This window comes from Erpetoichthys calabaricus, chromosome 16 (genome assembly GCF_900747795.2).
Source record: "Erpetoichthys calabaricus chromosome 16, fErpCal1.3, whole genome shotgun sequence".
Classification (NCBI taxonomy): Eukaryota; Metazoa; Chordata; class Cladistia; order Polypteriformes; family Polypteridae; genus Erpetoichthys; species Erpetoichthys calabaricus.
Window position 1 is genome coordinate 28,338,767 of NC_041409.2, and position 144,179 is coordinate 28,482,945.

Consider the following 144,179-nt stretch of genomic DNA (forward strand, 5'->3'; position numbering starts at 1 on the left):
TGTTTCCTTTTAGGGGGTGATATACAGTAGCTCCCTAGTTGGAATAAGTTCTTTTGTAATTGCAGCGTTTTAAGTAACCGAAAACTATAGATGATATTAAAAGGCGATATCCCTCCCATAGTGATATGGCGGTAAAATTCACATAAGAGAAAATAACTTAGCTTTCTTTACTGACGATTTACGCGGCATTACAGATGGGAAGCCTATGGCAAAGACAATACCAAGGTGGAATCTTGATCTATACAGTCTGCCATCTTTCGTCGCAGCGCTGGAAGGCTTTTCAGGACGGATGACGATATCACCCATCCGTCCATCGGCTTCGAAGTATTTGGCTGCTGTCCAAGTCTTTATATACTGTCTTCTCCACGTGTAGGCCCTCACGTCGGCAAATAGTCCATTTCCAAATAAGGAAAGAAGATTTTGTGCTGACAGAGGACAGATGTATACTATTCTGTCTTTAAGCTGACTATACATTCCTCCAGCTGTCTTTGTCTATCTTGTCCTATGCTTGGCTCGGCAATTCTAAATGCTGAGCCCCTTTGTTCTAAATCTGGCTCAGCTATGCATGCACAAAGAAAAGAAAAACAGATTTAAAATGTCTGCACAGAGACAGTGACATTAAACTTAATATTTTAACAAACTTATACTTATTATAACAAGCCTACTATAGACAGCCTCTCAATGAGATTTAGTTCAGTCAGTCAGTCAGTCATTGTCCAACCCGCTATATCCTAACACAGGGTCAATGGGGTCTGCTGGAGCCAATCCCAGCCAACACAGGGGGCAAGGCAGGAACATACCCCGGGCAGGGTGCCAGCCCACCTCAGGGCACACAGACCCACACACCAAGCACACACTAGGGACAATTTAGGGTCGCTAACAGTATTTCTATTTAGTGCCCATTTAGTGCAACTTCAAAGTGCAGAAATGTTGGGGTTTATTTGTCTACATCCTCCAGCCCATCATAGTGCGCACACATAATTGTCTGCCTGGAATTGGGGCATTTGATTAAATTGGTGATTGTGAGCTTCATATGTGTTAACCAGCTTTGTACTGACCCATTCCCTTTCCTATCCAGTAAAGGCAGAATCCTTACAGCATTATCATCAGCTGTCGTCATCTATCATGCTTCTCCTTCTTACTCAGTTTTCAGCTAGACTCTTTTTTTTTTCTTCTCCTCCATAGTTTTCACTCCTGATCTTTCCCTGATTTCTTCTAACCAAGTTTTTTCTTACTTGCCATGCTTGCTTCTGAGATGTTCAAGCAATTCACAATTTCAAATCATCATTTTGTGTGAGTGATCAAACACAGCATTATTTTACCAAATCAGCACTTGCTAATAAAATATTTATATGCCAAAATGTGTACTCCTACTGTTATTTGAGTATTTGTGGCCTTTCTGATAGCTTGACCGAGCCCGGCCATGCTACTCTGACTGGCGTTTTCACTTCTGCAGTTGCCTCTCAATGAATGTCTTCTTGTTTATGGTGGTTTCCGTCAGCTCTGTGGTGCCTGACAATCACAGGAGTTCTGAAGTACTGGAACCATGTGACTGGCAACAACAATGACACAGCGGACAAAGTCACTTTAATTTCATATCTCGTCCATTTTAATGTTTGACTGGACACAAAGTAACCCTCTCAACCATGTCTGTGCAACAGAGTATACTATACGGAGTTGTAGCTGCATGATTAGCTGTTTGCAGGAGGAGATTATTTGCATTAACAAGCAGATGTGTACCTATAAAGTAGCCACTGTGTCTGTATATATTAACATTTATTGCTCTTGTATATTTTTATTGCTATGTTTAGTAATTTGTGTCTTCAGCATGATACCATATACTGTATTGTCCTTGCTTGTTTCTGCACTTTTCATTGTACTGTAATTTATAGTGACAATAAGTTGAAATAACGTGAACCTATGTTAAATAAGAAACTCTGCCTCTTTCTATGGCCTCTCAAGTTATATTCTTGTCCTTCTTTGTTTAATCAAGCAGTGCTGTCAATTTATTTACAGCATTTATTTATCTATTTATTTGACTGTGTCTTTATTCATTTATTTATTGCATGCAGTACTCCTCTACATTTAATAATTCAAAACGGTACAAGATGTTCTGTGATTTAAAGCTGAAGATATTAAGTTATTATAAGTTTGTGTAAATTTTCATTTTTTTTTTATTGGATTAGGTAGTCCATTGAAGATTAAGAAAGTGGTGCACATTCGTTATGAAGACTGAAGCAACTGGATGCTGTACAAATCAAACTAATCCACGAATGTGTGGCATGATGGACTGTCAGTGGTTACCTTTATTCTGGATGGTGTCTTTGACAATGACAGTGCTGTATAATGCACCCAATTAACTGGAAAAACTGTAAGAAAAAGAAGGCAATATTATTCGTTGTATCTTCAAATCATAAAAGCTTTTATTGGAATGCTTTGTTTCGCATTACTAGTTACTTTTTTGCTGAAGCTAGACAGTATAAATTGCCCTGTGGTGAGTGTGGGACCACGCTTGAGTGTACATTGTGGCATATTGGACTTACGTTTAATGCTGGTTCCTCACTTACACCTTTTCCACCAGAATATCATTTTCAAATTAATGACTCTTAGATTTCTTGCTCTTGCTCTTTATGAAGCGAATCACTGAAGTGAATATTTTATAATGACTATATAAGTCCTGTGGCTCTTGCTGCTGCCAAGTATTTTCATGATTATGAGTGTGTACATGTGTGTGTCTTTTATGTACGGTTTGACATGATTGTGCTTTTGTTATGTATTGTGACCCCTAGGAGGCATTGCAGCAATCCTAAACCCCTGACACAACTACCACAACTCAAGTCCCGGTATAATAAAAATGTTTATTTGCACCAAATACTTACAAAGGCTTTGCAAATCACAATAATATGCATTTACTTCTCCTTCCAGTCCTGGCTCGGATTAAGTGGCTTCTTTTATTTATGACCCTTGAGTACTTCCAGTGCTAGGTCATAGCCCATTGGAAGCACGTCCAGGTTGAACTGAAGTCTCTGAAAGTAGAGATTGTGAATCCCTCCACCTGGCAGCCTACATGGAACCCAACAGGCCTGCCCTACAGGACTACAGGTCCCAGCATGCCTTGCCTGTGTCCGTGTGGAAATCCCAACCCAGGGATGCTGCCATCTAGTGTATTGGGGGGAAAATCCAGTCAATGTATGCCATCCATTACAGTATACAGTGGAACCTCGGGTCACAATCGTAATTCGTTCCAAAACTCTGGTCGCAACCCGATTTGGTCGTGACCCAAAGCAATTTCCCCCCATAGGATTGTATGTAAATACAATTAAACCATTTGAGCTGAATGTAAATATATTTTTTTTTTTAGATTTTTAAGCACAAAAATAGTTAATTATACCATTGAATGCACAGTGTAATAGTAAACTAAATGTAAAAACATAGAATAACAATTGAACAGAGAAAACTACCATTGCAAGAGTTCACGCTAATAGTCTTATGAACCGCTCGCTGTAAACACTTTTTTTTAATGAGTTTTAAGCACAGAGAAAAAAATTAACATTTGAAAAATCTGTAATTTATACAAAAACTAACCATAAACAACCAAGAAAACTAACCTTGCATTAGTCGAGTTCTGGCATGAAGGAAGTGAGGAGGAACTGGGTGGAGAGAAGATTACAGTTTTGAGGTAAAGTCCCTCTGCGTGATGCACGTCTGACCGAGAACAATGTATCGTACAGGTAGAGGGAGAGACTGAACACGTGCGTAAATCACCGGCGCATACGAACCGGAAGAGAAACGAAATAGAACACAAAGAGTTCACAGTGAATGCACAGGGAGAGACTGAACACGTGCGGAAATCATTGGTGTGTACGAACTGGAAGGGAAACTGGCTTGTTCGTCACCTGAGTGTGTGGTCGTGAACAGATGCAAAAGTTTGGCGAACTTTTTGGTCGTAACCCGATTTGTACATGTTCCATTTTAACTTGATTTGACTTGCCTCAGTATTTGGGTTTGAATCTCCTGCTCATTTGTCATCTATGTGGAGTCTGCACTTTGTTTTTGAGTTTGCATGGGATTTATTCAGATACATCAGTGTGTGAATTGACAGTTCCAACTAGTACCCTGTACTGTAAGTTTGCTCTTAACGATGATTGTTCTTTGTGTTTTTTTAATTTTTATTATTGGGATGTGTGGCTCATTGTAGAACTATTGCTTCATTGTGTGACCATTTTAGTCTGGAAAGGGTTCTCTGCATATGAAGTTGTTTTTTATGCTTTGAAAAACTTCTTAATATATATATATAAAAACATTAACTCTTTAATGTATGGTAGGCTACCAGGCAGGACACTTAATTGATTAAGAAAACCTGACCTTAGCCTGCATTATCATATCCCTGAAGAGTCCTTTTAAAATCATGATTTATTGGTATTTCACAATTGTGTTGCCATCTATTTGTGGTTATTTATTGTATGGAGCCTGTTACCAATCTAACTTAATAAAGGTTCTTTTTGGAATCTTGATGTGGATGGGTCTTTTGGAAACCAAAAATGGTTCCCCTAGGGCATCACTCAAGAACTTCTCTTGCATCTTTATATTTAAGAGTGTAGTTTGTGTTTGCACTACAGTGTGCTGAGTTCTGATTCCTGCCTTAGGTGTGATGTGTCTGAGATTGGCTTCTGGCACATTGCATCTCTGAATTGGTTTAAGCAGGTTTAAGAATGTTATGATTACATTGTGTATCTTTGTTCATTGTGTTCAAATTTATACAGTGTAGGTTTGCCTCAAGTTTAGAAATTGCTTAAGTGCCAAACACGCTGTTCTATAGTATCTGAGAGCTAAATAGTAGGTCTTGGTGGAGTTGAAATAACCAGAATAAACCTTCAGAGTGCCAGATTGCAAATGAAATATTAGAAGCTGTGACGCGTGAGTCCCTGTCTTGCACCACAAAACACGAGGCTGAGTCTCAGTACTTTAGCGACACCAGCTTTATTCAGCTTGAAACAGGAACAGCACGGTTATTTATTGTAGCAGGATCTACGACTCTCCCAAACACAAACACAGCACTCAGGCAGGGTCATGGCCAGGTTAATGGCCAAGTAATCCTGTTCCCTGCATTTCTAATGTACCTTGCATCATCCATCGATGACAGGCACTGATAGCTTGACCGCAATTGGCTCGAATGTGCTTCCTCGGTGCTCAGCTGCAGCGCTATGAGTCTGTGGTTGCCCCGACAATGGACAAGCAATCTTCTACAGACACAGCAATCGTGCTTTCAGACGCTTTTCCCCTTGTTGTCCCATTTTTGGGGAGGTCCCAAAAGAGTTTAGAAACCTCACAAAGTGTTTGAACATATTATGCAGATTGATCCATTAACAATGAATGTGATGATATTATCTGTATTTATGAATGGAATTATACTGTACTGTGTATTTGATCTGCTGTCTATGTCAGAATGAACTCTACTTCTATCTTATTTAGAACACTAACTGTGTGTGGTCTTCAGGACAAACAACAACCTCAAGTCTCCCTACCACTTTTACTATATTGGTGAACTTACAGAAGCTTTCTCTAAATGGGCTGGGATAGGTCGTATCTTCTCCGAGATTGATAATGTAGTCGAGTGCAGCTGTGGCACAAATTGAATGGGAAAGGCTGGAACCTGTTTCAGGCAAACGTATGTAACCTCATTGTGTGAACGTACAACGTGTATGTACCACAGAGCTGAGTTTGTCTGCCTGGGTTGAATGAGAAGTGAGGTGCATGCAAGCGCCAAAAAAATATAAAAGTGCATGTATGCACCATTTTACCAAATGCAAATCAGACTTGTATAAGCTTCTACATCTTCCATAGAATTCACACCAACTCCTGTGGCTGTGGTTGAGCATGAGCAGAGCAGACTGCTCCATACACACACACACACACACACACACACGTCTTTCATAGTGAGGAGTGTAGTGCATGCAAGCGCCAAATAACTATAAAAGTGCATCCATGCGACATCTAGTGGCTGTGGCTGAGCGTGAGCAGAGCAGACTGCTCCACACACACATGTTTATTATATATGTCTAATATTGGTGGTGAAAGTAGCTGGTTACAAAGAAATCCTCTTCTAAAGTATTAGGAAAAAGTCCCAAGCAGAATAATAATTTTATTTTAGAGTAGAAAAATAAATATTTTATTTTAGAGTAGAAACGTTTACTGCATGTTTGACTTCCTTTCCTGTTTAGGGTTACATCTACCTCCAGTTGTCATTTTACAAAAAGTCCTGCAGAGATCTTTAGTGATTGCTCCCTTGTGCTGACCCCAGCTCAGTGATATCTAAAAAATGTGATTGACTGTCCAAGGTTGCCAGGGAATTGGCCACATTTATGAACTGTCATGACTTATGTTTCCTTCTGTCAGTATTGGGGATGGAGTGTTCATGCATGCAAACTTTAAGTGAAAGCCCATGAAATATGCAAGCTTTCAGTATTAGCAGAACTTTGTCCTTAGGTGGCTCACAGGCTTGGAAATCTGCTCAAATGCTTACAATGTCGATATTCAACTGCTGTAAACAGTTGGGGTGAGCTAGGGTTACTGTCACCAGCGCAAGTAGTGATGTCTTTGCAATATATGATGTTCCCTTGCAAGCAGGCCTCCATTTTGTTTAGCTGTTGGCTCGCTAATGTGCTCCAATATATTAGCCCAGAACTTGTCAAGCTTTCTGCATCAACTAAGTGATTTGTTATTTTGCTTCAGTCATCCAGATTGCCATAACCCCTTGTGCAAAGATATGCCGCATGTATTCAGTCTTGAAAGCAGTGAGGTCCAGTGGTGAGTGATTCTCTGTTTAACTAAAAGGATTCTGTTCCATACGTAGTATTTTATGGCCAAGATTACAGAAATGTAATCCCATTAGCCCAGGGGTCTCCACCTGCAGACTTGAAGCGCTACTTTGGCTGCAGGTTTTCATTCTATCACTTTTTGAATTAGTGACCAGTTTTTGCTGCTAATTAATTTCTTTTCCTTTCATTTTAATTGACTTGTTTTTAAGACTCAGTCCTTTTGAATTACTTTTTTTTTCTTAAATGGCAGCCAAACAAAAATAAGATGTGAAGCAAGCCAACAGATGACCAGCTAAGTCAAGGCCTCAAACTCAAACCGGTATCTTAATTAGAAGCTGAGTCTTGTTGTTAATTAAACCTGTTATTTAATTCCATGGCTTGCTGGTGCCACAGTACACATTTCTAAAATGGTCGATTTTCTTTTTACTAAGAACACTGTCAAAAATGTCATGTGAACCTGAGCAAATTAACTTTACGAGACCTTCACCTTTCTTTTTGATGGATGGATATTGTGTGATTAACACAGGTTGCTGGTCATGTGTTGGCTCATGTATCTCATTATTGTTTGGCTGCTATAGAAGGAAAAATGAAATAATAAAGGGGTCAAAGTCTTAAACAGCAAGTAAATTAAATCAAGGCAAAAGAAGTTATTTAGCAGAAAATACTGGAAACTAATTAAGAAAAGGGTTAGAATGACAATCTGCAGCCAGAGGAGTGCTCCAGGACTGGAGTTGGAGACCTCTGCCTTAGCCCATCAATGGATTCACTTAGGTGATTATTTTAAGGCTGATTCTAGTGCTGCTATGTCTATTTTGTACTGAATAACAGGCTTTCTCAATAAATACTAATAAAGCACTTTCCAAAAATATATTTTTGTGTTGAAATACAGTATGTATGTTTACTCCATGACTGCTTTGTGGTTAGAAGAAAAAAACAAAACAAACTGTGATTCATATATAGAAGGTCTAGATAATTTTAGTAGATCTGAGTAACTTTTGCTTACTCCATCTATGTAAAATTAAACAAGATTCTAATAAAGTAATTGGAGTAGATGCGGTGATATGCATGTGTGCCACACATGCATTAAAGGGAGTTCTGTTCAATACTGATTGTAATGTCCCTCACAAGACATGGGTGTCCCATCCACACTGGAAAGAATAATTGTTCTGGAATTTTGTCATTTTTCTTTAGGTGTACTCATATCATCTGGATTCCAAAGTTGATTTCTGGTAGTAAAAATATATTAAATCAAAAGAAAAGACAAGTATCATGTGCTATAATGTTGCAGAGGCTTTAAGGTTTTTCCACAATGTAAGATCTACTGAATCAAACTCCCTAGTAGATAATTAGTAGATTTAATGGACTTTTTGCATTCCTTATGCAGCACCCGATTAGCCATTTACTTATACAGAATCTGTCAATTTTTCTGTAACAATGCAAAATTGTATATCTTAACAGTAACATATTTGTAACGTTGACTACATTATTTGTGTTTTATAGCTAAAGATGTAGTGTTACAGGCTTTGCACTCCATTGTACCAAAAACAGAATGATGAATCAAATTTAGAATCCAAAATGGCTTGTGTTCTTCCAATTCAGAATATCTGTTTTAGTGATCTGCAGAACTATTTGGCTTAAGAAGTGAGTGCACTCGCCAACGGGCGTTGATGTCACTTCATTGAAACTACACTACACTGTGAGATGACTGTAACTGGTGACACAAATCAGACAAGTAAGCCCATTCTGCACAGCCCCAAGTATATAAACACATTCCCTTCATCCATAATCACACTCATTCCCATTTTTTGAAGCCCATCTTTTGATCTGAATCAAACTAAAACGGAGGTGCTTATAGTGGGTCCATTAGCAAAAGCCCAAATTGGTCTTGGACTTGTCGGCTCTTTCTCTGTCTCTTGCAAACCTCAAGTCTGCAATCTTGGTGTTATTTTTGACAGTAACCTCTCTTTTGAGAAACAGATTAATTCTGTAGTCAAGTGTTGCTTTTTCCAGCTTCGTCTTTTAGGTAAGATCAAGCCTTTTTTACCTTCTAGGGATCTTGAGAAAGCTACTCATGCTTTTATCTTTTCTCGCCTTGATTACTGCAACTCGCTGAATTCTGGGATTAGCATATCCCTCATACGCAGGTTACAGTTGGTCCAGAATGCTGCCGCTTGCTTTCTGTTTTGGGCAAGAAAGTCTGATTCTGTTTCTCCAATATTAGCTTCTTTACACTGGCTGCCCGTCAGTTTTTGAATTGATTCTAAAATCTTGTTGCTAGTTTTTAAATCTTTACATGGGCTTGCTCCTGCCTATTTATCCAAATTGTGTGTTTTACACCAGCCATCCAGAGTGCTTAGATCTTCTGGTCAGTTGTCTCTTGTTGTCCCTCGTACCAAGTGTAAAACCAAGGGGGACAGACAGGGCTTTGGCAGCTGCTGCTCCTCGCCTGTGGAACTCGTTACCTCATCACATAAAGGAGTCGTCTATAATTCAAAATGAGATTAAAGACTCATTTCTATTCATTTGCATTCCGTGACTTTCAGTAATACTGATGGTTTCCTCATTGTGACTCTATAATCTTACTTCTATTTATTATTTATTTTATTTATGTTCATTTATTGTATTTCTATTTATGTTATTTATGTTAATTGTATGTTTTTTTCTTCTTTTATTGTAAAGCACTTTGGCCACAGCATTCCTATGTTGTTTTAAATGTGCTATATAAATAAATTGACATTGACATTGACCAAAGCATCAAGTGTTTGGAGCTGCTAATATTTTAACTTTTAACAGTATGACTGATGTTTGGGTTTGCACATGTACTGATAATCTCTGTCACACACGTGCGCATGGGGGGCAGCTGAAGGCCTTGAGTGAGGACAGTTCCGAGTCATAACGGGATGTGGCACAGTGCACCGACTCTTTTTCTCCCTTTCCTGCAGACCATTCACGGGAGATTCCACCTGGCCCTCCTGACGTCACTTCTGGGACTTAGGCCTATGGAAAAAGACCTTGCTGGCTCCGGCCCCTGTGATGTCACGCCTGGCTTGAACCTATAGCTGAAGACCTTCCTGAGCCCGACGCCTTGGACCTCACTTTCTGTCTTCCCCTTTAAAAGCCTCCACCTTTTCCCTATTCCCTCAGTTCTGTTTTGGTTTTGTGCACAGCTGTGCTATCATTTCAAATGACAATTTGCAGCCAGGAAACCAAATATATGGGTGGCTGCCCCAAACCTTGCTATGGCTCTTTGTGGCTTTTGTGACATCTCCCATTTGGGAACCTACTGCATTTTGGCCATTTCTTGTACATTCTCATCTTGATAAGTTTTGTTTTTGTTAAATTTAGTTTATTTGACCTGAAATCAACCTCAGAAATATCTTTGTGGATTTATTATAGCAGAAAAAAACAAATCAAACAATGCGTGTTGCACAAAAAGGTGAAGCGGATTAATAGGATACTCTGCAAGAAGCATTAAGGCCTATTTTCAGAACAACAACGCAAGATTTACTGGGTGTGACACAAGTCAAAACTTCTAGCTTTTAAAATTAATTCAGCATATGAAATATTGTCTTTAATAACACTTCATAGCAAAAAGCAGAACACCTCTGGAGCTTTCAATGTACTGCTTAACCACAACTCCTTTGCTGAAAGGAGAAAAACGGAGAGCAACTCAAAAATCAAACCAAACCCAGTCCATCAAGCTGGGCAGCTAGCGCTGTTAGCACCAGGGAATGGTATTTCTGATGTACAAAACCTGGCTTTAGAAAACGACACTTTTTATGATTATGATTAATGTAATGCTGTAATGACATTCAAGCTAAAGCTAATGTTAATAAATTATAAAGTATCTGGTAAAAAGAAGCATTTACATAATTTGTGAAAGTACTAAAAACTGATTCATAATTTAGTAAATGAGTCTGCAATGCACATGTCTTATTTAATTAACTCCACCATTTATAAATGCATGCAAATTGTTACACTTTAAAAAGTATGCGGGTTGACTTTGAATTAATCAAGTATTAGACATAAAACCTAATAAATAAATCAACTTATTATCTCTATTCATACGTGATTTTTTTATTAACTTTTAATGTGACAATTTGGTGGGAATTTAAGAAAAGAACAAACAGTGCCTAAGAAAAGATAGAAGAGGAATGTTTTCTTAATATTTTATATCCCCCAAATTACCAAAAAATACAGAACAATGTAATAAATGTCATACCATTTGAATTCCCAGCTAGCCATATCGCTATTACTGGATTGTAGGAGCTGGACTCTTATCTTGGCAGCTTTGGGCTCATGGTGAAAGAAAGCAGCCCTTGATGGGTGCCAGTTTCATTCCTTGCAGATACACTTACCATGCCAGTGTAGAGACGACAATTAAACCATATGTAGGAAGAAACCTGCCAGAAGTTGTGATGAATGTGTGGAATCAGCTGGGCTGGCGATCCAATTTCTAGAGCTGTGAGGCAGTAGTGCCAACCACAGAGCTACTGGGCAGCTTACGTTTAAAGATTAATTGTATTTCTTTGCCTAAAGAGAGAAAATGCCCAAGGATGGACTGGCCAGGACAGTTGCTAATGGAGGAAAATCTCAGAAAAATTGATATAAATTAATAAACTGGCAAATAATTAAAAGTACAGTAAAATATGACAATAAATAAATAAGTATAAATAATGAAATGTGTCATGAAATATGTCCATTGTTGCTTCTTCATGCATTACTGTATATACTTGTATTAAATTCTCCCATGGATAAGTTGGGACTTGATTTTACCGTATAATTTCTGGTATTTTATAATGTCGGTCACATAAATCGAATGCGGAAAACTCACGCTATTGGTCCAAGACATTACAATATGCTAACGCCCACCTGAGAGAGTAACCACAGAGTGCATTGCCTGTCATTTCTATGTGAGTGTGGCAATGCGCTATATCAGCGTGTGCTCCTAACCCCTCTAACTCTCTGTCACTCTCTATTGTGCCTATGTGACCACACGGTAATACCCGAACTATTCCGAAGCGGCGTTTGCACTGTTTAGTGTTTTTTGTATCTCACCCCCTCATACACCTTTATTGTAAGAGCATCCCTTATCTACGATGGAGCATTTAATCAGAGGAAAATATGAAGCTGGTTTTAAATTAAAAGTCGTTGAGGTGGCAAAAGGAATTGGTAAGTGCGCTGCTGCAACAAAATTTGATGTCTTGAGAAACTGATGCGAGATTGGAGGAGGCAAGAAGATGTAAAAAAAAACAAATTAAGTGTTGCATTTTTGAACGGGCATATAAGTCGGGGTCAGGTTTTATGGTCGATTTTTTGGGTTTCAAGTGTCGACTTATATGTGAGTATATATGGTAATTATTTCTTCATTCATTTCAGTGACACCATATGCAACGTGAAATAAGCCTTGAAATGAAAACTTTCACATTCACCCTTCAAAGCCGAGAGGGCAGCGTCTAGCGAGTTATTGTTGGTTGAGTGGATGTAAACCTCTGACTATCAAGTGCCACACACAGCAGCACACACTTCAGCTGACAAACTTCTAATGAAGAATTCAGAGTTTCTTGGTGCGAGGCAACTTCTTCTTGCAGTCATAGTCAGCGTCATAACTTTGGAGTATTCGTAGGGTTCTTGGGTCAAGCTAATGTAAGCGCATGGGTCCACTCTGTGGATGATTCACCATTCAAAAGGCTGTACTCGCTAGAGCCCACTCTCTCGACTTTGACGAGTGAAAGTGATATTTCCACTCACAGCTAATTTCATGTTGCTTGCAGTGTCACTGAAATAAATAAATACATAAAAAATAAGTAACAATTCATTTTGTGACTCATTTAAATGCATTTATTTATATTCATATTTCATGTTATTATTTATTTACTGTCACTGTACTTTTATTTATTTACTTTCATCTAAGTATATTCCTCCATAGTTGAATTCAAGATTTCTGCTTTGGTGAGAATAAATTCAATTCCATATCCAGAATTCTGGAAGAGTGACATCTAAAGGTGTCAGACTCCTATTCAGCTAGCCACAATGTGCAAAGTTACAAAACACCTCAATCCAGCTTTGTGACGGTCAACACCTCAGCACTTAAAAGTGCAAGAGATAAAGAGCAAGGACAATAATCCTTTTAAGGCTGTCCTTGGGCCTTTGTAAAGATGTTCAGGCTATGGCCCCCTGCCATCCTACAGTTAAACGAAGTGCTTTTAAAAATAGAGGGATCAATGGATGGATGAATCCAGGTTAAATTATTAGACATTGTTGATGGACAAGCAGACCAGACTATGAGATTGTTAAAAGTACTGACTGCATAGGGTGGCGGCGGTTTTGAAAAGAAATGGAATCAGGACAATAGGAAAAGTATAAACTAGCCAAGGTCAACTGCTGGAAGATCGAATATTAACAAAACATGCTCAGTGTACAAAACCAAAATCATAGTTAGGGTAGCAACTGTGTCGAAAACAAGTATATCCACATAAACTTGGCCTAAATGTAAGCCGAGAAATAAGGTTAAAATGCTGCATAAAAATAATTATGCTAGAGACATTTTAAGCTGAATTCACACAAACTTGACCAAAGCAAAAAGGGCACGATGCTGACTTTTTATACCGGCTCAGTAATGATATTATTAAATGTCATATACTCCCCATTATCGTACCAAACAACTGATTCAGAATGATGTCCTGGAAAAACCTGACTGAAATATAACAATGATAACAATACATCATATCGAGAAACAAAAGTGACCATGAGATTTCTTGACTTCTGAAATCCCAAGATCAGGGCGAAAGAACAAAAGGTGAAATAATGGCAGTGACACTAGGAAATTAGCATTAGTCCTTTACCAAAATATACAAAAGGAGGCCTAATTTACTTTATATGTTCACCAACACACACACAATAGTTCAGACCCAAAAAACATAATAAATTTAGGATAGATACACTTTATGAAGAAAATGCCAAGAACATAATTTAAGTGGAGTGAAGCTAGAGTGCATACACAATGATGGCGTGTGGACACTTAGGGGAAATAAAGACAATAACATGGGTCAGCTTCTATAACCTTATGCACATTTTTTTATGTACACAACACAGGAAAAGAAGAGTGCATACAGAACAAGTGCGAAGTAAGGAATGAATGAACTCTTGGGGGATACGCATTTAAAGTTCTGTCTGTCTTTGCCTGAAGCTTGTGATACAAGTAGGTTTATTATCACACAACCAGGAAGAATAAAACATTTAAGTAACGACAGTTCATGCAACTTACTTGTTTGTGATCATTAAGTTTCTGCTACTGATTCTTGCCATTCCACCTTTCTGCTTTGCTGCAGACATTTCTGTGATTTTGTTTTTTCGGTTTTACATATTTCAATGCCCAATTTGCAGATAGCAATCAGAAGGCCCGAAACTAATCACAAATGTTAATTACGTTAAATTGGGCAATTACATAATTTACAAGAATTTTACCAATAAAAAAATATTATAGCATGTGTGCTTAATGAATTATACATCAAATCTCAGAAACTGCGAGAAACATGGCAAAGATGGAATAAAGGAAAATAAGATGTGCGTAGAAATACCATGGCTCTTTATTATAATTTCCAAAAAGCTGAATGTTCCTATTTACATTTTGTGCAAAAAAAAAAACAAAATAAAAACATTGAAGTTTCAAGAACTTAACATTGTGTATTCAGTTCAAGGCACATACATAATACACCAGCAATTTTTTTTGTGTGTTTCTTTTGTGTTTTATTTATATTAATAGATCAAAGAAAACTTTGGTTCATGAATTGTAAAAAATATTCTTTTTTTATGAACCAGGTCCCTGGACTTTTTAAAACGTAAACTTATAGAAAGATACAATCGTAACATAAATTCAGTGTTTTATATTCAATTAACACACACTTACTTGGCCAGGTTGTTTTATCCACTCGATGTCTAATAGGTTCCCGTTAGATGAAAATGAAAAGAGCTGGTTGCTAGTTTACATCAGTTACAAGAAAACAAAATCCAAAAAAAGGAAAAGGCTGTTCAAGAAATGCTGCTCATGTTCTCAATCAGGTGCCTTTCTTACAGTCGACGCCATGTTTTCAAGTGATTGTAGTAAATGTTCCGACTGTTGTTACATTTTTTAACTTGGTTAGGAAAATTTTTTTTTACAAATATATATTTAAGATATACAGTAGGTATTGGAAAAAAATAATGTGTAGTGAGTCTGTTGTGTAAAAATATGATTTCTGTAAATTTAAAAATTGTCTTTATGGTAGGATTTACATAAATCTTCAAGATAATGGCATATTAATACATAACAATTAATCTCGTTTTTATTATCGGCTGCAGACTTGCATTCTGTCCCAGGCTGGTTTTCACCGTGTGCCTGTTACTGTATTTCCAGCTACCTATGATGAAAGATTTTTTTTAATTCTAATTAGGATTTTTGTAAAATAATTATGTAATAAGCCTCACAGCCTTAAACTTATTTCAATTCTAAGCAACAGTTTTGGTAAATTCTTATATGGCAAACATTTCAGCATAAAAGGAAAAAAGCACACAGAAGAGACTGTAAACAAAAACTTTGGCTAATCAATCATTAATAATCTATGCATTTTGCCAAATACTCCGAACTTATTGAAGTGTGGCCTAATCTGTCTGAACCTTGCGACAGGACAGCTTATTCTATTTGATTTAGCAAACAACTTTCAACATGACAGGGGCTCAAATCTGTGATTTTATTTTTGCATTCACGTCAATAATGAAGACATTGTTTAGTATCTTAATGGCACTGCCATTCGCGCTGTACAGCCATTTGTAATTAAAGAGCCGGAGAAGAAAGGCAGCTGCCCGAGTGCATTTTATCGGTAGCACCTTTAAAGCTAACAAAATAACACCATTGGAATTCCACAAAAAGAGTTTTTAACCTTCCTGTACTGAAAGTCAGCGTCACACAAAAGAAACCAATGAGAAGAAATGAAGTCTTGCGTGTCCTTTTCAATATGCAAATGCATTGTTTTATTTTGTGCTTATAATTACAAAAAATATATATTCTTGGACTAGAAAGTCAAAGAATTAAACATATTTATTGACTCGAAAAATTGCATTTAAAATCTGAATCTTAAACCTCCCAGCTGCAGAAAAGAAGCCGAACCATGAGTTAACATAGAAGCGTCGAATTTACGTTAAGTACCACATTTTGTACAACTTGAAATAAGAACGCTTAAGTCACAACATTAAAACATTAGTCACGTGAAGGGAGATGGGGCTGCACAGGGGTGGGCCAGTAATTAGTCAGATGACACAGTGTGTCCATGTTCCTGTCATAAAAGAGCATTCTACAAATGGACTCCATTCACACACACACACACACACACACACACACAACACTGACTTTCTAAGATATTCAGCAAGATTTGTCATCTGAAGAAGTGTGCAGAGTCTTTGATATGGACCGTATGCATACATTTTGAAAAATGAACTCCAATTTCTAACCCAGGTAGTGAGGACTGTAATCATCCAGCATCTGACACTTTCCTATCCCCTCCTTAATGGCTCAACATCTTTATTTAAAAGCCTACAAAACCGAAATGCAGACAATTAATTTCTCAATTACCACAGAAGGACTGGCTGCCCAAATTCTTCTTAACGTCTAAAACACTTTGGTCCAGTGTGTCTGCTTAGTAGCTAGAATAAAGAAATCCAAATGATTCGAGTGCCACGGCATTGGGTTTAAAAGCAGGCCCATGCTTTGCAGCTTCTGCTTTTGCCAGCATCTGTGCTTTTCTGAAATGGAGCACTGTACACGTTTCAAAATTGTGCAATTACATGTCAAGGTGTCTTTTTGAATTTCGGCACCCATCATTCATTGCACTACTAACCTCTTGCCCACATAACAGTCTAAAGTGATGCATGTGCGTGACGTAGAAATTATAACTTGATGGTGACGACAGTAATACGTGGAAATGCTGACCACTCTTTTGAAAAAAAAAAATCATACTTTTCCATAAAACCGGTTATGATTAGTGCACTTCTCCAATTTCATTTTGGTGCTGAAACCAAGCAACCAAAATAAAAAATAAAAAAAAGACTATTTTTGTAACATTATTACTGAAGAATAAACAACCGCCCTACATGAGGGTAAAGTTTCAAATGATAAACCCACATGCTTTAGTCAGCATTTCAATGACTAAATATAGTGAAAATCAAGGCTGCCTCAACACCGATGCGATCTTTTGTTAAAACTAAAACAGCCACTTGAGCACAAACACTTTTTAAAGTAAAGTAAATAATGTATGTCCATATCTGTATTAGCTTTTCATTTTAATATCTTTTCCTAATATTCAAAAACAAGCACTGTCTGGATTTTGACATATAAATTTCCCAATCGGAAGTGTTTATTTTGTTATAAATCTTTGCCAATCAAGCTACATACAGTACACTACACACGTTTGTGCATTTTCATGTGTGGTGACATTTGTGGTATGGATATATGGTATGGAAGAGAAGAAATGCAAGGCTGATCCCTGCATAGAAACTAATCACGTTGGACCACTAGGGGGCAGAGAAGCTGCTTGTGTGAAAGCATCAAGTGCTAGTCAGCCATAAAGCCCCTGTTAATAAAGAAAGGAAAAAAAGAAAATTTGCCGTACAGTTTCAAGAATTATACTGAGCCTGTTCTTTAATCAATATTTATAAACAAATGTTAAAATGAAGAAACACTGCAAATGAAAGAGGCAGCTGTTTCCTAAATTAAAAATAAAATCCGTTTTTGAATTAAATTTAACAATGTTTGCTGTGCTGCTCCATTCAGTTTACGACTTCATTAGCCAGGTGCAACTCCTATGAGATTTGCTGTTTATTATTATTTTTAAGTCATCCACTTCTGCTTTAGAATTTTAGCTTACATAGTCCCTAACTGGCAGAACTTCAGGGAATGTGATCCAATTAACAGTCACTTGGTCCCTTCAAGGCTGCCTTCCAATTACAGCCAATATTTTGCAAAGGAAAGGACTTCTGTACACATTTTGGCAGTGTAACACATTACCTCTTCCAGTGCTGCCAACAGTCAGCATAGTGGGACATTGTCCCCCTGTAAAAGAGGCATAAATTACTGAGGGTTGACTGTCTTCCTTTGTGTGAGTAAACATTAAAAAAAGGGAGCACACACACACACACACACACACTCAGTGCAAGGTGATTAAAATGTGCAAGCCAGTGATCATTAAATAGATCTTCAAATGAACACGCTGAAATTCTGTTTCTTAATATAAACACAATTATTTTCTTATCTTTTAAAAGATCAAAAGGGATGTATGTGATCAACACGGTGGCTACAGTTAATTAATTAAAATAGCCTCCTTTATAGGACACGCTCCAGACTTATGACTATACTCCATATTTCTCTTTGTCTGTGCTAAGCCGTTTCTTTTAATCAGCATTTCCCTTTGCAGCACACTACACATTCAGACACATTTTTAATTTCACAGATTCTTTAGTATCATCTTCTTTTGAGCAAATCAAATAAATGTGTTTCCTATTTAATAATAAAGATATTGGGGTTGACGACATGTGCCAGAGATAAAACTATAATGTGCATTGAAGACTGGAGATTGTTTTTTTTTTTTTGCTTTTGCTTTTAAGCAGCATTAATTTAATGGACAGTTTTGTTTGTGGTGTGTATTAGGGTGAATAAATGCAGGCAGTAACTGGACAGTAGAGTAATGTTTGCAGTAACTAATTTCTTAAAAGCTCCAGATTGATGAAGTGACAGGAGCGACTGCTTTGTTTAAAGAGCTTTTAACTCTCACGATAGTGGAATGATCCTCAGACAGTGGATTCCACGCCTTGCTTCCCGTTTCATAAAAGTATACGGTCGTAACGTTGCTTGTTTTCTGGCTCTTTAATTGCCAGCTGCTCATCATCATGACTCTTTCCTGCCCCGTGATTGAAAGCTCCGGTGTGAGATTACTGCTTCCTTCCCACAGATCAATAACAGATGCCACCTGGTGGCCCATGACGCTTACATGTCTAGATGTGTCCTATGTACATGTCCTAGGCATTTTTTCAGTTACATGTGGAGAATGTGATGGTGCTAAGTCTCATTCACAGCCAGCTCACACATTCAAAGAAGCGAAGCTGTCAGAATGACGCAGGCCCAACGTTCGATCTAATGTAGCAAATCAAAAGATTATTAACATTTACTGCTTTGGCAAAAACTGAGGGATAAATGACTGCTAAATTTTTTTTCACCAGTGATGTTACCATTTACTGTCCGGCGTAAAGGCACACGATGCTTCTGTGGTTCAAAAATGCAATGCATTTCTTACGTTTCAGCAGAAAAACATAATATATTAGAAGAAGCTAGGGAGGTCTTACTGTAAAAATTCATATATAGCAATACTTGAAAACCAACAAAATATAAAATTTATTATTTTTTTTCTTTTTACCTTTTTTTTTTTTTACTAAGTTATAGAAAAGATAGCAGTTTGTCCAAGGTATAGTCCACAGTATAAATTAGACAGCAGACAAAGCTGAGAAACCATATATACTATATATATTTATATATATATATATATATATATATATATATATATATATGTGTGTGTGTGTAAATGTATATTATACATATGCACATACACACATGCACACGCACGCACACACACACACACACACACATACACACATATCAAATGTAGTAATTATTACAAAGAGGCAAATTATCATGTGTGGCAGAATTCTACATCTGGAACGCTTCCCTTGCAGTATGTAACGTTGTTCCCTATATGACAGTCTCTGAAGCCAATCCCTCCATTTGGTGCATACAGGGGTTGTATTCTGAAATCTCCTTTCATAAACTGTTCATTATTCAGAGACACTATCTGAAAACTTGTTTCAGTCATTTCCAGGATAGAATTATCCTTTTTAGTTCCAGCTTCACAGTAGTCATCTTTTCTGCGCCCTCGGTTGTATTTCCACTTAGAGGAGGCATAACCTCCTTTCTTGTGCATGTGCCAACAGAATATGCTCAGCAAAACAACCAGGACGATGATTACAGCACCTCCTATTAAACCTGCCAGGAGGAAGGGAGAGTTTGGGTTCTGTTGAGTAGCTTGCTCTGGCCCCGAAGCCTTATTGTTAGAATTAAAAGCAGCAGGTTTAGTGGTGGCCACCGAACATACAGTATCATCTCCTGGACGATAGTTATTAAAAGCATCTAAGGGGATTATACAAATGCGATATGTGGATTTTGGCTCCAAGTTTACCAGGCTTATCCTCTGATGCTCCCCGCCGACCACCTTCTCTTGTACAATATCCCCCATCAAGCTGTGACCCATTTTAACCCACGTGACCTTGAAGGCTGTCACTAAAAAAACAGACGTCCAACTGACTTGAACGCACGAGTCGTTTACAAAAGTAAAAGAGATCTGAATTACATCCTGTGGAGGCACGTTAGTCCTTCTTTCATTCTCGACTTTAGGCGGTGGGGAACTTGTCGAAGTTGTTGTACCTGAAGGTGGAAGCAGGTCAGAATTGCCAGGAAATGCAACAGCTGTCGAGGAAACGGGAGAGGTACCAAGAGTGGTGAGGAAACTGGGAGTGGTTGAAGATGGACTTAATGACGCTGTAGTGCTGGGGCACATGATTAAATTCATATTGAGCTCTCTGATTACCATACCCCGAACTCTCTCGGGCTTGTGGCACATGAACCCACGGACATTTAATGTTGACGGTAAAGATTTTAGCCAATCGGTGACCCACTTAATGTTGCAATCACAGAACCACAAGTTGTTTCGAACAGTGAGCTGTTTCAAGTTGGTAAGCCCATCAAAGACCCCAGGTGTGAGCGACTGCAGAAGGTTATTTGAAATATCCAGTTTCTGCAGCTGTTGCAGATTGGAAAAGGTTGCTACTGGGATCTCTGTCATCTGATTATCCTGCAAGCTGAGTCGCTCTAACAAGTCTCCAGGAAGGTCAGGTGGAGGTACCGTGAGGGAATTCCGAGCCATTGCAAGTTCTACTAGCTTAGCCAAAGGCTTGAAGGTTCCCCTGGCTATACCCTCATTAGTCAAAAGATTGCCATCTAAAATTAAGCGTTCAAGCTTTGTCACATTTTGAAATGCTTGGTCAGAAATGGTAGCAATTCTGTTTTCATCAAGTCTGATCTCGATGAGATCAAGTGGCAGACCAATTGGCACACTGCTTAAATGGTTTTTAGACAAAAATAAAAGTTTAAGGCTAATGGCTTCCCGAAATGCAGCCTCTTCAATTCCAACAGTGGAGATGGAATTATCGTCTAGATGCAGCTCTTCTAGTTTTAACAACTGGGCAAGAGCTGCTCTAGAGATAGTCTGAATATTATTTTCCTGTAAGTGGAGCACCCGTACATTTCTGGGCAAGTTCATGGGGAACTCATCAAGCTGGTTCCCATACAGGTATACCGTGTCCACGGAAACAATATTGTGCAGCTCAACAGGAAATCCAGCATTGTTGATTTGGTTATTGTGGAGGTAGAGAGTCTTGTAACCCTCCTGTATTCCAAGAGGCACTGACGTCAAGCTCCGCTCATTACAATAAACAAAAGTTTTGTCACAACGGCACTCTTGTGGACAAGAAGCTGCCCGATAAAACTGAATATGGAGACCTAAGAGAATGGTTATCCATGATTTTAAAAAGGACACCCAGTCTTTATTCCACAGACGCGTCTGAAACTCCATCTCTTAAAGATGGAGGGAATCAGTATTATTTTTTTTGTTGTTGTTGTTCAACTTCTGGAAACACAAAGGGATAAAAAAAAAAAAATAATATAGAGAAATAATACCAAAATCCCGAAAAACACAATGTCTTAAACTTGGAACAGTGATGCTTACGTCTCCAGTAAATATGCTATGTTGAAAAAGTCAAAGTAATCCTTCTGTAATTGCTTGTCCTAAGCTCCAAATACAAGAGCAATAGTCTCATTAACTTGCGTTGCTCTTCTGGCTGACTCCATCCATGCTTGGATATCAGATGATGGCATAGCTCATCATTTTGCTTTCAGCCAGGCAAGGGCCAATTTAAAATCATGCAGCACAGAGAGACATCGGAAATACCCAGCAGGTTTATCATGCAGGACTCCCACTGTATTGCTAGCTCGTCACACACTGCTGATCCTTGACAGAGTTAGCCTCCTTCGGACTTGACATTTGGGTCCAAAACCTATTGAAATAAAATAAAGAGGCTATAAATAATTTACAAAACATGCAGACAAATCTGTTTGAATTATGGAATCTACATTTCAATTATTTCCTAAAAAAAAATGCTGTGTATTTTAACAAAGCTCTTTACAGATTGGGCAGACACAAAGTGATAATTATCTCCATCAAAAACCAACCTGCTGCTATCTTCATTTACATCTGAAGAATTATTTTAAAATAGTAATAATAAGAGAGATTAAACATGTCAATTCAAAGAGTTTCATTTGGGCTGTTGTCTCTCCTTTTTTTTTGTTTTCAAGAACGTACTGCCTAACAAATTGACTAATTCAATGAAGCAATTCATGTTTTGAAATGAGCCGTCAATAAGCTTAAACTTGTTCCTCTGATGCAATTCAAAATAAAGTTAGCAATTATTAAAAGAAAGAAAGAAAGAAAGAAAGAAAGAAAGAAAGAAAGAAAGAAAGAAAGAAAGAAAGAAAGCCTACCATAGTTAACAGTGAAAACTAATTAAATTTCATAGAGCGTAAAAGACTTTATAATGATTTCCTACATGAAGAAGATACTGTGCTATTTAAAAAATTGGTAAAGGTTGGCATCTAACAGAAGGAACTGAATTTTTCAGCCTGTCAAATTCTATAAGAATTGACGCATCTCTATACCACCGGCCTCAGGCCACAACCATGTGAAAATTCATCTATAACTTCAAATATGTTCTGTCATAAAAAAAAAAAAAAAAATCAAGAACAAAACAGCATCAACTGATCATATCAGATTTAATTTAGTTTGAATATAATTCTCCTATAAGTGCCTTTAGAATTTTTAATATTTATACATTTTTAATATTCTAAGCGGTGCTTTACAATATATTTAATCTGTCTTCCCTGTGCAACTGACAGCTATCTTAATGACATTTTTCCTTTTTCAAATATTCCTTCCTATAATATGATGTGATCCAGAAGATGGCACCTTTTAAACAAATGGCCACGAAGCTAACTTCTTATGAAACCTTGGTATGACAAACAGAACCAGTCAACAAAAAGCAGATTGGAGAGCTTGGCAATTTAGCTGTCAGACGAGCAGTGAAAGTTATGATAAATATACCGTTTCTCTGTGAAAATATATAGTGCCAAAGAGTGTGTGCAAGGTCAAATCAACAAAGCTGTTGACCTAAACCAGTTTACATTTGATTTTCTTTTGCTCCTATTAAATTTTCTCTTGGGCAAACTGATTTGTCCAAGTTAATTAGCACTGCAATTAAAAATTAATAAGTAGTAAATGACTTATTGGCATTATATGCATCCATAGACATATAAATATACAGAGCATAGAGAAACCTGGAAAGCAGAGTCGTTGACAGTGGTTCAGAATTGAACCATTCTTCATATCTATCAGCATCAATCCATCAATATGTTTCTGAACAGTGAATTGTCTTCATAGGCAGCTGAGAGGCACGCCACTGGCATTAGCATGGCAGGCTGATTTAAAATGCAAACTATCCTTTATTGGAACAAAAGCCCCTCTTTATTCCAGGCATTCTCCAAACTAAAACGGCTAGGATTTGTATGTAAGTTTTAATTTTATGCCATTCCATTTCCTACCCAGGCTTCCCAAAACATTTTCCCCCATAATGAATATTTTGCCAGGTACATGGATGAATGCATTTAAATAAAACGCATATATTAGTATCTATATACTAACGTGATAACAATGGTAAAAGGTTCCAGCTATATCTACTGTCTCTTTTTTATTATTTTAAGACAAAAATAATACAGCGATTTCACTGTATATGGTCAAACAGGAACTATGCCCGGGTTCATTTTTAAGAATGATCGGTTCAGTTTTGAAAGATTCTGTGCGACCTACATGTTCAGATTGCAAATGTGACAATTAAAAACAATTCAAAGTTGCAGATCGTGCATTTAATCGGGCATCGATTTGTCATAATCTGAAATAGGTGTACTTACTGTAGGATTATTTAAAAAAATCTTCGCAATGACGCAGTAGTGTGCAGAATAAATGGATTGTTTTAACTATTGGCATTACTCGGGCTGCTGCATGCAATGCACATCTCTTGTTCCCAATTGTATATTCCAGTACAAGGCTGCATCGATGATTTTTATCCAACTAGCAATATGCCAACTTTAAAGCAATACTTAATAGAGCGTCCCGTTTTATTTATTTATTTTAGATTATAATATATAGAGAGAGCTATGTCACCTGACTCCCCAAACCGTCCTTATTCTAACTTGAATGACTTCACGCGTTCAACCCCGTAAAAGCACACGCAGGACTAAACTGAAGAATCTGACGAGATCTGGGAATAAAATGCAAGGTGTCAGGTTGAATGATGACGAATAGAAAATATATGAAGTGGAAACACACATTTACCTTGAAATGTTTTGTAGTCCTTTTCATATCTGAGAACTTGAAGCCCTCTCCGCTCTCAGCAGTGACTGCGGCCAGTCGCTCTATGCGCTGGGGAGAAGCGCCACATCCCAGGGTGCTGGCAGTCCCCCGCTTGCGCGACTCGGGCTGCCTCTGTGCAGCGCAGCGGCTCCGCGCTCCGCGGGCTGCATGACCGCTCAGTCCTGCGGAGCCCAGGCTCAGCCGCGTCTCGGTCACGCCGCTCCGTCTTTCCACACAAGAATCATTCTCGGTCTCGATGCGTGCTGTTTCTCCTCTCCCTTCTGCTGTGCGCTCCTTCAAGAGATTAAAGGATTACATTAGGCAAAAGCTGTGGAGACTTCTTGCTCCCTCTCCCTGTGTGTCCCAAGCGCTATGCGTGCGTTTCCTCTGATTGCTGCCTGATACTCCAATAATAATGTCTCAGATTTGATTGCTTACTGCTAAATGTAAGACTTGCCTTTCCCCTTGGAACCCCTGGGAGATGTTTACAGTAATGAATTCAGTAGATAGCGATCTCTCCACTGCCTTCTCTTCTCCTCTCCTCTCTTCTCTGTCTCTCTCTCTCTCTCCTCTCTCTCTCTCTCTCCTTTTCTCATTCTGTCCCTCCCTTTCCACAAGCGTGAAACGCGGGGGGGCACCATTAAAAGGCTAAACGCCTAGAGATGTTCACACTTTACCTCTTCTTGTACTGCAAGACAGCAGTTAAAAGGAGAAAGAGCCGAATCAGTGCTTTAATACATTCGGAGGTATAATGCTCACCACCTATGAAACTTACACGTTTCATTCAGCAATGCGAGATTCACTGCGCCGATCCTTCCACAACTATGCATCAGCGCTCTTAAACACACCTACATGGAAATTTAGAGGGATGGCCCAGGATATTCGATTACATCATTTTCTCAACTTTACTTTACTTTTCAGGTCCTAACCTTATCAAACATACCAATGCACTGATCTGAACTGGAATCTTCAAAACCTTTACACACACATATAGGAACACTCAAGTAAACTAAATAAGTGAAAGATCACTCCTGTTCAACAGAATACATCAGTCAACAGGTATAATAAATAACAAATGGTTGACGGGTCTGGGTGGAGGGGCTGTGACGAAATGTCCTGTCACTAGTCCGTCAGACTCTAACGCCAGAGCCAGATGTATCAAAGAAGGGCAGAGCGAGACAAGACTTTCAGCATGAAAAACTGTAACAGAGGCGACTTTCTTCACTCTCTCTCTGTTCTGGGACAGCAGGGGGCCCCCATACCCACCCACTCATTTCGAGAACCTTTTTAAAGTTTTTCCTCATTTTGTGCTCATTTATGACCGGAGGGTGGGGGGGGGCGGGGGGGGGGGGGGGGGGGCGAGTTTTAGAACAGGACATGGACACACCTAAAAAATATCTATGTCAGGGTTCAAAATGTCCCACTTGAATTGTGGAGCCATTTAATAAATTAGGCAGGCCCACGTTTCCCTCAAAAAAAAAAATAAAATAAAATCATCATCATCAAAGGACAAACTGGAGTGTTCTTCTGGTATTTCTTAGTTATTTTTTTCTACACTCTAAACATGAATTGATCTTTACTGCGCTATACTGGGCAGTGTGGTGCCTCATAGAACTTGTGCTTGACAAAAAAAAAAAACATTTTATTCTCAGAAGAGTTCTTTGTAAGTGAAATGGGTTCTTTGGGCTTTGAAAAGGTTCATAATATGTGGACAAAACTGAAATCCTTATAGGCAGGATAATAACAGATCAAGAAAACCCAAACTTAGCCTGCATTCTTGTATTCCGCGAGTGTCCCTTTAAAATCAGGTATTTCACTCATCTGTTGCCATCTATTCATGGTTATTTATGGAGCCTGTTACAGATTTAAACAAATAAAGGTTCCTTCTGGAGCCTTCATGTGGATGGTTCTTTTAGGAATCAAAAATGGCTCCCCTATGACACTGGTCTGAAGAACCACTTTGGCACCTTTATTTTTTAGGGGGTACCTGGTTTTAGTTTTGCATTCATCCAATTTTGATCCCAATTTTCCAGTTCAGGGGATGCAACCTACCTTGGCACTGATGGACCTACGGCAGGAGCCAGCAGCTGCCATTCCATCACACATACACACACATTCAGCTTAGGGTCAGATGAGAGTCACTACATGCCCTGACTGCAAGTATTTCAGCAGGGGGAAGAGGCAATATGGAGTCCCCTGAGGAATCCCACGTGCACATGGAAAGAACATTAAAAAATAAGTAAATAAATAACATTGACGCTCCAGAAGAAACCAAAGAAAATTGAGAAAAAGAAGGAAGGCACCTTTTTTATTGATCTCTTGAATGAGCAAGCAAGGGGGATGTGCTTGTTTTTGCAGCTGCAGTTCATTACGTTGGACTGTTAAGCACTATTTAAGTTTGAATCAACTGTATGAAAAAAAAAATCCCAGCAGCCAATCTAAGCATAATTAAAGACATATAAGCTAAGCAAAACTAGGTAGAAAGAAGGAAAGATATTTAAAAAAATGTGTTTTATTGTTTTATAGACATAATGAAGAAAACAAGCAGCCAATGCACAGACAGCACCGCCTGATTTTGTTCTCTTTAGCTCATTTACTGCCTAATCATTATACTAATATTGGACTCATTCTGGCACGTGCAATTAGCAAAGACTTTGCTCTGTTGGCCAAGCTAAGAAAAGCTTTTAACATAACGTGGTCGTTGATAATAAGTGGAACTAACAGGTGAGAGAAGCAGAAAATATGTAAGGGAGAGTGGGTTGTGCGCTGCGTTTTTAAGTGCCTTGTCTGTATGAGGTTATGGCTGCAGTTTTAGTCCTCAGAGAAAAATCTAGCCACACAAATTCAGTCCCTGATGAGAGCTAAACCTCGACACTAGCACAGATACACATGTGGCATCGCAAATGCTTTTCCAATCTCCCACCTATCATAGATCGCAAATTATCCCCAGAATTGTTAGAGGTAAAGAGAACTGGGCATACTCTGTAGATAGATAGATAGATAGATAGATAGATAGATAGATAGATAGATAGATAGATAGATAGATAGATAGATAGATAGATAGATAGATAGATAGATAGATAGATAGATAGATAGATAGATAGATAGATAGATAGATACTTTATTAATCCCAAGGGGAAATTATTATCATGACGTCTGGCTAAACTGCCCTGTGCAGGTGATGGACTGTCTTCTGTCCAGGGTTGATTCCTGCCTTGCTCTTTGTGCAGCATAGATGTGCACTTTAAGGATGGATAGTTGGATGGATTTCTTTTTAATTATGTAATTGCTCTCAATTTACCAGTCGATCTATGTTCCTACCCTCACCTATGGTCATGAGCTATGGGTAGTGACCGAAAGAACGAGATCGCGAATACAATCGGCCGAAATGAGTTTCCTCCGCAGGGTGTCTGGGCTCTCCCTTAAAGATAGGGTGAGAAGCTCAGTCATCCAGGAGGGGCTCAGAGTAGAGCCGCTGCTCCTCTGTATCGAGAGCAGTCAGATGAGGTGGCTCGGGCATCTGGTGAGGTGTTCCGGGCACGTCCAACCGGGAGGAGGCCCCGGGGAAGACCCAGGACACGCTGGAGGGAATATGTCTCTCGACTGGCCTGGGAACGCCTCGGGATTCTCCCGGAAGAGCTAGAAGAAGTGGCCGGGGAGAGGGAAGTCTGGGCATCTCTGCTCAAGCTGCTGCCCCCGCGATCCAACCTCGGATAAGCGGAAGAGGATGGATGGATGGATGGATATGTAATTGTTAGAGGTATTTATTTAGAATGATACACAGAGCACGTAAGCTACACAGCTTTGTGAATTTCCCCTTGGGATTAATAAAGTATCTATCTATCTATCTATCTATCTATCTATCTATCTATCTATCTATCTATCTATCTATCTATCTATCTATCTATCTGTCTGTCTGTCTGTCTGTCTGTCTGTCTGTCTGTCTGTCTGTCTGTCTGTCTGTCTGTCTGTCTATCTATCTATCTATCTATCTAATATGTGAAGCCCATGCAGACACAAGGAGGACATGGAAACTCCACTCAGCCAACCGAGCCTGGATACTAACTGTAATATTCTAAAATATTCATTATGACTTAACGTTTGCATAAATTTCACATGCAAGCAACAAGTGTTGCAATTTGCAGACTTTGAAATTTTGACTCATCAATATGTTCATCAAGTTTGATCTGAAGTATCCATCGATTGATCTGTCCATCCATTTTGAGTCCTGTTGGTTAGTTAGCCATTAATATAAACAGTTCCGGTTTTACATCAAGTCAATGTCTACAAACGCTGAAGAATGGGCAGTGCCGTTCATTCCTCCGCTCATTTAATCAGTTTTGGGATTCTCTTTTAACACGTAAGAACAAATGTGAATGTGTGTGCTCAGAAGAGGGGGCATCCCATGTCGTTATGCATTTTGTTGCGGAGATGGGCAAAAATAAAGCATACAGGTCTGTGGTTTAAATGTTACTGACTTATAGATATGTAAAGTAACAAGTTACTCAATTTATAAATACTATCATATCCTATGGAACTTTAGAAAGTCATTTTTATATTTCCCATTTTCATTTACTTGCTTGGCAGACACTTTTATCCAAAGCGACTTATAAAAGAGTTAAACATAATCAATTAACATTAATCAAGTGCAGCCTGGTGGCACAGTGGCAGTGCTGCTGCTTTGTACTAAGGAGACCAGGCAGAGTTCATGTCCTGGGTGCTCCCTGCCTGGAGTTTCCATGTTACATGAGTTGTCCCTGGTGTGTGTGTGTGTGTGTGTGTGTGTGTGTGTGTTTGCCCAGGAATTGTCTCTGCCTTGCACCCCGATATTTGGTGGTTTGACTCCAGCCTCCCCACGACCCTGCCCTGAATAAGTGGGTTAAGAAAATGGATGGATAACAAAGGCGAGTCCATATATAGATAGGATGGGATGTTTTTGAAACAAGACAGTTTTAGGTTTACTACATGAACTTTTATGTTATATACGGCCTTTCATAGATTTGACATCACAAGAGTTATAACAAAGTTAATGAAGAGGCTGCAGTACACGACCCATCAAGTGGATTAACCGTTCAGTAAACTTCATTCTTTGTTTATTTTATAACAGTGGACTCTATCACCAACAAGTTTGCTTTAATTTTAAATTATTTTTTTAAAGTTTGTACCCTTTCTATAATGTATGCTATGTGGGTCTAAACAACTACATGACAATTATGTTTCGACCTCTAATTTGAAACCGTTGCTTGAAGGATGCATCATTTAGCATGGCACCATGATTCTGTGTAAAGTAGATGTGGCACAAATCTGGGCACTCTCACCTGACCTTGATCTTTCTGCCCCAGTAAATAAGTACTGCATGGAAACTGCTTAATATTGGCTATTGCTATTTAATTACTGTTATGCCTGCCCTAGCTCCGTGGACATCCAAGTGACATTAAATTAATGACAAAAGGATGACTTAATGGATGGCCTGTGGTTAAAATGCGAAATGCTGATTATGTCGTGCATGATTGATCGATCGCATCAATTTGTGATCATTAGTCACAGATGACAAGATGTAATGCCAAATTCCTGACTGATGATGATGCATGTTCTATATTTGCAAGAAAGGAGAAAAGTCATGAAAATTAATTATGACACGGAAAAAAAATACTACCAAAAAAGTTTAAACCTCTATTTTATAGGGTTAATAATAATCAGCGGCATACAAAAACAGTATTTTTTTTCGGTGCAACTCTTACTGCATTTAGCACAGTTTTTAATGTTATATGCCAGCCAAATTGGCACTGAGCTGTCACAGCTGGCATTTCTAAATTGTCATAATGAAAATTTGATCAGAATCTGGCTTGTTTCATATTAATGCTGTAATAGGGCACATGATCCACAAGTGGAGAGGAGACACATATGTCTGTAGTGATCAAGACTGTCAGTCTGTTGTGTTTGTGCTGGTAAAGGTACATCTAGTTACCCCCAAGTTTATCATTTTCAATCACATTCACTCGGTGAAAGGATAAAACAATACAATGACCTACTGAAAAACTACAAACAATTAGAAAATAAATGCTGGGATGTACCTGGTTTTTCTGTGTCATCCACTCACTAAAATATGCATTTTCTGCCTTTTATAGAAGGGAAAACATAGCAGTGCGTTGACAGTCAGCGCATTTATTAAAAATATCCATGAGATAATAAATGTCACTTTTTTTTTTTCCTTTTCAATAAAGCATTTTATCTATTGAGATGCAGTATTATTATGAATTCAGAAGAGCTTTATCCAGTTCGCAGATTGACAGCATGTATTGTAAATAACCCACCAGCCTTGGTAAAAATCCAGTATAATCCCTTAAAAATCCAATCCAGAAAGCAAATAGAATATTTCCAAGATCTGACTACCCTGATACGCATAATACTGGAAGCTATCAACAGATTTAACAAGCACACTCTGATTACTCTAAAGCTGTGGACATCTGTAACGCTGCAACTACAGTAATCCAAACCGAGGTGGCAGTAGTGTATAGACTTACATGGTTAGCTCTCCAAGAGGGCCGCGGACAGCATGCAGGGGAATTTATTTGAACATCGCAACTGGCCTCTGCAGGATAAAGACTCCAGAATCACACGCTGTGGTGGTAGTTTAAATGATATTAAACCCCTTTCATTTTCCAAACGTACTTCTTTCCCATTCGTCCTAAAATCTCACTTATCATTTTATACTTTAAACAAATCTGATATTAAATTTTATAATTTACTGAAGACAGTTCAGTGGCCCGAAATTATTACTGAACTACGAATGTATGAATTTCACACACACTAGTCAAATCTGATATTAGATTTGCCCAATACTATATATCCTTATGTCATCTGGCAAATGAGATTTAATTCTACAAAGCAGCCCTGAATCATCTGCTCCTGCAGAATTGCAAAAGTCAGGAATTAATCATAATTTGTAACAGTCTAACTGGTGATTATTTGAAAAAGGAGATGCATAAAATCTTTTCAGCAGATTATTTCTGTGTAACGGAAATAAGGTTACCTACAGTACTTATGGTGTATAAAATGAAATGATAAAATATTCACATCTATAGGAATTTGGGCTCTCAAATTTTTTGAACTACGGTGTGTAAAGAATGCAGGATATTTTTAACAGACATTTTTTACTTGCATGTTTGCTAAAGGGCGGCATGGTGGCGCAGTGGGTAGCGCTGCTGCCTCGCAGTTGGGAGACCTGGGGACCCGGGTTCGCTTCCCGGGTCCTCCCTGCGTGGAGTTTGCATGTTCTCCCCGTGTCTGCGTGGGTTTCCTCCGGGTGCTCCGGTTTCCTCCCACAGTCCAAAGACATGCAGGTTAGGTGGATTGGCGATTCTAAATTGGCCCTAATGTGTGCTTGGAGTGTGGGTGTGTTTGTGTGTGTCCTGCGGTGGGTTGGCACCCTGCCCAGGATTGGTTCCTGCCTTGTGCCCTGTGTTGGCTGGGATTGGCTCCAGCAGACCCCCGTGACCCTGTGTTCGGATTCAGCGGGTTGGAAAATGGATGGATGGCTGGATGTTTGCTAAAACTCTTCAGATATATTTGTACAATTATGTATTAATAATTATTTTTTAATATCTGTATTATATTCTAAAAGTTTATAACAACAACTACAACAACATTTATATAGCACATTTTCATACAAAAAGTAGCTCAAAGTGCTTTACATAATGAAGAAAAGAAAAATAAAAGACAAAATAAGAAATTAAAATAAGACAACATTAGTTAACATAGAAAAGGAGTAAGGTCCGATGGCCAGGGGGAACAGAAAAAACAAAAAAAAAAAAAGTAGACATAATTCTATTCAATGAACTAACCACACATTTGATAATGTAATGCTTAATGAGACAAACAATAGTGTATTTAACGTATTTCAAATCTTGGCTGTTTTTTATTTTTAAGCACACCATTTTCCCTAAAGGGCATCATGGTGGTACAGGGGTAGTGCTGCTGCCTCACAGTAAGGACACCCGAGTTTGTGTCCCGGGTCCTCCCTGTGTAGAGTTTGCATGTTTTCTGTGTGGGTTTCCTCCCGCAGTCCAAAGACTTGCAGGTTAGGTGAGTTGGCGATGCCACATCAGCTTGTGTGTGTGGGTGGGTGTGCTCACCCTGTCCGGGGTCTGCTCCTGCTGTGAACCCTATGCTAGTTAGCTAGTTGGCAATTAACTTAAATATTGTATAGCATTTTGTATATTTTTTCATATACATGTTAAAAACTGTCCAATATTTTAGAGATCGTCAGTGGTCCATTTATGTGAAGCTCCAGTCCAGAGAATTCTGCCTATTGAGATTATGTGTGGAAAATGTCATCAGATTGCATGTCCAATTTAGAAATTCCTAGCATGGAGTTACAGGGTGGTGCACTGTTAGCGCTGCTGCCTCGCAGTAAGGAGGCCTGGGTTCGCTTCCTGCATGGAGTTTGCATGTTCTCCCCGTGTCTGCGTGGGTTTCCTCCCACAGTCCAAAGACATGCAGGTTAGGTGCACTGGCGATCCTAAATTGTCCACATGTGTGGGTGTGTGTGCCCTGTGGTGGGCTGGCGCCCTGCCCGGGGTTTGTTTCCTGCCTTGCGCCCTGTGCTTGCTGGGATTGGCTCCAGCAGACCCCCGTGACCCTGTAGTTAGGATATAGCGGGTTGGATAATGGATGGATGGAAGACTGACATTTTCAACGGACTGCACATACGTATTGTAAGCCTTCCCATTACAAAGTAAGTACACCTGATGAATGTCCTACAGTTTAAATATTATCATTCTGGCCATTTTTTAATTTTTTTTCCAGCACACAATTGACCTCTTGCAAATGAGTGCTGACATGTTTCTCTAACTCTTATTCTTGCATTTGACTGATTTGCACTCATAAATAAAAAACATCAATATACCTTTTTGTTCCATGTTTTTCAGCTCTGGCAAACAAGCTAGTGCACATTCTATTGGGGACAATGCAGTGTAATTTCTTATTTACGATGTGACCCGACGGCGAACGCAGGGATTCACAAATTTCAGTTCTCCATACATGAGTCAGACTTGTAAAACGGATGAGAGCCTTCTATCTAGACCAACAATGCAGAAGGCATTACTCAATCAATCATTTTTATTTCATATTCACTTTTTACAAATTTCTACAGACATGACACAAGAGATAGCAAACCCACCCACGTGTGCAGTGCAGCACCCACCTGGGTGAGTGTGTCAGCAGGTTTGTGCACGCTCACTACTGTGAACTGTAGGCCCGGGTTGAGAGCTAAGAACTTAATGAGTCAATTAGACTGTTAACAAATGCTTTTTTTAGGGGGCCAGATTGAAAAAGCAGACTGGGAATGTAGCCACATGCCTCCATGGGGATGATGGATTCAGCTTTAAACTGATCTAAAGCTTTTACAATTTGGCAAACTCCAATACAAAGTCTTCAACTCCTCCAGCCTCACAAGCTCTTTAGCAGGTGCCTAAGGGACCCAGAGCACCACACACCCACGTTGAAGCTCCCGCTCCACAGGCTTTACATTCGCATTTTATTTTTTTTTTGGACTCTATCATGCTATCGTTCAGACTTCCATCCTCGTACCCACACATTCTTTTGTAGCTCCCACAGTTCACCAAACGAACTCATTTATCTATGGTACTCTATTCTTTTTCTTATTGTTTTGACAGACATTTTAAAACCTAATTAACGCTTCATGTTTTACGTTTGGGTCGAGTAACCTAACTCACATTTTTTAAAGGCTATTTTAATCGTTTACCTGGTGCATTAATTTCTTTCCAAAAATATTTTTTTCATGTTACACAGCAGCAGATTTCTTGGCCCACACCCTATCTGCCGAGAGTGACTCCCTGCCGACACATGTTTTTGAATGTCTTTCAGGACGATATTACTGCCTATCAAAGAGCTTTATCTAGACTATATTAAGTCGTTTGTTTGGGGTTTTTTTTGTCTAAATGAAGACAATATACACACGAGCCTATTAAACTTTTCTGGTGCAAATGGTAAATATTAAATCCATGTACACTACAGAGGCTGATGTGACTAAGGCCTAATTCACGTTCGGAGGATTTGAATCAACTGAACTAACACAAACTCTGCTTTTGAAAGAGAACATTTCTGGATGTAATTGCACTTCCTAAATGCTCACATTTTGCTGTAATCCTTAAGACCACCCAAACCATCCATTCATTTATTTTCTGAGCCCGCTTAATCCACTTTTAGGGTTGCTGTTTGCATAGCTGATCTGAATACCATCAGGTGCAAGGCAGATGGCATGCCAATCCATTCATTATCATTAACACTCACACACACATATCCACATTCATTCAAATCAGACAAACTTGGGAGTCATCCATTAAAGCAGTGGTTCTCAAAGTAACAAAAAGGGGGTCGCGAAAAAAAGAAAACAAGAATCGCAAATATGAAAAATACATCTATTGAAACCCAAACAAATTAACTTAAACTACATTCTGATACTAGAAAAATAAATATAGAGTTAGATAAATGTCGATAAAAGTTAAGTAGGTATAATAAAATACGCATCTATGATATATCATTAATTAAAAAAGAACAAATTGGTATTAGTGGGCTCCTTTCAAAAAAACCTTAGGGGGGCACGATTAAAACTGTTATGAAAACTCAAGTCGCAAATACTTAAAGGTTGAGAAACGCTGCATTAAAGTCACATGAGTACTGTATATTTGGGTATGTGGGAGCAATACCAGAGTAACTAGAGAAAAGTACACACAGATATGGGGAGTGCGTGCAAAACACACACAGACAATGATCAGACTGCTGGGTGACTGCAGCTCTAACCACTGCACCACCAATTTTGCCCCAACTTGTGGGACATTATTTTAAAAGTTTATCTGTTAATCAAGGATGTTTAAGTGTTAGTCATAATCCTTTAAATCTAACAAGACTTTGACTTATTTTGTTCAAGGTTCTTTATCTCTTGTATGTGCCTTAATGGCATTTTCACAGCATTCACTGGACAATGGACAAAAGAGCTCAGAATGGCTTTGTGCTTAGAAGACGTTATTCCTTACAACAATGACACACTGGTAAAACTGAACTGTAAATGGAACACCTCCACATATCAGACGGTTGCTCATTTATTCTTAAAGACATTAAATGTGTCCATCTTCTTTTGCTATACAAGTAGTCTTTTTTTCTTTACTGTGCTAATTCTCCGTCACATTATGAACAGAGTCACAATTTTGCATTGACAGAACTGGAGGGTGCTGCTGCACCCCTTATAGATCATGTGCACAGGGTTTGTTCATCCTCCCTGTATCTGGTATTCTGGTTTTCTCCCAATTCCCACAAAGTCATGTGACATGCATGCGGGTGGATGTGTAGGTTCTGATTGGGCCACAATGGAAATGGCATCCTGTCCTGGAATGGTTCTGGCCTTGACTGTAATGCTGTCAGAAAAACCTTTGCTTTCCCAATAGCCTTACAACGGAGATTGTTAAATTTCAGTTTGTGTGTTGTGTTTGTGATAAAAAGTCACAATAAATAAATAAATGAAGTGATGTGTTCAAATAAGAGGTGCACTGTAAAAAATGTTTTGTTGGATCAACCTAAATAAATAACTTCACAAGGCAACAAGCAATTTAATTGATTTCTTTCAAATTTTAAAAAAGTATTTGAGTAAACTTAATTCATTTGAGTTTGTTTTAACCTTTTCAAAAACTTGAATAAAAGCAAAAAATATATTTAGCTCAAACCAAATTTCTTTAAAAACTCAAATTAACTACAGTGGGCTGGTGCCCTGCCCGGGGTTTTTTTCCTGCCTTGCGCCCTGTGTTGGCTGAGATTGGCTCCAGCAGACCCCCGTCATCCTGTAGTTAGGATATAGCAGGTTGGATAATGGATGGATGAACTCAAATTAAAATTTTGTCCATTATTGTATTCACTGTAATGCCAACTTAAATTCTTAATTGGACTCAACTAAATATGTTCTTTATATGGTGTTGAATTCACTGTTTGTTAGGGTGAAATTGTTTTAAACAATGGAAGCAAATTTATTTTAAAATTAGTGCTACATTTTGTACAGTGCCTTCAAACATGGGGCAGCCACCTGTATAATTTGGTTTAAGTTGCTTTTCAAAGTAATACAGCACTGATGAGTCCAAACAGAACTGAGGGAATAGGGAAAAGGCGGAGGCTTTTAAAGGGGGAGACAGGAAGTGAATTCAAAGGGGTGGGGCTCATGTAGGTCTTCTGCCATTGGTGTGAGCCCAGATGTGACATCACAGGGGTCGGAGCCGGCAAGGTCTCCAAAGCGATTTTTTGCTTTAGACTAAATAGAAGAAGTTACATTAAGCGACTGCAACGTTTTTCAATTTGAAGTAAGGCAAAAAATTATGTTAGGTGAACAAACATATTAATATAGTTCATTACAACTACTAAAATTACCTTAAATCAAAAAGAGCCCTTTTTCTCTTTTTAGAGTGTGAGAGGGAACTGGCTGAAATGGGGATAATCACTAAATGAAAGATTTGTTTGATTATTGTATACTCTAAGAAACATGTAGAATGGTCATTTTTTGTTTGGACATTTAAAATTGTACATTTCAGGCATACTTATCTTGTATTTTTTATTAACCACCCCATCTAAAAAAATATTAAAGCAACAAAATCGTAGCAATTTCAAATTCTCTTCGAGTAATGTGATATCGTTATTCATATTTATATAAGAAGCTGGCTGGGTTACAAGTGATTTCTGTGTTTGTTGGCAAAGTTGTACATGTTAAAATATTTTGAAGATGCCAGAAATATACAATTTTCATAGAAAAAGTCATTCTTTTTTTTTTATTGAACACACCCTGTGAAATAAAATACTTTAATATAATCCAGCGAAACAGACAATTGTACTTAGCCTAGTGAGCACTTCAAAAAGTAGGAATTGAGGAGTCTTTTGTTTCTCAATATGTAATAAAATGTAAAAAGAAACTATATGTTTTTAGATCTCTAATCAACAGGCTGGAGACTTTATGTACGACGTATCCCCATTAGAAAAGAGGAGCAGAAAAATAACATCATCTGACAGGCAGGATCTCAAAGATACTATTCAAATAAATACCCTCGGCCACAGGAATTATTTTCAGTTTACAGAAAATGAATATGTTTGTTGAGTCCAGAAAGTAAAATGGGGTCAGTGTTCAATCAGTCCACAATTTATTTAATCAGTAGCTTGCTCACTCAGTGGTGAATTATTGTTAAAAAGCGATGCTCTGCTAGGTGAATCCAGATGGATGTGTGTTTTCTGCATACAGCAAGCTGTAAAAACATAGAATGGCAACAAAAAGGTCCCTGTTAAGTCGGCATCCACAGACAGATATGTAGGAAAAGGTCAGGGAGTGAACAGTTGTTTAGAAAAAAGAGATGCTTTCTGAAGTTACATCTGCAGTGAATATCCCTTTGGAGGTCAAACAAAGGAAGTCACACTCTCAAACAACCCAGCAGCTATGTGTCTCGCTTAAGAATGCACGTCTCCTATTTATTTACTTGCCTGATGTGACTAAATAGAAAACAGCCTCATAATGTCTTACATTAAATAATGGTGTAGTCATTAAAGTGCATTTTCTTTGGTACATTATTTGTTTTTATTTTCCAATAACTATGCAATCAGTTTCACGCGCATTATTTAAATACTTCAGAAGAAGAAGAAGAAGATGCCCTTATTGTCACTGCACAAATACAATAAATACAATGAAATGTCATCTGGAGCATATCTGTAGATGTCAAAAAGATAAACGATAAATCTATAAAAACAGTAACACTTAGAAACTGTAAATACATGTAAGATACATTATAAATAAAGTACAAAATATACCAAAATAAAGAATAAAATGACAAAAAATACCAAAATAAAAATAAAGTGCTGGTACTGGAAGCAAAAGGAGCCAGTGGCACATTATTATTAGAAGGATATTACAAAACAAAATGCTTTACAGGGGTTGGGGGGGTAAAATAATAATTAAGTTACTGCACAAATCAAATGTACTTTTAAAAATAAGATGTGACAAAATGTTCACATATTTCCTGAAATGTCAAATCGGCTGCCTACAAAATAAAAAACACAACATATACCGTGTACAGTACAGTAATCCCAACTAACAATAAAAAATAAAATAAACTTTGAATTTTAATTAATTTTATGATATGTTAACGTATCCTTATCTGGTCATATCTGCAGATCAAATATGATTTTATGCTGTTTTATAATAGGCTACTTTTTATTTGAACACATGCAAATCATTTGCATTTGAAAATTTCTCAAAATTTTTTTCGTGTCCTGTTAAACTCTCTTGAAATACGTTTTCATATATCTAAAAATCTAATGTAGCACATTTCATGATATTTCCATATGGGTTCAACATATCACAAATACGTATCAACTTATTTGTAATAAAGGGCACTTCCACTTACAAGGCCAACATGTCATACAGTAGTCACAAATTTATCTCTTCGTCTCTTTTGTTACTTCTTGTCCTGGCAGCAATGACTGTAAGGGAGGAACCTGCTTTGAAATAAACTCACACACACACACACACGCACACGTTTGTTCAATTGATCATCATCAGCAAATCCAACACACGTTTTTGAGATGAAGAAGAAAAACAAGGGTACTCGGAGGAAAACAAATCGCCGAGACAGGGAGAACATGCAAACTACTCAAAAGTCGTATCCAGGCCAGAGTTCAGATAACGGAAAATAATTCTGTTTTTGAAGACGGTATGTGTTAGCGTTTAAACATGGTATGTCCCTTTTACAGTTCATTTGTGTTTGTGCTGAGAATGGCACTTTTATCTGAAGCCATACAGTGCAAGCAGCAGTCACTGGTCATTATTCATCTCTAAGCTCGCTTATAAGTCAACTTCTTGTCATCTCGAAAGCACGTTGAAGTAATGCTTTCTTAATTCTAATTTAATTTTACTCATGATCAGGATTACTGCTTCTAAGCCATACTGGCTTATGCTTTTATTTGTCTTTTTGAAATCTGAAAAGGTTGTGATTATTGTACTGTTATGGACTCTATTTTGATTATAGGGCAAACAAAGTCCTAATATATTGTAATTGAAATCTACACAGTATTTCTAAATATGTTCATTTTTTTTTTTACAATTTTGTAACTAAAACATTTTGTTCAGAGTGAATGTTTTAGAACTCTCTGAGCGCGTTTCCTTGTGCTTTAATAACCCAGTTATTCACAGAATCCCAGTTTGTAAAATGCGATGTAAACCCTTATTTGTTTATTGGTCTCTCGTAAGTTTCTCTGTGAGTAAGTCGGTTACATGGCCATGTAAACCCTTAACCGGGTTATACTTGAGGATTTAGCAGTCTGCATAAGTCCGTTGCACTCTGTTAGCCTGTGCAGGCGTTAGCGTCGCACACACACATACAGCAGCCATGAATAGAAAGCAATGGAAGTGATCGTATTATTTCTTCTCCTGGTTGAAAAAAATCTGTTTCAATATATCCATAATCAGTAAATTTATGTTGATGAGATGAATGTACAGTGCTAAGCTCAGCAACACAATCTTGGGAGCAGTGTTGGGGGTAACATTTTAAAAGGAACATGTGTTATGTAGTATGGCTACTTTTAAACGAAACAAGTAACCTAATGTTATAGTTATTTTGTTGAAATAAAAATACCTGCATTATGATTATCCCAGCAGCACTGGGTGTAAGGCAAGAAGCAAGCGGACCGGTACACCGGTACAACAAGGCATAGTCAAGCAGAAAAGAGTGTGCTGAGCACAATCTGATAACAAAAGCCTATAAATAAAGTGTCAGTTTAGTTTTGATCCAACTATTTGCTATGGATATGTTGAATCAATGTGATCGAGTAGGGCAGAGGCCTCAGGTCAGGGATTTAAAAAGGGGATTTTTGTTTTTACTTTGTAGCACACGAAGGAGTAAACATATTTATAAAACATCAGAAAATTCCCTCTTATCCAAGGAATTATTTGGCACAAGGCCGGAACAGCACCTGGAAAGGGCACCAGTCCATCACAGGGCTTTATATAACTCAAAACTTCTGTCTCCCTTATCTCAGTGTCTACATACACTTTATATAGACTATAGATAGATTCATTTATGTACATTTACACATAGATATAATAACAGGGAAGATCCCTGTGTTCAACCTATATCTGCAGCAAAAAACAAAAAGAAATAAAACTTAATTTAATAAAATTATGTTTATATTTACACATCATTATACTGTCTACACGTCAATAATGACTCCACAAACACAGGGAGATAGAAATGTGGAAGCCATCTGAAAGGTCTTTAAACCCCTGTCTTCCTCCAGGTATGGTTGGTCCCCGGGCCCACAGTCCAAAAATATTTCCAAAAGACTTTTCTACCAGATAAAGCCTTTGCCAATACTGCACTCCAAGTTCCAAGCTCACTGGCATAGTGGTGTGTCATTATACGCCATCCTGGGATATAAGCTTCAAGGGCAAGCTACTGTATGGAATCACTTCCAGGGTCAGGAACATCTAACAAAAGTCCTGTGGCCTTAATGCCAGACCTCCCTCTAACAGCCTCAGGTTTCACTGCAGCAGTGGGTCTCAAAAAGTGTTTAAATGGTCACGGACCCAAATTGTCCTTCCTGCTCCCTGAGGAAACCCTTTGTTGTTCGACAATAATCTGGAGACCTATTTTGACTTTCTGCCTGTCCCCTGTAGACTTCATAACCATCCATTACCTTCTTACTTCTGAAGCAATTAAACTTAGGAAGAGTGACTTCCTGTAATGGATGCCACACTCTTGTGTAAGGCTCATGGCTCCACTTCTATACCCTCTAACACATGCCCAGAGCACTTGGAGTGTATAGTTACCTGTAATTTCTGCTGACCCATGTGTTTATCATTCGGAATGCTCCTATGGTTCTTTTGAATTTACGTTTGGTTTTTTTTTTGGCCTTATTTTCATTGTTGATGGTTTGCTATATTTAGGTACTGTACTGCCCTCATGCCACAGACTGAAACCTCTGAGGGTCTTTCAGCTGCCCAGATTTCATTTCCTGTCATTTTCTTTACTTGTGGCCATTTCAGTTTTATACACTCTATTGTCGCTTCATTTCGTTAACAGTCTTACTTGCTGCTTGCTACCAACTTTGCATTTGTATATTACACCCTTTCTATTTGGATATCATTCCTTTTCATTTTTGATTTTGTTGTGTTTTCACATTACTTGATTCACAATCCTTTATTTGAAATCAAAATTCTTCTTCAGTTTATGAATATATGCAGACACACATACAGAGTAGGTCTCAAAAGTAAGAGCAAAAATTTTAAACAATTTTCTTTTATTTTCTAATTGTAATTTTGATTATAAATAGCATATTTTTTTCATTTCAGAACTTTAGAGCTCCATAATTACCACCAGTACAGAATAGCAAAGTTATCTTTGTTTTGAAAAAAGCACTTAAAAAATGACAGCACTTAAAAAAGGTTTTAAGTTATAGTGACAGTTGATTGTAACACTAATAATATGAATTAATTATGTGCATATTATATATATATTATATTATCAGCTGATTGTAACACTAATAATATGAATTAATTATGTGCATATTATATATATATTATATTATATGTCTATATTGTGGTGGACAGCAGGAGCCCTTACCCAGTCGGGTTGCCCTGAGTATGGAAGGACTGGGAGAGAGAGTATTTTTAAGACCATTTCTCTGACAGAAGGCAGCCCCCTTGGTTTCCAGTGGGGCCATGGGTCGTAAGCATGGAAGATCAACCCTGTTGGGGCCTGTGGCACATGGACGTTTACAGAGCCCTGTTTGACAGCGCTTATGCCACACCAAAAGTGCTGCCTGAAGAAGCTCGTTGGGCACCTGGAGTCCTTCCGGGTGCTCAATAAAAGGAGCCAGTCACCACCACTCAATGGCCTGAGTCGGGAGAAAGAGGACAAAGCTTGGGGAAGAGTGGAGAGGGAAGGACTAGCAGCAAAGAAGGGACTGTGTTCACCCCTATGCCTTGTGTACTGTGTGCTGAACTGTGTTAATAAACCGTGTGCTGTGTGTGCCAAAGTCGTGTTCTGCCTGTCTGTGTCGGGGTCAGGGTGGCTGTACGCACTCCGGGCATCACAATACATATTATATATATATATATATATATATATATATATATATATATATATATATATATATATATACTGTATATATATATATATACAGTAGAGTCTCGCTTATCCAACCTTCGCTTATCCAACATTCTGTATTATCCGACGTCCCACCACCAAAAAAAAACCACATCAATCGGCGGTTAGGGTTAGGGTTAGGGTCTCTCTCTCGCGCGCTCTCTCTAACGCTGCACAGGGAATGCACACGGAGAGACTGAACATGTGCGGAAATCATCGGCACGCACAAACCGAAAGGGAAACTGGCTTGTTCCTATACCGAGTGTGTGGTCGTGCACAGAGGCAAAAGTCTGGCAAACTTTTTGGTCATAACCCGATTTGTACATGTTCAGAAATGTTCGTGAACTGAGGTTCCACTGTATTAGGCTCGTAATGTGTAAAATTATAACACAGTTTGACGTTTAATAGGCTTTTACTTAGCACCTCCCATTATCCGACATTTTCGCTTATCCGACATTCTGCCGGCCCGTTTATGTCGGATAAGTGAGACTCTACTGTATAATTAATCTCCCTACACTTATATTCTTTTTCATTTATTTCATCATCTTGCTATTTGTTGTTTAGTTTTCTCTTTTGTTTATCTTTATGTAAAAATATATATATATGTATATATATTTTGGGTTTCTGTTAACTTTGACAAAAGAAAGGGAAAGTTATTTAGTTATGTTCTCATTTCTGTTGTAGACTTTCCTTGTCATTGAAAATGTAACAGTAAATTGCTATGTATATCTTTATAAAGTGTTTCTCATATTTATATGAAACTAGTTACATTACAGCCCAGTCCAAGCCCATTTTTTTCCCTTGGACCTGCCAGCATAGTCTCCAGCACCCTTTGGTCCTGAACTGAAATTAAATGGATTCTGAAAGATGGACAGATGGAGGGATAGATGAACAGATATAAGTTTCATTTCTGGTATTTTTCATCTTGTAAGAAAACATGCTTATAATGCAATTATATTGCTTTTCCACTTAAATATTTAGAATTTTCAAACTGACCATGAATAAATAAGCAAAATGTGAGCTGCGTACTTCATAAATGCAGGGTAGATTTAACCTGAATCATTTCTGAAAACGGATTTTTGAAACTGGTTTGACCAAATTGTCTTGTGAAAATATTTTATGGCACCATTTTGTTAAATCACATATTCTACATCACAGATTACCATGATTGCCGTGTCTCCGTCTCTGTTTTAACAGTGTGAGTCTGTCAAGGCCACAAAAGTTTGGAGGCTGCTGATCTGCCATCAGCAGATTTTAGCTTTTACCCACAAAAAGAGAAAGTTTCCAATTTAAAACTGCCAACTGGAAAGGGAATAAAATAGTCATTTGGAATACAGTTTTGTAATTTTGGGACATTTTGTGGTTTGTTTTCAGAGGATCAAATGAAGCTGTTTATATATTTTCTAAAACAATAAAAGAGCAGGTATTGTAAAGTTACCTGTGAGATTGGCATTAACATTTAAAAGACTGGTCCATGATGAAAAGGTCACAGTTGAAGTAACTAGAATAGCAGAAGTGGGAAGAATATAGACACCTATTACAAACAGCAAAGAAATGCATGTGATTTAAAAATAGTTACTTTTCTACAGTTTTTTTTTTCATATTTATTCTGTCATCTTTTACAGCATACTCTATTATCCATCCCTCCATCTGTTTTCAAATCCGCTTATCCAGAGTAGAGCAATCATGAGGAAGCTGGAGCCTATCTCAGCAAACATCGGGCACAAGACAGCAGAACTCCTGCACAGGGCGCCAGTCCATCACACGGTGAACACACTCACATACAAACATGCGTTAGAGCCTCCTTAATTATGTTTTGTCTTCTGTGCAAAATCAGCAAAGAAATCTGTGAATGCAAATGGAGGGACAACAGTTCTTCTGCACATGTTTAATGCATAAAGTCACGGTGGTTTGAACTGCATGAGGGAGAAACCAAAGTTATTCCATCTGTTAATTTTAATGCTGCTCAACTTCAAGCTGAGAGCTGTTATTTGCTCAGAAAGCAACAGCGGAGCTTACTGGATGGGCATGTTGACAATTGTTGTATTTTGAGAGTATGACGGGTATCAAAAATACACTCTGACATTGTCATGCTACCCCACGAAGCCTGTGCACTCACTTCCCTTGTGACCTGACTGGCACACACACCGTGTCCAGGTCCCCACCTCACTTTTAAAGTTGTCTGAATTAAGCAGATGTCAGGTCATTTTTCAGAGTTTGAATTTAAGTAGCTTCTCTGTCTCATCTTTGTGCTCAGACCGCACCACCTTTTGAGTGAGTCTCTTATTGCTTCTTTTATGAACATTATTGTTATTTTTGCTTCTTAGTGTTTTAGCCCTTAAGCTTGACTTTAAATGCCTCCTTCCCTCTTGATTGTCTTCTTTTTTTCCGCTCACCCTAGATTATGACTTGCTGCCTGTGTTGCTGGATGTCCTTGCTTGCTCCTTTAAACACTTTTATGTTTTCATATAATGGATTTTGTAGTTCTGCTACTATCCTACAGTTAACTGAAACCCAAACTTTGTTGTTAGTTATGTTGCTTCTGCCTGTCAAGCACCAAAGGCAGAAGATGAAGTGAAGTACACTCATGAATGTTGCACACAGTCTGACACATATTAGCTCACAAGGCCCCTTTTATTCTGTGTTTATACGATATAAAATCATTCTGGAGAATGGGAAGTTTTACAGCTAATTTATATTGAACAAAAATGATCTAAAATAATCATATGGTTTTAGCACTGTTTAGCTAAGGGTCAATGGATATTTGCATATAAAATGCAGAGACACACAGAGGCTGTTTTTCCAAGTAATAAAAGGTGTTCGAGAAACACAAGATGTTTTGTCACTTTCTTATTATTCCTTCTGACTTCTTTCTAATGTGGCAAGGAAAATAAAAATAAAATTATGTGATAAATATAAGGTGATGCAATGAATCAACAAACAGAAAATGTTCCCCGTAAGATACATTATCCATCAAAAAGGCATTGGTTAATATTAAAAGACAATGAAATACAACAAACTTTATGGAAGGATTAGAGGTAGAGTAACCATGTTTCACATTGAAGACGAAGCCTATCTCTGTTGTTAACATATCTGGTAAGAACTCTAAATTACGTTGCATTTCTCAAATACCATAAACATCAAACGAACAAAATTACACCTGATATATTAAAAACAAAGGCAGTTTTGTTACAGGAAAGAAAGAGGAAAGATTGTTTGGGAGGGCAACAAGGAGGAAAATTAGAAACCATCAATCTACAAAAACACTTATTTCCTTGATTCAAGCTGTCTAAACAGACGTCACAGTTCAGCAAATGCCGGACTGTCAAAGCACACAAGCTGGCCCTTAACACTATGTGTGCAAATGAACTGCACGGGCAATTTAAAAATCATTTCACTGATACTTTTAATTTCCACCTGTATTCATCTATCATTTTCTGAGCCAATATTTATTTTCCTAGAAACCTCTTTCCAGCCGTTTGAGCAAAACATGAGGCATACAGCATGAAGCTTTAACCTTTCTGCTTAGACTAAGTGGTGGTGGAAATGGAACCATAGATATTATGTAGAGGCATCTCACTGCAGCAACGCTTCGAGATTAGCAAAATCACAGACTGCGGGATTCTCTAAATGAAAGAGAATTAAACGTGTTTGGCATCTGCAGCCAACTTTAATCCTTTGCATGTGCACAAGCAGAGATTTGCACAAAAGAACCTTTCCTTCAAAGATCAGATAACTGGTTTTGTACTGCTACTTTAATTTATTAGTCCTGCCCTAAATATATTTTTTCACCATCTTAAAAAAGGGCTTAGAGCAGCCCTATATACAATACCAAATCATAAGAAACTAAACTCAATTATAACCTCATTTGTATGGAATTTGAGACATCCACACATTCAAAAGGTGACTCTAAAAGGAATTAAAGCAGAAGGCGGCATGGCACTACCTTTCAGTTTTATTACTGGGCAACAAATATACAAGGTACAAAAACCTGGAAATTGATTAATGAATACACCCAACATCTTGCTGTACTGTATGCCCTGCTTTGTGCTCCAGTAAATACTAATTATTGTCATATACCAATAATCCAATGGTCCACTAATCACGCAGAATATGTAACCAATGTAGAATTCACTTCAAGGCAGAGACGCTTTTATCTGTTGCACCTCTACATGATAATCACCTTTTTCAGCCCCCTCAAACCTACACAGTAATCTTTGGAGAACATCTGGAATTAAAACACCTACAGAACTGTATATAGATAATGTTTTTACATCTCTTGAACAATTAGCTTCAAATTTAACTTCCCAACAACACACTAATTCCACTACTTTCAAATCAAAGTTTTGCTAAAAGAAACCTACTCAGTTTTCCACACCTCCCACCCAATTATATTTCAGAAGAAGTACTGATCTGATCAGTCTTGAAGTATCTCAACAATGCAAAACCTTTCAAAGATCCCAGGGTATGGTGTGGAAAAGGATCTTTCAGTTAATATTTCAGAAAAGGAGTGGAAAACAGCCACGCTTAGAATACATTCTACCTCGATATGTGCATTGCTTTCAATAATTCAACTTAAAATCTGTCATCGATCACATTTTTGCCCTTTACAATTGTAAAATTGTCCACAATGTATCCAGGGCAAGATCCAACCTGGAAGTGTTACAATCTAGCTGGACCTCATGTTTTGGGAGTGCACCAAATTAACATCATTCTGGACAGAAATCTCTGAATGCTTTAGAAGCCAGCCTTGGTGTTACGATCCCTCTGAATCCGTTAAGAGCTGTGTTTGGTGGACTCCCAGTCGGGCTTAAAGTGGAGAAGGCCAAACTGATTGTAATAGCTGATACCACACTAGTAGCACAGAGACTTAATTGGAAGAATCCCAACCCACCTTTTACAAGTCAGTGGGTAACTAACTGATGTTCTATACTATCTGAAACTGAAAAAAATCAAATTCTCATTTAGAGGTTCTGTTCAAAACTTTTTTTTTAAATATGGGAGGATTTAATTAAAAGAATTTTAGAATAAGTGTTTTTATTTCTTTTTCTAAGTACTTTTGCACAAGCTGTTGGCTCTCCTTTTAGGTGAGGGTTGAATTCTGTTTTGTTAAATTTTCTCTCTGTTTTTACTTTGTTCCTTCTTTCTTTTTTAACTTTCAGATTTGACTATGAAGTTATTTTTTCTATAAGTTTGACTTGATTGTATGCAATGTTATTTTCTTCAATAATAAAAATTAGAAAAACAATTAAAAAAATTGTTAGTCTACATTGGTTTACATGGGAAAACTAAACCTCCAGTTTAATGTTAGTTAAAATGTCCCTGCCTTTTCATTTTACTAAGCAGTATCTAAAAAACATAATTTGAGTTTATTATAACAAATGCCTTTGTGATCATGAACACACAACTGCTGTATCGTTGTTGCCATCAGCAAAGCAAATAATGTTACAAACTCGGTTCATGAGTGTTGAATGTAATGCCCTTTATGGCCATAAAATATTGAATGAGGCTGAAATCAGTGGGGATCTCTAATGCCTGGCAAAAATGGAGAACGTTTAGGTAACACTGACCAAAAAATGTCACTTTGGATTTCAAACCTAACATAATATAGAATTGCAAGAAAAACTAGGAGTTTAATGATATGACGAACACACACCTAACTCTGACTATCTAAAATACCTTAAAGTCTGTTAGGGTGATGCCACTTCTTGAAACCTTCTTAAAACAGAATGCAGATCACAAAATCTATGCAACAAATAAACTGTCCTTAATGTAACTGATTACTCCTTTCAATTTAATTTGATGGCCAGAGCTGATTGGAATACGGCATTAAAATAATGTCTACTTATGAAAGTTAAAAAGGCTATCAGGTGTAAGACGATCTTATACTGAGCATGTACTGAATGTTATAGCAGGAATGTTGGTTTAATGTTGTTTAGTTTTTAAAAGGTAAAACAATGTTTAGTCTATAAGTCATATTTTATGCTTACAGTAACGTACTTGTTGTTTTGTAGTTTCAGGCATAATTACGACATTAGAAAAGTTAGTGATCAATTCCATTTGCTAAAAATACATAGGCATGTTCATTATATACAGTATACTGTCAATTCTTTTAAATTCTGATTTATTTTAGTGTTAATTCCCTAAAATACGGATACTACTCTATATCCTTCTCTGAACATCTAAAAATTACCTTTCACCAATATAGTTTGAAAAATTGGGACTTGAAATCCCATACAAGCTTGTTTTATCATTTGTTATAGGACTGTTTCAGTAAATCATTGCTGTAAATTTCTTAATATCACTTATTTGTATTGACAAATAAAAAAAATCTATATCTCTCAAGCATATCATATCAATCCGCTGAAGTTAGCCATTCTATCTTTTAGAAGGAAATGTCATCTTTACATTTGGCTTTTCTACCATGTATTGTTGGAAATCTCTTATGATGGTGGCATGCAATTTATGTGTACTTTGCTTAAATGTGCCAAGATGAGCCTGAAATTGAAGCATTTGCCTCACTCAGTCTCTTGCTGTTTTCTCTTAAAAGTGATCCATTAGGGTGAAAAGAAGAAGAAGAAGAACAACAACAACATTTATTTCTATAGCACATTTTCATACAAAAAAAGTAGCTCAAAGTGCTTTACATAATGAAGAAAATAAAATAAAAATAAAAGACAAAATAACAAATTAAAATAAGACAACATTAGTTAACATAAAAAAAGAGTAAGGTCCGATGGCCAGGGGGGACAGACAGCTGAAGGAAAAAAATAAAATCTGCAGGGGTCCCAAGGCCATGAGACCGCCAAGTCCCCTCTGGGCATTCTACGTAACATAAATGATCAGTCCTCTTTGTATTTAGGGTTTTCACGGAAGGACTTGATGATGATGGTCATGCAGACTTCTGGCTTTTAATCCATCACTGTTGGAACATCATGGTGCTTTGAGTAGATGGTGATGGTGCAAGCCACAAGATGCTTCAGCTTGGAAACATTTTGTGGCTCATAGGTGACATCCCGGGGTAGACATTCTCATAAAATGGTGTCAGGAGGGGTTTCCATTGTTTGTGCATCTACACTTTTTGATGAACCCTTCAGGTTAAAACTCTTACTGTGGTGTGCATGTATGACTTAGATGTACTCCACCCATTTTTACTATTTGAATGACATTTATTACAGTGTAAATTGACAAATTTGTGCACACCCTAGGTTTTTTTATGTCTTTACTATTGTGACGTCAACTACAGATGCCATTGCTATAAATAACTTTTTAGCACATTAAGTTATTTTTCCAGACATTAGTGTTTTCATTTTTTTCTTTCAAAATGTATACATAGTTAAAACAGGGTGACACCAAATTAACAGCACCTCTATGTTGTTTCTCTTAGCACATATTATAATCAATGCTTCCAATGAATCCAAGAGCTAAAACATAAAACAATTGAATTCTCCAAAATTTCAGCTATTCCAACAATGGTTCTTCTCTGTGCTGCAGTCAGGGATACGGTGTCGCTGCTTGAAAACCAGCTTAGAGCGACTGAGAGGGAGCACAGTCCATCTGCGTCCTCAGTCAGGACAGAGCCACATTAGAACTACATGATACCCTAATTCTCATAGATAGATAGATAGATGATTAGATCTATCTATCTATCTATCTATCTATCTATCTATCTATCTATCTATCTATCTATCTATCTTGAGAGGGAGCACAGTCCATCTGCGTCCTCAGTCAGGACAGAGCCACATTAGAACTACATGATACCCTAATTCTCATAGATAGATAGATAGATGATTAGATCTATCTATCTATCTATCTATCTATCTATCTATCTATCTATCTATCTATCTATCTATCTATCTATCTATCTATCTTGAGAGGGAGCACAGTCCATCTGCGTCCTCAGTCAGGACAGAGCCACATTAGAACTACATGATACCCTAATTCTCATAGATAGATAGATAGATGATTAGATCTATCTATCTATCTATCTATCTATCTATCTATCTATCTATCTATCTATCTATCTATCTATCTATCTATCTATCTATCTATCTATCTATCTATCTATCTAATATAAAATTTGATTTGACTTTTTGAATGTAACATTTATGAAAACCTTTGGATTATTGCTTACTATACATGTTGATTTTACTTGTTTCTTTTATAAAATGACTAATAAAAGAGAAACCAAGCTCATGTTTTATGGAGAACATTAACTGATGACTCAGCCCAGTTTATTGTTAGTCATTTAGTAAGTTACCATGCTCTGTGATGGACTGGCCACAATTGGTTTCTACCAAACACCTGAGTAGTTCAAGTGGCAAAATGGATGACTGGATCAACATACTACAACAAAATAAAAAAGAAGAGAGCATTAATATAAGTTTAACATGATTGCTTATTATGTTATAATTTGATTTATGTGCATGGGAAATACAGATATTTTCCTTACCATGACAGTTAATGGGCGGCACGGTGGTGCAGTGGTAGCGCTGCTGCCTCGCAGTAAGGAGACCTGGGTTCGCTTCCCGGGTCCTCCCTGCATGGTGTTTGTATGTTCTCCCCGTGTCTGTGTGGGTTTTCTCCCACAGTAGTCAAAAGACATGCAGGTTAAGTGCATTGGCGATCTGAAATTGTCCTAAATTGGTGTGTGTGTGTGTGCCCTGAGGTGGTCTGGTGCTCTGCCCAGGGTTTGTTCCCTGTCTTGTGTCCTGTGCTGTCTGGGATTGGCCTCAGCAGACCCCCATGACCCTGTAGTTAGGATATAGTGGGTTGGATGGATGATAGATAATTTAACAAAAACGTAAACAGTTAAACTCTTATCAAGATTTGCTTTGTTTTTTTCAATCTGAGCTACATGTTGTCTATTATAAATGAAGGAGGTGTCAGTCTCTTTGCACAATAAAAAAGTATACAAGTTACAAATTATTTTTTTCTTATATTACAAATAGTATCCAAATATGATTTGAATAACATATAGTATGGTGGATATGCTGAACCCTTCTAGCACATTATACTCAGTTCCTTAGGTATTTGGACAGTGACACCATTTTCATAATTTTGTCTCTTTGTGTCACCACAATGAATTTGAAATAAAGCAATCATTATGTGATTGAAGTGTAGACTTTCAGCTTTAATTTAAGGGGTCCAGCAAAAATATTGTACCAGCCATTTAGAAATGACAACCATTTTTTTCTCCATAGATCCCTTATTTTCAGGGGCTCATTTGACTGACAAGCTGTTCCCTAGCCAGGTGGGAGCAGTTCCCTCATTATTTCATTAACTATTAAGTAGGTAAAAGGTCTGGAATTGATTCCAGCTGCAGTAAAGGCCTGGCAAAGTATCATTAGGGTGGAAACATAGCCCATGGAGATGGCCATGGGTTCCGACCTTCAGGCAATAATTGACTGTAAAGGATTTTCAACCAAATATTTGAAATGATTGTTATATTTATGATTATGTTAGTTTGATTGAAGAAGGGGCCTGAGATGCCTCAAAAGCGTGTATATTGTATTCTTTTTAGTTAGCCAATAAAAGGGGTCATTTTGTTTGACTTCTCACTACATTCATAATGGCCAACACGGTACAACACCTTAGTTAGTCCAACTACGTTTGAGCCCCTGAAAATAGAGGGACCAATTATAAAAACAGCTATCTTTTCTAAACAGCTCATACAATATTTTTATTAAATTCCTTGAATTGAAGTTGAAAATCTCCAGTTCAAACACATTTTGACTGCTTTGCTTCATTTCCATTGTAGTGGTGTACAGAAGCAAAGCTTTGGAAATTGTGTCACTGTCCATATACTTATGGAACTGTCTTATCTGAACAGCGATAATTCAATCACTCCTTCTTAAGCTGTAATGTTTGCCCAGGTGCAAAGTAACTGAATTTAGCCAGGAAAAAATTGTCTTAGTTGATTAAAAACTCTTAAAGTACATTTTAACTTGTCAAATTCGGACTGAATGTGATTTCCTAAATTTGTGTTGTCAGGTCATATGATTTCCCATGGACGCCATTTTAAGTGGTGAATTGCTGAATATAATTTTTATGCCTATTATGTGATATTTCGTCAAATTATGTCCACTGCCATATCACTGAATGTTTACTGAAGACAGAATGGTGGCATGGCATGTTGCTGCCTTGTTTCAGTTCCTGACCCAGTCACTTGTCCATTGTGGTTTTTAAGTGTCAAAATGAGATTATAATAAGAATTTCCAGTTTTCAGCCAGTATCAGTGAGTATGCTCTTTAGTGAAAACGCATTCCAGCCACAGTCAGTTTCTGCCTGGCATCTGATGATGTAGTGATAGGTTCCACATCCTGCTTTACTGTATTATTAAAAAATCATTTCAAACGGTGGATGGACATACAGAATGGTAAGGTGGTTACTATTGCTTTTATTTCCTTATTGATACAGTTAGTCAAATTTTGTTCTATTATTCACATATCTATGTTGTGGGCAAGAGTCAAACCTCATTTTATTCTTATTATTGTTATTTTTGTTCTTATTAACTGATCTTCATCTTATTGACATCTTCAATTTGCAATTTACTGTAGTTGTTACTAACATTTACCATTTTATTTATTTGATTATTAGAGAATGACCATCACATCCTATCACAAAGCGCATAGCTGGAGAATTGCATGTTTTATATTTCTCAGGTCCCTTCTGTATTAATGGGTTATGTTAGGTTAGGTTAAGTAGACTTTACTACCCCAGAGGGGAATTTTTCTGCAGCAGGATAGTACAAAACATAAGGTGCTGTTACACAGACATAAGACAATAAGCCAAGACACAACAACTGACATCGAGAGGAGTCAGATGAGGTGGCTCGGGCATCTGATCAGGATGCCTCCTGGACGCCTCCCTGGTGAGGTGTTCCGGGCACGTCCAACCGGGAGGAGGCCCCGGGGAAGACCCAGGACACGCTGGAGGGACTATGTCTCTCGACTGGCCTGGGAACGCCTTGGGATTCTCCCAGAAGAGCTAGAAGAAGTGGCCGGGGAGAGGGAAGTCTGGGCATCTCTGCTCAAGCTGCTGCCCCCGCGACCCGACCTCGGATAAGCGGGAGACAATGGATGGATGGATGGATGGACAACAACTGACAACCGGTGTTATTGTAAGTACAAACACACAAGATAATAACAGTACACAATAATAAGAATTCGGAGCTCGGCAGGATCTCCAACAACTAAGGGAATTCAAAATGCTTATAGCTCTGGGAATAAAAGAGTTCTTAAATCTGTCAGTCTTTACCCTTGGGAATCTAAATCAGCAGCCTAATGGCTGCTACAGAAATTTAGGAAAAACTTAACTGTCTGACAAAATTGAGTTGGTCTACTTTCTAACAAGCTTGTAATTTAGCTTAGTAAAGGTCTTCTGCAAATCAAGAACTACAGTGTTGTTTAGATAGTTTATATTCTTAATGCTGCGTTTGTCATACTAACGTATAAAGCAAATGTGATAGCAGATTCAATTAAAGAATTATTTTAAAAGCACCATTAAAGGTTTGTCCATTTAAAAACAGTTGAGTTTCCTAAGAAAGATAAGCCATGTCTGCCCCTTCTTAGAAATCTTTTCTCTGTTGAGATCAAATTTTAGCCTATTATCAATGACCTTCCCGGATGTTTGTATTGCTCCACCATGTCCACAGTCTCTCCTTTTATTATTGTTGAGATAGTGGAAGCAAGGGGACTGCTAAAACCTACAGCCATATCCTTGGCTTTAGATATATATAACTGTTAAAAGGAATGTGCACACCACTGAACAAACTCGCCAACAACAACAGGTCCATGGCTGTCTTCCTTATCTTGAAACAGACTCACAAAGACAGATTTATCTGCAAATTTTAAGATATGTGAGCTTATGTCAAGCCATTTGTGTACAAGATAATCAGAAGAGGAGACAGACAGCAACCTTGGAGTTATCCAGTGGATGAGCTAAGACTATCAGAAAAATAGCCATTAACACTCACTCTTTATGTTCTGTTAGTTAACCAGTCCAGTCTACACCTTATCAAGTTTGGGTCCAAATAATGTGATCAATGAGTTTGTCCCCTTGGAAAAATTTACTTAGATAGATAGATAGATAGATAGATAGATAGATAGATAGATAGAACAATCTATCTATCTATTATATAGTGCCATTCGTATCTGTCTGTCTGTCTGTCTGTAGTCAATAACTGAATCTTCCAAATTGCTAATTGTAGTTACAGCTCATGACTGATCAAATAAGATCCTCGGCAACTTTTACAGCTGCATTGTTGAGAGCATCTTGATCAAGCTGCATCACTGTGTGGTACAGCAACACTACTGCTATGGACCGTAAACGCCTGCCAAGAGTGGTGAAGACTGCTGAGAAGATCACCAGGACCCCACTGCCCTCTCTGCAGAGCATCTACAATTGCAGAATCCGCAGGAGAACTGCCTCGATCCTCAGGGTCCCCACCCACCCCCAACGCAAACTGTTCATACTTCTACCCCCAGGCTAAAGAACTCTTTCTTTCCCAAGGCCATTAGACTCCTAAATAACTGACTGGAGTTTATAACTGTGGTTCACCTCATTCTATCGACCTCACACAACTGTATTTGACTTGTCCATCACACACCTACCTGCACATTACACTTTATACTTCTACAATAATCCCTCGCTATATCGCACTTTGACTTTCGTGGCTTCACTCTATCGCGGATTTTACATGTAAGCATATTTAAATATATATCGAGGATTTTTCGCTGGTTTGTGGGTTTCAGTGGACAATGGGTCTTTTAATTTCTGGTACATGCTTCCTCACTTGGTTTGCCCAGTTGATTTCATACAAGGGACGCTATTGGCAGATGGCTGAGAAGCTACCCAATCAGAGCACGTATTACGTATTAAATAAAACTTCTCAAATATATTGTGAGCACGGGGGCTGTTCGCACCCCTAGAGGATACAGCCGCTCCTCAAAAAACGCTGAAAGATTACCTTCACATTGCTCCCTTCCTTGCTGTGCTTACTTGTGGTTGCTTTGTTGCGCGATATGCTTCCCGCATGGTGCTTCGTATTATTAAAATATCAAACAGCACCTATTGGTTTTTGATTGTTTGCTTCTCTCTCTCTTGCTCTGACATTCTCTGCTCCTGACGGAGGGGGTGTGAGCAGGGGGGCTGTTCGCACCCCTAGATGATACAGACGCTCGTCTAAAAAATGCTCAAAGACTACCTTCACATTGCTCCCTTCCTTGCTGGGCTTCTCTGCGGCTCCTTTGTCAAGCGACATACTTCCCGCATTGTGCTTTGCATACTTAAAAGCTCGAAGAGCACCTATCGGTTTTTGATTGTTTGCTTTTCTCTCTCTCTGTCTCTCTGACATTCTCTGCTCCTGTCATGCACTCCTTTGAAGAGGAAGATATGTTTGCATTCTTTTAACTGTGACAGAACTGTCATCTCTGTCTTGTCATGGAGCACAGTTTAAACTTTTGAAAAAGAGACAAATATTTGTTTGCAGTGTTTGAATAAACTTCCTGTCTCCCTACAACCTCCTGTGTTTCTGTGTAAATCAGTGACCCAAGCGTGACAATATAAAAATAACCATATAAACGTATGGTTTCTACTTCACGGATTTTCACCTTTTGCAGGGGGTTCTGGAACGCAACCCCCGCGATGGAGGAGGGATCACTGTATTCTGTTTTTATACTTTATGCTACCTCTGTTACTTATTGTCTATCTGCTACTTATTATCTATATTTATCTTTATACTTTGATTTTGTCATTTGGTGTGGACAGAAAAGAAAGAATTTCATTGTAAAGGGAAACATGTTTCCTTACTGTGCACATGACAATAAACTTTGAACTTGAACTTGAACATTAGTTTTTGAGGGAAAATAAATTAATATGCACTGGCAGATTAGAATGAAAATATAGCAGATCTTAAAACTTTAAAATGTAAGGAAACATACAGGAAGCAGCAGAAACACTGCAATCAGAAAAGTAATACAACTACTGCAAAGTCTGCAAACACATACTAGTATAAGAAGAAAAAACATACATAAACTGAGATCTCCAACAAGCCAGGTCCAGCTTTAATAGAGCTGAATAAATTACACCAGCTAGATAACAGATAAGGTAGAAATGTCCTTTAGAAAACAGCAATGTGGCTGGCTGCAGCTACAGTGGGGAGAATACATCTGGAAAAGTATTTCAAAATCCAAGTTAAAAAAGAAAATGTCTACTAGTATTGCACCTGAAAAACAATTAGGCGAAACCCAAAATAAATGTGCTGTCACGTTAATGCCAAAGTGAAATAATATCTTTAATTGGTAAATGATCTAAAGGGAACCAAAATAAGCAGGATGAAATGCACGGCTGTGACTGGTTATTTATTTCTTTTATCCTTATCATCTGGCATAGAGACTAAGAAATAAACTGATTAACAATCTGGGGCCCCATCTGGTTGCTACAGTTAATATTCAATGTTTTGACATTTTTTGACTTTTGACATATTAGTCCAACTTGCCCATATAGGCTGTGTGTTTGATTTTTGTCAGGATTTGTAGTCATATAAACGAAAATCTTTTTGTGGACTGTGGGGAAATGTTTTAGTATTTGCATTAAAGGCAGTCTTCTGCGAGCTGATATACAAACACATTTAAAAAATATCTTTTTCCGCTCTAATTATTCAACAGTGGGTCATACCCAGAGAGATAATTCTTCTGCGGGTGGCATTGGGCTGAATACCAATGTCTGCCACCCTGAGCAGATTAATTGAAGCATACCACTGCAAATGAATCACATATGGCTAATATCCTTCTGCTTAACTTCATTCTTAAAGGCAAGATTCATTTTTTTTCCTTTACAGTCCCACTCTCTGACATCTTCCTTTTCATTTTTTACTTTTATGTTTTAAACAAGCAACTATGCAAAGCGCTCCTGTTCTGAGTACATAACTTCCAAATGATTCATTTTTTTAAAAATTTGTATAATTTTCATGTTTCCCTTAAAACCTGAAACGTGACTTTTTGGATTAATTTACCGGTTAATGGAAGAAAGGTACTGCGGCAGACTTTGCCTCGCTCATGTACACGACGTGCTCCAGAAACCGTGGCAGATTGCCATCGGTATCTGCTTGGATTTTTACAAGTGGAGTTTTATTTTGTTTTGTTTTTTTTAATTGAAAAGTTTTGTTTACAGGAGACACATATTGAAATCATATAAAAAAAATCCACACACAGAGTAGTTGAAAAGAATGATTGATTAAATATGAATTGCTTAAGATATATTATTTTTTTAATCTGTTTATTAGATAACAAAGAGCCCCAGAGGGAAATAAAGGCAGGCTTTAAGCATCAGAATTGTTCATCAAGAATTTGTGAATCCAATCAACACTTTTTAGGCAGACGCTGTTGTTTTCCTACTTGGCCTTAGCCTTTCGTTTCCCCTCCCACCCTGTCTCTCTAACGTTATTTTTAGTGTTGGCACTAAAACGAAATGCTAAATTGTTCAGCTCAAAGCAGACACGCTGTGTGTTTCTATACAGCTGTATTACTGGTTTAAGATTGCCACCGCAGAACCAAAAGCAACCCAGTGTCAGACCACCAAAATGCAAAATAGAGTGCTGTATTGTACAAACAGGGGAGGATTAAGAAGGAGCGAGGGAAAAGTGTCATAATGAATACTGAACACCTAACGTTAAAGGCACAGGCATCCAAACACAACTGTAGGGGCACCTCTCAGCTGCCTTTGCCTCGTATCATTCCTCTCACCAAATTAGCCCTCGACTGTAAGTCAGACCCTCAAGGACAATCCTAATCATGTGGTCAGAATTTGTCCTTTGGGAAGATCTGACCACAGCCTGATTCATCTTATTCCCAGCTGCAAGCCTATTAGATGGCAACCTGTTACCTCCAGGAGAGTGAAGTAGTGGAGGCCAGAGGCAGAACCAAGTCCCAATGACTGCTTCCCAAGGAAAGACTGGCAAAAGTCACATGGGAACCCTGCCACTGCATCACAAACTAGTCTACCTTTTCTGTCGACACAGTGGTGCCCCTTTCCAAACAGCAAATCCCGGACTACTAAGGAGCTAAAAAGTCACCTGAATGAGAAAAAGAGAGCAAAGAAACTCTGCAGGATGTACAGCGTGTGCTAAAGTAAAAGCTGATGGAAGGAAAGGAAGATTACACAGCCAAAATAGAAGACAAACTCACTCAGAATAACATGAAAGATGTCTGATATAAACTGGGCATAATCACTGAACTCAATCCATCCAGGGCTCAGGTGCGTAGAAGGGGTTATGGATAAAGCTCAATTAAGAAGTGTCTCTTGACATTGTGTAGTTTTTAGCACCACCATCCTCTTTCAGGCAGTTTACTTTATTAGCATGACATACATCTTAGTGAGAGAGGGAGGGACGTAGCACTTCCAATGTGAAGCGGTTTGCTACCGACTTGATATTTCCCAGTTACTTTCTCCTAAGTTTCAGCTGTGGTAAATATGAGAATCGTACCAAAATTGATGAGCACATCCACACTACACATATATGTTTAGCAATGGAGGAATGAATTTAATTTGACAGTTAGTGACATTTCTTGCTGTGTCCTTGAGTTATGAATCATGTCATCAGCTTAAATCATGTGACCATGCAGACATTGGACAAAATGGACGACAGCGATGTATCCTTCTGTCAGCTTACTGTGAATGAATTTCTTATTAAAGAATAAATTCCTCACTGCTGATGTTCACCATAGGCTTCAGCGTGTATACAGAGATGCATGCATGGCTGCCAGTACCGGGAGAAGAATGGTTACACTGGCATCTAAGATCTGAATCATTGCAGTCAAAGAGTTAATGCACTCATTTGAGTTGACAGGGAGAAAAATGGAATCACAGATAGGAACAGGACACAGTGCATTTCAGGAGATGATTGAAACCTTGGGATATCAAACATTTGTGAACGGTGGGTCCCATGTTTACTGACTGAAGATCACAAACACTGGTGTAAAAAACATCTAATCACAATTGCATGAAATGAAGATGTTTTGCTCAGTAACACGACAGGTGACAAGCATTGGTTTTACCATTTAGAACCTGAGGCAAAATGTCAGATGATGGCTAAATTTACCAAGAAAAAGACTCTGCCGTCAACTTTAATGGTTATGGGTGCCATTTTGTAGGATGCAGAGGGGGTGTTCTGGTTGAATTTCTGCAGTCTGGGTAAACTCTAAACATTGCTTGTCATGTTGAAACACTAAAAGAAGCTACAATGTGTTGTGTGATAAATACCATGGAAAGAAGATTATCCTACAGCATGACAACAATTATCCCCACTCCACTTGTTTGACCTTGAGAAAAAATTGAGGGAGAAGAATGGAAAGTTCCCTCTTGTCCTCGGTACTGTCCCGGTCAGGCATCCTTCAATAATCATCTTTTTGGAGTCATAAAGGACCAGATTGCTAGGTTGACATAACAAGAGCACAGAGCCAATCCTGAAAGCTGTATGTCACGGAGTTCTTCTGCAAGGGTACCATCAAACCAGAACAATAGGGAATACAGTGGAACCTCGGTTTGCGAGTAACTTGGTTTACGAGTGTTTTGCAAGACGAGCAAAAATTTTTAATAAATTTTCACTTGATAAACGAGCGAGGTCTTGCAGTACGAGTAGTATGTACTGTATACGCTTTTTTCAGCTGAGTGTCATGTGATCACAACTGAGCTGATGGTTCTTCTCTCTCTCTCACTGCGGGATTGTGGGCAATCGTCTCCTATTCTCCGTCTGAGTCGGCATGCCTCACTCATATAGTCAACATCCGTACGAGAGTATAGTGTTTACTACAGCATCAGCATTGTGACTGTGTGCGCGCGCGTGTGTGTTTGTGTACTCGCTTGTGTGCTGTGATGTGCGAGTCCCCATCTTGCACCCTAAAACACGAAGCTGAGTCTCAGTACTTTAGCAACACAAGCTTTATTCAGCTTTAAACAGCAACAGCGCGGTTATTTATACACAGACACAGCAGTCAGACAGGGCCCTGCACATTTATAATGTTCCTGGTTCCTTGTATCACCCATTGACGGCAGGCGCTCATAGCATGTCCACGATCTTTTCGTATTCGCTTTTACGGAGAACTGCTACAGCGCTGGGAGACTGCGATTGCTTTGGGACGCTCTTCCGCGTGTCGTCCCATTGGGTGCAATCCCACAAGAGTTTAGAAACTCACTCACACCAGCCATGATTCTTTTCAAAGGTAAAGTGCAAGTTAATTTGTTTTATGTATTTTTACTTTATATTTTGTATTAATCATTTTTATATGAATAGTTTTGGGTTGTGGAACAAATCATCTGAGTTTCCATTATTTCTTATGGGGAAATTCACTTTGATATACGAGTGCTTTGGACCACAAGCACGTTTCCGGAACGAATTATGCTCGTAAACCGAGGTTCCACTGTACATGCAATGAAATGGAGGTTTTACAGAAAAATAAATCAAGGGATGTACAGTACATGAAGATGTCATATTTGTTTTCTCAAGCATTGGTACTCCCAATTCTTAAAAAAATTGTTGCCCCTGATCTTCAGCACAACCCTTATTTTTAACATCTTCTGAAAGGAACTTAGGGTGACAATATGGCACTGTAACATAATTGCCAACATTTACTTCCCTTATGTCTATGCATATTTTTCTCCCGATATTTAGGACCAGATTCCCCAGGTTAAGTTTTCTGGGGGCAATAAATTGTTCCCTTTTAAATGAATTTATGTCCCAGTGAGTGCACTTTGTCATGGACTGGTACACCATTAAGGTTTGTCTAGTACTTTATGTCTGACGCTGCTGAATTGGGCCCTGCAATGCACAATGGGATGTAAAGAAAATGAATGGATGAATGCAATGAAGTACATAGCAAAGTATTCTTAAACTTTATTAATCCTGTTCAGGTTGTTAGGAAGCCGGAGCCAATCCCAGAAGCATCAGTCAGAAGTCAAGAACCATCCCTGGACTCCGTGCCAGTCCATCACAGAACCTACTCACACTCTCATGGAGTCAATTTAAAACTGTCCAGAACTAACCCTGGAGTACTGTATGTGCCAGTCCATCACAAAGCCTACTCACACTTACATGATGTCAAAGTAAAATGGCCATTTAATCTTTCACATGTGTCTTTTGGATGTATGAGGGGAAGTGGAATATAATGTAATGATACCAGATACTCTGATTCAGTGGCACTCGCCTCCTAATTAAGGCTGGTCATGCCTGTTGCTGAAATCCTAAAAAAGCCTAACTGTTTGCTAATTGATTCTTATGTTTGATGTGTGAATTAGAAATATAGCCATCAGAATGTTTTTGTAAAGAACATAATTAATATGATTTGTGTTTAGGACATTTAGTTCACAGAAATGTACTCTATTTCACATCTCTCTCAGTTGCATAGGGATGCTGCTTATCTATTTTTATTTCCACACAAGCCTCTTCACTGCAAATTTCCTGTCTATGTAGTAATTACGGAGACCAAAACAATAATAAAAATGTCAGCAAGTACATGAACATTAGCATGGAACATTCACTGTTCACTGTAAACTCATTGTTAATATACAAAGAGCAGCACCAGTAAAACTCAAAAAGTCTACGGGAATCATAAGGCTCTCGTGAAGAGGAAACTTTTAAAGAAAGTCTGAATGATGTCCACTGCCAAAGATGTCACTTCTGTTCAAAGGAATTATTAACCAGTGTCTGTGTATAATATCATCGTAGATGTCACTAAGTTTCATTTATGTGATTTGTTTTAGAAAGGAGAGGGTTAATTTCAGCAGCAAAAACGATTATAAAAGGACATTCAGGATTTTTCTTTTTGCTGGATGGTTTACTCAACTTTGACTCTTATCTAGCAGCTGGATTGAGGGCATCCGCTTTCAAGCCTGTTAGGGTTGACTGCTTAGGTGGTAACTGGATTCTTCATTAATTTCTTTTGTAAACCAACATTTATCCAATGGAGGCTCACAACACAAGGATGGGACCACCACAGGATGGATTACTAATCTATCACGACATATACTTTCTCACACAACCACATTTAAAAATACTGGGGGAGTTTAGAGTTTTCAATCAATCCAACTGCCTATGACATGTGTGAAAATGCCACAATACACAGAGAAAACCTTTAAGAAAAATATTAAGGGGCAATAAAAATAGTATATGACTTATAAATACTCAAAAATCATGAACAGAATTATAAATATGTGATATATAATAAAGGCAGCATAGTGGCGCAATGGTAGCGCTGCTGCCTCACAGTAAGGAGGCCTGGGTTTGCATTGTGGGTGCTCCCTGCGTGGAGTTTGCATGTTCTCCCCTTGTCTGCATGGTTTTCCTCCCACAGTCCAAAGACATGCAGGTTAGGTGCATTGGCGATTCTAAATTGTCCCTAGTGTGTGCTTGGTGTGTGTGTGTGTGCCCTGCGGTGGGTTGACGCCCTGCCCGGGGTTTGTTTCCTGCCTTGCATCCTGTGTTGGTTGGGATTGGCTCCAGCAGACCCCCGTGACCCTGTAGTTAGGATATAGCGGGTTGGATAATAGATGGATGGATGGATAAAAAACAGTACATGACATATAAATACTCAAAATCATTAATAGAATTATAAATCTGTGATATATAATAAGGGCAGCATAGTGGCACAATGGTAGCGCTGCTGCCTCACAGTAAGGAGGCCTGGGTTTGCATTGTGGGTGCTCCCTGCGTGGAGTTTGCATGTTCTCCCCTTGTCTGCGTGGTTTTCCTCCCACAGTCCAAAGACATGCAGGTTAGGTGCATTGGCGATTCTAAATTGTCCCTAGTGTGTGCTTGGTGTGTGTGTGTGTGCCCTGCGGTGGGTTGACGCCCTGCCCGGGGTTTGTTTCCTGCCTTGCATCCTGTGTTGGTTGGGATTGGCTCCAGCAGACCCCCGTGACCCTGTAGTTAGGATATAGCGGGTTGGATAATAGATGGATGGATGGATAAAAAACAGTACATGACATATAAATACTCAAAATCATTAATAGAATTATAAATCTGTGATATATAATAAGGGCAGCATAGTGGCACAATGGTAGTGCTGCTGCCTCACAGTAAGGAGGCCTGGGTTTGCATCCTGGGTGCTCCCTCTGTGGAGTCTGCATGTTCTCACTATGTCTGCGTGAGTTTCCTCCGGGCGCACTGTTTCCTCTGACAGTCTAGTCAGTCAAGTTTCCTCTGACATGCAGGGTACTTGAATTGGTGATCATCCTAAACTGGGTCTATTGTGTGGTTGGTGTGTGTGTTTGCCCTGCGATGGACTGGCGCCCTGTCTAGAGTTTGCTCCTGCCTTGTTCCCTTTGCTAGCTAGGATAGGCTCCAGCAGACCCTCACAACCCTGTTCAGGACTAAGCAGGTTAGAAAATGACTGACTGATACATAATAAATAATAACTAAGTGAATAATGTAATACTGTAAATAACTTAATGCAAGAGAGTTAACAATACTCATGGGCAATTTACATGGGCATCATGTAAATCTTGGATGCTTTCCTTATTCAACATGCAGATGGACCGTGGACGGATGCTCCCCTCTCTGGAGGTCTCTCTGAATTGGACTTTTGGCAGTGGTACCATTTATATAACAGCGGCGCAGAAAATGTTTAGAGTTTCTTAGATTTTTATTTAGTCATTAACACAAGAAAACATGAAATCTGCCTTCTCAGTTACAACCAATAACAGACAGAAATTTAATGAAAAAAAAATACAGACAAGGCAGGTTAAAACCTACACAGAAATTCTAAAATATTTACATCCATCCATCCATCCATTATCCAACCCGCTATATATCATAACTGCAGGGTCATGGGGGTCTGCTGGAGCTAATCCCAGCCAACACAGGGCACAAGGCAGGAAACAAACCCTGGGCAGGGTGCCAGCCCACCGCAGGGCACACACACACACACAGCACACATTAGGGACAATTTAGGATCTCCAATGCACCTAACCTGCATGTCTTTGGACTGTGGGAGGAAACCCACGCAGACACGGGGAGAACATGCAAACTCCACGCAGGGAGGACCCGGGAAGCGAACCCAGACAGGTCTGCTAACTGCGAGGCAGTTTTTACATGATACATATGACAAACTGTACACGTCTGGAAATTTCTATTATCTCTGAAATTTCTTATTAAAAATACGGGACTGGAAAAAAAGGAATTTCTGGAGCGATTGCTGGGGGTCTTTAAAGCAACTATCCTCCCTGATTTGCTGAGTTTAAGTTCTGATTGTAACAAGTGTCTGTCATCGGTAGAGATTATTTCCAGTTTTCTTCTACATTGCCCTTTAGCACACTTGTACCAAATCATCTACGTCAGCCTCAATAACTTTAGCCACATGTTTGGTAATCTGCTGGAGCTTTTTTTAAATGTTGAATTATCAGATCACTAAACCAGGCAATGAAGCTGAAAATGGTGACAGACTGGATAACACTGCGATGAAAGGGCTACATGAGGTCCTTGTCCACTTTAAATAGTCCGAATGTACGGAAGAGAAAAAGCAACTGATTGTATTTAGAGATAAATGTTTCTGTATTAATATTTCAATTAAGATTATTATCTAGGATAGTTACTAAGCTTTTATATTTCTACTTCCTTCCCCAGGACAATGATGGGTGAACATGAAGATTTCTGCATCTTAAGGTCAAATATCATATCTTTTTACATTTAGAGTAAGACGGTTCTTATTTCACAGATTTACTAAACAGTCCACCTGATTTACATAATGGCTTTCCTCCTCCCCAGATATGCGTCTTATCAATACAGTGTCATCGGCATGCTTGATAATGAAACAGTGGTCATTGTTCTAGCTGGGGTCACGTGTGTGCAGTGTAAATAGTAATAGTTGCCAGGCCCCTGTGTTTTAGAGAATGACCTGCTCTGTGCCCAATGCTCGGCAAGGCTAGGGATATGCTACAGCACCTCTGCCACCCTGGCCTGGATTAAGCGGTGTAGAAAATTACATGACTTTTGAAAAAGCGACTTTGAATGGCTCAGAACAATTAAAAGACTGTCCTGAATTCATAATGTAATAAATGGGTTAACATTCATACCGTTCAGTTTCTCAATCAGCATGTGTGGCTGGATAGTATTGAACACTGAAGAAAAATCCAGATATAGAATTGAGACTGCAGTGCTACACACTCTACTACACAAATACGATTTAATTTGTTTGTAATGGGTAGTGTTTTTTAATATCTCCCTGCCTTTTTGACCTTCATGAAGCCACAACATGCTACTTTTTTGCTCCGCTTACAGCATTGCACCATAATGAGTATAAAGCACAGTCTGTAAATACGTTGATAATAAATGTTATGCTACAGGACAAACATTACTTCTAACATGACCTCTTCCAAGACTTGCTTCCAAAGAAATCCTACATACCATACAAAAGAGATGGCCACCATCAACATTACTGGGACAGGTGAGATACACCAGTTACCACTGCCAAGTATGGCTGAACAGGAGTCTGCAAACTATGACCCTCAAACTTTTCCTAGCATGGAGCTGGTTTCAGCTATCTGAATTGCCTAACAAAGGAGGCCTTGGATCAACAACATAACATTAACACCTGTGAGTCACTAGGAGTTGTGAGACATAACAGTTGATCTTCAGATGAGTGAACAATAAATGAGGGAATTCCTAATACATTATGACATCAAGAGGGAAGTTCCAAAATACTTCATTCACTCCACTGGCGTCTTAATTTTGCTTGTGAAATTCATCTAGTTGTGTTTTAATGAGGTGTTATATTTTGGAAGTATTGACATATTACATCAGAGTAAACAGGTTGGAGTTTCTTTTGAGCTGTTTGTGGCCATATATGTTACGGCCTATCCCTCTTTAAATTGAGTATATGACATAGTGCAGGATACTCATTTATTTATGCTGTCCTGACAGGATCTAGTTACAATCGGAGTAGTCTAAGGTCAGTATAGCATACTTCCTAAATATTTTCAAATCTTAAAAGGAAGTAGATGTGGTCAAAGACATCAGTGCAAGTGGCCGAGCAGGTCAATGTCACGGTTTTCTTCACCAGTCTGATTGTTTTTTTGCCAAAACCACTACATTAATTTCATTTGCATATTGTTGACCAGGACTTCCAAAACTGGGAATGATCTGGTATATTATTTACTTGCTTGATTAGTAAAATAACTTCATTTTTATTTACTGTATATACTCATGTATAAGTTGGGTCTTGAAACCCGAAAAGTCAATCATAAAATCAGACCCCGACTTATACGCCCGTTCAAAAATGCGACACTTCATTTTTTTTTTTTTTTTACATCTTCTTGCCTCCTCCAATCTCACATCAGTTTCTCAGACGCATCAAATTTTCTTGCAGCAGCGCAGTTACTAATTTATTTCGCCGCTTCAACAAAGTTTAATTTAAAACCAGCTTCATATTTTCTTCTAAACGAATGCTCCATTGTAGATAAGGGATGCTCTTACGATAAAGGTATAGGAGGGTGTGAGATACAAAAAACACAAATCAGTGCCAACGTTGCTTCGGAATAGTTTGGGTATTACCATGTGAAGAGAGAGAAAGGTTAGGAGCACACGCTGATACCGCACATTGCCGCACCCACATAGAAAAAAAAGGCCGTGTGCTCCATGTTTACTCTCTCAGGTGGGTGTTAGCATATCATAATGCCTTGACCAATAGCGCGAGTTTTCCACATTCGACTTATACGACCGACATTATAAAATACTAGAAATTATATGGCAAAATCAAGTCCCGATTTATATTCAGGAGAACTTATCCGTGAGTATATACGGTAGAAAAACTTTATTTATTAAATATCTATCCACTCATCTATTTTAAGAGCAGGGAAGCTGGAGCCTACTCCAGTAAATATTGGGACCAAAGTAGGAACAATCCCTAGACAGGGTGCCCACCCATTGTAGAGTTTAATTAATTATTGCCATTAAAAAATCTGCCTTTTTTATATGGTAACCTTCAAAAAAACATTCACGATCATCAAAACACACTTTATGAAGGAAACAAGAGTACAATTCACTGCATCAGAAGAAAAGTACAAATCAATAAAATTCTTTACACCGTATATTATTGGATCACAAATATTGAAGAGCCTACAAAAGTGTACATGCAGTGTTGGAAGCTGATTAGATGAGAAGGTACAAAAGAATCCAAAAAGCATACATATTACAGATTAGATAATATTACTTGTGAAATATTTAAAAGTGATTATTCATGATTCATTATTTTTCATTTTCTGAATCTGTTGTCCAGATTAAGGGCTCATGGTTAGGAGGATCCCATGATAGCGTGAGCAGCAGTGTGGGATGGTGATGTTTATTGAGACTGCTGTAAAAGTGGAAGTGATTTCCCTTGGTGAATTTTATGTTCAATCTGTGCGGGTCATCTTTTTCCTCAAACAATACTAGTTGCAAATTAAAGGAATGATTGATCGCTGCTCATGATTTGTGCTCAAAAAAAGACAAACATATGCAGGAGTGGCAGGGAAATGCAACAGTGGCTGGCCCATCCTCATCACCCGACTCGTGATGGCTGTAGCAGCATTGCTGTTCCTGCTTGTTACTTTCTAGACACAGAGCAGTGCGCCTGAAGCATGAAGGAGCTGGAGTTTATAGGTTTATTGGGTCAGTATCATCACATGTCCATTGTACAGTAAAACACTTATTGGCATGTGTCAATCATCCTTTATTATTTTGTCTTAAAAGACATCTTGAAAACTGAAAGCCTGCCTCCTCCATCCACTACCATTTCTCTGTATTTGCTCAGTCAGGAGAGCAGCACCCTCAATGGCACTCTTTTTGTTTCTAGTGTATGCAGTTCCTAATATAATTTGGCGCCTTTTACATCTCTCCCTCTTCTTATAAAATGTAATATCTGCTGTAAAAGGTGACAAAAAGAAGCTCTAAGGTATTCATTACAATGTACATTTTATGTTTCATTAGCTTATGCTTGGTTGAAAGATCTAAACTGTCCTTAAAGAATATCAAAGTCTACAGCAACAGTATGATCAAATACTGTCCCTAATACCTTAATCTGAAACAAGCAGGCATCTTGAAAATCCCAAAACTGTATCTGAAATGAAACAGTTTAGTAAGGAGGATGGAGTCAAAATTCCTTTTCATCCCTGTGGGAGTCTGCTCGATGACTACTGGAAACATTTGATTGTAGTTACTGTAGGTAGAGGTGCTATAACCATTAATGGAGTGCAAGGACTCAGTAAGTTTTTAACACGGGACATTAGGTATTCTTTATTTTTTTAATATATTGATGTTTTTTACAGTATATGCTGACCTAAGATCATTAGGATTGGCCTGTAAATCTGATAATATTCACTGTAAAAAGTTTGCAATAATTCATAAAATCAGACAGGAAAAAACCTTTCACAACACCTTATATATTCATCTATGCAAACAAATGCAACAACTCTGTGAAAAACAAAAAGCTCAACTCAAAAGCAGCCGTCCAATATACAATAATCTTATTGTCAGGATAACCAAACAGACAGCAGGAAATTGAGTTTTACATTGGTAAGTAATATTCAGTGTAAACGATTGGAGGTTCTAATGGTGTCCCTGGGCACAAAATAATACCAAGAATGATATTCCATTAAAAAGAAAAGGTGGTATTAGAAAAATTTATAATACAGAAAGATGGGCATGCAGAGCAGCCAAAACTTAAAGTAAACATAAGTAAAATAATAAACTCCTGACTTTTCAAAACATAACTATATAGAGGACCGTAAAGCACTTCCAGTATCATCTCCTCATCTTTCTTAAACTTTCTCTAAACACTCTTCTCTTATCCTCTCACTAATAAAATGTTTGCTATAAATTTATCCATGAATGCTTTGAATTTTCTTAAAAAAATCTTTCCAGTTCTCTTTTTTCTTTTTAGTTTTCATGAAAGATGAAGCACTACTTTCAAGAAGTCAATAATGTCAGGACCTGTGTTTCTGCCTGTTCATTTGGCTACTGTTTTGCGTATTGGGATTTGTTTTTTGGTTCTGCTACTTCTTGATATTCAAACATTTAGCCGGCCCTTGAAAAAAAATTCGACTTACCCCTTTGGTGATTTCATCCACTTTACCGTTTCTTTTTTTGAGATCAAATATTTATCGAACATAAATAACAGTGAGAAATAGAAAAAACAATAATCACCAGACATCTCATAAAATAAAAAGTCAAAAGAAGATAATGACAGTAAAAATACCTCTCCACCCCAACCAGCCACAAAATTGGCCCTGTTAAAAAAAGATAAAAAGAAAATTGCCTGAGCAAAAAATAGGAGGAAAGTGCAGCCTGGACGTCAGACCCTGCTGAGATAATATTTAAGTAGAAAGAAGAAGAGAACGATGTCAACCACATGCCATCTGGCTCTGCAGAATCTGCACTAGAGCACGCCTTTCTGTAATATATGAAGCAGATAACCCATTGATCACCTCTGCTGAGAGTTCTAGAAGAGTAAGATTACCAAGATACAAACATCAGACTTCCAGCGAGAAGGTAAGGACACGGCTGCAGTTATTGTGCCTCGAAAAACAGCCTCTGCTGGATAGAAGAGAGGGAGAGAGATAAAAGGTCCAAGGAAGAAAGGAAGAAAAAGGGATGTTAATGTTAAGACATTCAAAAGATCGAGACTGGGGGCATTCCCAAAAACGTACGTAAAAAAGTGGGATGTTCATCTGGCAGATGGGACAACGGGGATTCAGTTCATTTCAGCTTATTTTTGTATATGGCACTTCACTGAGTGTAAGTGCAGAGAACTGTGTTCTCTGTAAAAGGCAAGTATAACATTTTATAAATGACTAACTACAGAATTAGTACACATAAAGACACAGATTTGTTAAAACACACAGAAAATAATATAGAAACCGATTAATACAAATGGAGACCAATAGCATCTGTCTATTAATTAACTGGTCAACTATGGCCAGCAGACATTAGAGGAGAAGAAAATGAAAACTCCAGCCAGCAACTTCCCTGGAGAAAATAAACCTCTGCAGGGTCCATGGTCAATTGTCTCGGATTTTCTCTCTTACAAAGTCAGACACAGTCAGAATCCTGGAGACCTCAGCCAACTAAGAAATGAGTGGATTGAGTAAAATAAGTGCAGTGAATAATCCTAAATTGAATGCTTTGAAAATTGTGGCTTTTAGATGAATGTAAAATATAAGTAAAAACAGATTTTCAAGGAAGTGTGAGTTTTGTGGGAAGTTCCCACTGCCAAACAAAGAGAATTGATAAAGATTGATATGAAGCCTTCTGCATATAAAGAGGTCACTGATCTCAAAGTATAGAATTCAGAGCATAGATTCTTAAACTATATGTTGAGGCGGGGGCTGTACGATTTTGGGTCTAGCAGAATCATGATTCACAATTGTACGAGGGACGGTCAAAAAGTTTCTGCTCTCTATTTATTAAGAATTTCAAACACAAATGACATCACTTTTCTAAATAATCACCTTTGTTTGCGATGCAATTTTCCCAGCGTCATACCAACTTTTTCATATCCAATTACTACTACTACTACTACGCCTCCACCATCACCGTTTTCCAATGAAAATATAAAAGTGCGTAAAGTTTTTGAACGTCCCTCATATTTTAGGGTCACATACTGCCATGGGTAGTTCAACAGTTGCTCCGTTTTGAGTGTGGTGGCAGTTCTCCAAGGGGAAGTGATGACAGCGATGGTGGTGATTATCCAAGTGGATGCCCCCCGGGTGGGTGGCGATTATGGGTCTCAAAAACACAAAGAAGGCAAAATTAGGTTTTGAGAAGAAAAAGTTTAAGAAACACTGGGCTAGAGAACTATAGAAACTGTAAAGTGGATGGGAAGCAAAAACTGAAGATAGGGAAACCTGGCAAATTATGAGATCAGACCTTAGCTGTAAGTAAAAGAAAATGGAGAAGCATGGAACTCCAAACTCTGCTCTCAGGGAATGGGTGGCCTTTACTACTTCTCAGGGTGCACCCTGCTTCAAAGTGTCTTTAAAATACTGTATTTATTGAACCATTATAGTACTCCTTCAATTTTTATGTCATCACAGGGCTTTTATGGACACATTCTACCCTTGGTTAATGAGTCCCGTTTCTATTCCATTTGAGAGCTGATGTCTGCTGGATTCTCATACAGAGAAGATGTGGACAATGGTGTTATCTAGCCAGAATGAAAACCTGCAGCCACTGCGGCCCTCCAGGACTGGAGTTTGACACCCGTGCTCTATAGGAAGGTAGGTATACTACACGTTTGTTCTAGAAGCAGCAACATTTTGCCTGTGCCCCTTGTCCTGTATATCTAATTTTCATGCACACGGCACCCTTTTTAGCTCTTTTCTGTATATGTGAGTAGCTGAGAGCATGTGTCAACATGCATCAGCTGCACACAGGATGTGCATCATTTTACATATCTGGAAAATTCTTTTCAATTATAAAAATAAAAATACAAATTTGTACCTCCAATAAAAATACTTCTTGGACTTTTCCCAAGTTTCCTGGCAGTTTTCGAACAAGAAAAACCTGTTTCTGTTGCTATTTCCTTTATCAATGACTTCTTTATTCTTTCTGCCCAGAAACAAATAGCATGTTGCAGAGAGCACAGTCCTCCATGGCATGCGATCCAAGGTAAAAAGAGCAGCTTTTCTTAATCTTGTCTTGCCTTTCATTACAGTCAAGGGGCATTGAATGTTGACCATTTAGGCTCCCTCTTTTTGATTTTATAAAGATAAAAAATAATGGCTAATTAAGGTAACAGACTCAAATAGAGAACCACAAGAAATTCTTGCAATTCCATTGGCATTTAGTTTAGCATATAATTTAAAAAACAAACTAAACAACTAGGCAAGCAATGGCCAAAGCAGATAAAATAAGCATTACATCAAGGGCATGCAAATATGGAACAGAAAACCATTTTTAGAACTTTATGCATTGTTATTGAATTTATGGGATAGGAATATTTTCCATCATTTAATACATTTTGTTAATTACTTTGAATACATTTCTGTGCAGATAATAAATTAGATACCCTATGTAACAATACAAATACAGTAGTTAAATGATAGTCACAATTTAGTTTTTTGTCGGTAATTACAGTAAGTGTTTTATACCATGGCGTGCATAATTGTTTTATTTTTCCCCTAAAGGAGTGAATGTGCAGAATGAATCTTTATCTTCATGGACACAAGACCTTTGATGTGATTGATCAGAGAGCCACTTATCTTATGAAAGGTTGCTTAATCCAAGCATTTCTGTTCCACATTATTAGCTGAAGGTAACATGAAGCAGAAGTCTCTGTGGTCGGTGGCTCAAATGTAATTGCAGGGCGCCCACCAACACAAACCACATATATATTTACACTGGTGCAATTCAGAGTGACAATCAATCCATATTGTATTTGAAATGAATGCATACAAACCTCCCAGAGTTTTCAACACCTTGTGACAGACAGTCTCTTTCTGATTGCCGTCCATGTTTCTTCTTGAGTACAACGGGTTAAAATATGAATATCATTGCATTCTACTATATCAAGAAACATCACTTTTTTACAACTAATTTGAAACATAATAAGTCAAGTATATGCATGCCATTATGTTAAAATATTTCTGTCAGTAATAAATCATGTAACTGCATTCGAGTCAGCTGTAAGCTGCAAAGGCTGGATATCACAATTGCAAAGAAGCTTGTGATATACTGTGACAATCACAGTGACAATCCTGACACGTTTAAATGGATCTAAAGTTTGGTATGGGGTTAAGTGAGAACAATCACAATTATACTCTTAATTATTTATAGAGCTTACCGAGAGTAACAAATGGAGTACTCAGAATACCAGCTTGCATCAATCTAAACCTAACTTGGGAAAAGTGTTCAGATTACAGACTGTGTCTTTAACTTTCCACCGACAGTATATGAACTGACTGGCCAATCATAAATATTCTTAATCCGCTTTCTTACCTTTTCAGCACACCATTATATTGTAATACTTGCCATAGTCCTTCCTGCCACACGTAAAGCTTGTTTAAAATCACTGACTGCAAATTTTGCAGACCTGTTCCACTGTAGTTTTTTTTTTTAATTATTATTATTATTAGGGTTAGGGTTAGGGTTACTATCTGTCTGATAGTAAAGTTTGTACTCGTTGTTCTACTGATACACAATTGACTTTTTAGGCATCTTTTATACAAACTTTCTGTAATGAAATTCCAATATAATTATTGCCTTCATTTTTTTTCTCTCTCGTCTTCTTTAATGGTATTATCACTACTTTGACCAATCCATCAGCACCTCTTCATCTTTGTTAAATTTGTAACAAGGCTTTAGTTGTCTGGCCTTCAACTGCTTGTCACATTGTCAATAATTGCACTTTTCTTCCTTTTTGTGTTTATATTAACTTTAGTACTTCCTCCTATACAAAATCTGCCTTGTCTTCTTTTATGTCTGTCAAAGGTGAATGGGATAATACCTCGATGACAATCATACTGCATTGATTATAGTTTTCCCTGACATATTTATTAATTAATCACCACCCCTGTCCTTAATATGTTATTTATAGATGTTTCCATTGAGCTATTGATCTTTTTGAACACTTGTGGACTTTAGTTATTTTTTAGTGTGTTCCCAATTAGATCTTCCTTTTGAATTCAACTATTTCTGTTATTTTTTGCATTTGGTATGTTGTACACTGTATTCTTTACTAAAATTTTAATTTTCTTGTGACCCAGCTTTGGAAAGTCTCTAAATGCCAGTGGCACACTACACAACCTCAATTCAGTAAGCATGTCATACGTAATGACTGCAGATGCTGGATCTCATTGCCTTGAGGATGAAAGATTACCGAACTAGCCTGCCTTCCAACTTTTCAGGACATTTCAAATTTCTGAAGTTTTGCCAGCTTGCTACATTCTGACAGCTTCTGGGCATGTTTTCCAGGTATGCCAAATTCAGGAGCAGACTCTGCCCTTTCTTTTTCCTTTTTCCATTTTGTTGTTTTATAACAAATGCAAGACATCAGAGTGATATGCCCGACGTTTGTTGGTGCAATCCAAGCACACCTGCTTTCATTCTTACATTGCGGCCACATTGTATGTTTTGTAGTTAGGGGTGAGAGCTCATTGGTTGCCAGCTGCCATATACATACAAAATCTCGCCTCATTAACTTTTGTGAAATCCTCCCAGCTCTAATCATAAAAGGGGGAGCAGATCTCCAACAACTCACACAAAAGACGAGACCTGGACTGACGTCAACCCAGGCAGCCTGGTGTCAAACCAAAAGGGGAATCTTCGAGCCTGCAGGGGCCTGAAAAATCAGACTGACGCTGTAAGAGCGAAACCTTTTAAGGTTAATGTTAATAATAAATTCACTTAAGTTTTTGCTTCATTTCAACAGGATGTCATATATGGAAGATTCTGTTTTACCCCATTAAACTAACAATTTAATGGAATGCCCTTAATGTTCACATGAAACAGAATACAATAGACAGATCTCAGATTGAAGTCAGACAGCTAGAAAGTAACATGAAAGGCTAGACAGAAAGTTGCAAAGGCACATAGTTTTCAGACTGTTATGTTACCGTTATATGTGTACATTCTTATTGTATGTGATAGCTTATAGAAACTTTACGAAACGTGAGTTGTTTTTTTTTGTGTAAACTGTTTTAAAAGTTTTCAAAGCAAAGACATTTAGACTGTGAGGTTTTTTTTACACAAGTCATACTAATTGCTGGAATCTTTCTGGTAGCTGCTTCTTTAACTAATTTGGAAACTCTCTACAAAGGCAGCTATACATACTTTTAAAAAAATTTTAAAAGTTCCACAAAATGGATGAGAGGAAAACCATGAAAACTCTGATGACTAACGACTATACCAAAACTGTAGAAAAGCTACTCCAAACTTCAACTTAAGTGCTGCCGGGGCTGGAAAATGACCCCATTGCCTTAGGCTCTATGTACAGGAGTCAGGGCAGATCACGGACAACATTACATAGAAACACAATAACAAAGTAAATTCTAAAATTACAAAAAATACATAGAAAATACAATGGCAGAGAGTAGTCATCCGCAAATACCCCTGACTGGCTATGAGTGTGTAAATGAAGTTTATGACTAAAAATTGTTGGAAATGTTGTGTAGTGTGACGAGGGCTTAAGGCATGAATTGCATGCTTCTCACTCTTTAGATGTCTTTCTTCACATTTGTTCTCTTTTTAGAGTTTTCTAAGTTTTTATTCATCTGTTTTCCTCAAATTCCAATACTAATTGTGCTGCCAGTATAACCACCAATATAAGTCCATTTTAAATTTGTCCAATTCTCAAAACTAAGTGTACCTATAATAAAATATTTGCAGGATAAATTTCTGTGAGTCTCACAGGACCCAATGGTGGTAAAAGATCCTTGGCAAAGGACCTAAAACATTCATCTCGCTCATCACGACATATTCATTCTTCTCATATCTGACACTTGATGACTGTCATGTTCACCGGCATTGGTGTTTGACTTGCGTGTAGTATGTAATTGTAATTCTAAAATGACTTGGGACTGAAATGATAATTTAACTACTGGAACTAAGGTACAACATAAGGAAAAATAGCCATTATTGGTATCTAAAGGAAAGATGCATATTGGTACATGAAAATGCAAGCTCATCATATCAGAAAGACGCAATTAAGAGTATAAATGGATGAATAGAAGAAACATTTGACTGGGATATGTCAGGAGGGCACAAAACAAGTTGAAACAGAATTTTACACTGAGGATTATTGAATTTGGGCAGTGATTAACACTGTTACCTAACTGGATTCATATACCAGCCTGGCCAGATCTGGAAGGAATTGGGAACTTCTCATTATGTCTGTTTGAGATTTATTCTGGGTACTCTGGGTTTCCTTCCACAAGCCAAAAGCATGTATGTTATGTTCACTGTCCTTTTATGAATGACTGTTCAAAGTTGGGGTAGTTCCTTACACCTTTGGGATAGGCTGCATCTCCTGCAACCCTGAGCAAGATTAAGTGAGTTTCACAACAGATGGATGGGTTATCTAGTCCGACATGAGAAAGATGTTTTAGAGAATATGGTCTTGATTTAAATTATCACAGCAAGTGCAATTGTGACCACTCAATTCATTTTCAAAAACTCAAGGAACAGAATAAAGTATTTTGCTAGTAAATTCATGATGTAGTGATTAAAAAAACAAGAAAAGATACACTAAATTAGATACTGGGGATATTGATCTGAAAGGTGTCTGACTGGAGAAGCAAATGGAGAAGTGGTTGGAAATTTTGGATGGGGATAATGGAATATAGAGGTGAACTTTTCAAAACCTTTGGCCACATTTTCCAGTACACAGTAAAAACAGGTCAACACTCATAAAAAAAAGATTGTGGTATTTCAGTTAATTTGAAAATCTACTCCAGGAACCCCAGGAATCCTTAGCAAGAGATTCCTCAGACCATGTTCAGTTTTTATATATAGACTATGATCTGTCAACATGCTTCACCTACATTCGAAGTAAGATGTCCCAGAAAATGCTCATTCTGACTCATGCCGTAGTCGGCATTTATAGGTTTTATATCTGTCCACATATTTTAAGAGTTGTAAACTCTCTGATATGTTTTCCTCTAAAAACTACATAATAAAATTCATGGAGGTGTTAGGTTTAGCATGGATTTTGTTTTGCCTTCTGCAAGTTAAAAATTGTTCAATGTTTAAACCAAGCTGTTGCAGCCGTAATGGAATTAAGTAAAAAAAGTATTGACACAAGCTGCTGTGGAAATATAGCAAGTTGTAAAGGAAAGGTATGAGTAGACTGGGAAAAATATTCTCGATAAGGCAAAGTATTAATTTTACATACTAGTATACCCTATATAAGCTAACCCTGTCCAGATCCTCCTGTTCATCATAAGTCATATTCCAAATCCACTTCTAGATACTTATTCCAGTAGTACTCAATGCAAGAATCAGACCTGATTGGCATACTTAAATACCCATGAGCAACTCTGAGCCACCATTCAAGTTTAAACCCCAGGGATTGGACGCATCATTGGTGGGGATGAGGCGGCCTACAGGAGGGAGGTGGACAGTCTGGCGTCATGGTGTGAGGATAACAACCTCACCCTCAACACAGACAAGATGAAGGAGATGATAGTTGACATGAGGAAGGAGAGGAGACCTCACTGGCCACTGTTCATCTGAGGGCTTGAAGTGGAGAGGGTGAGCAGCATTAAATACCTGGGCATCTAGTGGTATCAGTGAGGACCTCACTTGGACACTTAACTCCACACAGCTGGTCAAGGAGGCTCAACAGCGGCTGTACTTTCTAAGGAGGCTGAGGAAGTTTGTTATGTCGACTAAGATCCTCTGCAACTTTTACAGCTACATTGTTGAGAGCATCTGGACCAGCTGCATCACCGTGTAGTATGGCAACACTACTTCTATGGACCACAAACATCTGTAGAGAGTGGTAAAGACTGCTGAGAAGATCACCAGGACCCCACTGCCCTCTCTGCGGAGCATCTACAACTGCAGAATCCGTGTGAGAAATGCCTCGACTCACCCCCAACATGAACTGTTCACACTTTTACCCTCAGGTAGGAGGTATAGAAGTATGAGATGCAGGACTTCCAGGCTAAAGAACTCTTTCTTTCCCAAGGCAATTAGACTCCTAAATAACAGGCTGGAGTATATAACTGTGGTCCACCTCATTCTATCTACCTCATGCAACTGTATTGGACTTGTCCATCACACACCTACCTGCACGTTACATTTTATACTTCTGTTCGGTTTTTATACTTTATGCTGCCTCTGTTACTTATTATCTATCTGCTACTTATTATTTATGTTTATCTTCATACGTAGGTTTTGTCATTTGGTGTGGACAGCAAAGAAAGAATTTCATTGTACAATTCCTTACAAATCTGGGGTAAACATTCAAACTCCACATAGAGGCATGGATTTGAACCCAGAATTATGAAGTTGTCAGGGCATAGCATTAAACACAAAATGTATCCTACCTTCAACATTCAATACCCACTTAAACATTTAAAAACTAAACAAAGCTTATAGGGTTTCAGATATCACTTCATTATTCAGAATATTTTAACCAGAGTTAACAGAGATCACCTCACCTCAGTGTTGATTTAGGAGCAACATTTATCTGCCATGACTAGATCAAATTGACACGGCTACTTAACTATGAAAGCACCAAAAGTCAAAACTACTAAGTACTGATGTAGGTCGATGCCCGATTAAACTTTTAAAGCTTTAACTGGGACCACAATGCAGTCATCTACAAGTTACGTGACGACCAGGATTGATCTCAGTGAGGCTCATTCAGCATTGTAGTTCCTACTGCCTAACCTTTCTTTATGCATCTGCTTAACAAGCTCCATCTGTCTCTTCAAAACTAAAATGAACATTTGTCTTTTTCTTTGACTTTCACTTAAACCACAATCTAACAGCCAGACATTCTAACAGTTTCTTTTTATAAAGGATTATTGATGTTTAGTTTATACAATTGTTGCCCTTGGAAATTTGTGTTTTAACTAAAAGACATTAATTTAGTTTATATTTAGTTTTGTTAGAAATATCCTGAATAAAATGCAAGCTTCCTTTGAGAGCCATTCTTTTATTTAGGGAGCAAAGAATCATTTTTGGGAGGCACACAGTAATTAGTGCATCTGCCTCAAAATGTTTGGGGCAGAGGTTCAAGTCCATACCAGGTCACTATTCGTGGAGTTTAAATCATTACTTTAACACAGTTGAGCTAGTCTGAGCACTCCAGTTTCCTCTCATATTCCAAAGGTGTAGTTGTTGACTGGAGACTTTGGAGTAGCCCAGCATTGGTAATGGGTAGTGTGTCTACCTATATATCGTTACCTGATAGGTAACCACCCAAATAATTGGATTACGATCAGACCTATAGATGTAATACTCCAGTCTTCACACTGTGAAGTAAGTGAACCAGCCATCATGGTGCAACATCTGAGACTCTGCTTGAAGCACTGACAACCGAGGTTCAACCCCTGCAAGGGTAAGCAAAGGTGATTATCACCTGATTATCCTCAATTAGGGCAAAACACGTGTTGTGTACTCTTTGTATTATTTGACAGGTACAATATACAGTATATAACATCTTATAACCTGATACAATCTGGTAATTCAAAAATTGGAGGTAAATGGCAACAGAAGTGTGGAAGATGCTCTGCTTGTTATCTTACATCAAATCTACACCTTTCTTGATCATATGTCAGAGCACTATTTTTGGATTTTCCTTCAGCGTTCAATACTATACAGACTCATATACTGATTTGGAAATTGAACAGTATGAATGTAAAGCCATTTACTACACTATGGATTCAGGACTTTCTTTTAAACTGTTCATAGACAGTTAAAGTTCAGGACACTTTTTCAATAGTCATTCATTCAAACACAGGAAGTCCACAGGGGTGTGCGTCTTATCACCATTACTGTTTACTCTGTACACAAGTGACCTGAGACAGAACAATGACCACATATCCATTATTAAGTATGAGGATGACACCATGATCATAGGATGCATATCTGGAGAGGATGAAAGCCACTATCTATATCAAGTGGACTGGATGGTAAACTGGTGCAATAAAAACTCTCTCACTCTGAATGTAAAAAAGACCAAAGAAATGATATTTGATTTTAAGAGACAGAAACTTGTATGTTCACCTATTGTAGTTCTGGGAGAGGAGGTAGAAATAGTGACTGAATATAAATACTTAGGAACTTACCTAGATAACAATCTTAACTGGAATACAAATACAAAAAAATTATTTTCTAAATGCAACCAGCGCTTATTTCTCCTCCATAAACTCAAACTAATAATAGGAAGAAGAAGAAGAGCAGCTCCATTTGGTAAGCGTCAAATGCAGGATCCAGAATACAAGAACAACAAAGATGGAGAAATCCATGCAACAGGACAGCTGAATGTTTCACTAATTTGCAATCAATAACAGGGCCTGAATTCAGCCTTTTTACATAGCCCCCGGCTGGCCCTAAATGAGCTGAACCTATCAATATATACTACAACCCTCATTACGGTTGCATTTATAATTTCAAATTTACTTACAAGATCTGAAAAACTATGCAATTACCTATGATGTCAATCATCTATTTTCAATTGACGCCTGAGGCTGTCTGCTATTTGCAAACTGTAAATACAGTATTATGTAAAGTTCCTTCTGTATCACTTTAAAATTTGTGGACTAAAATGCCACACACAACCATTTCACCTTCGAATTGTTGAGTAGCTCTACAATTACTTAATAGACAGATATTGTTGGTTTCCTTTAATGTAATCAGCTTCTACTTTGTGTTTATGTATTTTAACATATCTGTATCATTACATGTATTTAGTGGTTGGGATAATCTATTCCTGCATTTTGCCTTGGGAGTTGCTGTGGCACTCAGTGTCTGTACTTGGTGAGGAGCACAGTGAAAGAACAAATTATACTGAATTATTGTATTTCTGAGGCAGCGACATCGACTGGCCATCTAGCTCTGAGGGACTCTGGAGTACTCGTATTCGGTTTTATGTGTTACGTTCAGCCTATTTTGTGATGCACGTTGCATGTCCAACCTACCAGAAAGGGGGGCTCATTTTAAATTGCCCTTCATTAGATTGCTTCCATTGTTTCCACCTCCAAGGTTTTTAGAGAGTTTTTTTTTTTGTCTTCTTAAAATGTCAAAGCTGGGGGGCTGTTTATTAAACAGGGTATGTTAAAGCCCACCAACACATTCTTTGTGCAATTTTGGGCTTTATGTTTTTGCTGTTGAATACTTTAGGTGTGGCTTTGACTACACTACACAACAAAATGTTAGTATTTGTGTATGAAACTAGCACTGCTGAGAAGTTGAAAATGAGGATACTTTTTTAAAAATGTTTTAATGCTTTTACAAGGCTAACTACTTCCCCAACAATTTCCTTTTATTTTACATAGTGCTCTGTTATACTACCTGTAAATACAATTCCAAGACACTTTACAAGTGTGTATTTGTTATAGTTTAAGTGACTTGCTCAGGGGCAAACATTAAGTTGACGGTGGACACTAAACTGACATCCTTGGGGTTCAGAGTCCAGTAATTTCATCACTACACTACACTACCTGCTTACTAAGCCCCACAGTCCAGTACCAGTTGATGAATTTAGCCAAGATGACTGACTGACTGATATGTGTTTCTCCAGCATTTTTGTTTCCTGCCATAATCTTGATCTAAATGACACTCATTTAAAAGGATTCCACCACAATAAATGTAGCATTTAAAAAGTAATTAGGGATTGGCACATTTACACTTTTGTGGGAATGCTAAATACCGTAATGACTATAATTAGTGGTTTTGTGCACTGCATGAACAGTCAGTAGTCACCAAAATTCATAGCTATAGCAAAAAAAAAATCATTAAAAAACAACCTTTCCTTAAATTTTTGTCAAGAGTGTAATGTACTTTCAATATACTGTACATGGGTGGACACAATAATGAAAATACTACATAAAAAGAGTTTCATTTTGAAATAGCTAAATCACAATTACGAGTCATATAAGGTTAATTGCAGGTGCTAATTAGCAGTACAGTAAGTGTCAGCTACTGTATATAAAAGTCTGACAAATAAGCACTTCTGATAGGTGTGTTTTCAAGGCCCCATAAGGCAACTGGCAGGCCTTCATAAAAGTTCAAATAACCAGCACCCTAACTGAAGACATACTACTTTAAAAAAACTTAACGTATCAAGAGGAACACTCACAAAATAATTAAAGTATATGCCAAACGTGCATAAATGCATCAACAATGAGACACTGCAGTTGCAAGTTGAAGCACATTGACAGGGCTAGACAGACTCTTCACAGCTTAAAGCCATCAAAGTGCAGCCTCAGAAATGACCATGGAATTGAATCAGCACCTCTGCGACCCAGTCTTCATAAAAACTGTTAAGTCACAAAGCTGGAACTGATGGCATGGCTGCCATGTGGAAACTGCTTCTATCTAGACCTAACACAAAAAGACCCATAACCTGGAGTAAGGAGTACAAAACCTGAACCTCTGAGCAGTGAGAAAAGTAATGTGGTTTGATGAGTCATTCGTCACTCTGTCTCCAACATATGGGCCCGTAATGACCAAGCGTCTCTGAATTTACAACTCTTGGCTTTGTTTTCACTTCTGAGGTATGGCTTTTTGGGAGCAACACTTCTATGAAGACCACTTCTGCTAAGGCTTCTGTGGACTGTGTTCCACTGGTTCCGTGAGTTCAGAACTGAAAGCAGCGCTGGACTTCTTCCTATTTTGAAGCGCTGTCAGTCTGATGTATTTATTATCTGCGGCATTCAGTTTCTGTGGTCAATCATTGCATTTCCAGTCCTCAGACTTCCCCATTTCCTTGTGCGTCTTTAGATGAGCTTCAGCAGCACATCTTGAAACTCACATCTGCTGAGAAATTTCTTTCTAGGAGAGACTTTGCTGCTGAAAGATGACCACTTTGTTTCTTATTGCTAAGCTTCATCTTACCATGGTGAAAGAACGGATGATCTGAAGGTTAAAGTGTCACATCTGTCACACCCTCATTTTTTAGTTTGGTTGTCCTTCGCTCAGTTTGATTCCTCCTACACCTGTTTTCTGTTTGTTTTAATCAGTTTGGTTCAATCACCTCATTTTGTCATTGATCATTAGCACCTGTTTGTGGTCTTTGTTTAATCACGACACTGGGCTATATGCCAACAAGGTAATCAAGTTTTATATGAAATGTGGTCTATTACTTAACATGCTACTTTCTTTAACAAAATACAACAAAAATGATGTAATATTAATTTTTTTGAAAATAAATGGAAATCAGAAAATTGTTCTCTTCTACAGACACACTCATTCATAAAGGCAAAAAAACCAAACATCTGAGACAACATTTATATAAAAACCTAGGGTGCTAAAGACAGCGCTACCTGCACTCATAAATAGATGAACAAAGTATGCACAACCGTAGATTAAAGGTTTTGGCTTTTTATCTCCAGAAATAAAATTTAAGTAAAAAGATACTACGAAATTATATACTTGTATGTTTTGTATTAAAAGGTTTGGTTTCTACCTTGTGCTCAAAGCTGCCATAACTGGCTCCGGACTTCATCAACCTAATTGAACAAGTCGGAAAATGATTGAGGTGAACGGATCAGGAATAGTAGAGCTAACAAGAGTTAGACTACAGACCCTATACAGTGGAACCTCGGTTTGCGAGTAACTTGGTTTGTGAGTGTTTTGCAAGATGAGCTAAAATTTTTAATAAATTTTGACTTGATAAATGAGCGAGGTCTTGCGATACGAGTAGTATGTATACGCTTTGTCTGCTGAGCGTCATGTGATCACAGCTGAGCTGATGGTTCTTCTCTCTCTCTCTCGCTGCGGGATTGTGGGCAATCGTCTCCTATTCTCCGTCTGAGTCGGCGTGCCTCACTCATATAGTCAACATCCATACGAGCGTATACTGTTTACTACAGCATTGTGACTGTGTGTGTGTGTGTGTGTGTGCGCGTGTATGCTGTGACGTGCGAGTCCCTGTCTTGCACCCCAAAACACGAAGCTGAGTCTCAGTACTTTAGCAACACCAGCTTTATTCAGCTTGGAACTGCAACAGCGCGGTTATTTATTGTAGCGGGATCTGCCACTCTCCTATACACAGACACAGCAGTCAGGCAGGGTCGTGGCCAAGTAATACTGTGCCCTGCGCATTTGTAATGTTCCTTGTTCCTTGTATCACCCATCAATGGCAGGAGCTTATAGCATGTCCGCGATCTTTTCAGGTTCGCTTTTACAGCGAACTGCTACAGCGCTGGGAGACTGCGATTGCTTTGGGATGCTCTTCCATGTGTTGTCCTGTTGGGTGGAATCCCACAAGAGTTTAGAAACTCACTCACACCAGCCATGATTCTTTTCAAAGGTAAAGTGCAGGTTAATTTGTTTTATGTATTTTTACTTTATATTTTGTATTAATCATTTTTATATGAATAGTTTTGGGTTCTGCGGTGGGTTGGCACCCTGCCCGGGATTGGTTCCTGCCTTGTGCCCTGTGTTGGCTGGGATTGGCTCCAGCAGACCCCCGTGACCCTGTGTTCAGATTCAGTGGGTTGGAAAATGGATGGATGGATGGATAGTTTTGGGTTGTGGAATGAATCATCTGAATTTCCATTATTTCTTATGGGGAAATTCACTTTGATATACGAGTGCTTTGGACTGCGAGCACGTTTCCGGAATGAATTATGCTCGCAAACCGAGGTTCCACTGTACTATATATTTGTAAGGTCCATATGAAGTCACACACAGGTATTCTTTTCTCCCATTCACATACTACACATTGAACACAAGAAATTCAAAAGATGAGAGGAGACCATTCAGTCTATCAAGCCTGTTTGTTTAGCTAATAGCTAAGCTCTCCCGATGTCTCATCCAGGTTCTTCTTAAAGGTTGTCAAGGTTTCTGCTTCAGCTCTATGTCTCGGTAGTTTGTTCCAGATTCCCACAACTCTTTGTGTAAAGAAGTGCTTCCTGGCTTCAGTTCTAAATGCACTTACATCTGGTAATTAAGGAATGCTGAAAGACAAGTGAAAGTACCGAAAATTCTTTTGTGCTTGCACTGTAAAGTAATATTAGATGTTTGCCGAGAGCCATCCCTATAACTTCATTTATCAATGCAGATCAGTCAGGTAGTAATTCCTTTAAATACCACATTTTATGGAATGTATTTCCTAAGAAGTGCTTTATAAATTATAGTGCATATTAAAGGAACACTTTACTTGTTGATATATAATACAAAATAGTAAAATGGAAATCTAACAAAACAAGAGTAAGTTATAATAAAGCAACAAACTTTGTACTTGCCTCATTTATTCATGCCCTGATCCTTTACAAAGGATCTGATCTTACAGAAGAAGTTCACTTCAATGTTGTATGTACTTAAATGGAGTATTTTTATGGTTGGGGTGTCAGATAGCTTGAAAGTTCTTATAATGTCCATAAAAGTTTTTCACCAATTTCTTCGGTTTTTGGTGTCAGTGCATGTGCGCTTTGTAATAGGCCATGATCCAGAGTAGTTTTTGTCTTATATCTGATTGAACCCTGAAATAGACTGACTGATTTCAATGAAGGAACAATGAATTGATTTCTGTTTGGCTGTCCTACCAATAAATGTAATATTTCTTCCAGCTAGGTAGTACAAACTATTAAAAATTGAATGACACAGGGCACAGGTATGGTGAATAATTTTCTTACCAATGAATTTATATTTTAAACGCAACACCACTTACAGTAAACGTTATTTGATAAGTTGTGTAAGCCTGTTCTGTAAAAAGCCTGGGGTCCTAGAAACTATTGAAATTGTCAGAAAAAAAATGATGAGATGTCAAGTATTCGAAAGGACCTACTCTGGGCATCTCTCTCCTAGAAAATTTTGTTTTACCGACTTTCTTGCATCGCTTGTGTATTAGCAGCTAAGTGAGTTTCTATTTCTTCAGAGGTGGAGCCCTTAGTCCGACTCCACCTCTCACTTCCGGGCTTGACAGACACACACACACACACTTCCACACGTAGATGTTTATATACCTGTATATTTTGTCAAAGAACAAATCATTTATAAGATAAGATAAGATAAGATAAGAACTTTATTTATCCCGAGGGAAATTCTTTTGTCATTTACATGCTCAGTGCAACAAGAGGAATAAAGATAAGGTAGTCAAGAGTTTAGAAAGAAGTTTATTAAGGTTTAGGCTAAATGCCTTTGTAATGAAGCAGCATGTCTTCACAGAATTCTATATTCACTTTTTCATTCACTTTACCAAGTATGATTAACTGATCATTACTAAAGATTATTTTCAGGAATATGGTATATAATCATCTACTGTGTAGACGTGACAAACAAAACCTTTTATTCTGCACATTCACACAATTTACAGTTAACACACGATTAGATTGTAACTCTAAAGCCTACTTAGTGAGAAACTTAACAACAATAAAAAAGCAATAAAATGCATATATCAGTATCTTGTGATTTTATATAACAACATTCTAAAAATCACTTGGCTTCTAAAAATCACTTAGCATGAACTGGCCAAGGATGAAGTGCCAGTCCACCACACGGCTCAGTCTCTGTGATTGTGTTCAATAAATAAATATTCATTAACACAGTACATATCTTTGTGAGACAAAGCCTTTATTCACAAAATGCTGTCTTCTACTTGAGCTGCAATAAACACTATGTTAGCGTAACCCTCTCTCTCTTTAGCCATTCTTTCATATAAAACAGTCTCAAGTCTGTGATTTTGCACCTTGTTAATCCTTCTGCTCATAGAAGAAGCATGAAGAACTAAAGTACTTCTAACCTTGTCCAGACACATGAATATCAACTTGATGAGTCCCCACTGCCTTTTCCAGCAATGACCAAAGTTCGTAACATATGGATTTTAAAATAATACAGGTTTTCTACAATATAAGCACTGATTTATTCAGCCTTGTGGTTGGCTAATTATTTTGCTGATTTCAGTTAGCTCATTAATTGTGTTAATAGAACTCAACAGAATAACTTAATATACAACTCTTTCTCTTTGAATTAATCTCGTTCTTCTTCTTCTTCTTTCGGCTGCTCCTGTTAGGGGTTGCCACAGCGGATCATCTTCTTCCATATCTTTCTGCCCTCTGCATCTTGTTCTGTTACACCTATCACCTGCATGTCCTCTCTCACCACATCCATAAACCTTCTCTTAGGCCTCCTCTTACCTGGCAGCTCTATCCTTTACAGCCTTCTCCCAATATACCCCTCATCTCTCCTTTGCACATGTCCAAACCAACACAATCTCACCTCTCTGACTTTATCTCCCAACCATCCAACTCGAGCTGACCCTCTAATGTCCTCATTTCTAATCCTATCAATCCTCGTCACACCCAATGCAAATCTTAGCATCTTTAACTCCACTACCTCCAGCTCTGTCTCCTGCTTTCTGGTAAGTGCCACCGTCTACAGCCCATATAACATAGCTGGTCTCACATCCGTCCTTTCACTCTTGCTGATACCCGTCTGTCACAAATCATTCCTGACACTCTTCTCCACCCGTTCCACCCTGCCTGCACTCTCTTTTTCACTTCTCTTCCACAATCCCTATTAGTCTGTACTGTTGATCCCAAGTATTTAAACTCCTCCACCTTTGCCATCTCTACCCCATGCATCCTCACCATTCAACTGACCTCCCTCTCATTTACACACGTCTATTCTGCCTTGTTCCTACTGACCTTCATTCCTCTCCTCTCTAGAGCATATCTCCACCTCTCCAGGGTCTCCTCAACCTGCTCCCTACTATCGCTACAGATCACAATGTCATCAGCAAACATCATAGTCCACGGGGACTACGGGGTCTAATCTCGTCTGTCAACCTGTCCATCACCATTGTGAATATGAAAGGGCTCAGAGCCGATCCCTGATCACTCCTACCGCAGACCTCACCACTGTCACACTTCCCTCATACATATCCTGTGCAACTCTTACGTACTTCTCTGCCATTCCTGCCTCCCTCATACAATACCACAGCTCCCTGTCATATGCTTTCTCCAGGTCCACAAAGATGCAATGCAATTCCTTCTGGTCTTCTCTATCCTTCTCCATCAACACCCTCAGAGCAAACGTCACATCTGTGGTGCTCTTTCTTGGCATGACACCATGCTGCTGCTCATTAATCATCACCTCCCTTCTTAACCTAGCTTCCACTGTTTTCTCCCATAACTTCATACTGTGGCTCCTCAACTGTATCCCCTGTAGTTACTGCAGTCCTGCACATCCCCCTTATTCTTAAATATCGGCACCAGTACACATCTTCTCCACTCCTCAGGCCTCCTCTCACTTTCCAAGATCCCATTAAACAATCTGTTTATAAACTCCACTGCCATCTCTCCTAAACACCTCCATGCTTCCACAGGTATGTCATCTGGACCAGTGGCCTTTCCATTCTTCATCCTCTTCATCACTGTCCTCACTTCCTCTTGCTAATCCATTGCACTTCCTGATTCACCATCTCCACATTATCCAACCTCTTCTCTCTCTCGTTCTCTTCATTCATCAGCTCCACACACTCTCCTCACTTGTGAGTACGTTTCCATGTTTATCCTTCATCACCCTAACCTACTGTACATCTTTCCCAGCTCGATCTCTCTGTCTAGCCAATCTGTCCAGGTCTTTTTCTCCCTCCTTAGTGTCCAACCTCTCATACAACTCATTATTTCTATGCATTACATTAGCCTTTTCCCAAAACTGAATCTTTTAATTTATAACCGGTCTTAAGAATGGGTTGATGTCACTTAAATTTAGGGATTGTGATAAGAAGGTGTAACACAATCACCATTCCTGTATATATGGTTACTTAGTAGATGGCATTTTTGTCAAAATGTCTTTTGTAAATGCTCTTTTATCCTTGCAACCTGTTCTCCTTTTATCAAGGTAGGGAGAGTAGTCTATAAATGTCAGGGGATGAGCTATAAATGATTTATTTTCATCAAGAAGTGAAGAATAAAGTAAATAATTAGTAGAGCCAGCTATCTTACGGGATAAGACTAAGGATCCTAAAACTGTTTTCTGTATTCCAATAAATATTTTTTTCACACACTTGAATCAATTTCATTTCATTTTTTCCACTAAGAGCAATTTTTAGAAACTAATAAATTCAGAGTAATTTTCCAACAGAGACTGATATTTCATTAAATAGAAAACTGAACAATATTCAGAAAGCCCAAGTAAAAACATTCTGATTGACCTTTCAGCAATTTATGCTCTCAAGGCCAAATGCTGCCACAGTACCACATTCTTATCGGAGTGCAGTAAACTACCAGACTACCGGCTAACATTCATTGCAACAGGAAAAAGAAGATTTATTCCCTAGACTCTATCGTTTTGGTGAAATACACTTTATATTACTCCTTCAAAAGGACATATAGGTTTTTTTTTTTAAAATGCTGGCTTCCATGATGTACCCAAAGAAAATTTAAACAGGACCTGACATGTCTTTTCAAATAACGCTGAACCATGTCCTGTAGGCATTATGAAAGGAACAGCATGAAGCAATTAGAATATAAATGATGCAATGCACATTTAGAATGTCAATGATGCGCCATTTCATTGTGTCATTAGATTGTCAGACCAAGACACAGGGAACTGAAACTCTGAGTAATGATAACCAGTCAATTTACTTAATATATCCATCCACCCATCCGCTTTCTGAATCCACATTCTTCATTACAGGGTTTTGGGGAACTGCAGTCTACTTCATCATCAAAGCACGAGCCAATCTTCATCAAGACACCATTTCACTATAACAGCATCAAACACATTCCCACACTCACTCAAACTGGCCAATTAAGAGACACCAATTGACCTAAGGCATGTGTTTTGTTTCTCAGATATGGGAGAAGACTGGAGCATCTGATGAAAATCTGTGGTATGGTGGAGAATGTGCAAATGTTACATAAAGATTAGCTTGGCTGGGAACTGAATTTGGGTGGTTGGCCTTATACAGCAATGCTCAACACTCTGCCACCATGCCTCTCTTACACTGTTTTAATTGTATGTAGCAACAGTATTAGAAATATACAACTACATGCAGTGGCAATATGGGATAAATCTAACGACAAGGATATTTTAGATAAGGAAACTCCTTCCATCCACTTTCTGAGCTTATCCAATCCAGTTATAGACGCAGACCGTATCCCATCAGCATAAAGGGTTTACTGTTAAAATAGTAAAATAATATTTCCTTTAATTTCCGAAGTCATAGCATAGACCTTAGTATTGAAACTAATAGTGCTTTAAAAGATGAGCATATCCAGAGTTCTCTTTATAATAATGAAAATGTACAATGTTGAATACTTTTTCTCATAGGAAGGCAACAAGCTCTGTGTAGGTTTGAAACATATTGCTTATCTTAGTCATTGACACCATTTTGAAGTTGTTCTCTTGCACCAAAATGCAGCAGCACTGATTTCAAATATGTGAAAGTCACTGTCTTCTAAACTGCATGATGCATGGTGGTTAGCACTGTCGCTTCATGGATATAACACTCTGGATCTGAATCACAGGCCCAGTTGACATGTGTATGGTCTGCATGTTCTACCCGTATCTGTCTTCATCTGACTACTCTGGATTTTCTTCCACATCCCAAAGATGTATAGGTTGATTTAACTGGTGACTCTAAATTTTCCTTCGGTGTGTACATGAGTATGGCCTACGATGGCCTGGCCTGTTGCTCCATTCAGGCTTCCTAGTACCCAGTAAAGAAACACATTACCACTCAAAAGTTTGGACACACTCAGACATTTTAATATCTTTTTTAGTAAGATATCATTCGATTGATTTAAAAATATAGCCAAGACATCAGTAGTGTTTCTAATGGCTATTACTGCCTGAAATGACTGATTTTAATTTATTATTCACATATAACAGCAAAGCCCCATTTTCAGCAGCCATTTCTTCAGTGTGCTAATAATGGTTAACTCCCTTAGCTTATACAGAAACCTTTGTAAGTGCATTAGCATGAAGGAAAACATATTCTTGTCTTCATTTGGGTTGCAAGATGCTGACATTCCTAAAGTTTAGATCTTGGTTCAAATATTAGCAAAACATAACGGCTTTCTCATGAAACCAATCAGTCTGTCTTTTATTTTTTTTTGGAACAATGACCATAACCGAAAGAGTCTGAAGTTTTGAGAAACAAATGCTCTTTGCTCTCCTATACGTTTGTCCATCTGGGCCTTCCCTTCCTTCTCTATCCTGGCTAGAGCCAGTTGGCCTTCTTCTCTCAAGACAGTAATAGACGCCTTTGTCTGAAACCTTCAGTAACAACCAGAGACGTAGCTAGGGTTTTCAGCGCCCAGGGACAACTGAAGATTTCGCACCGCCTCCTGTTTGCCAAAATGCAATGGGGAACATCAATTTGGCGCCCCCTGGATGCTGCACCCAGGGACAGATGTCCCCCCTTGTCTGAGATGGCATTTTGGCCATTTTTGATAGCAGAACTGAACTTTAGGAATGCCTGTACCTTGCAACACAAGTAAACAGATTAGTAGGCTTCAGTGGCACTAATGGAATTACAAAGGTTTCTCTAATAGTAATAATTCTCTAATAATAATTATCTCATGTAGCATTTATACATGACTAATTGAGGAGAGGCTAATGAAGTTGACTATTAGGACACTAAAGGAATGGCTACTGACAATGGGCCAGGTTACGGACACACGACCTACAACATACGAATGGGGCCGCAGCTGAGACGCATGCACCTCAGTAACTGCCGCTCCATCATCTTCGGCCCGGGGAGGCTGCAAGCGGTGGCTGGACGGAGGCTGGAGGGGGTTGATTTTGCTGCTCGTGCAGTGTAGTGTCCGTCGGGCAGCTCCAGTAGTTAAGCGGTTTCACTGCCCACCCCCCGCTGCAAGTGGTGACCCTGTTGTGGCTGAACGGAGGCCATTGAGGGTGAACGGGGCGGCGGGGGGTAGCATTGTAGTGGGCCTCGGATGGCTGCGTGTTGAATGGGGGTGGTGGTGCGGCGGGACACTGCAAGCAGCATACTGTAGTGGAGGTGACTGTGAGGTGGGCTGCTGATGAACTGCCCCTCGCTGCCCCCATTCATTCTCAATAGCAAGCCTGCTTGTACTGTTACGCACATAGCAGAAAGTTGTCTCTTGTCAGTACAGGGTGGTCCAGATCTAATTCTGCAGATCCAGATCGTCTGGATGACTTTGACTTCTGCAGGGATGATTCCAGTTTGGCGCGAAGACGATTCTTCATGTCGTCAGTTCGCACACTTCTCGATGGTCCGGGATTTTTTGGGTGATTTTCTATGTAATAAACTGAATAAGTTATGGTGTAATGAAAACTGCATAATTAGATCTGGACCACCCTATACATCAGACGTGTTGACGACTGGTGCCTAATCTGCTGTGATAGCGTGTACAGTGCTCTGCAGAAGAGCTCATGTTAACCTTTTGTCTTCACCCTTCAAGAATGTCTCTGAAACACAAATCTGATGCAAGTGCTGGTGATCCATATTACTAAACGAGAATGGTAAACCGGATATGGACGCAGGGTCGTGCCCGTGGACGCAAAAGACATAGTGCGCAAGCGCCACACAAAGCCCCCCCCCCCCCCCCCATAGTGAAACGGGAGAGACTACGCACGTGCGCAGGCGCCACACAAAGCCCCCCCCCCCCACCGCAACAGAGCAAAACGGGAGAAACTACGAACCGTCACAGTAGGAAACAAAGTAAAAGCTCATAAAGAGGATAAAGAACAGGGACAAACACATGAAGAGCAGGTTACAGAACAAAGCCCCCCTCCCCAGAGTACAACGACAGAGACTACGAACCGTCTGACATGCCGCAAGCAGGATAAAGTGAGGTCAGAAATAAAACACAGAGTAGGAAACAAAGTAAAACTTCATGAAGAGATTAAAGAACGGGGACGAACACATGGAGAGTGGGTTACAGATGATGAAACCTGGAATGCAACAGCTACAAAAACACCTAGGCACTAAGCACATGCACACAGAGATACAGAATATAAAGGCAGAACCAACGACAGTTAAACGTCCACACCACACAGTGGATACGGACCCTGAAGGTTCAGGCGCCTACATCGGGCATCACAAAGCCCAGTAAAGTACAAAAGGCAAATGCGCCTACACAGCATGATAAGAACCGACATAATACGGAATGCACAGGCGTGACCGCCATATTGTGAGTGGCACTAATGCGTAGATCTAATGAACGTCGACTCCTACAACGCGCGTCTCAAACTGCATAGGCAAAGCAGGCACGGGTTCAACACGACACAGCTCGAGTTACCGAGATACAAACACGCGCCTGCCTGGATATAATTAATAAACGCAAATGCCTACAACGTGCGTCTGAAATGACACAAACCAGGCAGAGACTCCTCCAAAAAGAAACAACTCAACTAAATGATATACGAAGTGAAACGGGAAACACTACAGAGCCCGCAGTGCTCCACAATGCACCGCATAATAGTTCGTAAAGAGCTTCGTATTAACAGTGGAGAGACCCACAGTGACACGGGCGAACGATCTGTATTAAACACACGTCATCCTCACACATCCAATCTATACGGCATAGGTGAATCACATTACAGTTATGCATTATTAACATTACGATAAACATCACAGTATCGCAAACAAATGAAAATTATTACTTGAAAAAGGGAAAATATAATCAGGTACGTATGGGGCTGCGTGTTAACAGTGGAGAGCCCCAGAGTGACACGGGCAAGCTCTCCGTATTAAATGTGTGTCATCCTCACACGTGGCTACCCAGTGGGCACGGGTTCAAAACGCCGGGGGTAGGCGAGCGAAGTGAGCAGGGGGCGGAGCCCCCTTGTACAGTAAAGAAGAGAAAAACCATCACCATGGAAAATAAAGTAGAAATAATAAAAAGGTCAGAGAGAGGTGAAACTCCATCACTCATTGGTAGAGCACTTGGTTACAGTCGGTCAACAATAACATTTATTAAAGTAATGTACCTGTTGCGACTTACATACAAATTCAACTTAAGTACAAACCTACAATCTCTATCTTGTACGTAACCTGGGGACTGCCTGGTAATTAATAAATTAAAATCTTTTAAGCTATATTGTTAAGTCAGTGTAAAGGTACCTTGATTAAAAAAAAGGTATCAGTTTCTATTAAAAAATATGAAAATATTTGGGTGTGTCCACATTTTGAACTGGTAGTATAATTCATTCTGAAAAAAGGATGGACTCTTCAGAATCGAACATGTTTATTTTATCTTCAACCATTTTCAAAATGGATTATTTCCTTTAGAAGTAATTGATAATGAGGTGGTCATCCACTATGCAATATAAACAACTCTACTTATTAACTCTTCTTTGGGTTTGTATAAAATGTGATATAAAAAATTTAAGAAAAAAAAAAATAGAATTTTGTTTGCTTCTCATTACTAGCCCCTTCCGACAGGTATAACCTTTAGGGGAAAATACTAGGCAGGTAATTCAATTTCATTTGCAATTCTTATATATTTTAAAATGACATTCTTCCTAGTGTGCAGTTTTCAAACCAGAAGTGTGTGCTATTATTTGCTTCTGTGGACCACAGTAGGATGGCTATTAGTTTAAGCATATTAAAAGTAACTCTTTTTAATCACAATATATATGACTTGTCAGTTGAAACACACATTTGGTTTAATGGTATTGGTAAAACACCAGTGTACTCAAGAATGTGTTGAGGCCTGAATCAGCAACTGGAGAACTGGAGAACACCTGGAAGGTCTGGAATTGTAAATACCACCATGCCTGCAGGGTATTATTACACTCGCTAATTGGTTTATTACAAGTTCAGGGCTGACTTTGTATAGGTTTGAGTTTTCCTGTCAGCTGCTTTTAGGTTTTACTAGTGGCAGTAAGTGAAAGATTGGGTCGCAGGCAGAGAGAGGCGTAAAGGCTCAAAGATATATATATATATATATATATATATATATATATATATATATATATATATATATATATATATATATATATATATATATATGCCCATAAATGAGATCACCATAGCTGGAAACATTTTGTCAACAGCTAACCAACATATCAAATACTTTTACACTCAAGGATATATTCATGTGAAGAAAGTAGATTACCATAACTGGACATTTTTTATCAACAGTTAACTAACAAATAAGATATGAAATCAGTTGTACGTGTTTGTTGGTTTTTTCTTCTAAGATAAGAGAAGACTAGCGTGCCCTTGCTACTACTTCCTAAATACTACTATTATATATTAATTCATGCAAGAACAATGCCTTGGAATGCACGCACATCATTTTTCCCATAAGCATGCCAGTATCTATGACCTTTGAGATATTTTCCCATCAGGACTCCTTTTATACTAAATAACTAAGCAGCATTTTGTTTCTGCACTTAATTATTGTATTGTTTCAGTTATAAGTTGATATTATCAAACAATAGACTATGCATCCTCCCTTTGATTTTAAAGGTTTCCGTAAGGCAACATTTTTGTTTAGGGTTAATCGCATTCTTTTTATATACATACAAATAATTCCAAGAAGAATAAAAATAACTGTACGTTCAAAAAATAACTCCACATTATAATGAAATATTTAACCCTGACTTATGCTTTGCAGGAAAGGAAACCCACAGTCACATGTTTTACTCTTTTTGTTGGATTCTAGCCAAACATTTCCTTTAAACTGCTGTTTGCGCTCTTTAACTTCCATGTCCACCATGTCAGGAGATTATTTATCTCAGGTCCTTAAAAAATAGCCTGCAATTATTCCATATTACTTGTTTCCTGCTGTAGCCTTCTGGTCGTAGCTAAGCCACAATTATAAGGTTTTTACACCTCTTTGCCTTTTGCACGGCATTTCAGCAAAAGTTGAATGCGTTGCAATGGAGCCTTCATTTCTGTGAGTGCGCAACTTGAGAGAGCATGACCCTTAGTGTCATAACTCAGCACTAAATCTTGCAGTCACTCTAATGGACCCTTTCCCTAAAAGTGCAGGGCTTCAAGAAATAACTATATATTATGTCACAGTGATTGTGGATCGTCCGCACAATCAACAGAAAAGGGTGCATTACTGAAATAAACGTTATTAACAAAAGCACTTTCCCGTGAGATAAAAAGATGCTAACATACAGCTTGGTGGTGCACTGCAGCACGCTGCTCCATGCGGACTTTAAAACCCACTTGAAAGGCACAGGAGGCAAAATATTGCAACAGATCAGAAAGAAACTGACGTGACTACAAATAAAAGCATCCTAAAAAAAATGGAATAGTTTCATTTTCCCTTCCACTGGAAAAATTCCATATTATTAATAAAAAAGCTGTAGTGCAATTTTTAATTTCATGTTTTCCTGTGTAAACATGACTAAATAAAGAAACCTAACCTAACCTAACCTAACCTTAATTACTTTTATTGACTACTGACCCCCTTAAGGTAAACTTCTATTATACAGAAGCATTTAAGTTAATCGTCTTCTTCAAAAACAAAAAAATGAAAAGAATGAACGGTAAACTATAATTGAATTAGGTGTAGTACCTTATTTAGTAAAACGTTATAACACCCAGTAAAGAGAAATATAATACAAAAACACACATAAAATCAATGAATTTTCATCTTTGTCTCTCGATGGTCACGGATTACCCAAATGATCCTTAAGGCTCCTTATGGCACTGAGCATAACTTTGCTTTTAAGAAAGTCCAGGCACCCACAAACCTCTAACTGGCACAGAACCACTTTTGATTTTTAAGTAACTGATATCAGTGAAAAGATTGCATGTAAATACCAGTTTACACTGTCACAGGGTTAACATGTGACAGTAAAAAATGTTTTAATGCATTTGACAGTTTTGTATTCGGTTAAACATATCTGTTCACAAATAAAGTGACTAATATACAAAATGAGCACATATAGTAGGTACAGTGAGTATATACTGTATACTCAACTAATTATATTAATTGTAACTTGTCAAAAAGTTATGGACATAGTCATTTAATGGAATTTTACAACCCATCGTTTCAAAGCTGCACCCTGAAGTTACAGCCGACAATGACTTACTCAGACTCCGAGGAGAATTTACTGAGTCAGTCTTTATTTTATACGCACGTGGATCAAAGCAGTCTGTAACGGCAGAGTAACATCTGACTGGGCAAAGGCCATCGATGTGGTTTTATAAAACTCGGCAGTCATTACAGTCTAAGTGTGGGTGGTCCTCATCCACATGTGCATTCACAGATTTCCTATCAGCTTAAATTGACCTGAGGGATTGATACGATGAGGTGTAATGGTGGTTACCATTGTTGCCTCACAGCTCCAGGGCCTTGGGTTCAATCCCCAGCCTGGTCACAATATTTTAAATGAGATTTGTACATTCGTCTTTTGTCTGTGTAGCCCCTCTCTCTCTGAACGCTGTTGTTTTGCTCCCAGTTTCTGCTTACCATATTCATTGATGGCTCTAAATTGGTTTGCTGTAATCAGTTGTGGTAGTTGGCATAAGTATGTTGCCAATATAGTTTCAGAAAATGAATGGATGGATTATGTTATGTTATCCGGAAAGAGCTGACCCGATTGTAGAATGATCTCTTTATGTTATTAGCGATGAATTCCAAAGATGGTGTTGTTCCAGAGTGGGGAACTGAAATGGTGAAAATCAAGCAATGAGAATGTAATGTGAATTTACAGCAGAGGGAACTGATTTGGTTCATGATGGATGTTTTCTATTTTTTTTCTCTCGTACTTTACCATGCCTAAAGGAAAATAAAAATGACAAGTTAATATGAGTCTCAGGTTGACCAATAATCTCTAATGACAGAACAACAAACAAGTAATAAACAAGTAATGGAATGGAAATACTACTCAACACCACACTAACACTAGTGTGGAGCAAATACTTCAGTGTTTATGTCAGCTTATTAATTTTAAGTAACCTTATTCAGCACTGGATAAGGCAATCATTGAAATGTTAACAAATCCAGACACTTCTTAATGGGATCAGGCCTATATTCCTGTTGTAAAACTTGAAAGAAACCTCATGATTATAAACATTTCGCCAGGCAGACAATACATCTTTCATTTAATAATTCCATAAGTGCAGATGTAATTTCAGAGGGCAGAAAGGCTTAACAATTCTTGAAGGAAAAGCTTGTTGCAATAACAGTAACCAAACCTTTGCACCACCAAGCCAACACAAACTGACTCATGCTTTGGAATCTTTCAACGTGCCACAATAAATCATAGTAGGAAGCACTTGCTAGGAGATCTGCTGAGAAACTGAAATTCAATTCTTGCTTCCAAAAGACGCAGTGCACCCCTCAGAGCAAAACCTACCCCGGTGCCTTTTCATGCCATCTAATCCTGTCTCCAACCAGCTGAACAAATGTCGAGAGTGTTTCCCCCTTTCTACTCCACTATCTTTAGATCTGAAAAGTGGGAATTCTAACAATTGCAGCCTTAATCCTTCCATTGAATTATTTTAATGTAGTTATTTCTGATTTTCATTGCAGCTTTGTTAAACATTTTAGATGTCTGCTACCAAGTGTGTGAGTTCCTTGAGAGAACATTACTGGTTGTTCTTTACTTTTTTTTTATTATATTTCTCCAATCTAATATCTGTGCTAACATGGCAAACCAGTTAAATGTTTGGTTGAATGCACTGAAACTGAATTATCAGTCCTTGCATCCTACCTTCCGTTATTTTCAAAGGTTTCAGATGTGGAGATGCTGTTTAGAAATGCAATGAACTCAGACTCCTAGGCTGGATTTCATGTACATTTGTTCCTTTTCTGCTCCAACTAATAGAAAGTGTTGCATTTAACATTTAACAATTCTTTCCCTTGGCCACAAAGACATATTTAGTAAGCAGTTAAATGTGAAAACGGATCTAAAGAAAAAGTAGAATTTTGGTAATAAATAATTTTGTTATCATTTGTCTATTACGTATCATTCCATGCACATTATTTTTTTCCATCCATCCCTTTACTTAAGCTGCTGACTCTAAATTTACAGTCACAGAGCTGAATTCTGTCTATCTCAGCAACTTGCCACGGAGCCATCCATTGCAGAGCACACTCAGTCATTCTAAGCCACTTTAGAGTATTTTTAAAAAAGTGATCACATCTTCCACGTATTCGTTTTGAAGACCATTTTTCCTTCTATTTGTTTTCTTAATCTTTCCATCAAGGCACAAGCTCATACATACATACATAGTGTATGCATACTTACCGACACTTTAGATATTCTAAGCCGTTGATCTTTGAAAGTGTTGCAAGCACTGAAAACCCACACAGACCAACGAGAACTTAGCAACCCCATGGCATACACTTAATGCCCAGTAGCAACAATATACACAAACGGCCATAAACATCTCAGAACCAATCTGATTCATTTTAAGAAAATCGTACAAGTTAAGGTCACGTTTCACAGCCTTATTTTGTTCATATCCTGTGACTGAAATCAATGACATACGGCTGAATTGGTAGGTAAAAGAATGACTGAGCACGTGTGTTATATCATTTTTCAAATTTTATCTATTTCATATTTCATGCCAGCCAGCTGAATCTTGTCTCTTTATATCCCAAATACACGTAAAAGTGAACCTATAAAGTGAAGTCAACTTTTAAGTGGTTATCGATACAAGTACTAGAATCAGTCGACATTTTGAAAGTACAAAAGGGTCTGTCAAAAATGGCATAAATCCAGCTTCTTCTCATTAATTTATGGAATATAACCTTGTCTATTAAAGGACTTAAAATAAAGCTAATGCACTCACTCAAAATGAAGGTGAACTCATATAATTTATGAGTGTACATTAGTCAGGCCAACTAGTTCATTAAAACTCGAAAGTGGGAAGAGACCAGAGGGTTAGGTTGTCAAAAATGTTTTTCTATATATCAAAATAAATATTGATAAAGAGTCAGCAGGCAATTCGTCACATTAAAGATATAATGTGTAACTGACATTCTTATTATAATAATGCTGCTTCTTATTATTATCGTGAATTTCCCATTGGGATTAATAAAGTATCTATCTATCTATCTACAAATATTAATTGACACTGAATTTGGAACTGTTTGTGAATTTACTCTGTTTACCTAAATATCTGAAGCTAAACTCCACACATTATTATAATTCCTTTATAGTTCGATATTTACTTTTGTACATTCTCTCCATATCTGCTCTGGTTTTTCTTCTGGCTTTCCTTCTACTCTACCACTTATATAAGAACATAAAAACAGAAGAAATTTTTATAAACAAGAGGGGACCACTCAGTCCATCAAGCCTGCTTCTTTAGCTACTAGCTAAGCTCTCCCAAATTCTCATACAGATACTTCTTAAAGGTTGTCATTTATTTGGAAACACGAACCTGCATTGCGACAGACTGGAGTGGCATAGGGAGAGGCTCAGACTCTACAGTCTCAAAATGTGTTAAGCGGGATGCAAGTGCATTGTATTTTTACTAGTTTTGCTTACTGTAGTACTAGGGTGTTGTACCGTGTTAGCCATTATGAATGTAGAGAAAAGCCAAGCAAAATGACACCTTTTATTGGCTAACTAAAAAGATTACAATATGCAAGCTTTCGAGGCAACTCAGGCCCCTTCTTCAGGAAAGATGAAGAAGGGGCCTGAGTTGCCTCGAAAGCTTGCATATTGTAATCTTTTTAGTTAGCCAATAAAAGGTGTCATTTTGCTTGGCTTTTCTCTAGTTTTGCTTAAAAAGTAACCAATCTGCATTTGTTTTTAGCAAAATTCAATGCTTATCAATTTACCACAGATAGTTACAGTGTGCTGCGGTGGGTTTGTTCCTGCCTTGCACACTGTGTTGGCTGGGATTGGCTCCAGCAGACCCCCGTGACCCTGTGTTTGGATTGGATGGAAAATGGATGGAAGGAAGTTAGTGTGTATACAGTATGTACATCTTTGTATAAAAAATGGAAGGTAGCCTTCCAAAGTTCTAAAAAATGTTAACGAAGGAACAAAGAATAGTATGTTTGTGATATTTCCTCAGCATTGCAGAATATTTTAAAAGTAGTATAATACTTCTTTATTACTATTTAGCAGATACCTTTACATAAGGTAGCTTACAAAAGAAAAAAGGAAATACAATACTGTATATGAGAGCTGGTAAGTCAATACAAATTCACCAGCAAATTGAGAATAACAGTTTATAAATTACATTCTGAATATTCTGTACGATTGGAGCACAGATCAGATCATACAAACTATCACAACTGGCACTGATGATGGTGTACATGTCTGTTCTCTTGCAACTACACCATACCGCGTGTCTAAAATGTGTAACTGAGAATTCTTCACTTTAAAACAATTTAACTTTCAAAAGGTTCTTAAAAAGACTCTAAAATATAGATAATAAAAATAATCTAACACAAGAAAAATGATAACTTTTTACATTGCTTATCAGTTTATTATAGAAGCTAAAATAATTTATTTCATATTTTTAAAGTTTTTAAATTGTTAACCAATTATAAAAAAAAAAACGATTTTCATTCGTTCTTACAAAGATATGCTTTAACTCTTGATAAACATATGAAGTTTCTGGTCAGTCAGTCAGTCAGTCTTACATGGTACACCCTTTGCGTATTCATCTTCCTAACTTAATCTGCTTACACGTCTTTCTTTCTGTCGTCAGTTCTGCTATTGCAGCTGCCCCTTGGCATCATAAAAGTGGAGCAGCAGAGGTCTTGTGCTCTGTCTCCCAGCCAAGCTGTAATGCTTCTGCTAAGATACTGTTTAAATAGTTAGCAACCTAACATTTCAGATGGTAACAAACTTTTCTTTTATCCTGCCCCAATGAATATACGGCCTTTAGAAAGTAAATTCTCTTGTTTTTCTATGTGAATGCCTATCTTTACCCTAAATAGAACTAAATAGAAATGGCGTGTATGAAGACCACAGATAACAAATATTAGTAGCAGTGCACATTATTTGCTGAAAAAATAGACCACTGTATAAAAAGGATGAAACCTCCAATAGAACAGCTTAATAGCCATTGACATAAAGAGCTCCTGCTATTCAAAAGTTTAATTAAGATTAAATTGGCTGATTGTGGTTTTTGCAATAAACAAAAATAAGCAGTATGTGTGTCCAAACCTGCTTTAAGGCATGCTGTGCAACTTGAGTGTTACTTAGCTACAAAATGAAATGCTGGATAGAATTGAAAGAGTAGAAAAATAGTTTATAACACTGCAAGAAAAAAATAATTTAGTTGGGATTAGATTGTGACATTTTGGTCCAAAATATAAATACAACACAGCTTTACAATGGAAACAATTATCATCCTCTGTTTCTCACTAAGCTGTTTTACCATTAAAGCCTCAGATGAACACATATGATTTTCCAAGCCTACTAAATGTTTATGTATAAAAAGTTTGAAAAATATCCAAAAAAGTTTAAAGAGTAACTACACGAGAGGAAACACCACTTCAAGCTACAATGGAATTAAACACTTGGAAAAAATGCAATGACTAACCACAACAACTATTTCCAAAGCAACCAATGAATATTTATTTTAGCAACAATGGTATCTATCTATCTATCTATCTATCTATCTATCTATCTATCTATCTATCTATCTATCTATCTATCTATCTATCTATCTATCTATCTATCTATCTATCTATCTATCTATCTATCTGTTATATAGTGCCTTTTATATCTATTTATCTGTGTAACTGCTGTATCTAATTGTATATTTTTATATACTTGTCGTTGCGCTCCTTATACACTGATCATTCTTGAAAAGGAAAAAGCATAAATATTGCAATAATAGTTAAAAAATGAATTTTCCAATTTCACACAAATATACTTTTGCATTAATACTGTAGATTTCATATTTTCTTAAATTAAAAACAGGCCATAAATATAGCTGGAAGGCACATAAGCGTATATTTGCATAATGCAATTGAAAAAGAATTGCAAACATGATTGACTTTATTTATTTAATGAGAAAATGATTATCCACAGTGCTTTCCAAATGTACTTCTTTTGTGGGGTGCTACAATACGCTTCTGTTGAGATTTCCACAGGCTGGTCTTTGCTTCTCGTTTGTCCACCTCAAGCTGATTTTACCTACACACTCAGGGGAAGTGGCAAAGTGCCTGCAATTAATAATGAAGCCTGCCTTTCAGTAATTGGCACTAAAGCTAAACCCCATCTCTAAATCAATGTGTTTTGGATATGTGTGCTAGGCACAAACACACATAAATACATTTATAAAATATAAAAGTGCAAAACCAAACGAATAGATCTTAATACAAATATTTTGTGGTTATCCATTTGTTAAAAAAGAATACATTCTAGTATTTGGAAAACGGCTTGTTTTTAACACATGGTACCAATATAGCACCATTTACTGTACATTGATGATTGAAACAAGTTGGCTTTAGCGGAAAAGTTCTAGCCAAAAGACATTTCTTGCAGACTGAGAATGCAGTCAGTAAAAACGTGTTTGCAAAAGATCACAGAAACCATGAAAATTCAGGAAGGACCAGAGTTCCTCAATTATATGGTTATAGGCCTGAAATCTTTGATCAAACAAAGGTCATTCATTTTGATATTTAAGTAGACTGGCAACATACCATGCATGTAGAAATACACGAGATATATCTGAGAAAGGTGTAAAAGCATGTTTTTAAAGAAATATCAGAATGTTCCTAGTATCTGATGAAAGCAGTAAATCTTAATTCACTTGTGACAACTGGTTAAGAGCGAGTTAGTTCCCATTTTAACAAAGAAAAGTTTCCAGAAAATTAGAAGAGCAAAGGAAATGCAAAGAAAAAAAATGTCTTCATTTGCCACAATATAATTTTTTACTGTTAAAATGTCAGGCAGACTTATTTGCAATTTGTACCCCTTATTTATAAATATTTGAAACCTTGTGAGTCTTGTGCAGTTTTAATAATAACAATAATATGTTGCAGTATGCAAAATAAAAGTTTAAGAGTAAAAAATACATTTAATGACTTATTGTTTATTATGTTATATATTCAATTAAGAGAATGCTTTATTGTTTATTATATGTTTCATGTGTTCAATTCATAAATCTACTGTGTATTCATTAATTCAGAATATGTTTAAACTGAATTTATTAATTAGTGAAATGTTGCCAAGTTGCCTGTTTTCAGTGCTTTTTAGAAGTATTTTTATTATTCACATGATAACTTTTTTTCAAATTGAAGTTTAAGTTGATTCTGGTTTTTTTTATGTTTTGCAAAAACTGAAATACTGGTGTACAGTTATCATAGACATGTTAATAGTAGTAGCGATATCGACACATATCATTAGTTTTACAGTGGCCAGCCTAAAAGCTAGAGCTAGAGGGTAGTAACAGACGTACAGCACACCTTGTGACACGTCACCATTTTACCATTTGTTAGTGAAATTATACATTAGGTAGGGATGACCCTATGACTCCAGTTTGATTGCCAGCGACGGTGCCTGCAGTGTAATACGTTCTCTAGGTTTTCTCCAGCAGCTCTTCCTGCCGATGGATGTGTGTATCATGGAGTCCAGTGATGGACTGGCTGTCCATTCCTGATTTGCACTCTATGCTGCTGGGATACTCATTGGCTTATTATAACCCTCTGGTGCACAAAGTGAGTTTACAAAATACGTGTGGGTGTTTATGATTGGGTATCTGAGCATATATTTGTCAGGAGAAGGCCCTAACCATTGATTTATTTTATAGCACCTTTTTAAGAAAGAGAATCTTGTAGCCCTGAATTGTACAACTGAATTAAGAAATAAATAGTTACAGAGAAGGCTGTCAAATCGGGTGAGTAAAAATCTAATTAAAAAGGACAAGTGTCGAGTGCATAATTTCTTCATAAATTGGAATTTCTGTTTCACTTTGTCATTATATCATGAAAACCTAAAATGTGACCAATTTAAAATTCAGGCATATGCAAATTAGCTGAGCGGTTCAAGTAAGATTTCAAATTCAGCAAAAACAAAACAGATATAATTAGACTTTTTTTTTTTTGAAAAGATGCTTAGCTCTGTTTGCTTTGTTGTAATAGCAACTATGTAAGTGTAATAATTAATTTGGACAATCAGTGCTCACACTTTTACACTGAGTTTTAATAAGTTTAATTAGGTACCAAGTGCCTGGGGACTTCTTACTAAACCTTTGCATTTAATCTGAAATCATGCAAAATAAACAACAATTAATGAAACGCTAATTTGTATTGTTAGTCATTTCACAAATGTGTGAGCCATTGTGTTAGAAAGCCATTAAATGTCCTTCTATTTTGGAACCTCATTATGATCGCCGTGTGTATACATATGATGTCACGCCGACATGCGTTTATTTATTCACCCCATAGTGCACACTCCAGAACACTAGCAGCACATTTGAAGGATATACACGTACTCCCACTTTCACTTTCATTAATTTAACTACAGTTAGTTTGTTTTAAAATGTAAAAAGTGCTCTGAAAGGTACTTGTTGAATGCTAAATTCTTTTATGTTGTAGTATTTTAATAACAAGTGATTACCATTGACGGGTAATTATTGAGCTTTTGCTGTGTATTTAACCAGGCACTCCTCTACTTACTTCAGAAATGGCACTTAAGTTAAAATACAGCTACTACTTCTGCAGATCACAGCTACAGCTTTCACATTACCTTTGATGAATGAGAAGGATGTTATATTGTAATCATGAGATATTTCATAAAAAAGGAAAGCACTAACATTAACTGTGTTGACCAAATTAGTGAAAACTGTTCAGACTTTTCTTTTGCCTTCCGAAACACCTGAACGTGAATGAAGGCGTACTTACTTAAAATTTGAGAAAACAATAAAAGTGTCGTCTTGTTAAATGTAATCATTTGCTTGGAAACAACACCATTAACGTTATTGTATACTTTATCCATGCAGTTATTAAATTCCTCATGATTATAAAATTCACTGGCATTACTTAGTAATTTAAGTTTTAACCCTAAAAAGTGTTATTTCACTAATGTGTTTTAAAAGCGTATCTTTTAATCTGCCAATCTGATTAACTGTATGCATTCACCGGAATCAGTCTTATCAAGAAAGTTATGGGATTCAGTACAAAAGAATATTTACTTTGCAAAAATGATTTTTGTACACATTGTGAAGCAAAATATTCCGTTAACATTTCTATTTATAAATATCAACATTTTGTATTAACCGAAAATGCTATATATATATATATATATATATATATATATATATATATATATATATATATATATATATATATATATATATATGCTGAACCTAATGTGATATGGATATTTCTAATTCTCCAGCAAATTATGCATTTCTCACATTCAGATATTATTTGTTTGTAATTAGACGTTAAACGAAATGTAACTATTTTGTCTGTATAGCTTTATGGCCCTATTATTCCTTTTATTTTTTATCAGCGTCTCAGGTGCTAAGTGACAAGAGTAATTCTGTTTCCTCTGGTTTGCCGTTTTCCACCATTGATTTTTTTTCCCCACTGAAATTAACAAAATTCTTCTTTCCTTCTTCACTTTAATGACCATAATAAATCCTAAACTGTGTTTTAATCCCAAAGAAAATGCCATTCAGATCTGCCGAAATGGCAAGACAACGCTTATGGAGGGGTCATATAGTGCAATATAAAAAAGCTAAATGTACTTTGCATTTCCAAAATAAAATATGTTTTAATGAGCATTATAAGAATCATTAATTCTGTTCAGTATTTGAGCAGATGATTACAACAAAATAATATTCCTGTACCTACTAGCTAAGCATACAGTACCTGTAAAGAGCATCTGTAAAAAACGTAATTTTCCACTTAACATTCTTTATATTCCCCTTGCTGTATTTTGTAGTGTGACATAAAGGTTTAAGTTTGTCTAGAAAATACAATTCTTCTTTATGATAAATCAGTTGTGTGCCTCACTTGGTAAAAACCGTCCCATACATTCCTTACTTCTTTGCTTGGCTAACAATCTTCTTTATCAGGCTGCTTAGTCATTACAAGAAAACCACTTACCTTAAAGAGCTTGCTTTTAAGAGGAAGATTAGTAAACCGACTCCCAGCATTCAGTTGACAGCACACACAGCAAAAGAATGGTGCTGTTTGAAAAGAACATGTACAACTTGTTAACTTGTACAGGCTCCGCAACTCAACCAGGCAGCGTGCAAACTGCTCAGGATCTGCAGACGCCTACTCAGTGAGATCAACACCTCTGTGTTTTCTCATGCACTCCGTGTAATTTAACCCTTCCCGTTCAGCCTGCTAGCAGTCTTGCTGGCTGTCCTTTTTGCCCAGACTTTTGATGATGAGCTCACAGGTGGAGTCAGGTTACTAAGGCCAAGAGCTGTTATGCATTTTTAGGGGGATTAGAGAACAAAGACAGAAACATCACAGTCAAACTAGGCATATGGAATGGGAGCAGACAGGACGCTCTTCTTAAGACAGCTGTAGCCAATTCAAATTTACTGGGAAGCAGTAACTCACGACCTTTCTGACACACAGCATGCCTGTCACTTAGACCTGTGGCATTTTTTGCGTAATTAAATGTCATAAACAAAGCAATATTTGCATTTTTGTAGTATTACAGAATAACCTGCACAATTAAATACCCAGGGTTCCAACTATTACAAGAATTAGTCAGTGAACGTAACAACATTAGACTTCTCTCAATTGACTATTGTAATGGACCGAGTATTTTGTAATTTTCAGTTCAATAAATATTGAAACTAAGTGAGAAATTGCCTGGGCTGGTGCTGTCACCAGTAAAACAACAAATATGCCACTCTATTGCATAACAACTGTGTCTTGATGCTATAGGGGATCATTTTACAAAAAACAAAAAATGCCTTCACTCTGTTTCTGCGCATGATTAAAAAGTCAGTTTAAGTTTTACTCCGTTGGCCAAGCTCTCTCTCTCTCTCTCTCAGGGGTCGAATTTGATTTGTTTTCAATCCTATTTTTTGTAAAAATCGATCTATTTGTATGCAATGATTACAATAAAATCAATAAAATGAAAAAAAAAAAGTAAAGAAATTATATTTAGCAATTTTCTCAGACACCGCATACTTATACAGTTGGAAGACACTAAGCCTGTCACGGATTGTGAATCTGTAAACCTGTTGCCGTCCCATCTGTAGATTCTTAAAAATAATGATTCTTTAATGGCATTTAAGGTACCTTTACTGTACTGTGTGGTTTCTTCACTCTGGGAAGGGTTCTTTGCATACAAAGTTGGTTCTTTGTACTTTGAAAAGCTTCAGATAAAGAAATTCAGACACTTAGCTTGTGTTACTGTATGCAGTGAGAGTCCTTTAAAAATCATGACCCATTAGTGCTTCACAAATCTGTTACCATCTATTCACAGCTATTCAGATCTATCCATCCATCCATTATCTAACCCACTATATCATAACTGCAGGGTCACGGGGGTCTGCTGGAGACAATCTCAGCCAACAAGCCAGGAAACAAACCCCAGACAGGGCGCCAGCCCACCACAGGGCGCACACACACACACACACGGGGACAATTTAGGATCGCCAATCCACCTAATCTGCATGTCTTTGGACTGTGGGAGGAAACCCACGCAGACATGGGGAGAACATGCAAACCGGTAAGCGAACCCGGGTCTCCTAACTGCGAGACAGCAGCCCTACCCACTGCGCCACCGTGCCGCCCTATTCAGATCTAAGTTCTTTTTGGAACCTTTATGTGGATGGGTGTTTGGAGAATCAAAAATGGTTCCCCTGTGGCATCGCTCTGAAGAACTGCTCTGGCACCTTTATTTTTAAGAGTGTACTCTGGCTAGACAGTACACATTATATTTTTGTCCTGGGTGTAGCGTACCAGCAGCAGTGAATGCAAGACAGTAATAAGCTCTGGATGGCAGGCGAAACCACAGCAGGGCAAATGACACCCATCACCACTCCCATCAGAAATAGGTACAATGAAGACAGCAGCATGCTTCTGGACTCTGGGGGATTTCTGAGGTTACCAGACAGCAGTCGCACAAAGATAAGGTCATTAAGTTTACAATTGTGAGGTGTTTAAATGTTCTACCTCTTTAAATGTGAAACAAAAGTCAGTTTTCTTTTTTAGAAAAAGTACACTTCAGGACGTGCCTGGATCGGTACAGTACACGTTTGTTCATTTGTAGCCAGATGTGTTGTTAGAGCCTTAGTCTGGTGGCTCTCACTTTTTGGTAATGGAGCCATGACGTGTAAGCGGTGGGAGAGGAGAGGAGACAAGGCGAGGCCAACTGTTAGCCTTCCTTCGAAGTCTTTCAGAGAATATCATAGACCAACACTAGTAAAGGAAGGGACGGTGAAAAAAACATTGGATACATAAAATCTCCTCACCTCCTCCTTATACAAGCATAACGGCCTAAAGCTTAGAGGAACACCACCGCTGGTAAAGCTATAAAATGTGTTCGCATTAAGATGTTTAAATGTATGACACTGTTTAGAGAGTTATGAAAAAAAAGAAAGATACCTGAAATGTGTTCTGTATTTAAAGAAATTATGAAAGCCTGAGAGCTTTATGTTCTACGTACAGGTATACATTCAGTGAAATATAACGTACCAGTCAATTGCACTTTCAGTATATTAACTTTCATAAATATAATCAAATGTACTTTGTTATAACTGTTGAGCCCATTCACATAAAACACAGACAAACGTATACAAGAATGAAAGAATTGATCGATTTGGGTATGCCACTGCAAAAGGGCTCCTATCAGAGCACAACTCTGTTAAATGACACTCAGCTTTGTTTGATGTTGCGACAAATTTTGCTAAATGAACACAAATTTCCACAGTTCTCAATTTTCAATGAAGTGACATGTCCTATTTTGGCTGCACACCAACAGAATCCTTGAAGTGCACTTTTTGTATCATCAGTGACAATTAACTGTCACAAACTAAAAATTATTCAGGTTAAGATCTTCAAAAAGTATGTATAAGAAAGGGACATTGCCATCTGAACCAGGCTAGTTACTCAATCATGAATGTGTCTGGATCGAAAACTGAGAAAACAGGAGAAAACCCAGGGAGCATGATCTTTGTGCCCTAATGCATCACTTCTCTCGACTTTTATGTTTTCTGAACGTCTGTCTAACTTTAGGGCTGATCAACCAGGGAGTGGCTGCACTAAAGTATAACCTATGGTCTTATCAGAATTTTATATAAATCCAGGATCTACCTGTGAAGTTGTCAGAGAAGGAGACCGATAGGAATACAGTAACATGCATGCAGGACAGGTAGTACAGTCTAACAAACGGCTTCAGTGGAGTTACAGTAGCAGTAAATAATGACATTGTTATTTTTTTTAGGAAAAATGCAAATAAAACACATAATATGGAAGTAAATGTCATTTCAGAAACCGGAAAACTGAATAAATAGATACTACAATATATGGCCAAAAGCATGTGGACACCCCTCCAAAATTATTGATTTCAGTTGTTTCAGCCGCACACACTGTTAACAGCTGCATCAAGTTAAGAGTTCAGTGACTTTAAATGTGGCACTTTCATAGGATGCCACATTTGCGCACAAATTAGTATGACAAATTTCTGCTATTCTAGATCTGAACCGGTCAACAGTCAGTACTGTTATTGTGAAGCGGAAGCATCTGAGAGCAACAACAGCTCAGCTACAAAGTGGTGGGCAAAGCAGACACATAGAGTACTGAAACATAGCACGAAACATTTGCTGCATCACTACAGTGTTCCAAATCCTGCTACTGACAACTTTGCAGCCAAGAGCAAGTTACATCACCTACCTGTGCTTGAACTAGAAACAAACAAAAAAAACCAAATGTAGTCAATCATATCTCAAAATGTTGTAAGTCACTTTGGATAAAGGCATCAGTCAAATAAGGAAATGTAAAAATCTAGGATCTACCTGTCAGACAGAAGCATGCAGAACAGGTAGCAAAATTTGACAAACAGCATCACTGGAGGTACAGCAGCATTTTCTGAAGCACAACATTTTGTTTCATTTTAGAAAATTGTAAATAAAATGCATAATATTGAAGTACCGTATATACTCGCAGATTAGTTCTCCTGTGGATAAGTCAGGACTTGATTTTATTGTATAATTTCTGATATTTTATAATATCGGTCATATAAGTCAAATGCAGAAAACTCACGCTATTGGTCCAAGAGATTATGATATGCTAACACCCACCTGAGAGAGTAACCACGGAGCACACGGCCTTTCTTTTCAATGTGGGTGTGGCAATGCGCTGTATCAGCGCGTACTCCTCACCTCTCTCTCTGTTGTGCCTACGTGACCACACAGTAATACCCAAACTATTCCGAGGCGACGTTTGCACTGATTTGTGTTTTTTGTATCTCACACCCTCATACACCTTTATCATAAGAGCATCCCTTATCTACGATGGAGCGTTCTATCAGAAGAAAATATGAAGCTGGTTTTAAATTAAACGTCGTTGAAGTAGCGAAAGAAATTGGTAACTGCGCTGCTGCAACAAAATTCAATGGTTCTGAAAAACTGATGTGAGACTGGAGGAAGCAGAAAGATGTACAAAAAAAAATGTACAGTAAGTGTCGTCGCATTTTTGAACGGACGTATAAGTCGGAGTCTGATTTTATGATCGATTTTTCAGGTTTCAAGACCCGACTTATATGTGAGAATATATACGGTAAATGCCGTTTCTGACACCAGAAAACTGAACAACGAGATAACACTTGTTAAGGCCCTACACTCAATCTAGTCTGCTTTCTTATTTCCCAAAATACCTTGTCTCCTGCTCACCACTCCCCAAATTGTCAGTGTCCGTCTAGCTCACTTCCTAAACTTAACCCTGGGTTATTATGGTCTTTTGGGCTGCATTCTTAGGTTCAGTAGGTTTCTTGAAGGGAGAGACAGGATAAGAGGTCAGGCTGGGCTCCAACACCATTCTGGCTTTTAGTTGTGTTCCTGCATAGTTCAGAGAGAAGTCCACAGATGAGATTCTTCATCCTTTTTATTTCAAAATAAGAGTGATTCATGTCTAACAGCATTCAGGAAGCTGATAGAGCCACGTCACCAGGTTTCTATAGTGTTTAACTTAGGAAGGTCTGTTTGTTTGCTCAGGTCTTCCTACAAGGGTGTATCCCTCCTGTACTCTTTCCACATTGAGAACTGTATTTATATTGGCTCTCCTTTCCTTATGAGTATTCACAGAAATGAAGGTTGATGTTTCATTTGAAGCTGCAGCCAGATGATAAAGACTAGCATAGCCATTGTGTAAGTGGTGACATGCAGTATGACAATGGTCAGCTCTGCTCCCTAACACATGAGGTCTAGGACCAGACGAGATGGGTATGCTCCAGTGCACTCTTCCCCTTTTCAACAGTCACAACAGCACAGTACCAAATCCATTCAAGCACTGTCATCCTGCACCAAGGAAAGGTGTATCTAGGAGGCTCCTGGGCTAGACATGAAGGTGATATAGCTTTAAAATGATGTAAAGTGACCTCACTTTATTGATGAAATAACAAACTTGAAGGAAAAAAATGTTCTAAAAGTTATTTATGTAGATAGATAGATAGATAGATAGATAGATAGATAGATAGATAGATAGATAGATAGATAGATAGATAGATAGATAGATAGATAGATAGATAGATAGATAGATAGATAGATAGATAGATAGATAGATAGATACTTTATTAATCCCAATGGGAAATTCACATTCTCCTGCAGCAGCATAATGATACAATAAATAATATTAAATTAAAGAATGATAATAATGCAGGTGAATGTTGAGCTTTGGAAAAACAAATTGCATTTGAAACTGCAGTTCTATGATCTTAACTTTACAATTTGTAAGTCAGTGATAGTGAACATGAACTAAATGTGTTTAATCCCAGTAGAAATCCATCCATCCATCCATTTTCCAACCCGCTGAATCCGAACACAGGGTCACGGGGGTCTGCTGGAGCCAATCCCAGCCAACACAGGGCACAAGGCAGGGACCTGTTTTGTATTCTTTGTACCAATGAAAATATGAAGTGTGGCTCATGAATACAAATATAAAGTGCAGCATATCATCATGTATAACAGCAAAAAACTACCCAATCATGCTAAATCAGTGTTTTTATGTTATGCTATTTTGCCACTAATTAAAATAACAAAAACGTGTGTGTGTTCCTATTTTATCTGCATTGTGGGAATGTGAAAGGGCTACTGGACAGAAAATTCTGCTCAGGATGAAATATGTAAGAAGGATCTGATATGATCTTTTTCAGTTATTCTATAGGGTGGTCCAGATCTAACTATGCAACGTTTCATGCAATGCAATGCAATAAAAGATCTGGACCACCCTATATTGATTCCTCAAAGACTGCCTCAAGTATCAATGCTTCTTCATTTCTATTACTTCTATATAGAAAAAATCTGAAATGAACTGAATGAAACTGAAATTAAGCCATAATGCTCACAATGATAAAATACTGGTTTCAACTCCAACTCCAAATATACACCATCTCTCTAAACAATATCAGTCCGCAGAGACATTGAATAGTCCAGTTTACTTAACTGCCCTTAGAAACCCAGCCACAGGGAATCCACAAACCAGTGTGTTTCTTCGTGCTGGTACCCAAGCCCGGATAAATGGGGAGGGTTACGTCAGGAAGGGCTTCCAGTGTAAAATTTTGCCAAATCAATATGCGGACAACAATTTTGGATGATCCGCTGTGGCAACCCCTAACGGGAGCAGCTGAAAGGAGAAGAAGAAGAAGATTTAACTGCCCTTAGACAAGCACTGTATTATATTTGTAAGAGCCAGTTTGTCTGTGGATCACCACAAGAGATTGGTCACCCCAGTTTAGAGTGACACACACGTCTATTGATGGCTACAAAACAGATAATAGTATTTAAGAGGAGACAAATTTGTTTTAATTTCCTGATTACATATTAAGATGGAAACATTTCTTTAAAGCTCCAAATGAATGCCATTTCCGGCTAATCAATCTGACATTTATACAGGGTTTAAACCTATTGAACAATCAAAATGCATTCAGCAGCAGCACAAAGACACTGTACAGGAGTTGCTTTAGCAAAGTACTTTGCTTCAGGGGATTATGGCATTACTTGTTTACTTTGTCGTTATGTTCAATCATTTATTTCCTGCAAAGTACGGACAGTCTTATTCTCGTCACAGAACACATTAAAATGGATTAGAAGGTAAGCAGAATGTTGTTATAGTGACAACGGGAGAAAAAAAATACACATAAAATAGATGGAAAGATGATTATTAAAGACTCCTGACTTGTCTAAGTACAGTACATTCACCACTTAGCAATTTCACTTACACAAGTTCACTTTATTTATCTTGGTACTTGTGTGGAGACAGTGCTTAAAATGAACAGAAAATAATTCTAAACATTAATATCAATAAAACATTATTACAGAGACTACGGAGTTTGACAAGAGCCACATTTTCTTCTATAGCTATTTTATCTTGAAACAAAGAGAGTTGCTCACAGTAACTAAAGCAGTCATCAAAGCAGGTAAACTTTTAAATGAAAAGTTTCCACACTCCCATTTTCTTAACACTATTTCTCCAAAAGAACTGCGCATAAGAAAAATATATACAGTGGTGTGAAAAACTATTTGCCCCCTTCCTGATTTCTTATTCTTTTGCATGTTTGTCACACAAAATGTTTCTGATCATCAAACACATTTAACCATTAGTCAAATATAACACAAGTAAACACAAAATGCAGTTTTTAAATGATGGTGTTTATTATTTAGGGAGAAAAGAAATCCAAACCTACATGGCCCTGTGTGAAAAAGTAATTGCCCCCTGAACCTAATAACTGGTTGGGCCACCCTTAGCAGCAATAACTGCAATCAAGCGTTTGCGATAACTTGCAATGAGTCTTTTACAGTGCTCTGGAGCAATTTTGGCCCACTCATCTTTGCAAAATTGTTGTAATTCAGCTTTATTTGAGGGTTTTCTAGCATGAACCGCCTTTTTAAGGTCATGCCATAGCATCTCAATTGGATTCAGGTCAGGACTTTGACTAGGCCAGTCCAAAGTCTTCATTTTGTTTTTCTTCAGCCATTCAGAGGTGGATTTGCTGGTGTGTTTTGGGTCATTGTCCTGTTGCAGCACCCAAGATCGCTTCAGCTTGAGTTGATGAACAGATGGCCAGACATTCTCCTTCAGGATTTTTTGGTAGACAGTAGAATTCATGGTTCCATCTATCACAGCAAGCCTTCCAGGTCCTGAAGCAGCAAAACAACCCCAGACCATCACACTACCACCACCATATTTTACTGTTGGTATGATGTTCTTTTTCTGAAATGCTGTGTTCCTTTTACGCCAGATGTAACGGGACATTTGCCTTCCAAAAAGTTCAACTTTTGACTCATCAGTCCACAAGGTATTTTCCCAAAAGTCTTGGCAATCATTGAGATGTTTCTTAGCAAAATTGAGACGAGCCCTAATGTTCTTTTTGCTTAACAGTGGTTTGCGTCTTGGAAATCTGCCATGCAGGCCGTTTTTGCCCAGTCTCTTTCTTATGGTGGAGTCGTGAACACTGACCTTAATTGAGGCAAGTGAGGCCTGCAGTTCTTTAGACGTTGTCCTGGGGTCTTTTGTGACCTCTCGGATGAGTCGTCTCTGCGCTCTTGGGGTAATTTTGGTCGGCCGGCCACTCCTGGCAAGGTTCACCACTGTTCCATGTTTTTGCCATTTGTGGATAATGGCTCTCACTGTGGTTCGCTGGAGTCCCAAAGCTTTAGAAATGGCTTTATAACCTTTACCAGACTGATAGATCTCAATTACTTCTGTTCTCATTTGTTCCTGAATTTCTTTGGATCTTGGCATGATGTCTAGCTTTTGAGGTGCTTTTGGTCTACTTCTCTGTGTCAGGCAGCTCCTATTTAAGTGATTTCTTGATTGAAACAGGTGTGGCAGTAATCAGGCCTGGGGGTGGCTACGGAAATTGAACTCAGGTGTGATACACCACAGTTACGTTATTTTTTAACAAGGGGGCAATTACTTTTTCACACAGGGCCATGTAGGTTTGGATTTCTTTTCTCCCTAAATAATAAACACCATCATTTAAAAACTGCATTTTGTGTTTACTTGTGTTATATTTGACTAATGGTTAAATGTGTTTGATGATCAGAAACATTTTGTGTGACAAACATGCAAAAGAATAAGAAATCAGGAAGGGGGCAAATAGTTTTTCACACCACTGTATTCTGTGATACGACACCAGTTTAACACAGGACATAACCACACTCAAGTGTTATTGCAATTAGAATGCATGGACTGTAAGTATTAGAGCTATTTGCTTTAAATCCCTCTAAATGTATTACTGTAAGACTTAGTCATCTTAACTACCCATGTAAGAAATATTTAGGCATCACAGATAGATAGATAGATAGATAGATAGATAGATAGATAGATAGATAGATAGATAGATAGATAGATGTGAAAGGCACTATAGATAGATAGATAGATAGATAGATAGATAGATAGATAGATAGATAGATAGATAGATAGATAGATAGATAGATAGATAGGGTCATTACCTGGCCGGGATGCCTGGAGGGACCAGAAAGGGACAGTTCTAACAAAGAGGTTCTAACCTGCTGGGAACCGGGACCTGGGGAACTGTCACTTCCGCCACACCAGGCAAGATGCGCCCGGAGTGCTTCTGGGGCAAAGGGCAGCACTTCTGCCACACCAGGAAGTGCTGCCGGATGGACGTCATCAGCCACCTGGAGCACATCTGGGCAGGAATAAAAAGGGGCCGCCTTCCTACAGTCAGGGAGCTTGAGTCAGGAGTGGGAGCAGGATGAAGCACCCATAAGGAGAGGAAAGGCGGCCAAGGACTGAGAAAGAAGTCTAAATAGAGGTGATAGGTGTTTGGGGCACTGTGTGTGCTGCTTGGGACTGTGTAAACTGTGATTAATAAACGTGTGATTTTATAAAGATGTGGTTTCCGACTGGTGGTGTCCGGGTAAGTCTCACAATAGATAGATAGATAGATAGATAGATAGATAGATAGATAGATAGATAGATAGATAGATAGATAGATAGATACTTTGTTTTTACAGAAGCTCAATAAATAAATATTATTATATCATAATAAGCCACAACCCCTCTCTCAAATACACACCAGAATAACTAAAAAGAAAGAAAATGTCTGACTTGGTCAAAGATATAAAGAGCAGTCCCAGGCACAATGAGGCACTATACAAGTGAATTGCTGTTGGTATAAAAGAGCCCCAGGTGTGTTTCTTGACACACATCTGCTGAATAATCCATTGGCTGAAAGTCCAGAGTGTTAGTGTTTCAGAGAGATGCTGTGCAGCATTGTGTATAATGGCACTCAGTTTTGATTCCATTCTCTCCCTCACTACAACTCACTGCAGCAGGCCCAGAGTGCGTCTGATAACTGAGCCTGCCCTTTTAATTAGCTTGTTAATTTGGTGGGCCTCTCTTGAAGTGATATTACCAGCCCAGCACCACACACCACAGAAGATCTCGCTGGCCATAACAGAGTTGTAGAAGATGTGTAGGCTGCCACTTCCCACATTAAAGGAGCTCAGTCTCTTAAGATAAAAGAGCCTGCTTTGCCCTTTCGTTTACAGTTCCTCTGTGTTACTAGACCAGCCCAGTCACTGATGTGGACCCCCAAATACTTGTAGCAATACACTATCTGCACATGCTTTCCCTGAATGGTGACCAGACATAGAGGGTCTTTGGCTGTAGTGAAAGTCAATAACTACTTCCTTGGTTTTGCTGATGTTACATTGCAGACAATTTTCTTTGTGCCAAGCAAAACAGTTCTCCACCTGACTCCTGAAATCTTAGTAAAACAAGGTGAGTTACATGATTTTCTGAGATATAACTTAAATAAAGCTTCACCTCCCCTTATTAATGGGGGTCAAAAGATGTGGGCAATCCGTCTCCAGTCATTAAATCTGCCAAATAGTTATAATTTACACTTTCAGTCAAACTTTACATCTTTTTTGTATTTTTTTTTGTCATCTATGTTCCAAGCAGAAATAAGGAAGCATTATTTTTAAAGTCAGATATTTAACAAAGATATTTTTATGCACAGTCAAAAGGACATCAGGTCATAACTGTTGTAAAATATCTCCGTTGCAGTGAAGTCAGCTCCAAAAGCCAAAGATAATTCCCTGCATAATAAATCCTGAAGACAAGCTTTCTTGTCAGAATTTTGAAATAAATTTCCCCTTTACACAAACAGCATTACTCCAAAGAGTATGAAGTAGCACCATTGTGATAATAATCCAGGGCACATTAAAAATTATCTTTAGAAAAAGTTAGCAGGAGAAATCCACTTCCACACTCAGTTGCACACAGCAAATACACAATAGCTGCTTACAGTACATGTACAGTATGATGATCCAAGAGCTCCTAGAATACAGCTCTAGCCATGCCACTTATTTCACGTGTAATGTTTTACATAGGTTTCCTCCGGGTACTCCGGTTTCCTCCCATAGTCCAAAGACATGCAGGTTAGGTGCATTGGAGATCCTAAATTGTCCCTAGTTTGTGCTTGGTGTGTGTGTGTGTGTGTGCCCTGCGGTGGGCTGGCACCCTGCCTGGGATTTGTTCCTGCCTTGTGCCCTGTGTTGGCTGGGATTGGCTCCAGCAGACCCCGGTGACCCTGTGGTTAGGATATAGCGGGTTGGATAATGGATGGATGGATGGATGGATGTTTTACACATTAGATGGAAGGTACTCTATGAAATATTTATAACTCGAGAATTACTTTATCCATCCATCCATCCATCCATCCATCCATCCATCCATTCTCTTCTGCTTATCCAAGATCGGGTCACAGGGGCAGCAGCTTGAGCAGAGATGCCCAGACTTCCCTCTCCCCGGCCACTTCTTCTAGCTCTTCCAGGGGAATCCCAAGGCGTTCCCAAGCCAGCCGAGAGACATAGTCCCTCCAGCGTGTCCTGGGTCTTCCCCGGGGCCTCCTCCAGGTTAGACGTGCCCAGAACACCTCACCAGGGAGGCGTCCAGGAGGCATCCTGATCAGATGCCTGAGCCACCTCATCTGACTCCTCTCGATGTGGAGGACCATCGGCTCTACTCTGAGCTCCTCCCAGATGACTGAGCTTCTCACACTATTTTTAAGGGAAAGCCCAGTCATCCTGCAGAGGAAACTCATTTCAGCCGCTTGTATTCGCAATCTTGTTCTTTCGGTCACTACCCATAGCTCAGGGGTCCTCAATCTCGGTCCTGGAGGGCTGCAGTGGCTACAGGTTTTTGCTCCAACCCAATTGCTTAATAAGAAGCACTTATTGCTCAAGTAACACATCTGCTTCACTTTAGTTGTCTCGCTCGTTAGGATTTTGAACCCTTATTGCTTATTTTAGTCTTAAACAGCTGTATTCTTGGCTTTTAATTGCTCCTAATTAGCAATATCATGCAAATGACGAAAGAGACCAGCATTTCTTCATTCAGCTTGTTACCATTTACACCTGTGTGCATCTATCATGCACTATTGGGTTTAATTAAATACTTGGAAGGAAAGTGAAGAGAAAAAAGTGAAGGACTGAGAATTACTCATCCATTTTAGCCTTCAAATCATTTGGATGATATCCTTAGAAAGGGGAAGGACATCTAGGATATGAGAATGAGCTGACATAACAGAGTCAAAACACTAACAAGCCATGAAATTAAATTATTGGCAAGAATTGCCAGGTTAGAACAAAAACCTGCAGCCACTGCGGCCCTCCAGGACTGTGATTGAGGACCCCTGCCATAGCTCATGACCATAGGTGAGGGTAGGAGCGTAGATCGACTGGTAAATTGAGAGCTTTGCCTTGTGGCTCAGCTCCTTTTTCTTCCCTCACTCGTGAACAAGACCCCGAGATACTTGAACTCCTCCACTTGGGGCAGGATCTCGCTCCCAACCCTGAGAGGGCACTCCACCCTTTTCTGTCTGAGGACCATGGTCTCGGATTTGGTGGTGCTGATTCCCATTCCAGCCGCTTCACACTCAGCCTTGAACCGATCCAGAGAGAGCTGAAGATCACGGCCTGATGAAGCAAACAGGACAACATCATCTGCAAAAAGCAGTGACCCAATCCTGAGTCCACCAAACCGGACCCCCTCAAAGCCCTGGCTGTGCCTAGAAATTACTAGAATTACTTTACAAGTATTAAAATGATTTTCATTTTTCAGAATGATCATAATACTATGATTTACAGCAGGAATGAATGACCTTGACCCTTTGACATGTCTAGGAATTCTGGTCTACATTCCATTCCAAGTCATTATGTGAAGTTACAATAATGAATGATGACCTGATTCATTGGTATGTCGTATCAAACATACTCAAAAGCTGGTAGTTTGATGACTGCCTAACGGTCTGCGACTGCAACTGATGAACAGTATTAGAAACATGAGAAAGGAAAATGTATGTACAGCATACTATATATCTAGTACTCAGAAACGGTGTGGTGTTTGTGCGTGGATTCGCTATTTTAGAGCAGCTGCAAGTATATTAGTAGTGTTTAAGTCAGTTAAATATTGATACAAAACACTGCTAGTGATGAGATAAGCAGACATATGTTCTATAATGAATGTTTTACATTCCACCCTTTGAGAATAAAGGTAGTTACAGATAAATACCAAATGAATGCAACTAGATAAAACACTATTTACACTAATTTTTCTTAATGAATTTTTATTTGAGATTTTTTTTTAATATCATGATCCTAATTAGTGCTTTGTTTCTTTAACCATCCATCCATCCATTTTTCAAGCATGCTTATCCAGAACAGGCCTGCGGGGAAGCTAGAGCCTATCCCAGAAATAACTGGGCACAAGGTAACAGCAATCCCTGGACAGGACACTAATCCCTCCATTGGAGAACACACACTTACACACACACACTAAGAACTAAACCAATTCTGTCCTCTTAATATTCGTAAAGCACTTGTGTCATTCACCTTCAATTAATTCTTATTCTTGTATCAGCACACCACCATCACCATACATAAACCTACATAAACTGAGTTCCTCTCTTCATACTAGAAACCTCTCAGCTCTACTCCCTGTCTGACGAGTCCTGGGACCCACCCGACAAGATGGACCTGCTTCTGTCCTCTTCAGTGCATACTTCTCCTTTACTTTGCAGCCTTCCTCACATCAGTACTGTACCAAATGTATTCGAATACTGTCATCTTGCACCTGGGAAAACTGCATCTAAGGAGCTCCAGGGCTAGAAATGATTTTCTTTCCCTAAGGGCATATAGCTTTAAAATAATGTAAGAGATGTGACCTCACCTTATTGATGAAATAACACATCTGAGGAAAAAAATGTTGTGTACTGTATATAGATTTATATACTGTATGTGAAGGCTGGACTTTGAAAAAACAAATTGCACCTGAAACTGCAGTTCTATAATCTTAACTTTACAATTGCTAAGTCAGTGATAGTGATGGTAACCTACTTGTGTGTAATCCCACTAGAAATCAGTTTCATATTCTCTGTAATGAATAATGAAAAATAATGTGCATTCCAAAAATGCACAAATAAAATATATCATCATGTATAGCAGCTCACGCCTAACCAAACCTAATAGTGCTAAATCGGTTGTTTATATTCTTTCTTTTTGTCGCTAAATAAAACAACAAAAAAAAGTTAGGTTAGGTTAGGTTAGGTTTCTTTATTTAGTCATGTTTACACAGGAAAACATGAAATTTGCCTTCTCAGTTGCATCTAATAACAGGTAACAGACAGAATGAAATAAAACAGACAAATAGAAATAAGAAAGGTTAAGGTAAGGCAGTTAGATAAAACATATTTATACCAAAAAAAAAAAAAAAGGTAACAGGGTATATATCAAAACCTTAAACATTATCTCCGATATTTCTTATTGAAAAGTCGTATGGCACTAGGAAGAAAGGAGTTTCTGGAGCGATTTGTGTGGGTTTTCAAAGCAACTATCCTTCCTGATTTACTGAAGTTTAGTTCTACATGTAATGGATGTCTGTCATCAGTTGAGATGATTTCCAGTTTCTTTAGCATTGCCCTCTGACACACACTAGTCAAATCATCTACATCAGTCCCAATAACTTTAGCTGCATACTTCGTAATCTGCTGGAGCTTTTTTGAGTTTTGGTTTGTCAGACTATTAAACCAGGCAATGAAACTGAAAGTGATCACGGACTGGATCATACTACGATAGAAGGACAACATGAGGTCCTTGTCTACTTTAAATAGTTTGAGTTTATGGAGGAGAAATAAGCGCTGGTTGCATTAAGAAAATATTTTTTTTTGTATTTGTATTCCAGTTAAGATTGTTATCTAGGTAAGTTCCTAAGTATTTATATTCATTCACTATTTCTACCTCCTCTCCCAGAACTACAATAGGTGAACATACAGATTTCTGTCTCTTAAAATCAAATATCATTTCTTTGGTCTTTTTTACGTTCAGAGTGAGAGAGTTTTTATTGCACCAAAAGTGTGCTTGCTCATAATTTATCTATATTTATAAAATGACTACTGGACAGAAAATTGTGTTCAGGAAGAGGTATATAAGAAGGATCTGATATGACTTCTTTCAGCTGGTCTGACTATTGATTCAACAAAAGACTCTTCATTCCTGTAACTTTTATAGAAAGGATTTGAAATGAACTGAAAGATTAGGAAATCCCAAATTACACTATAATGCTCACAAAGGTAAAATAATAACATAACATTCACTCCAGCTCCAAATTTACATCATCTCTCTAAGAAATATAACTCTGCAGAGATATTCTTCGCCTAAATCCATCTATCCATTATCCAACCTGCTATATCCTAACTACAGGGTGACGGGGGTCTGCTGGAGTCAGTCCCAGCAAACACAGGGTGCAAGGCAGGAAACAAACCCCGGGCAGGGCGCCAACCCACCGCAGGGCATGTACATTCTTCGCCTAAATGATCCAGTTTATTTAAATGCCCTTGGACAAACACTGTAGAATATTTGTCTTCATGTTAGAAACCTCTCTAAGTTATACTTCTACCACTCATTAGGTTTCATTGGAATGGTAACCACATTACGTTACGTGGGGACCTCTTAGGCTTTGTTTATGCTACTGAAGCAGAATGTTGCTTGATCTGCTATTATTCATATATTTTTCTCTCTCTCAAGCATCTGTAAAGTTCGAATTTCCCCTTGGAGCAAATAAAGTACATCTATTGTGGGATATGGCCGGCCGTTCATCACGGCCAATACCCCCACGCCGCCAGATGGAGCCCTCCTGGCAACATGGAGGTGCCCCAAATTCCAGCAGGGCATCATGGACATTGGAGTTTTCCTTCACAGCTCTTCTGGATACCATGGGGGCCGCCAGAGGACGCTACAGGGAGGCATAAGGATTTTTATTTGCACTATAACCCGGAAGTACGTCCTAGTCACAGGGACAGAAGAAATGACATACTTCTGGGATGAAGAAAAGGAGTTTTTCACCTGACCACCGGGTCACGGACTTTAAAAGGACGATGGGAAACCCCAGCAGATTGAGCCGAGTTGGGAGGAAGGGTGACTGAGCTGCTGGGAGGTGTGGAGGATTATTGTGAATTATTGATTTATTGGTTATTGCACTGTTTATTGGAATAGTGGTGGTGCTTTGTGCACTGTATAATTATAATAAAGTCATTATTTGGACTTTTATCTGGTGTCTGGCATCTGGTCCGAGGGTTCAAGGGAGCAATAGCGCCCCCTATCTGTCACACTAACTATCTATCTATCTATCTATAATAATAATAATAATAATTCTTTGCATTTATATAGCGCTTTTCTCACTACTCAAAGCACTCAACAATTGCAGGTTAAGGGCCTTGCACAAGGGCCCAACAGAGAAGAGTCCCTATTGGCATTTACAGGATTCAAACCGGCAACCTTCCAATTGCCAGTGCAGATCCCTTTCCTATCTATCTATCTATCTATCATATAATGCCTTTCACATCTATCTATCTATCTATCTATCTCTGTGATGGCTAGAGTTCCTTGTTTGTAGCTTAAGGCAGAGATCCAGAAGGCAGATGTTCTTCTGTGTTCTCCCTACTGCACTATGCCATATCAAGAAAAGTGACCACTTTTAAACAAGTCAATAAAAATCAAAATCACCAGAGCTACAGGAGTTATGGCTGTTGTTTAATCAAAATCATTTACTTAAAGTACTAGTTAACATAAGTGATGTCTTCTGACACATCCCAGAATCTGAAGCTTGCATCCAATTTATATAATACAGACTTTTTTTACTTATTTGAGGAACATAGATTTTTAATCTATACATGACAGCATGAGCACTTTAACTAAAACACTGAACTTTTAACAACAAAGATGCCAGTTCAGCTCACTGTGTCACCCTGAGCAAATAACCTAACCTGCCTGAGCTCCAGCAATGTGTCTTGATATCGTAAATAACTTTGAGTAAAAGTGTCTACTAACACTAACATGACAATTCATGTTACTACAATTTGAAATTAAATACTTTAAACTTAGGTTTACTATTTAAAGATTTCCATCTTATGTATGAAGTGGGAGACGTCTCACAAGCAGTCCTCCGCATTGCTGCTATTTTACTTTTTTTTCTTTATGTCTGTTACCCTTGCATTTGTAAAGTTTACAGTCAGCTACATGGTCTTCACTGAATATTCTAGTCTAGGGCATGAACATCAACAAAAAATTGTGTACCTTTTCCTAAAAATTGAAGAAATGAGGGACACTCTCAAAATTGTTTTATGTCAATTTCATTTTCTTAAGCTGCATTTAGATTTTGTTTAGTGGTTTAAATTCATAAACTTGTTCCTGTTGCTTTAGATGATGAAATATTTGTTAATCAAATTTATGGGAAAGCAAAAATTAATAAAACTTATACATTTAAATATCTTCACTAAATAGGTGTCAAAGAATAGAATTTCTAATAACTTTTAAAGTTAATCAGACACTGAACAGAAATGAACATTTCTGCAGCTTTCGAATCAGATTAGGCCCATAATTCATTGAGTATTCATATGCACCAAAGTGTAACTACTGTATATTATATGCAATTCTTCTTAAAATGGCAGAACTCAGGTTCAGTACATGAATTTTAATTAATCAATTGTCATGTCTCTGTAAGCGTACTCAGCAGGGAGCACACGTCCTTTTAGAAATGATTCTTTTACTCAGACCCACAGGTAACGACAAGCCTTTAACACTTTCACTCAAACTGGGCAAAGGACACTCGAGCACTAGAGGAAGAAATTGTGCTTAACTTGACTTTGCTAGCTTTCTCCTTAAGAACAAAACAGCTGTACAAAGCACAGAAAGCAGCCCATTGTCTATTCTAATAAAGGCAGGAAATTGGAAAACCAATTCTTGATCAGCATGCTAAAGTCCAGATAATTAAAATCTCTTCAGAGTCAGTTTCTTTTATCTTCTCAGGTTTTATTAAACAATTTCAACCTCTTTTCCATTAATTAACCTCACCGTTAAACACACAAAAACACCACTTTTTCTACATTTTTAATTAAAATATTAGGATTTCTAATTATCAATGCTACTCCTGTACTTTTAGTTTACTTTGTGTGTCTTGTGTAGTGTTATCTCCCACCACCCCACCAATTTGTGTATTGTCTTCAACAGGAAGTTGCAGTTGTGACAGATAGAGGCACTGTCGACCCTTTGAACCCTCAGATTTGACTCCAGACACCAGGTAAAAGTCCAATAATAATATTTATTTGGACAAACACGTGCACAAAGCACCCTCCTCTCCACAATACTCATACAATAATAATAAACTACAATAATTCACAATCCTCCACACTCCCAGACACTTAGCCACCCTACCACCCAGCTCAGCTCAGCGTCTGGGATTTCCCATCGTCCTTTTATAGTCCTTGACCCGGAAGTGTTTCGCCTTCTCTGTCCATGTGACATGAGACACTTCCGGGTCAGATAAAATTCCAATTTCTTCACCCCGGAAGCACGTCATTCCTTGTGTCGCTGTGATTAAGACGCACTTCCGGGTTATGCTGCAAATAACAATCCCTGGGCCTCCCTGCAGCGACTCCTGGCGGCCCCCGTGGTATCCAGCAGGGCTGTGCATCAAAACCACTGTCCTTAATTCCCTGCTGGCATTCGGAGTAGCTCCATGCTGCAAGGAGGGCTCCATCTGGCTGCCTGGGGGTATTGGCCGGGATAAATGGTCGGCCATATCTCACACAGTCTTGTGCCATTCATGCAGCAATAAATGCTAGGAAAGATAAAACATAACTATGGCTATATGCTTCCAACTATTATGGTGCTGTCATCATTTATTTTAACATCCTCTGATAGATAGATAGATAGATAGATAGATAGATAGATAGATAGATAGATAGATAGATACTGCTCATGCTGTCTTTCCTTCGATCCTTTATTACTTGTTAAAAAATGTCCTACTCTTTCATTGGCAGTAAACTTGCTCATTTCTGCTTTCTCCATCACTTCATTTACTTGCCATGAGCACCAACACTCTATTTGTGGCCACTTACTTTTTTCTCATACACTGTAATGTCCTAGAGGACATTATAATTACAGGGGAAAAAAAAGCATTTTGTTTTATTACAACTCTTCATCTCGCAAATGAAATTCAGAGCGAGATTGCGTTGGTTTGGACGTGTGCAGAGGAGAGATGCTGAGTATATTGGGAGAAGGGTGCTAAGGATAGAGCTGCCAGGGAAGAGGAGAAGAGGAAGGCCTAAGTGAAGGTTTATGGATGTGGTGAGAGAGGATATGCAGGTGATGAGTGTTAAAGAACAAGATGCAGAGGACAGGAAGATATGGAAGAAGATGATCCGCTGTGGCCACCCCTAACGGGAGCAGCCGAAAGAAGAAGAAGACTGGACTATGTACACATGATGGTAATGACACTATCCATATTACTAACCGAGAATGGTAAACCGGATGGCATGGACGCAGGTACACGGCGATGGGACCATGAGACGTACTGCGCAGGCGCATATAGCGTGCGTCTCATAAACCGCATGCGAAGTCGTATCCACCGCGAACGAAGGAGTCACGGCCCAAAAACGAAAGAGCTCAACTGACGTGAATGAGAAATGAAGCAACAACACGCCCATAGCTAACGACTAACGACACAGCCATACAAAAAAGAGGATTCTGCACTGCAACCCAGATTCAAACGGAAGAGGCTACGGTGGCCCCACAGGTCCACAATGATAGTACGGAAGGCGCAGGCGTCACCGCCATATTGTGAGTGGCACTACTGCGGAGTGAAGTTAGGAATAATCTGCTGCTTGGGATTGTACAAACCGCTGAATGCTTTACACCGAATTCAAACACCATACAGCTCAACGATACAAACACGAACCCACCTAGATAAGATCAATGAACGCAGGCGTCTACAACGCACGTCTGAAACTGCGGAAGCAAAGCAGGCACGGGGTCAAAACGAATGAGCTCGACTGACGGATATACAAACACGAGCCCGGCTGGATAAAATCAATGAACTCAGGCGCCTACAACGCGCGTCTGAAATGCCGCAAGCAAAGCGGGCACGGCTCCAAGACGAACGAGCTCGACTAATGTATTTCAGGATACCCAATGCCGGGGGTAGGCGAGCGAAGCGAGCAGGGGGCGGAGCCCCCCTTGTAAAATATAACTGGGAAAGTTTTACCAACAACCCACTAAATGATCACCCAAGTCTTTTCTTAGTATAACCTTACCCATGGCCATTTCCCAACATTTGTTGGATTTAAAAAAATCCAATAAAATTAAAATATAAAAAAAAAATTGCATTCATTTATTCATTCATTTTATTTGAAGAAAACAACATTGCATATAATCAAGTCAAACCTGTCCAATGAATAACTTCAAAGTCAAACTAGGAAAAAAAAAAACACGATAAAGTTAAAATAGATAGCAGGAACAAACAGACAAAATCAAACCAAACAGAATTCAAACCCCACCTGAGAGAAAGAGAGAAAACCAAAAGTATGAACAAAAATAGTTTAAAAAAGAAAAAGGAAAAAAATACTTTTTCTAAAATGATATTAACTAAATCTTGCCATAATAAAAAAAAGTCTTAAGCAGATTCTCTAAGTGAGAATTTGATTTTTTCCAGTTTCAAATAGTACAGAACATCCATTACCCACTGACTTATAAAAGGTGGGTTGGAACTCAAGCAGTGTCATCCAAACCTGTACGTTAGACTCTGTTACTGTTCACTGAGTTTTTTTCATGGCATATAAGTAAAATTTACAAAACATTTTTCAACAAGTAGTAAAAGCAATTTTTGCAAGGAAAACCAGATTCTGTTTACCACAATTTTCAGTTTTTATCACAGTTCTAGTTTTTCTTTCAGATGCCTTGTAAATTGAAACACCAGCATAAAAGGGTCTTCCACATATTTTCCAGATCATTTTGTAGGTTATTTCAGTTTAATGTAAGCCATTATCACCTGAGCAACAGAACATTTTCAAAGCATTATACATTTGGATATTTTAATTACATAGATGGTGCTGCAGACATGAATGAGGCATTGACAGGGATGTATATTTTGCTTTGTTTTGTTTCCATAACAATTATACGCTTGAAATCCTTAAGAGATGTATAACCCAAAAGTGAAAAACAAGCTAAACAGTGGAGATGTAATGCTTACAGTATATATCACTTTGAAAAAATCAATCTACTACTCTACTTTAGCAACAACTAAAAAGTACAAAATATTTTTGATTTTGTTGCTGGACTGTGTATTTTATTCTCTGTTGACTAATAAAGATTATTTAATATAAATACTATACCCTGGTTAGTAACCAAAACCAGGAAGAGGGAAAGAAGGTTTTCACCAAGATGTCTATATAAAAGTAGAACCCAGCTGGTGGCCAGGTACTTATCAAGTTAAAATACAAACACACATGATTATATCACTTAGAGATCTGTGCATAGATCACATCTTTGCATCCTATGAACAATTACACTCCAAATTTAACTTACCAGCAACACATTTCTTTATTAAACTTTGTTAAACAGAACCTGCCCAATTTCCCTCACCTCCCACCTACCGCTATACCTGAAAAAATATTCCTCAGTCTCAAGGGCTCAGACAGCATTTCTGTAATATATAAAACTATTTTACAGTCCCTACCTTTCAAAGATCCAAGAGGACAATGGGAAAAAGATCTCTCACTCAACATCTCAGAAAAGGAGTAGAAAGTAGCAATGCAGAGAATTCACTTGAGCTCCGTATGCGCAAAGCATACAATTATTCAACTTAAAATGATATATCGAGCACATCTGTCTTGTTTAAAATTGTCCAAAATGTTTCCAGGGCAAGATCCAACCTGCAAACGTTGCAATCGAGCTCCAGCCTCACTGGGTCACATGTTTTGGGCCTGCACCAAATTAACATCATTCTGGACCAAAATCTTTAAATGCCTTTCAGACAGCCTTGGTGTCCCAATCCCTGCTAATCCACTAACAGCTGTGTGTGGTGGGCGCACTGAGGGGCTTAAAGTGGAGAAGGACAAACAAACTGTAATGGCCTTTACTACACTACTGACACGTAGACTTATCTCCTCAACTGGAAGAATCCTAACTCTCCTATTCCAAGTCAGTGGGTAACTGATGTTATACGAGGGGGGACCCAAAAATAACCGGAAATATTTTTAAAACGTGTTTAATTTAATTTTCTGTACAAACTACAATTAGTCTCCTTCAAAGTACTCTCCATTGGCGGAAATACACTTATCTAACCATTTGTTCCATTGTTCGAAACATTTTTTAAATTCATCTCAAGTAATGCCCATTAATGCTCTGGTCGTTTCTTGTTTTACCTCTTCGACGTCAGCAAAACGCCTTCATTTCAAGTCTTTTTTCATCCGAGCGAACAAAAAGAAATCACACAGAGCTAAATCCGGTGAGTAGGGTGGGTGGTTCAGGGTTGTCATACCGTTTCTAACAATAGTTTCTGCAACACTTTTTTTAAGAAGAAAACTAAATTTCACTGCCGCACGTTGCTCACGATAATCGGCCATCGTAAAAAAATGATAGTTGCACAAAACTACGTTTACAAAAAAATTCACTGAACACAAGCACAACCTTCCAGACTGATGGCACTTGGCAGACTGACTTGTGAGGAGTGTAACTAGATCGCCCTAGCGGCCCAACCACGTACTACAAGTACCAACCTAACAACAACAAAATTTCGGTTATTTTTGGGTCCCCCCTTGTATATTATTTGAAACTGGAAAAAATCAAATTTGTACTTAGTGGCTCTGTGCAGAACTTCTTCAAAATCTGGTAGGATCTGATCAATAACATTTTAGAATAACCATTTAAATTGAGGAAGCAGGTTCTCTTCCCCTCCGTTACTCCATTTTTGTTTATTCATGTATTATTTTATCTATTCATTTGTCTTTACTAGCATAAAGGTTTACATTGCTGGCCTAGCTCTCTTTCTCAAGTTTCGAACCTTTCTTTTTCTTTTTGTAAAACTCGAGTTATGTGTATGGAGTGTTATTTGATTTTAATAAATTCAATAAAATAAAAAAAAAATAATACAAACACACAATTCCTAAACCATGAAGCCCGAACTAATCATTCCCTGGGAGGGCCAAGCTCCCCAGTCTTTCTCCCCCTTACATTCTACTAAGCTATTCCCACCAATAGACAGTTGCCCGTTGCACATTAAAATTCTCACAAATGAGCTGTGCTCAATAATTTCTTTTACAGAGGAAGGCTCATGTGGTATCACACACTGACATAACCATGTGTGATTATAACAGTGATAACATGCGCCCTGTGATGTCAAAAACACATAACCATCCATCCATTATCCAACCCGCTGAATCCGAACACAGGGTCACGGGGGTCTGCTGGAGCCAATCCCAGCCAACACAGGGCACAAGGCAGGGAACCAATCCCGGGCAGGGTGCCAACCCACCGCAGACACATAACCTCATAGGAATTGAAACAAAACAAAATACGGAAGGAAAAGGGAACAGAAAAAAGGCTAAAGTGAAAATCCCACCCACAGCTCTTCACAAGTGCCCGTTAAGAAACAACAATACAAAAGATCACAGAAGAAATGGGGGTGTTGGCACCCTCCGTGGATGTTGCTCACTTGCCCACCAAAATAAGAGAAATATTCAGTTACCAAATGTGTACCCTCTAAATGATAACTGCCTTCATGTTTATTGTCCTTGTAGTTAACAATGCCAGTTTTTTATAGTACATACTGTATGTGCATAAATATATTTTACACAGAATTGTAATTCAGCTCAGTTTATAAAGCGTAGTTCTTCCTACTTACTCACAAATATAGTAATTTTAAACTGACACTAAATTTTATGCCAAGAAAACACCATGCAGTAAACACTTCAGTAGTATTTTCCCTTATACATGTAATATTTTCCCATCTATTTTAACAGCAGTTAGTCACAAAAGAAAAGTCCCAAATTCTAAACTTCTTGGTCTGTCAATCCCCTACCATATGGAGCTTAACACGGGCAAACAAGGATGCAGAACAGCAAAAAAAACAAAACTTCTGACACTAGTCCATCACTGAAGGCAACATATCTACAGTAGTCTAAGGTACTTTGAGTGCTCCTGCAAAATGACAAGAAGAAAAAGTGAAAGGCTGACTAATAGTCAAAAAAAGAACTTCTACGGTCATTAAAAGTAATATTAACAGCCTCAGCAACCCGGCCTCCATTTTGGAGCCAGTCCCGAGTCTAGATAACACATAAAAATCACAACAGCAACAGAAGAAGAAGAAGAAGAAGATAAGCAGCCTCAACAGCTGTCATAACATGAGAACATGATGTTAATTTAACAAGTCTTTAGCCGTGATTTAAATATTGAAACCAAAGGGGCTTTTGTAATATCAGTAGGTATATTAGTCCACCATTTGAGGACCCTGCTTGCTGTGCTCCATTATCCGATACTTCTATAATTTCTAATAGTCAGTATTCATAGCCTGCCTGCCTGCCTGCCTGCCTTCAAAAGATTTGCAAACTGAGCTGCCTTTGAACAGCAAGCGATAGACAAGAATGCACTGCACCTCGGCAAAACCCTCCCTTATTTAATTATACGACTTATGGGATATTTATTACTCATAAGGAATGAAAAAAATCAGGTTTAACTTGTAGCTACTTTCAGACATTTTCAGAAGGCTGCACTTCTTCCCCTTTGACCATTTTTACTGGTTACTTGGGACAGTGGGTGATTTCGAGTGAAACAAAGCAATATGAAAATGAAAAAAAAAACAAATGAACAGGCAAAAATCTCTTTATGCCTCACGCTCATTTCTATTTTAAGCCATGCCTCCCGCTTGCTGTTTCCTCCTGATGACTTGGTCTTTAACTGAGGATTACTAGATATTAAATTTACCTTAGCATTTAACCATGCATTTGGCATTTATGCTAGGCTCCAGTATTTAACATATTAGAGAAATATTCATACCTGTATGTCTAACAGTATTCTAAACAAGGCACAGTAAGGTTATTATTACGCTGTCACTGAATATTGTCCATGTTTTTTTTAATACTGATTGATATTATTTGCTATGAGTGTTTATGACGTTCTACATGAATGCAAGATGCACTGTATATATGGTATGTAACCAATGGGTCTAATGCCTTCCTATACCTCAGATTTCCTAATGCAACAATAAATAAAGTATTTATTCATGTCATTGTATGTAGTTTTATATTGGCTAAACATTGCAAATCTGGAACATAAAAATATTTCACCAGGTTTCTTGAAATAGCAAAGAGTTTAGATATATTGTATACAGCATCTCTGATGAAAGTTTCTTATATGATCTTTAAACGTCCCAGGTCATAGTAACTATAACATTCTTCTCCTGAAAGGTGCCTTTTAAATAATTAAATCCACCAGTCTCAGATAGATTGGACTTCCTGAGCTAAATGGCCACTCCTGTAGTGAGCGATGTTTTCTTTACCATGTTGGTACAGTAAGATGTACCTGAAATGATGGTTGCCTATTCTCTGATTTTTTCAACAATTATTGCAGTTAAGATGTGTTTTTTTTGTAGTTCTTGACATTAATGTCTAGTTTCCTGTCCATACTTGTGATTATTAATTGATCATATTATTCTGGTTGGTTTCTTTGATCCAACTAGATCCAGAACTTGAATTTGTTGCATGCTGAGCACCATGCTGAATCCCCACATCTTGTCGTCTCACCACCCTGGCACTGTAGGCACCACAAAGCAAACATCAACATCATCATCATCATACGAAAGGTGTAAAGAAAGAAGAGCCAGGGGTTTAGTGAGTGTTAATACTGTGTTTTTGAGAGAAAGACAGAGAGGAAATGAATTTATATTTTCTCTATTTATATTTTCTATATAAACTTGTTTTATTTACGTATTCTGTTTTTATTTTATGTGTACCTTTTGTAGGTCATTAAACAAAAGCAATTTTATAAGTGTTTAAGGAAAGAAAATATTATGTTGTTGCTGACTTAGTTAGGCTACGATGTTTGCATCTGTACTGTACAGTATAATTTGTATCGTATTAGAGGAGGCTGGGAGCATGCGCTGGTTGTATTAGGTATTATAAGTAATCTGGAGATGATTCAAAGTATATGTAGGTTATATGTAAATACTGGGACATTTTATTTAAGAGACTTAAACATCTGAAGATTTTGGTGTCTGCGGGGGTCCTTGAACCAATCTCCACAGGATACCAAGTAACTTACTTACACTTACCTGTGCATACCATACGCATTGTCTAAATTTAGGTCTGGGTGAGTCTTTGTGAGATTAGCAGGGCTGTAAACTGATACTTCAGATTAATATGTTTCATATCCACTTTATTATTAAGTATTAATAATAATTATTATTAAGGGTAATAATTAATTATTAAGGGTAAGTGTGTGTGTGTGTGTTTGTGTGTGTCTCCCTCTCTGTCTGTGTGTTCGTTCTGCTGCTATGTCTCATTTCATTCCCAAACATATGACACATCACAAACATTTTTATAGTATGTCTGCAGCAATGCTAATGTTTGCCCTGCACCATATACTAAAATTCATTTTTTTATCCATGTACAAAGAAAATATGCATTATTTGAATATTTCCACAGATGGTGTCTGCAAACATCAGTACTGTTGCAGATTCTCTCTACATAAACATCCTGACACTTGTCATCAGAGTAGAAATGATGTATCATAGTGGAAAAGATCACAGTTCTCTACTGTAATATTTTTTTCCCCGCAAAGCTCTTAATGTCTCCATATATTTATGTATGTGTTATATATATATATATGTGGAATATACTTGAGTGTCCGTATCTATGCCATGAAAAGAGACTGTTGTTCCAAAATATGCCTGCCAGAACTGAGAACCTTTATAGCCATTATTCTGGCTTTTTCTGTCCTGGATATCTTATTTTTTGGCTTTATTATTGATTCTTTTTGAGTACTTTCTTTCTGTGAATTACCTATTTGTGTATTACTGTGCACTCTTTTTTAAGTGTTAACTCATATATTATTATTTCTTTATACATTTAGAGACATACATATACTTGTGTTTCTCCTTTAGTGATTCAATTCTTTGTTTTGTTTTTTTCAAGCACACCTGCTTCCCTTCTATAAATGAATAAGACTTTTAATCATGTAATGCTTTTTGGGCAATTAAAATTAATGCCATGAATTAATTATGGTCTGTTGGAGGTCTCAGCCTGGAGTTGATTTTTTTTTTCCTTTTTTGTGTTTTGCTTTCTTCATTTTTTTCTTTGATATTCTTTTCAAGTTTTATTTCTCTTAATTGTTTTCAAATTACTGGCCATTCCAACCTTGGTAGCTCAGTTAACTCTCTTTTAGTTCTGCCTATTAATAATAGTTTGTTTCTTATAAGGTCATGACTCGAGAACTTGATTGCCTTAAGGTACTGTCATTACCCGATTGGGGGGGCTACATTAAGCATTTGCTATTCTTTGTGTTGTTGTTCTTCTGCTTCTGTTTTGTTCTTCCCATTTTTGATTTTTGTCTTGTACTCTTCTGACAATTAGTTTTGGACCAATGGAGTTTATTTGATGTGATATTCTGTGGATGTTAGGAGTTACAGTTTTTATTTTTAATCCATTTTTTAAACTTAAAGCTTCAGTTTTGTCGTTTCATTGTACTTGTATGATTTTCTACATTGTTTTTTGAATGTTGGACTTTGTTTGCATTGACTTTCTTTTCATTTTGAATTCTTATTGGTTTTATATCTGTTTTTATAAACATTTTGCAATTTTTTTTTGCTTATTTACTTTATTAAATTATCTTACTACTAGACATTTAGCCCGTTACAATAACAGGCGCTAGAACAGTAGTGCATAAACATTAGTAGGAACAGTCTATATTAAATGGCAAGGGACTTTGACCTCATCCTTTTTGTTGGTCGTATTTTTCTTTCTTTCAGCCTTTCTTTTGTTGATGTTTACTTGCTGAGCTGACCGTTCTTTGTGGGCTGCCACCGTGTATTGTGTGTCTTTAATTTTCTGTTACAGTAATACTGTCTTGTACGGCTCTATTCAATAAGGGCGTGCACAAAAAGGCGAGCTTCAAAAGGGCGACCTCAATTGAGCGCGGCAAATAAAGGTGTTCATAGATAATTTAGTTCAAATGGCTCTGGAATATGTGAAGAGCAACAAAGGTGCAGATCTTTATTTACGCGTGCCTTTATTCGCTGCGCCCAATTGAGGTCGCCCTTTTGAGGCTCGCCTTTTTGTGTGCGCCCTTATTGAAGGATACCATCTTGTACATCCGCTGGCTTGTACGTCTGTAATATACCTTTAATTTTCTATGGCGGTAATACAGGCGTGCACATTAGTAATATGCCTTTAATCTCCTCTGACAGTAATACTGTCTTGTATGTGACTGTAATATGTGTCACTGTATTGTGTACCTTTAATTTCCTCTCGCAGTAATACTGGTTTGTATTTCCGTAAAACGCCTCAAACTTTCTCTGACAGTAATATCACACATCGCACCGTGCCCCGCGCATGCGCACTTCACCAGAAGACACCCACACACGGACACCTGGACGCACACAGGGATTTTATATATATAGATAACAAACTTTGTGCAGAAGGTTTTTGAGGGTTTTCCTGCCTTTGTTAAATATGTTACTTTTGGGTAAAATGTTTGAACTTCATTACTAGTAATGAGTAAACCCACGGGAGTTTGCTTCACTACGACGGAAATATTTGCCAGCTTTGCCAGACTCCACGAAATGCATTGAAGTCAATGGGGAAGGAAGGAGGACCTAAACTCATTTTGAGTGGATTATAATGGTGCAACGGTTTTTAAGTGTCTCTGAGGCCTAGAGAAACGTCTGCCAAATATGCTGGACAGATTATGGTAGCCAAATAAGTGATCTTAGCTGTGAGACAGCAGTGGTAACCACTGCACCACAGCGCCTCAAACAACAAAAGATGACGACAGAAGGAATACCACAAACAAGATAAAGCAAACAGCCACAAACAAAAAGCCACTATATAAAATGTAGACCTGCGGTGGGTTGGCACCCTGCCCGGGATTGGTTCCTGCCTTGTGCCCTGTGTTGGCTGCGATTGGCTCCAGCAGACCCCCGTGACCCTGTGTTCGGATTCAGCGGGTTGGATAATGGATGGATGGATGGATAAAATGTAGATCATTGCACTCACAGAGTTGCACTCTTGAGGTACACATCGGCCGTGTCACAGAGTGGTGGTGTGGAACTGGCTCATTCCATTGATTGACGTGGCATACTGTAGGTAACAACAACAACAACAACATTTATTTATATAGCACATTTTCATACAAAAAGTAGCTCAAAGTGCTTTACATAATGAAGAAAAGAAGAATAAAAGACAAATAAGAAATTAAAATAAGACAACCTTAGTTAACATAAAAAGGAGTAAGGTCCGATGGCCAGGGTGGACAGAAAAAACAAAAAAAAACTCCAGAAGGCTGGAGAAAAAAATAAAATCTGTAGGGGTTCCAGGCCACGAGACCGCCCAGTCCCCTTTGGGCATTCTACCTAACATAAATGAAATAGTCCTCTTTGTAGTTAGGGTTCTCACGGAGTCACTTGATGCTGATGGTTATACAGACTTCTGGCTTTTAATCCATCCATCATTGTTGGAACATCATGGTGCTTTGGGTAGATGGTGGTGGCACAAGCCACCACCAATAGGACACCGGAAAAGGAAACAGAAGAGAGAGTAGGGGTTAGTACAAATTTTGAATGAATAGTTATTATAATGAATTGGATATACAGAGTGTCAGGATTAAATTACAGTGAAGTTATGAGAAGGCCATGTTAAAGTAATGTGTTTTCAGTAGTTTTTTAAAGTGCTCCACTGTATTAGCCTGGCGAATTCCTACTGGCAGGCTATTCCAGATTTTAGGTGCATAACAGCAGAAGGCCGCCTCACCACTTCTTTTAAGTTTTGCTCTTGGAATTCTAAGGAGACACTCAGTTGAGGATCTGAGGTTGCGATTTGGAATATAAGGTGTCAGACATTCCGATATATAAGACGGGGCGAGATTATTTAAAGCTTTATAAACCATAAGCAGAAATGTCTGTTTTGTTTTCAGTTTATTTGTGCAGATCCTTTCATCAAGTCTTGTCTTTTTATTATTTCACAGCTGCCCTGCCCTATCCTGTCCTCCTTTAATGTTTGTTTTGAGGTCATATCTGGGCATATGGCTAATCTGTGTGCATAATGAACCATGCAGTACTGTGGTGCCACTGCACAGGGATCAATGTTATATATCAGGAGGCAGTATTTGTAATATTCTCAGTATGGTCAGCTAATGTAACCCTCAAATGAAAAAAGTTTTTAATTTTTTCAGGATGGAAATCTGACAGTGCTTCTCAACCTTTGCAGCTCTGCGATCCATTTGTACCTTTTGAAATTCACTGACGGCTTACAAACAGGGGGTGTTTTAGTTAAAATGAAGAAGAACAGTTTCTGCTTGGTGAAATGAGTGGGGTTAGAGAAGGGAGAAACTGTCAAGTGCGTTACGGAATTTCGTTTTTTCTCATGTGTTTGCGACCCAGAGACAGCCATGATGGCAATACTCTTGCAGTAGTCATGTGCGAAAGTTCTGCATGCAAGAAATATAGCTCTGTGATGTCATGCTGGCCTTGCAAAGCCTTGCAAAGCATCATGGGGTATTTGAAAAGAAAAATGCTCACCTACGCCAGCCACACAGTGAATTTCCAGGAAAATGTTTGTCGAACGAGATTACTTTTGAACACAGCACACTTGCAGTGAAAAATGCTTTGGAGAATTTCACCAATCAACACTATTCATTACATTTTTACAACTCTCTTTAGTGCTAATTGAACAGATTTCTAATGATTAAAATCAGAAAGAAAGTCAGTATCATCCTGAAGTTTGTGTAATTTCAAAATCAAATTGTTTTGTAATTAAGTACAAAGGTGACCATATGACAAAATGCCAGCTTGCTTTAATGAAAGATTTTATTAACTGGCTTTTCTACATTGTAGAAAATGGAGAGAAATGCTATGTGGAGACTGCAATTTTTGCACCTTTGTATGTTTTAACTGGGATAGTTCAAATCATGAGCAGACCGTTCATTTATTAAGATGTCAGCTGGGCACGCTGTAATGTTTTGCACTGCCCAGACCATTGCAGGGCACATACATCCATAACCATATTGAGGTAATTCACAGTCGTTCATCAATTCAGCCGAAATGATCTTTGATCAGTGAGATAAAAGCAAACAAAATGCTAACATATGCAAGAACACCTACAATATATTTCAGGATATAAGAGATGAAGGGCAGCAATGATTATAACCTTTTCATTATATAGTTTAGGATATTCTTGGAAAAGTCTGGTAAGGACATATCATTTGAAAAATAAAACAAAACTATAGTTCAAGCGATCAGTTAGTAAGGAATGTATATGAGCACGGAATGCATTAGAAGCCCTGTGCCATTAGCATATCCATTAAGGCAAGTATCATATTGAAAAGTAGCATTTTCATCCACTGCCACTTATTAAGTGCCCTTATTTATGAGGATATTATAGGCAAGACTTAATTTATTTGTAGACATAGGTGCAGGATTATAAGTCATGTTTATGTTGTCCATTACTGTGAAATATGAGTAAAAAATAAAGCTGTCTCAAACTTTTTTCAAAAAATTAAAGCAACACAGCGGTAAAAAGCAAAGTAACGTTATGGTTTCTCAATATCTAAATCTGTGATACAAAAATGGTTTTGGTTGTGTGATCACTCGTTCTATTATTAGAAATGCACAAAATCACAGTGGCCAAGTTGGTGTTACGATTTGTGTGTTTTTGAACATGCCATGGGTCTACTTTTGCATATATTTTGTATGTTTCTTTTTATTATCAGGTTATTATTATTTATCTTAATTTTGATTGATTTTTGCACCGCCATTTTGGATTTTGGTTTTATTTATGGAACAATTTTGATATTATTTTTATGGCTACAGGCATATCATTGACGTCTATAAGGGCCGTAAATCAACATAAAAGCGATGTCATGGTCGATTTCTAATTTAAGGAGACAGTGGCATCCAAGTTTGTGGATTTTTCAAAACACCTTTTGTTTTTTTAGTTGTTGTTGCAAAAATTTCAGGGTTTTAGGGGTTTTTTTTTTACAAGTTTTTGTTTTTGACTTTGATTTTTGATTTATATATTGGGCTATAGCACATGTTTTTTTTTGTATCTCTGCCTTTTGGAGCCCTGCTTCATTTTGTGGTTTATGATAGCTCTCATCATCCAGTCCTATACCCTTTTCATTTTTTTGCCCACCATTTAAAGCCTGGTAGAACAGCTGGGCAACAATTACATTTTTCCAGAAGCAGATTATACTTCTACAGTCAGTTTTCTCATGGACAAAGCAGATATGCTGTTGTATGTTGAGCTTGGACGTTAGACTGAGAAAGATTTACATATTATTTTATTTGGTTAGCATCACATGTGGTACCCATCCTGATGAGGAAATTAGTTCATCCATTTGCACTCATTGGGGTTTTGTATTTATGTAGTGTGCGAGAAAACAGAAGCACACAGAGAATTCTAACCATACAGAAACAGAACATGAAAACAAGCCAGAATTTAAACCAAAAAGTGTGGCAATGTGAGGTAGCAGCTCGATCTAACGCACTACTTTACCACTCTATACTATATATGAGCTTTACAACGTAAGTGTTTAAGTATTTTTCATCATACACTCATGTTTAGGGTGGCACAGTGGGTAGCGCTGCTGCCTCGCAGTAAGGGGTTCACTTCCCAGGTCCTCCCTGCGTGGAGTCTGCATGTTCTCCCCGTGTCTGCATGGGTTTCCTCCCACAGTCCAAAGACATGCAGGTTAGGTGCATTGGCGATCTTAAATTGTCCCTTGTGTCTGTGTGTATGTGTGTGCGTGTGTCCTGTGGTGGGCTGGCGCCCTGCCCGGGGTTTGTTCCTTCCTTTCGCACTGTGTTGGCTGGGATTGGCTCCAGCAGACCCCCATGACCCTGTATTAGGATATAGCGGATTGGAAAATAACTGACTGACACTCGTGTATTCTGTTTGTGCTTTTTCCATGACATGTTTGTGAGAAATCAGAGCGTACCCTGGAAGAAAAACACAGCCAGTGTGTAGACCAAGAATTGAATCCAGATCCCTTTGAGCTATGAGACGGCAGCACTATTGCACTGCCCTTACTAAACTAAAAGCATGTTGCATTTTTCATTCAGATAATATGCTATCCAAAGAAGACTCCGCACAGAACCAGCTACACTGTCCTGCTACCATGTGCCTACAGTTTGGCTCTGTGCAAAATGAGAGGCACAGCTATGAAACAGAATTATCACTTTCTTGCCACTTTAAGTGGGTTTATACTAGAAAATGTTAAAACTCATTTGATCTAGCAGTGAAAACAAATTGATAATGACTCAACCAGGCACACGTATGAAAGTGTTTGATCATAGACTCAGTTAAGATCAAATTCAAGCATGACAACCTTTCTGTAATAACAGGTGTGATCATGATGAACTAATGTTCTTCTTCGAGATACTGGCTGATAAAACGCACATAATAAATGACGCTTAATGACTCTGATAATGCAACAATGTCCAGTGATGTCCAAAGGGTCCTAAGAAATCAAGTCAAATGCAGTACAAACCTTATATTGTTATCTATGTAAGTTAGGTTAGGTTAGGTTTATTTGTCAAATATAGGTTAACACAGGGTCAACATATAATGAAATGTGTATGACGAGAAAAACAAGTCACTCAGCCTAGATCCAATAAAGCTAAAAAATAATAAAAAAAAAAATTACAAGTTAAAAATAGACTAGCCATATAAAATAAAATGTGTACGTTTTAAAAGAAGTTATAGAGCAATATGAGTTGAATGAGCAGCAAGTACAAATGACAGTTATTGTACAGATAATGTTTTATGAGTACAGATGTATATTCCATAAAGTGCAGACGCATGTTCCAGTCAGTATTCAGAGTGTGTGCAGGTACAGTTTGTGTGTGAGTATTGCAATGTAGATGTAATGCAATGTAGATGTCATGTAAGTGTATGTAAGTGTTCAGGTGTTGCTGTTGAGGAGTCGAATGGCCTGGTGGTAAAAAGTGTTCTTAAGTCTTGTAGTCCGAGCAGCCAGACTCCTGTATCGTCTGCCAGATGGTAACAAGGAGAACAGCTGGCGTGCTGCTTGTCTTACGCAGGCATCGATGGAGGTAAATGTCTTCAATAGCAGGGAGACTCTTGCCCGTGACGTGCTCTGCTGCCTTCACCACTCGCTGTAGTGATTTCCGGCTGCTGGCAGAGCAGCTCCCATACCAGACGGTAATGCAGCCCGTCAGCAGACTCTCGACCACACTCCTGTAAAAGTTTGAGGTGATGTTGGCATTCATGCCAAACTTCCTCAGCCTCCTCAGGAAGTAGAGCCGCTGGCGAGCTTTCTTAACCACACTGTCTATGTGAAGGGTCCACAAGAGATCCTCGGTGATGTTTACTCCGAGAGCTCCGAGTCATGTACAGTATGTACTGTATGTATTGGTAAATTGCTCAAATTTAGTTTGAGCTGCTTCAATAATCCATCCATCCATCTATTATCCAACCCACTATATCCTAACTACAGGTTCACGGGGGTCTGCTGGAGCCAATCCCAGCCAACACAGGGCACAAGGCAGGAAACAAACCCCGGGCAGGGTGCCAGCCCACCGCAGTGCTTCAGTAATCCTTTCTCCAAATTTTACAGATAATCGTCAAGTTACAGTACATATTTTAAGTTTTCCCCATTCTCTACCACTGTTATAATGTAGTAACTATTAACACTAGAATTACCAGAGCCTACGAAAAAACTCGTATATCCGGCCCACCTTAAATCGCTTCTTAAATCCGTTCACACCTCTCCGCCAGCATCCTTTGTCCTCTAAATGTGCTGATAAAAGACAAGCTGCCAGCAGCCGGCTATTCCATCCCCCCACCGACTTAGAACGTGAGCGCACTTTTCCCAGCTCACGCCTTCATTGATTATGTGAGAGTGAAGTGGAGTTTTACAGTGGAAATAATAGATCGTCATTCTAAAGTAATCTGTGTAAACACATTGTTAAAACAGAAACTTTTTCATATTTTAGTAATAAATGTTACAAAATGTAGTAGGCATAAACTATAGAATATATAAAGCCCGAGTTCCAAAGATCAAATAAACACTTTCACAAAAGCTACAAGAGTGATTCAATAGCTTCTGTGGTGTAGTGTGCTAAGATTTGCCTCTTAGTGCAGAGCAGCTTTTCCTTGCCTCACAGACCTGAGTTCGATTCCCCGGTGAGGATGAAGTGTTGCTTTTTTTTTTCTTTTCTTTTAAACCTCAAACGGACATAAAATTTATACATTGGTATGCACTGTCAGTTACTGAGATCGTTATATTTTCATGTGGGATGCTCCTTTTCAAATATTTTTTTAACAATTGAGACTGCAATTAACAGGAACAACTTTCCTTATACTTTAGAATAATGATCTGTTATTTCCACTGTAAAACTTCACTTCACTCCCAGGAAAACAATCAAGGCGTGAGCTGGGAAAACTTCGCTCACGTTCTAAGTCGGTGGGGGGATGGAATAGCCGGCTGCTGGCAGCTTGTCTTTTATCAGCACATTTAGAGGACAAAGGATGCTGGCGGAGAGGTGTGAACGGATTTAAGAAGTGATTTAAGGTGGGCCGGATATATGAGTTTTTTCGTAGGCTCTGGTAATTCTAGTGTTAATGGTTACTTTTCTTTCTGGTGCACTGGTAAGCATTCTTTCCTCACAGCTCCATGGATTTATGTTAAAATTGAGCTCTGATCCCTGTCTGAATGAAGTCTTCATATTTTCCTAATTTTACTGTTTCTCCAGTTGCTTTGGGCTCTTTTCAAATATTAAATGTATTCTTGCTACTTAGGACTATCTGTCTTTTCTTGAGAGCTGGTTCCTGCTTTATGCCTGACGCTACTAAAAATGGCTTCAGTTCCCAAAGACTTTAGTAAATTTAGTTTAGTTTAGTTTAGTAAGTACATGGAATTCTAGAAGGAATTTTTATTTATCTACTTTTTATTCATTTTTAAAAGAGGTGTAACACTTTATGAGTAGTATTAGAAATGACGGATTTTAATTACTGAACTTATATACAGAGGTGTTAGTGCCGAAATCTAATGGAAGTCATGACTCATTTTCATGTCCTTTACTTGCTAGACATAGAGATGAAATATTTTATTAAATGTCCAGTTCATTTACATTTTTAACGGCCGAGTCTTTTTCTTTTGTGGTTTTCATTTCAGCACCACGGAACCGCAATTTGTTAGGCTTTATAAAATAGACAAGTGCATTATTTCACAAAAATATGCATAGAAAAAAAGCATATAATATAGAAAAGTTATAAAAGTTGAAAGAAGTATATTGAAGCAGTTACTGTAGCTCAACAACAAAAAAACCCAAAAACCTGCAACACATTTTTTGGACACATTTAAACGAACAAA

The 144,179-nt window shown here is 38.2% G+C and overlaps 1 protein-coding gene across 3 annotated transcripts; it reads right to left on the reverse strand.

Moving 5' to 3' along the window:
* Positions 1–14,392: 14,392 nt before the first annotated feature.
* si:dkey-87k14.1 (leucine-rich repeat transmembrane protein FLRT2) lies at positions 14,393–107,418 on the reverse strand. 3 transcript variants are annotated; one of them, XM_028821676.2, is made up of 3 exons: positions 107,188–107,418; positions 24,395–24,706; positions 14,393–22,007 (listed from the first exon to the last, which is right to left on the reverse strand). In XM_028821676.2, exon 3 carries the CDS (start codon positions 21,524–21,526, stop codon positions 19,532–19,534), a length of 1,995 nt encoding a protein of 664 aa, XP_028677509.1. In that variant the 5' UTR covers positions 21,527–22,007; positions 24,395–24,706; positions 107,188–107,418; the 3' UTR covers positions 14,393–19,531. The 3 variants fall into 3 exon arrangements, with proteins under 3 accessions (XP_028677509.1, XP_051775761.1, XP_028677512.1); XM_051919801.1 differs by lacking the exon at positions 107,188–107,418 and adding an exon at positions 25,175–25,342; XM_028821679.2 differs by lacking the exon at positions 24,395–24,706.
* Between the last annotated feature and the right edge of the window lie 36,761 nt (positions 107,419–144,179).

Coding starts and splice junctions, on each gene's coding strand:
- si:dkey-87k14.1 (XM_028821679.2), bottom strand. CDS start 21,526: ATGGAGTTTCAGACGCGTCTGTGGAATAAAGACTGGGTGTCCTTTTTA.